General features: G+C 43.7%; 13 protein-coding genes, 3 long non-coding RNA genes and 1 other non-coding gene across 28 annotated transcripts; 10 read left to right on the top strand and 7 right to left on the bottom strand.

Moving 5' to 3' along the window:
- Positions 1-9,936: 9,936 nt before the first annotated feature.
- On the bottom strand, positions 9,937-10,881 carry LOC104583490. The gene has a single exon (XM_010235793.3). It carries the CDS (start codon positions 10,864-10,866, stop codon positions 10,096-10,098), a length of 771 nt encoding a protein of 256 aa, XP_010234095.2. The 5' UTR covers positions 10,867-10,881; the 3' UTR covers positions 9,937-10,095.
- Positions 10,882-14,173: 3,292 nt separating this feature from the next.
- LOC100821619 (prefoldin subunit 6) lies at positions 14,174-17,900 on the bottom strand. The gene is made up of 5 exons (XM_003571941.4): positions 17,697-17,900; positions 17,527-17,597; positions 17,299-17,423; positions 17,147-17,207; positions 14,174-14,495 (listed from the first exon to the last, which is right to left on the bottom strand). The coding sequence occupies exons 1-5, from the start codon at positions 17,788-17,790 to the stop codon at positions 14,448-14,450; spliced, it is 399 nt and encodes a 132-aa protein (XP_003571989.1). The 5' UTR covers positions 17,791-17,900; the 3' UTR covers positions 14,174-14,447.
- A 4,072-nt stretch (positions 17,901-21,972) lies between these two features.
- LOC106866564 lies at positions 21,973-26,631 on the bottom strand. 3 transcript variants are annotated; one of them, XR_002964316.1, is made up of 3 exons: positions 26,262-26,631; positions 24,119-25,725; positions 21,973-22,906 (listed from the first exon to the last, which is right to left on the bottom strand). It is a non-coding gene; the product is annotated as an uncharacterized LOC106866564 (long non-coding RNA). The 3 variants fall into 3 exon arrangements; XR_002964318.1 differs by having other exon boundaries at positions 24,119-25,087; XR_002964317.1 differs by lacking the exon at positions 26,262-26,631 and adding an exon at positions 22,999-23,058 and having other exon boundaries at positions 24,119-25,473.
- LOC100846215 (potassium channel KAT1) lies at positions 25,538-31,902 on the top strand. 5 transcript variants are annotated; one of them, XM_024460427.1, is made up of 13 exons: positions 25,539-25,678; positions 26,867-26,934; positions 27,046-27,101; positions 27,636-27,876; positions 27,983-28,468; positions 28,548-28,605; positions 28,725-29,042; positions 29,913-30,152; positions 30,239-30,337; positions 30,427-30,459; positions 30,561-30,746; positions 30,836-31,427; positions 31,576-31,902. In XM_024460427.1, the coding sequence occupies exons 4-13, from the start codon at positions 27,707-27,709 to the stop codon at positions 31,686-31,688; spliced, it is 2,295 nt and encodes a 764-aa protein (XP_024316195.1). In that variant the 5' UTR covers positions 25,539-25,678; positions 26,867-26,934; positions 27,046-27,101; positions 27,636-27,706; the 3' UTR covers positions 31,689-31,902. The 5 variants fall into 5 exon arrangements, with proteins under 5 accessions (XP_014757012.1, XP_010234093.1, XP_014757009.1 ...); XM_014901526.2 differs by lacking the exons at positions 26,867-26,934; positions 27,046-27,101 and having other exon boundaries at positions 25,538-25,678; positions 27,983-28,198; positions 28,313-28,468; XM_010235791.3 differs by lacking the exons at positions 26,867-26,934; positions 27,046-27,101; positions 31,576-31,902 and having other exon boundaries at positions 25,538-25,678; positions 27,983-28,198; positions 28,313-28,468; ... (1 more) ...; positions 30,677-30,746; positions 30,836-30,978.
- LOC112271410 lies at positions 29,710-30,999 on the bottom strand. The gene is made up of 2 exons (XR_002964314.1): positions 30,861-30,999; positions 29,710-29,961 (listed from the first exon to the last, which is right to left on the bottom strand). It is a non-coding gene; the product is annotated as an uncharacterized LOC112271410 (long non-coding RNA).
- LOC112271411 lies at positions 31,882-32,849 on the bottom strand. Its single transcript, XR_002964315.1, has 2 exons — positions 32,414-32,849; positions 31,882-32,146 (listed from the first exon to the last, which is right to left on the bottom strand). It is a non-coding gene; the product is annotated as an uncharacterized LOC112271411 (long non-coding RNA).
- A 659-nt stretch (positions 32,850-33,508) lies between these two features.
- LOC100832558 lies at positions 33,509-36,830 on the top strand. 2 transcript variants are annotated; one of them, XM_010235789.3, is made up of 5 exons: positions 33,509-34,219; positions 34,330-34,517; positions 34,613-34,775; positions 35,632-35,670; positions 36,321-36,826. In XM_010235789.3, the coding sequence occupies exons 1-5, from the start codon at positions 34,142-34,144 to the stop codon at positions 36,534-36,536; spliced, it is 684 nt and encodes a 227-aa protein (XP_010234091.1). In that variant the 5' UTR covers positions 33,509-34,141; the 3' UTR covers positions 36,537-36,826. The 2 variants fall into 2 exon arrangements, with proteins under 2 accessions (XP_010234091.1, XP_010234092.1); XM_010235790.3 differs by lacking the exon at positions 35,632-35,670 and having other exon boundaries at positions 33,922-34,219; positions 36,321-36,830.
- A 2,541-nt stretch (positions 36,831-39,371) lies between these two features.
- Positions 39,372-44,758, top strand: LOC100842868. 2 transcript variants are annotated; one of them, XM_010235788.3, is made up of 9 exons: positions 39,372-39,618; positions 39,696-40,092; positions 41,539-41,590; positions 41,787-41,832; positions 41,930-42,011; positions 42,115-42,277; positions 42,370-42,472; positions 43,390-43,456; positions 43,884-44,758. In XM_010235788.3, exons 2-9 carry the CDS (start codon positions 39,895-39,897, stop codon positions 44,442-44,444), a joined length of 1,272 nt encoding a protein of 423 aa, XP_010234090.1. In that variant the 5' UTR covers positions 39,372-39,618; positions 39,696-39,894; the 3' UTR covers positions 44,445-44,758. The 2 variants fall into 2 exon arrangements, with proteins under 2 accessions (XP_010234090.1, XP_014755506.1); XM_014900020.2 differs by having other exon boundaries at positions 43,881-44,758.
- A 7,749-nt stretch (positions 44,759-52,507) lies between these two features.
- LOC100841955 (ubiquitin carboxyl-terminal hydrolase 15) lies at positions 52,508-60,296 on the top strand. 4 transcript variants are annotated; one of them, XM_010235786.3, is made up of 14 exons: positions 52,508-52,779; positions 53,867-54,268; positions 54,734-55,109; positions 55,187-55,481; positions 55,656-55,810; positions 55,893-55,981; positions 56,388-56,473; positions 56,559-56,718; positions 57,466-57,589; positions 57,848-58,005; positions 58,081-58,165; positions 58,483-58,695; positions 59,040-59,101; positions 59,188-60,296. In XM_010235786.3, exons 2-14 carry the CDS (start codon positions 53,946-53,948, stop codon positions 59,882-59,884), a joined length of 2,823 nt encoding a protein of 940 aa, XP_010234088.1. In that variant the 5' UTR covers positions 52,508-52,779; positions 53,867-53,945; the 3' UTR covers positions 59,885-60,296. The 4 variants fall into 4 exon arrangements, with proteins under 4 accessions (XP_010234088.1, XP_024316193.1, XP_003571975.1 ...); XM_024460425.1 differs by having other exon boundaries at positions 52,509-52,779; positions 53,896-54,268; positions 55,187-55,574; XM_003571927.4 differs by having other exon boundaries at positions 52,509-52,779; positions 55,187-55,574.
- Positions 60,297-69,211: 8,915 nt separating this feature from the next.
- LOC100841044 (polyadenylate-binding protein-interacting protein 11) lies at positions 69,212-74,928 on the top strand. Its single transcript, XM_003571926.4, has 10 exons — positions 69,212-69,962; positions 70,578-70,691; positions 70,775-70,819; positions 72,128-72,200; positions 72,281-72,393; positions 72,503-72,562; positions 73,473-73,520; positions 73,603-73,671; positions 74,399-74,460; positions 74,548-74,928. Exons 1-10 carry the CDS (start codon positions 69,552-69,554, stop codon positions 74,603-74,605), a joined length of 1,053 nt encoding a protein of 350 aa, XP_003571974.1. The 5' UTR covers positions 69,212-69,551; the 3' UTR covers positions 74,606-74,928.
- Positions 74,929-77,016: 2,088 nt separating this feature from the next.
- LOC106866321 (mavicyanin) lies at positions 77,017-77,862 on the top strand. The gene has a single exon (XM_014900264.2). It carries the CDS (start codon positions 77,184-77,186, stop codon positions 77,703-77,705), a length of 522 nt encoding a protein of 173 aa, XP_014755750.1. The 5' UTR covers positions 77,017-77,183; the 3' UTR covers positions 77,706-77,862.
- A 3,313-nt stretch (positions 77,863-81,175) lies between these two features.
- On the top strand, positions 81,176-82,074 carry LOC100836779 (mavicyanin). Its single transcript, XM_014900375.2, has one exon. The coding sequence runs from the start codon at positions 81,306-81,308 to the stop codon at positions 81,831-81,833; it is 528 nt and encodes a 175-aa protein (XP_014755861.1). The 5' UTR covers positions 81,176-81,305; the 3' UTR covers positions 81,834-82,074.
- A 1,552-nt stretch (positions 82,075-83,626) lies between these two features.
- LOC100832249 (mavicyanin) lies at positions 83,627-84,452 on the top strand. The gene has a single exon (XM_010235785.2). It carries the CDS (start codon positions 83,730-83,732, stop codon positions 84,255-84,257), a length of 528 nt encoding a protein of 175 aa, XP_010234087.1. The 5' UTR covers positions 83,627-83,729; the 3' UTR covers positions 84,258-84,452.
- A 2,100-nt stretch (positions 84,453-86,552) lies between these two features.
- On the bottom strand, positions 86,553-94,030 carry LOC100829108 (phosphoenolpyruvate carboxylase 1). Its single transcript, XM_003571901.4, has 10 exons — positions 93,600-94,030; positions 93,108-93,499; positions 92,935-93,019; positions 91,474-91,696; positions 91,059-91,162; positions 90,882-90,969; positions 89,596-89,750; positions 88,524-89,522; positions 87,643-88,029; positions 86,553-87,079 (listed from the first exon to the last, which is right to left on the bottom strand). Exons 1-10 carry the CDS (start codon positions 93,777-93,779, stop codon positions 86,783-86,785), a joined length of 2,910 nt encoding a protein of 969 aa, XP_003571949.1. The 5' UTR covers positions 93,780-94,030; the 3' UTR covers positions 86,553-86,782.
- Positions 94,031-101,273: 7,243 nt separating this feature from the next.
- Positions 101,274-101,347, top strand: TRNAV-AAC. Its single transcript has one exon. It is a non-coding gene; the product is annotated as a tRNA-Val (tRNA).
- A 2,176-nt stretch (positions 101,348-103,523) lies between these two features.
- Positions 103,524-104,758, bottom strand: LOC100831860 (peroxisome biogenesis protein 7). The gene has a single exon (XM_003571907.4). The coding sequence runs from the start codon at positions 104,659-104,661 to the stop codon at positions 103,699-103,701; it is 963 nt and encodes a 320-aa protein (XP_003571955.1). The 5' UTR covers positions 104,662-104,758; the 3' UTR covers positions 103,524-103,698.
- Positions 104,759-107,255: 2,497 nt separating this feature from the next.
- LOC100831958 (hydroquinone glucosyltransferase) lies at positions 107,256-109,151 on the top strand. Its single transcript, XM_003571112.4, has one exon. It carries the CDS (start codon positions 107,345-107,347, stop codon positions 108,839-108,841), a length of 1,497 nt encoding a protein of 498 aa, XP_003571160.1. The 5' UTR covers positions 107,256-107,344; the 3' UTR covers positions 108,842-109,151.
- The last annotated feature ends 19,645 nt before the right edge of the window (positions 109,152-128,796 follow it).

Genomic DNA, 128,796 nt, shown 5'->3' with positions numbered 1-128,796 from the left:
TGCCCTCACGGAGCACCTGCTAACGGTCAAGCCCCTTTGACCGTTTGGTTCTGACGGGTGGGCCGCGGGGAGTGCTGTCAGGTGGGCCCGGAGCCGCGTTTCTGGCGTGTGGGGCTGCGAGGAGACAGTGCAAGCGGACAGGTCTTAACGGGTCCGGTTACCTTACATGCGGGCCACGTCTTGACAAGTGGGGGCGGTCGACTTAACTTACATGTGGGACGACAAAAAAAAGTGACAAGTGGGTCCATCGCCTATCTCTCTCATCCCTTTCCCAAATACGGCGCTGCCCCCGCCAAATACGCCTCCGTACTCGCCCTGGCAACGGCACCGCCAGATACGCCTCCGTGGGCTCGCCGGCGAGAGTTGCGAAGGGAAGCCTATCTCTCTCATCCCTTTCCCAAATACGGCGCCGCCCCCGCCAAATACGCCTCCGTGCTCGCCCTGGCAACGGCGCCGCCAGATACACCTCCGTGGGCTTGCTCGGGAGAGTTGCGAAGGCAAGCAGCGTCTACATAGCCTAATCGAAGAAAGAAAATTCTAACAATTAACGACATTAATACAAAACTTTACAATCACAATTATGGAAACGATCACATCACAGGCAGTTCAATAAAGCGGTTCATCATCATAGAACATGCAGTGCAAATTCTAACAAATAATGGCATTCATATAAAACTTTACAACTAACGGCATTCATATAAAACGACGCAGTCGATCACTCCTGGGCGCCGGCTTCCTCCACCGCTACCACGCCAGGCTCGGCAAGCCCCTCCACAGGCGCCACCTCCGGCACGACGTATGGGAGGCCGTGCATCTGGCCGGCGTGGGGGAACGTGTTTGCCATGTTGGTGTACACGTTGTACAGCGTGAATGCGATAAACTCGCATCCACACCAGTACACGCGACCAAGGAGGTACTCGGCATCGTGGTTGTTGGTGAGGTGCACTAGGATGGCCGTGTCGCCATCCTCTCGGAGCTGCTCCATGCGGTACATTGGAGGGCCTACGGCCTCCCGGTGTAAGAAACCGGTGTCGAGGAAGTCCCTGACCAGCGCCATCGGGCTCCTGCTGCGCGACATCACCCACACCTGGAGCGTACGCTCCACAAGCACGCCCGGTGGGAACAACCGCTCCTCCGTGAGGGGCGGCGGGTTGAAGGTGCGACCTTGGAATGCCATTGCCCGTCGGTTAACCGCACAGAAGAAGTGGAGAGAGGTGAAGATGTGTAGAAGAAGGAGAAGAATAGAAAGAAGTAGTTCCATGGCGCCGGGTTAAATAGCGATGGTACGGGGAAGGGGAGTGGTTTCCGGTGATGAGTGTTGGGTGGTGGGCTTTGAAAGAGGTTTGCATGAATGCTCGGGGACTCTTCGCTGGAGCAGTTTGACTTGCGGAGGCATGCGCAGCGGCCTTGCATGGGAAACCGGCGTGCGTGGGCAGTTGCATGGACTTGCATGGGAAATTGATGTGTTCCCGCGCGCCCTCTGGCCTTCAATATTCCTTAATTAATAGGGAGCTTGACTTGCGGAGGCGTGCGGAAGTCTCTCGAAAGAGCTCTGTGCCTATATATTCCGTGTCATCATTCCGGCCTTTCCATCTAGCCTTCTTCCCTGATACCAAAGATCCATCGACATGGCACGGTGGTCTGGGGACTCCTTCCAGTGCTCCTCCATTGAAGCGGAGAATAGGCAGCTCGACGGAGAGAGTCCGTACCGACGGATGGCATTCTTGACTTCATCGGACGAAGATGAAGTCCGTAGTAGGCGGCGCTGCACTGGCCGCCGTGGTCGTGGACGCCGCCTGTCTCCACCACGGCGTCAAACTCCGACGCCGCCTCCGCCTCCACCAATGTCTGGCGTCAAGCGAGGCGGCCGTAAAAAGAAGTCCGTGTCTCCATCGCCGGCCCAGCCTGCTCCTCCGCCGATGGTACGTCAACCGGCCCCGCAACCTGCACCACCGCCACCGCCTCCTCCATCGCCGGCGCCTCCAGCAGCTCCTACGGCCCCGCCGTCGCGCCGTGCGTCGCCGCCACCATCGCCACCCTCGCCGCCGCCGACGACGATACAACTCTCCGTGGAAGTGCTACGATCGTTGATCGGTACACTGGAGACATGTACCATGGCCTTGGAGAATATCACCAGGAGCGTGGAATAAAATTCCATATGTATTTTTCCTTTTTTATATATTTCTATATGTAATGCTGGAGAGATGAACTATATGTATGTATGTATGTATGTATGTATGTATTTATTTTCAAGACCCATTCGAATTTTCTTTAGTTACATTAAATCCCGTACAGAAATGACCTGCAAGAATCGTTGATAATGCAAAAACACTGAAAATAATAATGCAAAAACACTGAAAATAATAATGCAACAAACACTGGAAAAAAAAGTGAGTTTGATTACAAGTCACTGTGGGTCCCGCTTTGGATAAAGGAAGGAAAAAAAACGAGAAAAAAAATGAGCAGTAGCTTGTCAGATAAGCCTAGAACCGAAAGGAGATCCTGTGATGTAGCCTCCCCTGACATAGAGTCACTGACATGTGGGGTTGTCAGGCATGAGGCCCACCTGCCAGTGACCAAACTGCAGGGTAATGTACGTCAGGGGATCCATGTCCCCTAGAACCGGCCATAACTATCAGTATCGGGTGGCGGACTTACATCAGTGGCGGGCTTTTCTTGACCCGCCACTGATAGAGTTTAATCCAATTTATACCTTGATTACTATGATTTACACTTAACTCAATAGTATAATAATGTTAATAATATGAAATATTTGTCCGAAAATTATGATTTTTCTGAAAGTGTCAATTTTTAGTGATACATTCATCACGTAAAAAAAATCAGAGCATTATCTAAATTTCATAATGTACTTCATGTACATTGCACAACATCTCCCTGAGGAAAACACCTCAGGGAGATGTTGGAGAAATGAACTAATTTTGACATTTGGATTTAAAATTTTGTCCAAATCTTGAAAAATTTGTCACACTGAGCACATTTGGTATGTATTGCATGTATGCAAAAGCATTTTCAATTTGGACGTGTTTTTATTTATTTATTGAATTTCAAATTCAATTAAATTTATTGTGTTTGGGCCAAAATGATACGACATGCATGATTTGAAGTTGTGGAACAGCTATTGGAATTATACAAACATTGTTAGTACTTGACTCCTCGAAGAAAAGTTCAAAAAAAACTCTTACTTTTGCAGATTTGAATGGATTTGAGTGGATTTAAATCCTGGTCAACGCGAAGTCAACTTTCTCAAATGGGTTTGACATTTCACCTGTGTTCTTAACTTTTGATGTACTTTCTATTGGTGCAATCAGAAAATAATTTGGAGAAGGTCGAATCTTGGGGGTTTTCCAACTGCAGCCATTTTGGTGTGCTGAAATCCCTGTTTTCATGCACAAATAGGTTTGAAATTGGACTGAACCGGATGGAATTCAATTTTGCTCGACTTGTATGGTCCAGACAGAACTTTTCTTCATTGATTTTCTCATCATTCTGTTGAGTTCCATGGGTTTATTTATTTTTCATAAATAAACTCAGAAATTCAAAGAATGTACGAAAATATAGTATCTCAAGTCCAAAAAATCTCATATTTGGTGGAAACACTTGTGATGCACTCACAAAGCTGCGTAAATCTTTTGGGATTAGTATTGCACACGCTTGACATCAAAAATGTGAAAAACAAGCAAATTTTAGTGAATTTGATATTCAAAAATTAGCAAACCATTTCAGAAATGAAAATTAAATGTTCTATACCTTGATTACTATTATTTACACTTAACTCAAAAGTATAAAAATGTTAATAATATGAAATAGTTGTCTGAAAATTTTGATTTTCTGCAAGTGTCAATTTTTAGTGATACTTCATCACATAAAAAATATTGGAGCATTTTCTAAATTTCACAATGTACTTCATGTACATTGCACCACATAGGGAGATGTTGAAAAAATGAACTCATTTTGACATTTGGATTTAAAACTATGTCCAAATCTTGTAAAATTTGTCACACTAAGCACATTTGGTATGTATTGCATGTATGCAAAAGCATTTTCAATTTGGACGTGTTTTCATATTTTTTTGAATTTCAAATTCAGTTAAATTTGTTGTGTTTGGGCCAAAATGATACGACATACATGATTTGAAGTTGTGGAACAGCTATTGGAATTATGCAAACATTGTTAGTATATTGACTCCTCGAAGAAAAGTTCAAGAAAACTCTTACTTTTGCAGAGTTGAATGGATTTGAGTGGATTTAAATCCTGGTCAACGCGAAGTCAACTTTCTCAAATGGGTTTGAAATTTCACCAGTGTTCTTAACTTTTGATGTACTTTCTATTGGTGCAATCAGAAAATAAATTGGAGAAGGTCGAATCTTGCGGGGTTCTTCCAATTGCAGCCATTTTGGTGTGTTGGGAGAGCCAAACGTGGCTATTTATTTCCTAGCCAATTAAAGTCAACCTTCACAAAACAAGTTGAAATTTTGTCATCTTGCATAAATTTCCATTCGGATTCCATTTGTGCAGTCTGAAATCAATTTGGAGCAAGTTCACTTTCTAAGCTTCCTCCAAAATTGTCCATTTGAGTGGGCTGGGATAGCCAAATGTCGCTATAAATTCCTTGGTCAACAAAAGTCAACCTTCTCAAAACATATTGAAATTTGGTAATTTTGCATAACTTTCCATTCTCTATTCATTTGTGCAGTCAGAAATCAATTTGGAGTAAGTTAAATTGCGAAAGAAATTCATAAGAAATGATAAGTGCTGATAACAGTACATGCCCAGGTTCAGAGAAAGAGCAACAACCTATTCTTGATCAGTACAAATAGGTAGTCTTCGGATAACAAACTAATAGATAGACAACATACATCAAAATCAACATGGATTAAACAGAACACAACATCAACATGGATTAACCCCTCTTTTGGAGGACCTGAGCCATCTACAGCACCAGCAAAACAGCGAAACTGGAGGCGAGTGAGATCTCCTCGCGGTATTCCAGAACCACCATAGTCCAAATAAGCTTCATCATCTGAAGAAGAATCAGAGTAGTCCCTGTTGTTGTGGTCCGAACCATCAGTAAGAAGATCAAACCTATCGACCACTTCATGGATGTGGACGATGATCCCGAACGACACATCACGTCTGGTTTCTGGTTTTGCCCCCGCTGCAATTGAATCATCAATGAGCTCATCAGCATATTGAGGAGCTGGTTGTGTGGCCGAAGTAGGCACTCTCATCAGCAACCACTTCGGGCTAGCACAAGGATCGCGCATCCATGCCCTAAGCTTCACGCACCGCGGATCAGTCTTAGGCAGAATTGCCACGAACTCGCCTCCTAGCTGATTAATCAAATTCTTCACAAATTCCAGCTCTTGCGCATCCTCCATCAGTCCATCCAAGCTAAGAACACAGCTAAAAGGCAGTTTTGATTCCTCTCCACGGAAGATGGAGGTCCAGCGGCGAAACGAGATCTCGCCGGCAGGGCACCTGATGCGCATCGATTGCATCACCGCTGCCGTGTAATCATCACTCGAATCAAATCGAATCAGAAAGTTGCCGGGTGCAGGACATACCGTGATGCGCACTCCCCTTTTGAAATCGCAGCGCTGCTTCAGAGCTGCCATGACAAATTCAGCCGAAGTGGCCGGCGGATTGAGCGTTGATCCTGTATGGATGGTAGCAACGATGGCTTTACCTCACAGCCTCGCCGCCTTCTCTTCCATTCCGGAGGTGCGGGAAATCACTATCTCGGCCACATCGGGCCGGATATCAGGCTCCCCGTGGCAAAATATCTCCTCCGCGAATCGGCGGCAGCTACCGACGTTGTGGTACGGAGGTGGGTTAGTGCTCGCCATCGCCGCCTCCCGTTCGTTTCTACACACCTACTAGCCGCAGCGCCGCCGCCGTCCTCCGCCGACTTAGGGTTCCGGTCAGGATTTGGGTGAGAGTAAAGGAGAGCAAGTAGGCTCCACATGTAAGGAAAGATGACACTGGCCCCGCCTGTCATCTGAAGCCTCGTCCCACCTGTCATCCTCTGGCTCGGCCCCAGCGGTCTGCCTTTACTCGGCCCACCTGTCATTAATGATGACCGCCCCACCTGTAAGGACGCACGTGCATTGGCGCGCATGTAAGCTCAGTCGACCCGTTAAGCACTGCCCGCTTGCACTTTCTCCTCGCAGCCCCACACGCCAGAAACGCGGCTCCGGCCCCACCTGTCAGCACTCCCCGCGGCCCACCCGTCAGAAGCAAACGGTCAAAGGGGCTTAACCGTTAGCAGGTGCTCCGTGAGGGCATTTGCGAGGAAGCAGAAAGCGAACAAGTGTAGCAGCGAGCACTGTTATGAGGCCTGGGTATTCCTGAGTACAGCTCAGGGATGAGGGGCACAGAAATAAAAAACCCTTTGTTCTAACCTTCACTGGTGACATGCAGGCACCATCTCGGCCACCCCATCCTCACCGGCGATGGTCAGTACCATGCCGGTCAGCGCTCCGCCCTCTCCTCCACTGCGTGGTGGCCCATACGAGAGCCACGGTATTGCCTCCTCATCGTCGGCGACGGCTGTTTCTACTCCTACGGGCTTGACATTGGCTAGACGGGGACCTCTTGCGTGTGCCTTCGGGTGCTGGTCGCCGCAAACCCCGCTCACCACTGCCCTTCCAACCGACCACCGTCGCCGCCCTTGCCGGAGTTGAGCAGCGGCGAAGCTAGCCGTCGGGATGGCTGAGGATAGTGGAGCAATGGCCGAGCGGAACGAGTAGGTGAGCGCTGCCTTCATCGGTGCCTCGTGGGTAGGTGGGAATAGAGGGGATTGATTGGAACAGAAGATAAGAAAGGGGTGGAGGAAATCAAAGATGGGAATCAAACGGAGCAAAGAATAAACGAGGGAATCGGACGGAACGGAGCGCGTCCGTGCGTAAGAGAAAAGGCCAGACGGCTGGAGAATAGATTTTCCGATTATGGATACACTTATCATGGATCCGAGTGAGTAATTATATGGACTGTTTTTCTATCTTTATTTCCGTAAAATCTTACTCTAACTACTTGTATTATTTTTTTAGCAACTTCAGATCCGTTTGTTGCAACTCCGTATTTCACTATTTGCACTGTAATCTTGAGAAATTTTTGAGTTTTGTGATGGATCTGTGATATTCTTGCTACACCTAAATTAAACGGGCAACACATGTGGGTGGCAACCCAGTGATCGTGAGTCCTCACCAGGAACTAAAAGGTGAACAGCGTCCGTTGGCTAGTACACATCTCTACCCCACGTCTGCTTTAGATGGATCGCGGACTGACGGACAGATGTACGCACAGTTCTTTGAACAACAGATAACTGCCTGCTTTTTAACTTTCATGCAGCCCACACCGATTCACTGGCAAAAGGCAAAAGATGAGACTAGTGAGTGTGAGCCACTAGTAGAAGAAGGCAATTGGAAGTCGGCAACGTGCGGGCTTGGTCAGCTGTTAGCATGGTAAATGTTTCTTTTCGTAAGAGAGTTCTGCTCGATAGAGTAATCTGTGCGAACCAAAACAACAACAAATTTGAAGTAAGGATTCGCGCAAATCACCAAGTTTCGCGGCTATCAGAAAACATAAGAAAAGAAAGAGAAACCCGCAATTGCTACACGGTCATGAACCCGTAGTATTTTGCAACCATGCATTTTGGATGATTCACGAGAAGTAGACACTGGAAATTTGGAGGAGACTACGAGACGAGAAAAATTTGGAGGAGACTAGGAGACGAGAAGAGAGGGAGGGAGGGAGTGAACTTATCAAAATAAATAAAAAGTCTACTACTCCTTGCGTCCAACAAAAGATGTCTCAAGTTTGTCAAAATTTGAATGAATCTGGACATGACTTGCTGTATAGATACATTCAAAGTTAGTCAAAGTTGAGACATCCTTTGTTAGACGGAGGAAGTAATATTTTTTAGAAACATCTGACGTTATTGATTCAATAAACAAAGTACAGAGGATCGGATAAACTAAAAAAAAACCAAATAACAAAGATCACTGATAAAACTAAAAAGTTACATTAAGATTTTTCGAAATCGAAATCACTAGATCCTTCATCCGTAGCTTGATATTTCTCCGAATTCTTGGTGATGAAACTTCAGAAGACCATACCTGCACAAGCTCTAACATCATAAGTTTTGAATAACTGCACGAGTCGCTCATTCCAAATGATGAAAACCTAAGATAATTGAACACACTATGACCGAGGACACACCACTTGTAAAGCAAGTTGCCGAACCACTGCCTAGTCATCAAATCGACGAGGAAGATGACCAAAATAACGAAAGTACAAACCGTGTGATCCATTAGTTCCACGGAGTAGATCGTGGAGCAGACATACCATTATTCCATACGTCATTGCTAAGGACACAAAACCTCACAAAAGGGTACACAAACTAATTGCCAGACTTTAACTTGAGGTTCACCTTGTGTGTGTGATGCCGAACGAGCAGATGAGGAGAACAAGCAAAGTTCAGAACTTCGGAGGCTCCATTCTGGCGACTAGGGTTTTATCAGTTTGATTATCTTGCCAGCCGGAATTGAAATAATTCTGAAATTTGGCAAACCAAAAGAATTTCCTTATGAAAACGTTTACAGCCCGTTTGGCACCCATCATTTAGGACTAGAATTGTGGAATTCATTTTGAATTCTAGAAACTAACTTGTTTGGTTGGCACGGAATTGGCTACATGAATTCAATTTGCAATTTCATGAAATCACACTACAACTAATCTTAATTGATCTCTAAAAGTCATCATTTCTTTAGAATTGTCTCCCACTCTTCAAATTCATGTGGTAGACAAACATGATTTTTGAACCTGAAATTCAAATTCAACCAAATGAAATCCTATAAAAAATTAGATTTCATTTCATTTCTACCAAATGAAATGAAAGAAGGGTTGCCAAACGAGTTGTTATTGTCCAGAGACACGCTATTAAGAATGTAAAGATCGAACAGCAATTGCAAAATTTCGTCCGCACACGTGGATGGGCGATCTGTTGTACGAAAGAATCTGTAAATTAACCCAAATTTGCATGTGAACACTTCATTCAGAAAAAAATCAAGACCTTGCCTTTTCACTTTGTTATGTTCTTTTTCCAGTTTCTTCAAAATAACGTGTACTTCAGCCCGCACGAAGCCTTGCACGAAAAGTCGAAGGAGTCGAAAACTGCACAATCCATTTCAGAACGCACTTTTTTTAGAATATCAGAACGCACATGATAAGAAGGAAATGCCTAACATGCCTACATGAAAGGGCCTCGCAGGTTGAGTGTTTTAGCCCACACGAGGAGTGGCCACATGGTGTGCAGACTGCACAAATGCACAGCCTGTTATTTTGATCTGCAAACTGCAATGGAGGTGTCACTTTGAAAATTCATAAGCAAATACGTATATCCATGGCCACATGATGTGCACCCCGCACATGGTGCCCTAACTAGCTCGGTTGGGCCGAGGCCGACTGGGAATTTTGAATGGGTCTTAAAACGCCCGAGCCATTGCAGTACGTCAGAGTCAGACTAAGTTGGGCTCGGCCGAGTCTCAAACGAGCTGGAAAAAAAAGACCGCTCGTTTTTTCACTGATGGGCTCGGACCGAATTTACACTGAGCCGCCGCTAACTCGGGGCGAGCTCAAAATCTTATCCCGAACATCCACGCTGAGAACTAGTATTCTTTAAAAATGCCTATTAGTTTTCATTAAAACAACACTTTGATCATAAATTATTATATCAAAATGTGTTTTATATGACATAAAATTAGTATTGTTAGACTCGTTATCTTATACGTCATGACTTGTAATCTCATGACATATGAACCACCCTTTAATATAGTAATTTGTGATCAAAGTTTTGTATTAATGAAAACTAATATGTCATTTTTTTAGAAACGGAGGGAGTAGTACAGGGAACCGTTGGAAGAAAATTAGCAGCTCTACTCAGTAACTCCATTCATCCTCATTCTTAAGTTTCTACGAGCATCAAACTATATTATGTACACGGTGGCCAAAGAACAGAGGGAAGAAACCGTTTGATTCTGCACACGTACTCGCGTGATGATTTCAACTTTTTTTTCATTCCCACAAAGAGCTGCTATACACTTGCTCACCGGAGCACTGATCTGCGCAGTAGTACTGCTGCTCCCGCGCTACCTGCATCTCGTAGCCCACAGCGCTCCCCTCGCCGGCCTCCGAATACACATAAATCCCCCCCGCCGGCACCTCCGGCCAGTAGTATCCGAACCCCGCCGCGCCGCCGAAGCCGTCGTCGAAATCCAACAGCATCTGGTCCAGCTGCACACAGCCGTTGATCTCGCCCGGCCCCGGCGGCCTGGCCAAGCACTCGCCGTTGTCCCCGCCTCTCATGATCTCCGCCTCCAGCGACCGCATGACGCGGCTCAGCCGGTCGGCGTCGTCGTCGTCGACGTGCGGCGGCGACGACGTCGAGTACTTCTCCGCCTCGTCCTCGTCCTCTTCCTCCAGCAGCTCCTTCAGGACTAGCACGCCGTCGGCCTCCGACAGACCCCCCGTCGCCGCCGGCCGGTCGAGGCCAGCGTGGTAGTAGTACTCCTGCGGCGCCAAGCGGTTCATGCCCTCCCCGATGTCTTGACCCCGCACCTGGTCCGTCTGCATAGCTAAGCACAATTGTGAAATGCACAATATGTAGCTGATGACACAGTTGCAATTTATTCTTTGGGAGATGGAGCTAGCTCGATCTGTGGCTTTGTTGCTGGCCAAAGGCGCGGAGGGGTTATATAGATAGAGGAGCCCCCCGCGGGCAATGTTGGTTGGTTCAACTGATATATATCTGGCACTTGGTTCTGCTGATCTGCCGATGTGCGACATGATTGGGCGATCAAGTAAATTAGAGTAGACCACTTCGGTTGCTTTAATTAATTAATTAACACGGGTAGATTAATTAGTCCTCTGGTTGGTTCGGGGTGGCCAAGAAGAGGCCGTACCAGGGTGAGCAAAAGGTGTTGCGTGGGTGTCGTGTGAGATATATACGGAGTGGAGAGCGTGTGAATGATGGTGACAGGGGGCGTGTGGTGTGACTGTGGGGGGACAGAGGCAACGGCGACGGGCGGGCCTGGAAGATCCGCTCCGGCACTGGCCTGCATTATTGTTTGTCGCGGTTTATGCTCTCTTATCCACGTCAGTCGTGAATCTGCCGTCTGATTGTATCCCCATCGATCTTGTTCCTCCACCGGCACCGATCAGGGGCCAAAAAACTAATTTTAACGACGTTTACAGATCAGTTCATGTCCAAAGAAAAAGGAAAGAGACCGTCTGGTTGTCTTGGTCGCGGGTCTGATATCTGGTACGTACCCTCTTGTTGCCCTGATGATGCCCTGCTGTGCCAAAGGAAGGAAGATGATTATTGTTAGGTCGCGCGCGTTGTACCAAGTTAATAAGGCCGTCCGGCAGCTAGCCTCTCCACACGTCTCTTTCTTTTAATTTTTCGATGCTTCTTTCTGGAGGCAGCTTGCTCAACCACTCGCAATATGTATTGTTCAGGGCCTAGCTCAACCTCCCGTGGACTTTACATCAGCACTTGTGTTAGTACAAGCATGCAGTTGGATCACGTATACTTCATCCGTCCCAAATTAAATTGACGTAGATTTGCATAAGAATCTATACAAATTCACGTTAGTTAATTTGGGACACAGGGAGTACAAAGTGTTTTATAATGCGGGTATCGTTTTGTGGCGCCGTACCATGATTGGACAGTGCACGCCTCTGTCCACTTCAGCGGACGCCGAGACTGAGGATATCGAGTCGAGGCATATGCACCGATCATGCCTGATGTGTTATGTATTAACACATCGATGCGAGATGTCTAACACATAGCTTAGCTAGCTTTCGGCGCTTTCCTTCTGGGACAACTTGTGACGATGTCCGGTTGCCGACACGAGAACTGAGAGGGAAATGGGTTAAGCTTGTAACCAAGCACAGTTCTAGTACAAATTAATTGAGCTTAATTTTCGACTTTTCCTGCAACCAACTCATGAGCCCAACATGTATGTACTCCACGTCCATTTGTATAAGAATTTATACAAATCCAAATTCATTTATTTTGGGATGGAGGGAGCAAAAAGGTGTTGTGTGCGGCAGACTGGCAGATCGGGAGTAATTCTCCTATAAGGGGCTGATCGATCATCAATGGGGGAAGAACCAAATGCAACATGAAGGTTGGTTTGCTTGCAGAGCTGCGTGGTGCCAAACTTAATTATAAACTGGTGTGGAGAAGTTAGTTTCACACTCGGCAAATATAAAAATTTGAGAGTGCAAAAGAGACTGAGCTGACAGAGATCTTAATCCACTGCTAACCGCGAAGTTACATTTGCATACTTTGAGTGCTTTAGGTATAAGGTGCAACTCGATCTGTGGTTGCATATTTTATTTTTGTCAATTTTTTTATGGTATAGAATTTCAAGAACTAGCATACTACTCCCTCCGTTCCGATAAATGTAAGAATGATTTGAAAGATTGCAGAGGATCCGAACCGGCGGCTTAATTTGATTGCCAGCAAAGCCAAATCTCGTATGATCTCAAGGAAAAAAGAACTCAGACCGCGCGAGCCTTCGCACAAACGCACAAGGACATAGCATAGCAGTACTAATATTCAGTCCACTTGCCTAAACACTAACAATCCTTCCAGCTGCTTCCCCTGGGCTGTCTCCCATGGCAAGTGGGCATATAGCATCTGGACCAGCAGGAATCCTGCCGCTGCCGGCCGGCCGGTTTGCGGTGCTAGCTATGCGTCATTAGCTCTAATCAATCGGCGACCCTGTTGCTAGTTTAGCTTCATTAAACTCCGAGACTAGAAAGTGATAAAAGGAGGCCACTAATTTGGTCAGAGTATATGCGAGATTAGAGATACCTCTTGTGGCACTAGCTAGCCGCCACCAACTTGGGGTTAGTCTATCTCCCTCTTGTCTAGCACGACTGTTTAACTAAGAAAGGATATATTGCACGGAAGATTAGGATGCTTGCTTAGAATCATGTCATCTAGTCTTGATGTGCATAATGCAAAGGCGACATGGGTAGCATGTATTACTTTCTTTTGTTTGGTGGATGCTTGTGCGCGTTGGGAGATGCGATGAGAGATGTTAGTGAGCTGGAGACCAAATCCGGCCATGTTTGATACGCGCTCACCTGGCTGCCGAGGAGATGATGGGACAGGTAACCGATCTCTTGGCGACGTAGTAGCAAATCTGGTGAGGATAGTGGACGGAATGTGGCCTGATGATTAGCGGGGAGGAAGGGAATGCAGATCCAGTGGGTTATCTTTGAGTGAACCAGGCAGATTTGTTAGTGGCTTAGTGCACATCAGGGGAATACACAAAGCACAAAGGAAGTTTAGACTCTGGACTATATACTGATCCCGGTTGCGAACCCTTTTTTTTCTTTATAACCATTCTTGCTGACGAATTAAGGAAGCCCAGTGTGTTGTTAAAAGGCATAAAAGAAACTAGTTTGATATACCAAAGATTGATAAGTTGAGAACAATATAGTAATTGTTTCTCAGTGGATATTGACAAGTCCAAAGTTATCTTGATGGATGGGGCTTAAAGAGACTGCTGCTTAAATTCAATTATACATAGGCTTAAATTCAGTTTCTTGTACCACAATCAAAAGAATGTAGTGTGTTTGTGAGAATGATAGCGATGTGTTTGGTGCTGTGACATAAGTGCAACGTTATTCACAGGAATTGTGCAGCTTCATGAAAGCTTGCAATTCCTTTTTTGTCCCCTCTCCCTCCTGTTCATAATAAGTGTCTCAGATTTCTACACTTTTTGTGTCTCGTTTGTGCTGTACCTTCCCTCCCATCTTCCCCTCAGCTCTTTTGCGTTTGTAAATTCCAACTCTAATTAATAGAATCAGCGCTGCCGTTTTCTCCAAAAAAAAACTTTGAGCTGATAGGCAGCTTTGCTTGGGTGGATGGGCGGGGAATCTCCTCGCACTTACCAACCGAACATGTCAAACCTGTCCTATCTGAATGTTCCAGGAAACTAGCACTGGTCGACATTTTTTCCAAAACTTCTAATCCCTCCGAGCCTAAATTCTTGCCGTTGTTTTAGTTCCAGGAAACAACAAGAATTTAGGATCAGAGGGAGTAATTCAGATAAGCAAAGGTAGAAGAAATGCAACGACACATCAATAAGACCCGATTCCTTTTAGAGAAGAACAAAAATTGATCCACATCGCTAGAAGCCAGTAAGAGGTACATGTTCTATCGATCGTCTCACTCCGAAACAAAATCTCTCACTACACATACCTTGAATAATTCTGAATCTTTTAGCACTAAAGACTTCTTTCCCTTTTCTAGGGGACAGGGAACGAAAAACACCAGCCTTGTACACACCAAACACTTGAGGGCTGAAGGGGTGGCCTTCAGTTCAGATAAAACTAGCAATGGACGCCTATGCCTTTGCTTGTACAGCCTGCATCTTCTGTTGCAGCCTGATTATCTGCACAGCAGAAATAAATTCACATAAATAAATTAGATAAATATTCTTAGTATTACAGAGTTAACTGAGTGCAGCTTCGTCACTATTGTATGTTACAGTTACTTTCACGGTAAAGTAAGTTAGTGGCCATAGCGAGGATGTCTGCCACGCAAGTACGGAGTAGAAATTAAGTGTGATTATGATGTGGATACCGCATGATCATAGTCAAAGTGTTCATTTGCAGTCATGCAGGGGTTCATCATCAGAGAATCAGCTATGGGTTCTTATGGAGGACACAGATACAATATAAAACCTTTAGGCCTCATTTGCAATGCAGAAATTTTCCCTATTCCTGCAGGAATGAAGTAATTCCTGTGAAATTTCCTCCCTTCCGCCCTCCCCCATTCCACATAAAAAAGGAGTAATCTATTTCACGAGCACAAATCATAGAGACTCCAAATACATGTGCAGTTTCTAACAGGCTGGAAACCGGCATGGGCAAACAGGTTTCAGTGTTTCAGCTAGTTTGGACCCTGAGCCAGCAGAAGAGATGTCTGGGGCGTGTACTTCAAACAAGCAATGGAACCAAGTCCAGCAGGATTAAAGATAGACTGAGGCATCAGGCTGACCTCCAGAAGGTACTCCCTCCGATCCATAAAAAGTGTCGTCCACTTAGTACAAAATTTGTACTAACTTAGACAAAATGGGCGACACTTTTTATGGATCAGAGGGAGTAGGTACCAAGATAAGGAGAAACCTAGAATGAATTTGAGATGCTGACCAACCATATTGAAGTTCTCAGCCAATTCATGGAGCTAAAAGTACAAACCCTATTGAATTTGAGTAGTCAAGCAAGCCAAACTGATCTCGCCTCTTAAATCAGAAAAGCATACATGTTTTGCAATTTAGTTCAAGTGGACACCAGAAACTTGTTTCTAGGTGCTGACAACCCATGGAGAAAACCCACTACAAACACAATTGGCTGTCCGTTCTGACTTTGCAAATGGCTTACATGTGAGCACCACCGGGAACACTACACACATGAATTCTAGATATGATAAACCTCATTAGCAAAAGAAGAAACAACGCGTGTTCAGCAGGTACGTGCTTGGATGCCATATATGATATCACTGACAGCTGCTTCATGGAGTATATAGTTTAGAACAAAAGCACGGAGGTGGCTCAACAAGAGTGAATGTTATGTTTTTGTAGAGGAGTTTATGTTATGTTTTTGTGTAGAGGAGTGAATGTTACGTTTTTTTGTAAAGGGGTATAGTGTCATCTGTTATGTTTTTGTTCCTTAATGCTGTAGGCAGAATCTGAGGCTGCCCCCAGCAACAGTTACAGTTATCAACAAGAATGGTGGCAGGGGACACACCATGAGGTATTTTAGGTGATTGACTGAAACCAAATTCATTTAAAATCGTGTCACTGTTTTGATCTCAACATCATGAAAACTGCAACTACTTCAAACCTCCTAAACTGAAGACTGACAAAGCTCAACACACTGATCAGTGAAAGGGTTTGTCTAGACTACAACCAAGTTTTGGTCCCTCTAGCAGTGTCTATGAGTAATAAGATAGCAAATAGGCAATTTTGGTGGCTGCTGCATAAAAAAATATTAAGGTGGATTCACAGATCAGAATATCCAGATTCAAACACACTTTGTTCACCCGATTAATAAGCAACACATATTTTCTTGTGGATAGAAATAAACTGATTGTAAGTACTTATTAATTCGGTTCCATTAGGCAAAGTGAAAAGATAAAAGTCTCCGATTTGTTTACCTCCGATTCTGAGACAGCATCAAAATATGGCAGATATGTAAGTTCTTAAATATAAATTGATTTCTAGCATACAGATAAGGATCCGACAAGATCTAATTTTCTTGAGAACTTAGTAACCTACACAAGTAAGCTGCAAAAATTATACAGCTGAACAGGGAAAAATTGCAAAAATTACACCAACATTCTAGGGTGCAATGATAAGAGTCACTCGACTAGTCGTGGGACTAGTATATGAGTCGGATATGGCTTCCACCTGAAAACTCAAGTAGTCATGACTATATGCGACTAGTCGTCTATGTGCCAGCACCCCAGCAACTGACTTGACTGTTTTGACTCTTAATCACTGTCGGGCATGCTTGGAACTACAAGAGAGTTATTCCACCCTTGTCTGGCAAGGTTAGTTTACCCAACTGAGCAAGCAAATACTTGCCCATGAGAGCAAGCCAACTTGAAGCTCCTTTCTCAGGGAGGCACGCTTTCTGAACTGCCGAGTAATTTCTTCTCTAGGCAGGCCATAGCCACCTGTAGTTATCCCCATTATTACCTCACCTCATCATAGTTTTTTCAATTTCCATCAGTGTCACTGTATCCAAATCAACTTATTGGTTCAAATTAGTGCGCTATACACACACACCTCATAAAGTGCAGCTCATGTTCATAGCATTGCACAGACCTACAAATTCATGGACACAATAGCTATGTTGTTCATAAAAGCCACACGGATGGTAGAGTATATGGTTTACCAAAACTCGCAGTCCAAACAATTTCAAAAGGTTTTCACATACCAAAAATTATAATATACGGAAGTTTCACATATCATCTTCTATTGGTCGTTCCGTGTACTCAAGCAACCCAACCAAAAATGAAGAGATAACAAGAACATACCGATTCTTTCTTGCTGTTCTGCTTGTCCTCCAAGTCCTTCAGCGCCCGATCCATTCGCTTCCTGCAAGATAAGTAATTCCACACCTTGAACACAGCATCACGACACCTGAAACCGATCAAATGAAAACGCAGATCAGCTCAAAGTCACTCACAGCTCGGCCGAGATGTACTCGATACGCTTCTTGACGTTGGCCTTGGCCTCCGCGAGGTCCTGCTTCACCAGCACTGGCCCGATCAACTTGTACACATTCGCCCCATCATTCAGCAGCTCCAGCTCCTACGCACAAAGCCAAAACCAGATCAAAACGGGTACTCACACTAAATCACCAATCGGAGCGGAGCTGAACCCCCCAAGCAAGAAAAGAAGAGCGGGTGCGTGCCTTGAGGACGAGCTCGTTCTCGCCGACCTGGATGGTGAACTGCTTGCGGACCTCGTGGTTCTTGGAGATGTCTGCGAGGGAAGCAGAAGAGTTAGGGTTAGGGTTTCCGAGGTGGGTTTCTCTCCCCGCCCTTTACTTGAGATGTTTGCGGATGGGGAAAGCGCACGTGCCTTTCTGGATCTTGCTGAGGGCGTTGGCCTGGGACTCGAGGTCGCGCTGCATCTCGCGTACGGCAGCCGGAGCCAGTGCCGACGACGACGCCATGGCCTGCCGCTGCTGCTTCCTCCGCCGCCTCTCGCCGCCGGCTTCGGGCGTGGGAGTGTGAATGTAGAGGTGGTGGTGTTTTCTCCTTTTCCTGGTTTGGGCTTTCGACAACGTCGGCCTAATGCCCTTAGTTCTCTTTAGGGCCCTTAGTTTTCTTTTGAGAAATATATGGATCCTATGGGCTGAGGAAGCAATGCTTCCTAACATGGGCCTGTGTAGAAAGTTGGACCGTCACACGGTGGATTGAAATCAGCCCATTTCTTACCACTTCCTAATCTGCAGCAGCAGATCGGCGAATTTAACTCGGCCTTTCTGTATTCTAAAAACCAAATGGGCTTTTCCGTCATCCGTGTTTTTCAGTTGTTTTGTTCTAATAATTGCAATATAAGCAGTCATGCTTTTTTTTACGGTAATAAGCCGTCATACTTTGTGTTGCCAACATTGATACGACGAAAAAATTCTTTGAGGGACTAAGCTGTACTTATACGAGTTACTCCCTCCGTATAATTATGGGACAGAGGGAGTACTTTATAATTTTTGAATTTATGATTCAAAGTATTGTACCTATAATGGATATTGAGTTTGAATAAAGTTATATACTGCGTATAATTATTGAGGAAAAATTGCTCTAATCGATAAGTCAGATCTTTGCTTAAAAAATGCAGAAGTAAATCAGCATCTTTATTGCCAGAGCTCTAACTTTGCGAGCCATTCATGCACATATTTATACGATCCGTGGAACCCGATTTAGCCATACCTTATGTAGGACCTTCTGGGACGTGGGTAGTATCCCATGTATGTCCCGCTTTTGGGCCAACACAAAAAATCTTTAATTAATTTTTGAACAACTTTTTTGAGTTACGTACGTCCCTAAAAACTTCTTCGGTGACTGTGGTGACTTAGATGATAAGGTTTAGTTCTTCCGGGTACACTTAAATCTTTGAAACTTTTATAAAAGAATAATAGTAACAACGTTCTATCAGATTGTTTTATTTGTTGGATTCGTTTTCTAAAAGAATTTTTCTATGAATCTTCTTATATGAAAAGCTTACCCTGCTACAAATATAATAAATTAGACTATTGGTTACAGATAAATTAGACTAAAATATTGAAGTATATATTAATGCCACTTGCTAGTAAATTTATTCAAACTTTTATGACAAATATCAGTACCATTTTAGTGTTTGCAATAGATGTAATTATTTGCATTAGAAAGAGCTGAGCAGTTTTTTATTTTATTTTGTTAACAAAATAAGATAAAAAGCAACAAGTGACGACCTCTTCCATCGATTGACTCTTTTACTTAAGTAAAAACAAATCAAAGAAATATTTCATTACGCTAGCCCCTTTGGAAAATCCATATGGATTATGAAATCATTTGTCTTTACAAGTGGTGTTGCCGAACATCCTCCGTTGTCAATTGCCAATTTCACCATCCCTCGAATCAAAAGACGAATAGCAACACCTTGATTACAGATGTACTGATAGACATTGGCCGTGTCGACACCTATTGGTGTGACACAAGCATTTTTCACATTGTCGACGCTGATGGAGGGCTCAGAAAAAATAACCTCAAAGCGGAAAAGAAATAGAAAGAAATGACGGCAGATGGAGATAATTTGAAGCTGGCTAGGGATGCAAGTGATCTCAGGGCAGTCCCTCTCCGAAGCAGACTGCATTGCATCAAACTACAGAAATCCGCACAACTTGCACGGTTCCTCCGTCCATGATATGCCAAAGATCAAGACGAGTGGAGACGCTTGAGCTAGCGAACTCTCCCCTCTCCCCCTAGAATCCATTCTACAACAAAATGATTGGATCAGCAATCAAACACACGCATGCTTTTACAAAAAGCCAACAAGTCAAAGAGCATCTTCTCATCTTGCGTTGCGTGATCACCTCCTTCACATTCTTCTCATGGAATTCATTCTACGGTACAGTCTCCATCTTTTCAAAAATTCTAGTGATCAATCATGCCTATAAACATCAAAGAATACATTGTCAGAATAGGATCTTTGTGAAAACCCCATATGTGCACACCCTTCCCCTGCATTTGGTACTATTCCCACGAGAACCGCTAGAGTTCAGAATCTAAGCCTAACCATATGGGGGCATGCATATCGTCGACTCCCCTCTCCCAAAAATGCGGCTGGTGATAGCGCCACAGTGCGGCTTCTCGGCCTCACGTTGTCGCTCCAAACGTATACATGCAAACTGTTTGATGAAGCATGTCTTTTTTGGATGAAGCATGGCTATTGTATATGCTTCCAGGCCCCGAGTCGGGCACCCCCAAAATAGGTATTATAGCCAGTATATATTGTATTCCCTCCATTCCAAATGTAGAACATATAACTTCGTTGATTGTTAAACTTTTTAAACTTTGATCAATTATATAACAAGAAAAATATCAACATCTATGATGCCAAATGAGTATCATTAGATACATCGGAACAATATGTTCATTATATTTTGGTTTGACACTGCATATGTTGATACCTTTTGCTATAAGATTGGTGAAACAGTCAACAAAATTTATGCACCCTACATTTGTAATGGTGGGAGTAGTTAACTGCAAACATGTACTGCTTTATTAACATTTCCTAGTTAACCTGGATGAAAACATGTACTGGTTGATCTTCCTCTTCCGCCTATCTATGCATGCACCTTTGGTCTAAAAACATGCACAATTTTTACACAAGAAAACCAACCGTGTACAAATGTTGTTTTAGACCATAAATCAATATATTTGTAAAGAAAAAATACATGTGAAATTTTTGTTTAACAATGTACTCCCTGACATGGACTTTTGGCTCCCAGGCTACATGGAGACTTTTATTTTAAAAAAATATTTTAGAGCTTTAATTTTTTTTTTTGAGTTTTCTAATGTCAGTATAGATGTATTGTAGATTCCTATATATTTTCGTCAAAAGATATGTTGATTTGTACCCTGTTCAAATATTCACAAATTTGTAGATCTAGAATAATAAAATGTTGGTCTATTTGAAATCTACATTTTTTTAATTTCTGCACATGTCACAGATTAATATATTTCTTGATAAAAATTTACAAGTATGTCGAATATATCTATGTTTACATTTAAAAAAAATCTCAAAATTATGGTTTTTATTTTTAAAAATAAAGGTCCCCAAGGAACCCGAGCTTCAAAGGCCATTTTTGCTCCCCCGGTCCTTTTTTGTCGGTTCTTTTTTGTAAGATGTATAGCTTTGTTCTAACTCAAAATTCTTAAAGGTTGGCAAAAAAGTATCAACATTTCCAACTCTAAATTATTTTCATTAAACCTGTCATGATATATTTTTCATAGTATACTTGTTTAATGTTGTAGTTATTACTGTTTCCGATCCATAATAAATGTCGGAGAATTAGTATACTTGTTTTTGTTACTCCCTCTGATCCATAATAAGTGTCGGGGAGTAGTAAAGTTTTTTCATAAATTCAGTCAAACTTTTAATTTTTTGACGTAAGACAAAGTTAGAACATCTTATAAAAAAACGGAGCGAGTATATTAAAAAGTCCATTTTGTAAGATTTTTTTTCCCCAAAAAACATGATGCTTGTGTGCTTAGGTACACAAAATCTGCTCCGAGGTTCTCAGCCATATGATCTGTTTTTCGAGATTGTTCCTGGAAAGGCTAATTGCGTATGATTTGCACCTGCATCCACCGGCCGGAGGATCAGTACTGTTATTATGCTTCTATCTTTGCTTCATTTCCCAAATTCGATAACGAAGGGCAGGAGAATCTTGGTGTGCCCCCACCTAAACTGACTCTCGGAACCGACGAGAGTCCCCTTTGCGTGGTGGAGTGGAGTCCATCTTTTGATTTGAGGCCGGATATGCTTGATGGGCTGATGCCAACAGCTGGTGGTGCGTGCAAATCGATTAGCAAGGCTCTTTCTCTCAAGAAAATCAATTAGCATGGTCTTGGGGGTAGATTATGATAATCTCGATGGCTTGATAAATGCGAAGATATGTCGGCACAACTATTCGATAACGTAGTTTATCTACAATCAATTTGATCTTTTCCAGCATAGAAATATATATTTATTGGTTCCTTGAAACAAAAAATAGCTCAAAAATGAGCACGACAATTGCAAAATGGACTTTGAACTCTATTATAGTCCCTCAAGTTGACAGCGAAAAGGAACAAGTGAGACTTCCAAAGCATTAAAAAACCATCTAATCCCTTTAATCCATAATAAGTGGCAGAGAATTAATGCGAAGTCAGGGAGGAGTAGCACAAGTATCTTACGTACGACAAAACAGGTACGATCTGTGTGCGATGGACTGAATCAACGGTGACTAGAAACAATTGAGAAGTAATCAACGGCCTTCCGACCTCCCCAACTCAACACAAACACCGGCGACGTGATTAAGATAAGTAACAATTGACCAGCATCACCATGATTGATCCATGGACCCCAAGACCTTTGGCGATATCCCGAGTTGGCGCCATCGTTTCGTGCCGAACTTACATTTTTCTGCCGCTTTTTTCGAGTTCAACGCGGAGACACCACCTACTGACCTACATGCTGCGTGGGTTCAGTCCGTGGACGGGCGGACGGCCAGCGTGATCTCCATTAGCTTGCGGCTGTATTATTCTTCTTTCTGCGAATCCTAATCAAGATCAGGAGCCGAGACGAGCCACACCTGCACCACGATATGGCCGGCCGGTTAGCCGAGCCCCACCATGCCAGGTCGTTTTCGTGGGCTCACCGCAACCATCCGTCGATCCAACCGGGCTAGCTCCCTCAGGCTCCGGATGGTTTTAGAGCGACGTGAACAGGGAGCCTGGGCACATCAGTCGGCACAGCCAATTGGCGGCTCCATCGTATGTAGATTACATTGCAGGGACCCACATCTCATATCCAACATGTGGCCTACGCATCTTAAAAATTATTATGTACTCTTTCCGTTCCTAAATTCTTGTGTGATTTTAGTTCAAGTCCACATGTGATGCATGGATGAACGGAGGGAGTAGTCCACGTGCCTTTCAGAAAGGATGAGACGAGGTGCAGAGGTGGTAACCTGTATCCAAATGCTAAGCACAGTTTATTGTATGCTGAACCTGACAACTTCCTGGAATCATAAAATTCTCTACCTGTTCATAAGATAAGAAAGAATAAACTGTGGTTAGATCATTGTCTAAAAAGGCCTAACACTAAGAATCATGTATTTCGCGAGCAAACTCACAACATCATCCTCAGACAGTTTTTTTTTCTTCTGAAAGCGAGCCAAAAGCTTTGCATGTTCCTTTAATTAGGAAGGTGATGGTCAGTTAATTTACGAAAAACCAGGCAAAAACCAAAAACAAACAGGAGCGGGTCTACTCGAGAACCGAAGCAAGGGACAGGTTCACCCGCAGTCAACGGCATGGTAAACACAACAAAAACATGCCAACCGGATCACACAAACACAAGGGAAACCCGCTTCACCGAATGAGCCGGCCTCCTACCACTGGCGCGGAAGAAGCCACGACTGCTATGAGAAGAGCACACCCGGAACACTCCCACGAAGGTGAGGAAGCCTCCACACTACAAGACCCTACGCTAATTACAACGCCTGACACGCCAAGGAACAATGTTGAGGGCAAGCTCTTTGCCCACACGACACAGGTGTGTTTGGTGGTGCATTTGTGGTTTCCGTTCGGCGACCGATTAGGGCTCCGTGGCCTTTGTATCTGATTTTTGTCCGGTTTCCGCTAATTAACTGGACACATCTTTAAAAGTTCTTTAGGTTGGCCAGAATCCTGTTGTCAAGATAGTAACAGCCGTGCCCACCCCCAGTTCCCCACCCCAGGATCAACTCTGGACATGCAACTAAAAATTCTTCCTACTTAGCTTGATGATCTCTTGTAACAGTAAAGTCAGTAACCATGGCTTTCATTTTTTAAGTAACTAGGTCGCGATGGACCACACCCGATAACTTTTACTTATCTATCAATGCATCGAGACGCAAGGCTTTTGCGTTTTCTCGAAGAAAAAAAATTAAGTAACTATTAAAGAAAAGAGGGAAATTTGGCAGATCACACCCCAAATCTTCATCCATAAGGATTTGCAGAGATTCTTTTTTTACAAACTACCATACCTTCAGCATCACCTATGGAATCATATCATTTTCTACAGCACTATCACCTTTCATTAAATTCTTCTTCATCTGTTTGACGAAACTTCACTTCGAATGGGACTTATAGAGCATGGGATGGCCATAACTTAGCTACTAACCATGATGTGCACATTCTGCTATTAAACATCTTATTTTCATGGAGCCCAGTAAAAATATGTACATCGTTGAATACAAGAACAGGAAATACCTCATCGAAAGCTGAGTTGCGCGGGATTGTGATCTCCTTTAGGAAAGGCCATACAGCCCAACTGGGGGTTGGGACCTTATGTTTAGCAAATATCTGCTTGTCCAAGAGATGCCTGATGAACCATGTAAAGGAACAAATTAGATAACAATTGCTATAGATAATTTATCAAGAGATAAATAACAAGAAAATGCTGTAAACGTGTCAACATCTGTCATTATGTTTTCAAATAGAACCATGATACCAAAAAAGGAACATAAAAGGCGTGGCTTTATGGGCAAACAAATGATTCCAAACTGCTGATATTGGAACAGGAGTGCTCAAAGAGCAGATCATAAGCTACATAACAACAAGGAATATAATTATATAAGACCACACAAAAATACAGAATCCAAAAAGTAAGAGCTCGCTGAAAATGACTAGTCAGAAGGGAACCCATTCATTGATAGTTTGAAGATCTAAAAACTGACTGTTGTCCATATGAATTTAAACCTAAAAAATTAATACTCCCTCCGTCCCATATTAAGTGACTCAAATTTGCCCAAATATGGATGCATCTATGCCTAAAAAGTGTCTAGATATATGTAATAGAAAGTCACTTAATATGGGATGGAGAGAGTATTTGGCAACAGTTAAACAGCAAAAATTAGATCGATAAACAGGTGGAATTTGAAATATACTCAACCTGCTTTTAGGAGACTAAAATCATTATGATACATAAATGAATGGTACTGCCCATGTGGAACCATTATCCATGATGTTTAAGAACAATGATATCCTCGTTTCCACTGGCTCATTATGGAGATGAGCTCTCTCTACAGGTCTCCGCTCTCCAACAAGAAGCAAGAAGCCGGATACATCATACCTAGTTGAAAGATACAATGAGAAAGTGGGTGGTAGACCGTAGACACATGCATGCACATGCGTGCTAGGACCGCCACTTCATCACTCCCCACTCTAACATATGGTCACCTGTGATAATGCAGGGACATTCCAACACAAGCAAGAGATTAGAAACACAAGAGACATAAGAGAGAGACTACAGCATTGGAGGATGGGAAAATGCTTGTATTGTCCAGGCTACATCTATTATCCAACATGGAGCCTACACATCTCCAAAATTATTATATATGTGGACTAAACACCATGTAGTCCACATGTGATGAGCAGCTAAGCCTTTCAGAGTGGATGAGATGAGGTGGTAACCCTGTATCCAGATGGTAAGCACACGGTGTGTTATATGCTGAACCTGACAACTTCGCGGAATCATAATTCCTTGAAGCCACGTGTAGGAACTCGCGTACTCGTAATATCCAACACATCAGGGTGCCAAATTGGGAAAAGGAAACTTATGCCTCCCGCCCCCCCGCCCCCCCAACTCCAATAAAAAGAAGATAAACAGAGGACTCGGGGACGGAGAGCTGGTGAGAAAAAATTAAGTAAAGAACAGAGCATCCATGCTAGCGTGAGGACAGGCGGCAACAGGATTGCACACCAGCCTACCCTCCTCCAAGCTGCAACATCTCTTCTCTTCGTCTGTCTTCTCCCAGACGACCATATCAGGTAACTGTCTCCTCATTCCATTTTCTGCCAGCTCCTCTCGTTTGACACTGCACGAGCGAAACCACCTTTGTTGGGTTAATTGTAGGAAAGTGGACAGCTAGAGCGAGCTGAGCCACAAGCCCACAACTGCTGGTATGTTTCGGAAATGTGCCAGGATTTTCTTTTCATTTTCTTAAAATAAACAAGAACACCCAATCAATATGTACCAAGGCCGTATTAGTGCTGTACAAGTATCTCTTACAAGCGTCAGTACTTCATGGATTACAACCTTGTAGACTACAATTTCATGCACTATTCCGATCTTCCGGAAGGACAGGAACCCTTAGTGTTTGATTAGGAAATGCCTCATGCATTAAAATGTGCATATAGGAGATGGATGTCGACAGTGTAGGAGTGGTTGCCGAGATCGCGGGTCGGGCCTGCATATCACGTGGCCAGGTTCGATCGATCCCAATGGGGCTCGGATTCGAATAGGGATCGCGATGGAACGGAGGCTGGAATGTGATCCCTATCGCCGCCCGTTACGACCCCGAATCACAAAAAAGGCGATCACCACATCTAGGAAGACTCCATTGAAACTTACCAGGTCAAGGCTCCGCTCCAGCCATCCAGCCTCCAGTCCAGGCAATCGGCACCGCACTGTGTAGAACGAACGCGAAGCCTCCCGCGGTCCTGCCCAAGCCTCCACCGGAGCCTCCTCAAAGCCACCGCCTGCGCCACCACCTGCACCGCCGCCGCCGCCGCCTACCCCAGACCACCGGAACCACCTCCGCCGCCGCCCCTCTCCGGCGCCAGGAAGAGATGGAGGAATAGATAGCATAGGCCCATGGCTGTAATGGATCCAGATTCCAGAGCACCAGATGATATGGAGATGGAGGTGAGGGAAATTTGAGTCATACTCTCTCACGTACGCGGGATGCTGTTTGGGGATTTCGGACGAGGAGGCGCCGAGGAAGATGGGTCGTGGGAGATGTATATGGTCCTGACTTGTGGGCCCATTTTAATGGTATATTTTCATAAAATTTCTGGCAAATTCCGCCTGGAATTTTCATCCGACGTATTCTATGCGAAAATAAATAAATCATAATCTTATTAAAAAAACTGAATGGATATTTCCACTCATGTACTTGGGAGAAAAGAATTACAACCTCCGTTCTTAAATTCTTGTGGTTGTTTGTACTAAAACAGCAATAGGAACGGAGGGAGTACAATAGTAATCTACCGTCCTGCGGAGGATATCGACCCAAAATCGTTTGGTGCGCAACACATCGTACACAGATGAGCTCTTTTACATTACCCTTAAATTAATTCTGACCGTCAATTATCCTCAATCTAACGCCTGTGATCAATTTGTACTCCAACACAAGATCAAGGAGTACCACCGCAGAAAATTGAGGAGTACCAAGTTTTAAGGGGTATAATGGTAATCATAGCCCATTACGAGTATTGCAATACATGGATTAAAAACCTGGTGTGAATAGGGAATTTTAATAAATGGTAATAGTACATAGTTTTTGACTTTTTTCTAATGGTTCACTTAGTTTTAACAGCATTCACCAATTTCACTTGCTAGGCTTGTTTCCGTATTCAAAGTTAGTAAATCCTTTCTATGCTAAATATAGATTTGATTATGAAAAATCCCCTGAGATTATAAGTCAAACTAGAACTCCACCGGAATGATACTGATAAATTGTGGACAACGGTGAGACAAGCTTGACAATTGAAGGACTACCAATGCAACTTCATCTTAAATTGCAGAGATTTAGTCTTGTATAAATATCATAAGCCTGCCAAATAATCCTGGTTAAATAAGGACCGGATGTACAACAAAATAATGCACACCGCAGACTGCTCATGGTTGAAGTGGATAGTACCAGTCATGCAGTCCATAAGCTTCTTGATTGTTTTTTATATTCTCTCACTTTGACCCCTAACCCTACGTGTTTACCATATGCAGCATATATGTAGGTGTCGGCTTCCACGCCTTCTGCATATAGAGTTTAGTGGGAAAGGACAGAAAACGCAAGCATGACTCATGCTCATTCAAAATCCTACTTCCACAAATTCTGGAATGGGCTTCAATTCAATGGGAGCAACGACAGCTTCTCCATCGAGTTACTGCCATCTCTTGGTGCAACTATAAACCACTGCAATAAGTTGCAAAAGTTCATCATATCACCTTATGATCGCCTCTATAAGTGAGTTCATGTTGCACTCTGTACCTTTGATGTATGTTGACTTGTGAGTACAAGAAAACAGCAGCTGCTGACATGATTTCCTTTGTTTTTTTTCTGTCTCTCTCAGATCCTGGGAGCTGTTCCTTATAGTCCTAGTTATTTACTCCGCCTGGATTTGCCCATTTGAACTAGCATTCTTGAGGGACTTGCCCTCTAAGCTTTTGCTGCTTGAGAACATTGTCAACAGCTTCTTCGCCATCGATATTGTTTTGACATTCTTTGTAGCTTACGTTGACAGCAAAACACATCTCCTTGTGGACAATCGAAAGAGGATTGCAGTAAGGTTTGTATCTGGTTCATGGTTGTTTCATCTTATTGCAGAACATTATCTGGTCCATTTGTTACTCAAAAGCCCCAAACTATTCTATTCTGACATTGACACAATATGGTTCTCTAGGTACCTATCAACTTGGTTCATCTTTGACGTATGTTCAACAGCTCCATTTCAACCAATCATCCTTCTATTTACGCACAAGGGAAATGACCTTGCTTTTAAGATGCTCAATATGCTTAGGTTGTGGCGTCTTCACAGAGTCAGTACATTGTTTGCTAGGTTCGAATCTTCTCCAGCCCCTTCATATTTGGATGATGAATGACAAATGGCACGAATTTGATTGTCTTATTTTAACTAGGATGGAGAAGGATATCCGATTTAACTATTTCTGGACTAGGTGCTCAAAGCTTATTTCTGTAAGTCTCTCAAAAATATCAAAACTTACTCTTTTTTTCTTCAAAAGTTTAACCATGCAAATTATTTAATGTTTCCTTGATTTGTTTTTGGGTATAAAATATGTAACTATCACATGCAGGTCACCCTGTTTGCAGTGCATTGTGCGGGATGCTTCAACTATATGCTTGCTGACAGATATCCCTACCCAGAGAATACATGGATTGGTGCTGTGATGCCTACATTCAGATCAGAAAACTTATGGACCAGATATGTTACTGCTCTTTACTGGTCCATTACAACACTTACAACAACGGGATATGGGGACCTACATGCTGAGAACCCAAGAGAGATGCTCTTCGATATTGTCTACATGTTGTTTAATCTGGGTTTGACAGCTTATCTAATTGGGAATATGACCAACCTGGTTGTACATGGCACCAGCCGCACCCAGAAATTTGTAAGTTTCTCAACTTATTCACAGAGTATCTCAATGCCATACTTGTTCAATTATGTCTCCATAATAAATTAAAAACCAATCAGGGATGTAGATTCTTGATTGTAGCTATATGTCCTTAGAATTTTTCCAAAAACAAAAACTGTATTTGGATGCCATACAACTAAATGGTGTCAAGATCTTGAGAATAAGCACATTTTCAGTTATATGTGACATGGTGGGAAAAATGAAATTTATGGTACCATACAAATAAAAATCAGCTTGCTCATAGTGCATTTACACAGCTAGTCAGACACATTGTCTTGCATTGTATTATAAAGAAATAGTTACAACTAAGAGGGGGGAACTCCAAGTTGGATGCACTGTAATGTTCAGTAAACTAAATGGGCATTGCAACAATTTTTTTAAACTTTGAATAGTTACAACTAAGAGGGGGGAACTCCAAGTTGGATGCACTGTAATGTTCAGTAAACTAAATGGGCATTGCAACAATTTTTTTAAACTTTGAATAGTTACAACTAAGAGGGGGGAACTCCAAGTTGGATGCACTGTAATGTTAAGTAAACTAAATGGGCATTGCAACAATTTTTTTAAACTTTGAATAGTCACAGCTAGAGATAAAAAAAAAGTGAAGCTAGGTCATTTAGTAAGGTACATTTCTTATGCAAACTTCCAAAAGTAGGACTTCAACCAATAAGGCAAGTGAATCGTAATCACTGAGCACTGACAAAAACAACATGCAAATCAAGGTCAACAATACAAAGAAAAATTCAAGCAATTGCAAGCAGCAATATCAATCACTGTAGTAAAACAGTTACAGGCATTCTTGTTCTCTATATGTAGGTCGTATTGAAAGTCTTTTAAATGATGCAGAGGGACTCAATCCAAGCGGCTTCGGAGTTCGCAGCACGGAATCAATTGCCTGTGAACATAAAGCAACAAATGCTATCTCAAATCTGCCTACAGTTCAAGACAGAAGGCCATAATCAGCAGGCCCTGTTAAATGGTCTCCCAAAAGGAATCCGTTCAAGCATAGCATACAACTTATTCTTCCCAATCATTCGACGAGCCTACCTCTTCCATGGACTATCCAACAGTTTTATTGCAGAACTGGTAATGCAGTCAATTATTCAAGTTATCTAACCATCTTAGGCAAACTTGTGATGTGTACTAATTGAATTGGATTTGTTGGACAATAGGTCATGGAAGTGCAGGCTGAGTATTTTCCACCAAAGGAAGATATAATATTGCAGAACGAAGGGGCATCAGATGTTTATGTAATAGTTTCAGGAGCAGTGGTTAGCTTGTTATCTCTAACTAAATTATCAAATTTTGTACAAGTTTATGCTACTAAGCTAATTACCACTATTGTCTGATTCTTTTGTAGAATATGGTAACAACGATAAATGGGAACGAGCAGGTATAAATTTCTTCCACTACAGTACACACAGATTCCAGATACTGCTAAGGTTTCTTTAGACTATTTTCATTGCTAAAATAGTATTATTTTGTTGAAAGCAGGTGTTTATGAAAGTTACAGAGGGAGATATGTTTGGAGAGGTTGGTGCTCTATGTAACATACCCCAGCCATTTACTTTCCGCACAACTGAACTATCACAACTCTTGCGAATAAGCAGGACAAGACTTATAGAAGCCATTCAAAAGCACAGGGAAGATAGTAATTTTCTAATGAACAATCTATTCCAGGTATAGCTTCAATTTTTGAATGCAGTCAAACAATGTAATATATAATTTCGCTTAAAGAGAAGCTAACAACTTTTTTGTGGCAATATCAGAGAATGAAACTACAGGAAAATGTACCTGAAGTGAATCAACTAGACCGAAGATTCTTGAGCAAGTATGATCTATTTCATATTCCCCGAGAAGAACATATGTTACCATGGTCACACCTACATTACACAGGACATAAAAGTATGGGTTTAGGTAACAAGGTTTCAATATTTGGAGATGATACTGATTCAACAAAGTTACCTGAAGAAGAGCCACAACAAGAAAACATCTATAACAAGTCAAATTGCAAGTATAGAATATCAGATGGAACCATGGACAAAGAAGAGGATCTCAACGAGGTTCATATAAGCTGTGAGAAAAAAACAAGTGCTGAAGAGTTTTGTATTAAAATAAAATCTGAAGGCAGCAATGCGGCAAGCAGTTGGCAAACAATAAATACAAAAATGCAGCCGTGTTCTCCCGACAGGGCATCCGGAAACATAGGAAAGAGCAGATATGTAGATTATAATTGCATAAAAGAAGCCAACAGAAGAGTTACAATTCACATGTATCCTCAAAATGCAAGAGGTTCTACAGTACAGAATGGGAAGCTAATCAACCTGCCTGGTTCATTAGAGGAGCTTATCAAAATAGGCAGTAAGCGATCTATTTATTTTGCTTTTGACTATGATTTTTGGTCATGGAGCATGATTATAGTATTAAGCATCATATAAATGCTCAAATTTACAGTAAATTAGATATTGCAACATGCATTTCCCTCACCATATATATTTCTTCAATGCAGGGCAAAAGTTTCCAGGTTTCCATCCTACAAAAGCGGTCAGTAGAGATTACGCTGAAATAGATGATATTGGTGTCATCCGAGATGGCGACCACATATTCTTTCTCGACATGTAAAAAAGTATAGCACATAGCAACCTGACCAGACAAATCATAGAGCTTTAAGTGCTCCAATCTGGGAAAAGTAATGGATGCCGAGGGCTTGCAATTGAAGAAATGAATAGGAAGGGCATTGTGTACAAATAGTTTTGATCGTTACTAACATGATGTAAATGCCCGCCATTGTAGAATAAACAGTCATGAAAGCATGTGGGAAAAAGCAGTTGCCTCAGTTAATTTTATGACAAGCAGGAACTCAGCCAACACAAACAAATTCAGAGTTTAGACCATACATAACATGCTTCAGGCCACAACAAAATAAGAGCAAGGACAACAATCCCTTGAGGAGCACCAGTTGCCATCCTCCTCAAAGTCAAAACCATCTTGTGGACTGTTGACGAGACTCATGGTAGCTTCACGGCGTTTTGGAAAGCAGAAGCTTCCAGTGCGAGTGGAGCCATGGCCTTGAACACTACCTGCACAGGAGAGTTACAAGATTGAAAACCATGTCGTTTCAGTATGTAGTTTCCATTTGCATGTCAAGAGATCCACAATCTGCAGGAATTCTGTAAAATTGATTAATCTGACGTCTCTTTCTTTATACCTGGATAAACCGGGACTGAAAAATAATGTAGATAGTGCATGTAACCTTATCAAGAACATAAGGTTTTTAGATAGAACAGGGAGGCTAAAATTAATTAATAAAATCATGTACATGCCTGAGGCTGGATATGCGCACTCACTGTTCTAATTATCCCATCAACACTCCAATCTGTCAGAGATGGAATAGGTTTTGTCCTAGGAAATAAAATTTCAACAAAGATTTCACTGTTCTAATTTCACTATGGAAAAATGGAATTCAATTAATTTCACTATAAAAAAACAAGAATTAAGAAATGACCGTGCGATTGAATCAAGACCCGGATCGGACGAACAGAACGATGGGGCTAGATAGCTCTGGTGCTACCGGGAGGTTTGGCAGTCTCCCAGCTTCTCATGACTCCTTCGATCCACCTTTCGGGCGCTACTCCAGCGTATCCAGCGGAACAGAAAACGTTCGGCGTCGCTCCAAGGTTCGTCTGGGCCGGAAGCACGTTTTCCCTGGGCCGAAAGCCCATTTCCGTCTTCTTTTTTCCGGGTCGTCTTCCCCGATCCTCCCCCAATCGATTCTTCTCACCCCAATTTCTCCCCGTCGACCTCCCTCAGTGTTGCCCCGTCGATCGAGTGGGCAAGTTCCCGGATCCACGGATCGGCGGTGGCGCTCGATGAGGCGGCCCACCAGAGCGCGGCCTACGTGTCGTCGTAGCAGGGGGTGACGGGTCCTCAGGCGCCGCGAAAAGGTACCCGGCGTCGGCCGCTGAGGCGTTGCGGGCGCCGGTGACGTGCTGCACCATGAAGCGGAAGTTGTCTGCGCCCTGATGTACGTCGTGGGGGCGCGCTTCGCTCGCCGCTGCAGCTTCCCAGCGCCGCCCGCGTGAGGCCCCAGCTGCTGCTATCTCTTGCTCGCAACGGGGCAGGGATGGACGTGACCAGCACGGAGTCGACCATCGGCGAGGGCGCGGAGGCGAACCGGTTGCCGACGCTGCCGCCGCCAGAGCCCAAGTCCGCGAGCAACTGAGAGGAGGAGGAGCATGGGTCGGAGGAGGATGCGAGCATGGAGAAGTGAAGTGGCGGACGCTTGGGTCCTACGTCCTGCGGCGGCTCTGGATCGGGGTCGACCGAGGTGGGTAGGGGACGCTTGGGTCCGTCGTCTCGGCATCGGGCGAGGCGGAGGAACTTTTGGAAGGGGATCGGGAGGCGAACGGAGAAGGGATCGGGAGACGGGAGGCGAGAAAGATAGCAAAGTGTCGAACCGTTTTTGTTTTTCACTTGGCAAAATGGTTTGTAAATCGGTTATGCTCCACGTTTTGCAATTTCCGGAATCTTCAAAGGAGATGGTTCAAGTCTGACAGAAAATTAGACCAGCTTTTCAAATCTAGCTTCGCGGTGGAGCTCCGAGAAGCTGAAAGCTGGAAGAGTTCCGAACACACCCCTAGTCATCTCTCGTCGCCCACTCGCCTGGGTGTCGGAGGCCGGAAGCGCCGCAGCGGCAAGCCGGCGGTTGCGGTCCAAATTTCAGAAATCAAAATGGGTCCGATAACACATCATTTTTCTCTTGTGCAAGTTTTGTCTAGCCCTAAGGCATAATGTTTTGTTTGATACATCTTTGAACCTTGATTGATCTAGGTCATAAAATGAGATTTTAGAAAAGAAATCAATTAATCAAATGTTTTGATCGTGTCCATATTTCTGATACTGTCCATCATTTATGTTTTGATCGTGTTGTCGTATCTATTTTCCCGCCCAATCAAACACAAATCAGGCCTCAACACAATACACAAGCCTATTTGGCACCTCGGTCTGCTAAAAAAAATCTAGCCCACTTCGGCAACCCCCTCACGGACGGCGGCGGCGGCCACGTCGGCGGCGCGATGGAGCTCTCGGCCGCGTTCGAGGAGCGCGTCCGGCAGATGGAGGACGCCCGCAACCACCGCCTCTCCCTTCTCCAAGTCTCTCCTCTGCTCTCATCATCCACCTCCTCCCCGCTTCTTCCAAACCCTAAAGCCCCTACATCACCACGGCGCCTCCTCAGTCCTCACCTTGTCCAGTCGTACCGCAGGCCGAGAAGGAGATCCAGGCCGCCAAGTCCCGCCTCCTCGGCGCAAAGGTCGCCACCGCCCGCCGCCTCGAGCATCGCCGCCTCCTCCTCGAGCGCCGCGCCGCTGACCTCGCTTCCCGAACTCTAGCCGCTCGCGCCGTCATCGACGCCACTCATGCTCGCCGCCTCGTCGTCGCCCGTGACCTCAGGCAAGCAATTTGTCCCTCCCTCCCACAGTCCCGCTCCCCACCCAAATTTACTGAAAATCCAGTTCACTGTGTTTGAATGGGCATTTCACACGCAGCTTGGTGAGGGCCGAGATCGAGGAGGCAGAGCGGAAGGAGGAGGACTGGGACCGCTTCTACGAGTCCAAAAGGAAGGAGATGCAGCAATTCCAGGCAATGTCGCAGCAATTCGAGGTGGAGGCTAGTAAGGAAGTGCAGATGCTGAAGGATATGGTATCTCAAGTAAGGTCCCCAGTACTTGGTATTAATAAACAATGAGCTTATTGTAGCTAGCACCTAGCTTATTTAGTCTAATGTCACTTGTACTGATGGCGAAGCATTTGGGTGGATCTGATAAATTATTAACTCCGTTCACAGTGCCATGTTCATATGGCAGGGGGGTTAATAGGTCTTGGTCACTCGCTAGCAGGTTATAATGTGGACATTGCTCTTTTCTCGGTCTGCCCCATGGACCACAGGAAAGGCTTGAAGCTATCTTCCCAGAAAATGGTCCGTTTGACTGTAATCCTGTTGTACACACCGAAGCAGGCGATAAATTTCGGTCATTGTTGCCTGCTGAGAAAAGTTTGAACTTAAGCTCGCAATCATCTGTCCTGACATTTGTAACTTCACTTTAAATGGCACACGTTGGTAAAGGTTGTTTTGCAATTTGGCCTGTTGCTTACAATATATATCAACATTTAACAAGAAATGTCGTGTGGTGCCAAAATGGTTGGTGTTGCAATCTGTTTTAATGCACTTCTAAACTATGTCAAACAGAGAACTGCTGATCACAAGTTTGGGACATATTCGGTGCACGAAGGACCATGGTTCAATCTCCGTGCAAATCAACTGAAAGTTGTGTAAAATTCTGGGGGGAAATGTGCATATACTTCTAGACTTTGTATAGTTCTTAAATTTCTAGTTCAAATAGGACAAATATGAGGAGTAACAAAAAAGAGAAATTCTGACAATTTTCAAGAATTCCCATATCAGAATTTTCAACTTTTGCACCTAACTACCTAAGTACATCGTATTTCATCTCGAAATTCTAAATGCGAGTTGAGTATGTTTAGAAGTTTATGTACATTTTTTTCAGAATTCTTTGCAACTTTATGGAGCGGATTGCACGGAAAAGGTGGATTGCACCTGATACATCACCAAGAACTTTTTTGCGGTGTTATATTTGTAACAAAGAACCATTCCAGCTGGATAAACTTGGGAACAATGTTCTTGACTTTTATTGATCCAGCAGAGAAGAAAACTTTCATGGAAGCCGTGTTAAGGTTTTATGACCCTCTTGCATCATGGTCAATTCTTTTTCTTACCTAGCTAGTAGAGCTTCCAGTGAATCCTTTTGCATCATGGTCAATTTTCTCTTCTCAACCAGTGGTTGTTTTACAGGCCAATGTTGAAAAAACAATACATGGGGAGTCATGGACCACTGTCTGCACATAACTTCACAAGCATCCAAATGGCATTAATCTTAATTAAAAAAGACAACCTGTTGTTTTTTATTTGAATTCCAGCCTTATTTTAATACATTATTAACTGGTCCATTTTCTATGGTTTGGAACACTATGATTCAATGATATACTATTTCTCGATCTGCTGATCTGGAACAACCAATAGAAACCATTGCTGAAGATCCCATCAGGCATTCACAGCTAAATTACTACCAGTAGACTCTGTGAATCCATATATGACTAAATTACTACTACCTTCTGATGTTGTGAATTCATATCTGATTGACAATTTGACTCACACCAACTACTTTCACTGTTGCAGCTGCAATCAACCCTGCAAGAGCATCAGAGCAGTGGGATGTACTCGAACGACGCAGATATTGCCGCCGCAGAAGCCAGGAAGTCTGATCTCACGTCCAAGAAGGCAAAGCTGGATGAGAGCCTGGCTTCAGCCCGCCAGTTCAGAGCACTGCTGCAGAAGCAGCTTCAGAAGGCTTTCGCGTCACAGGTTGGGGATCAGAAAGCAACACAAAACTGACCATCTGAAGCTCAGGTAGACCAGAATGCTACGAACAAAGCGAGGACACCTTCGTTGGCTGCTAGCTTGATCGCTCCCCTCCATTTCATGCATCGGCTGCACAGAAGAAAATTGAAATCTATCCGGTAAGATACAAAGAGCCGTATCTAAGAAGCTCTGCTAATTTCCCAGATTCAATATTTGACACTCACTTTGTCAGTAACATGTGGGTCCGGATCCCCTGGACACGTGATGTAATCCAGAACCGTCAAATATCCCAGTGGCAAATACGGAATTTACCTTTGTTTTCTCTTGTGTCGTATTGGGTTTATACTTTATACTCTTGTCACTCTATTTTTCTTTTTCGATCTTATCATTCAGTTTTTCCCAGGCATATATACTCACCACATATGCAGCAAGATGTCAAGATCGCTTGTACACCTTCCGTCCCAATATATGAGGCACGCACACATCCCAAGATTACAAATTTAACTAGCAAAATATGAATTATATTTCATAAAAATATATCATTAGATTCATAATCAAATGAACTTTCTAATGATATGCTTTTTACGTCATATAATTTATATTTTGATAGTTAAATCAAAAATCTTGAGATGCGTGCGTGCCCCATATATTGGGATGGAGGGAGTAAGGCATCAGGATGCCCTTTTGCAAATAGCTTCCTCTCCTGACGCTGCAAAGTGTGGGGTTTATTCTCTCGTGAATGGTAGGCCTGGTTTTCTCATTATGTGCTGCTTGGAATAGACGCTTTAGGCTTTAGGGTAACTACTCGGCACTACTCATGCACTTGTACCATTGGTTACATGCTGCACATGAGGGCCTCTCGTTCAATGGGGGTCGACACGGGTGCGCTCAGACAGCTTGCACTGAGCTCCTAGGTAATCGCTCAAAAATGACATTGAAAAGTTTAAATTTTTGGCGACTGAACAAAACATACACCAAGGTCTCCAGCCACTAGGATTTCAGGTAAAATTCGATAGACACATCAAATAATTAAAACGACAAAATCAACCGTGAATAGTGTGGAAATTAGACAAATAGTGCTCATGTGCTATCTATAGATTATTTTGTCTTCCTTCGTTGATATTGAATTATTGATGTGTCTGATCGGATTTGGAGTAGAAATGTGGCATGATTGGTGCATGTTGTGTCAATGTTGTAATAAAGACTTTCTTTATCAGTGTTTGGGTGACGAATTAGTGATCTAATGCACCTAATTAAACCACTAAGTCCATATAGACATTGTTTGTGTTGCCATTTACGAGTTGAAATGTAAATCACCTACGATGAAATGTGAATGTGTTCAATAAGTAAACATTGTCTATGTTGCCAAATGCAGACATACAGGAAAGCACATACATATGTTTAATATTTGTATAAAACAATAGAACAAAGCTAGGTATTTCTTCCATTACACAAAACACCTCATATATTTATTTTAATACATCTTACTTTTCTGTTGGCTCCCGCACCCATTTATTCTTATCCAATATTCGGGGGGCAACATGGTGACCCTCAGGGTACTCGTTGACCCTCCTTAGTTCAAACAAATGAACTAGTTTTTCAAAAAGTTGTGTCATTTTGAAATTTTAGTTCATTTGGTTGAACTAAAGAGGATCAATGGGTATCCTGAGGGTCACAATTTTGCAGGTCTATCCAATATGAGTCGTCAACACTAAAAACGAGATGTGCTTGGTACAAGTGCACGAGTCTATGTGAGATGTTTTATGGAATGGAGAGAGTACTCGGTATTAATAATACCATGAAAAGTTATTAAATAAAATACCATGAAAAGTACAACTAGAAATATCAAGAGAATACCAAACGTGACCACTCTTTCACCACAAGGCACACATATGACTATCTATTAATAAACAAGCAAATCCATTGTTGTGAAAAATCTACATACTGATCATTTTTCTAAGAGCAACACAAACGCACACACATGCACATACTATCTATCATGCATTTCAACTCTAACTGACGGGCAACTACCCATAGACACAAAAAATCAAAATGCCACATAACTTGAACACTCTTTCACTAGCAATGCTTATAGATAGACAACCATCTAGACAAGGCTTGCATCTAGAACACATGAGATCATAAAAGATCTTGCAGTTTAGAATACCCATTGTTTATATAACATGCACATTGACCAAATAGATCAATAATTCACCATGCACATCTCTGATCGAGCAAAGTAACACGCAAACACAATATATCGCTGACAATAAGCGCATAGAACCTTCCTGCATACTCCCAAATGAGCAAAGAAAACACGAGACCATAAGACGTCTAAATTTAGATTTACTGGACACTCTACCGCAAACAAAATGCACCACATACGACAATGTTGATAACCCATTCTAGTCATCTCCACCGAAGCACACCGAAAGCATATAGGTCACTCTATCACTAGCAACTAATACACACCACCATCCACACAAGACATTTATAGCCCAGCGAAAACGGACAGATACGATATGCATAAGCAATAAAAATGCACCTCTCCTTTTTTAATCTCGCAAGACACGCATTCAACCACCCACTTGACCGTGACGTGCATCGTGACACGCGTACATCCACCGCAGGACCCGTGACGTGCAACGTGACACGCGTACAACCATCCGCACCGCTTGCGACGTGTACTTTGACATGCGTACAAACATCCGCACCGCTCATGACGTGCACGGTGATGAGTTCTTTAACATTTCGGCAATGATATTACCCAAGCAAAAATAATAAACAGAAAGTTAATGAACGCCAAGGAAAGCACCCCCGGCCCTCGGGTATTTAAACCAACGGCACCAGAGCAAACAGGCCACGCAGACACACACACATCAGAGACCCCAGCAAACAGATGCAGTCATCACTTCCATGGCTCCCACGCTAGGCGCTAGGTAGGCTCAGCCGCGGAGCCGCCCCCTCCTCCATTGCACAACCGCGGCTCTGGCACCGAGGTTATTATAGCGACCGGCTGCAGAAGTTACAGAGCTCGCAGTATCTCTTGGCAGCAGCGGCAGCGGCAGCGGCAGAGAAGCCGAAGCTTTGTTTGCTGCGTTGTGTGTTGTGTCGCGTGCGTCCCTTCTCTTTTGCTTCCTTTCCTTTCTTCTCCCACCCCGAGGGGAAATAACATTTTTTTTTTGAAAACAGAGTAATCCCCCCTCGCCTAGCCTCCGCCTTTCCCTCTCCCAAGCCCCGCAACATCGCGTACGCGTGGGTATACCGTATGTATCTACAGTGAGGCGGCGTGTCTGGGGGTACCGCGGTGCGGAGGCAAGGGTTTCGTCTCCGGCGGCGGCGGCGGGCGGCGGAGGCAGAGTAGGAGGAGGAGGAGGTAGATCTGGGAGGGATGGGAAACAGGATAGGAGGAAGAAGGAAGGCGGGGGTGGAGGAGCGGTACACGAGGCCGCAGGGGCTGTACGAGCACAGGGACATCGACCAGAAGAAGCTGCGCAAGCTGATCCTCGAGGCCAAGCTCGCGCCCTGCTACCCGGGCGCCGACGACGCCGCGGGGGGCGACCTGGAGGAGTGCCCCATCTGCTTTCTGGTAACAGATCTCTTTCCCCTCCCTTGTTCGTCCCTAACCTGCAAATTTAGCTGTTGGTTGTTGCTTGCGTGTGCCGCGTGCGGTGGCTTGGCATGCCACTGGGACGGAATGTTTGCTGCGTCACTGCGTATTGATTAGGTCGGTTACTTGTTGCATTTTTTCCAACTGCGGAGTGCCGTTGGCGTGAGCCCGTCTGGGAGGTCCATGAGTATTCACGTGATTCTAGTTAATGCCTTCTAATCAATGTCTTGGAAGCTCTCAGGAGCTCAATTTCACTCAGCCTAGGTACATACTGTGGATTGATTGTATTTTTCTTCAATTAGTGTAATTTGCAATCATTTTTCGCAAAATGTAGTAGCACTCGCAGTATATGCCTGTGTTTGCAGCTCCCTCTCAGCTAGTGACATCACAGGGAATGTGGTATGTACACATTGTCCATAATGTGCTTCTGTGTTACCCTGAGATTGTTATTTCATCACTTGTTATGGGAGAATTCTATGCATCTATTTTCCATATCTCGATAATTGCCATTCTAGGAAGGTTTGGATGGTTGTAACAAAGTCCTATAGAAACATTGTATATATTGATTAAGAACCCTGTATCAAAATAAATGTCATTCAGGCAATTGGACTTCAATGTGATATTCTGACCATCACTTTGTTTGAAACTTTGTTGTTTTAATAAACACAATTATATATCATAAATGTATATTTCCATGATGGATCTATTAGGATCAATTTGATGTTGTCAATGTCGGTAATTTTCTCTGCATTGACAGGATGTTTGTCTGACACAGATTCTAAATAACATGCACTTTTACACTGAGGGAGTATATTCTAATCCTATAGGTCATGGAAGTACTGCTGTCATGCATCTGTTCATTCCCTGAAATGTAGTGCTTTTTTGTGCTACTATGGTGGGATACCTTTGATTCGAAATCGCATAGGCTCTAGAGAGGTGACATGGTGGATGTGTTCCTTATGATGAATGTTTTGCTGCTCCCCAGAACTAGGATTGAGAATCTTCATGCCATTCTAGTGTGCTTGATTTGGTTGCGCAAAGAGATCATGTCTGATTCTTGTGAATGGTTTAGTTGTCTCATTCCAGGATTATTTGGATAGTTCTATCTTGTTTATGAAATAACTGGAAATGGTGCTGATTTTTATTGGATTATGTGGCACTAAAGTAGATGTCTTGAATGCTATTGAAGTTGGGATGGTGTTGCAATTAATTTTACTAAATTAAAATGTTACTTTAGTCCTGTTGTGTTGTATCATTAGCTCAAAATTTCTTGATGAATTCATTTAAAGATGGACATTGTATTCTAGGAGTTCATGTTATTTAGCACTTCTTTCATTTCTCGTGTTTTTAACTAAGGTTCGGCTAATTCTGGCAACCATTTCGTGTTTTGTCATGTCCTAAAATGCATCTTTTCCCTTATTGTAGTACTACCCAAGCCTTAACCGATCAAAATGCTGCTCGAAAGGGATATGTACAGGTAATACATCTGACCTACTGACTACTTCCTCCGTTCCTAAATACTTGTCGCTGTTTTAGGGACTTGTTGCTGTTTTAGGGCAAACTTACACTAAAACAACGACAAGTATTTAGGAACGGAGGGAGTACTACCCAACGATTTTGTGTTACTTGTTAGGTGCAAATATTCTTACATGTCAGGTTTGGTATTTTTGCAGAGTGCTTTCTTCAAATGAAACCCACTCATACTGCTCGGCCTACACAGTATCCTTGTACCATCTCTGCTCTTATTTCATATATCCTCTGTAGTGGTAATATATAGTCCTTGTCATGATAAATTGATAATACTTAACCAATAAAGATGCCCATTCTGCAAAACTCCGAACTATGCTGTGGAGTATCGTGGTGTGAAGACAAAGGAGGAAAGGAGTATTGAACAATTAGTAAGTCTTATGCCTAATATGTTCCTTTTGTTGTTGATATATTGCCAGTGTTTATTTACAGAAGTCAAATGCATTTACTTTATCTCGTGTAAACTTGTTACAGGAAGAACAGAAAGTCATAGAAGCACAGATGAGGATGCGCCAGCAAGCACTTCAAGACGAAGAGGATAAGATGAAAAGAAAACAGAGCAGGTGCTCTTCTAGTAGAACAATCGCTCCAACAACAGAAGTGGAGTACCGAGATATTTGCAGCACATCCTATTCAGGTATGCACTTAGTGCTACCAAAACACTCTTAGTGATGTTAGTTTTTTCTGCAGCTTAATCTGATAACTTACAATATATTGTGCCCGTTGCAGTGCCATCATACCAATGTACTGAGCAAGAAGCTGAATGTTGTTCATCTGAGCCTTCATGCTCTGCCCAATCAAACATGCGGCCTGTCCATTCTAGGCATAATCGGTATGTTATTATGTTTCATTTTCTATATTTCATAGAAAATATGAAGCATCAAACTTTATGAAGTTCTTTTTCTAGATGATTTCAATTTTTCATTTTAACAAGAAAAATACGCTGTTCTGAAGGGAACACATAGCACATCAAATGACAACTGTTAACATAGGAGCATCTGAAGTGGCAGATAATAGCCACTGGATTAAATGTAGATAGCAATGACCAACCAACGTATTAATATAGTTGGCAGAAACCAACCACTAAGAGCCACTGGCCTTTCTGTAAAGACCCTGAACATGATCGAAATCACCTCTTGGCCTCTTGTTGTGTCAGTTGGTGAAAACTACCGAATGGTAACGGGGAGAAGTTTTTTTCTTTAGGCTACACATTAGTAAAGGACGGCGTCTGTTTGGTTCAGATACGCACATCACTGCTAAATGAGGTGCCTTTTTTATTCTACTGCTAGTGCAGAAACAGTATGCTAGAGGGATATTTGGGCCAGAATGGAGTTGAGGTTCCTAAGAGTATTTAACCTATATAAAAGATCTCAATCAGCCATTGAATCTTCCTTTTCACTTATTGTAATCCTTATTCTTTTACTGGTAATTAGTCTATAGTCTTGCTTGGGAGGGTCCCAGTTCCAGCATAAAGCTGCAAAATCTTAAGCTTTACCAGACAGGGTATAACTGTATGAGTATGACTGGAGGGAGTTCTTGAAGAAGATCAATCCCTTTTAATATTGAAACCCTAAAACTTCTCCCGGAATTATCTTGGGAACCAGCTTTTGGAAAAAGTAAACAAAGTAATGAATATTCCAACACAAAAAGGTCTCAATCTCTTGGTTGCACATCGACAATTTATTGTACTCCATGCTGTAGATATTAAAGAAGGCTTCTGATGTTCTGCGTATTATGTTCTGCTTACAGTGATGATAACATTGGCATGAATATAGAGGAAATGATGGTCATGGAAGCAATTTGGCGCTCCATTCAGGTAAACTAAAGCCTTTTCATGTCTCCTGAATGAACATTATTAAGAGTGGATCCATAAAAAAGAATTGATAGAAAAATAATCTAAACTTTCATATGACCTGGTTTCTTAAGCATCGTCTCACCTTCCCACTGACCATGAAAGTTTTGATTTTAAATTGCTTTGAATTGATAAAGAGACTTAGTTTTTCTTACAGGACATGGTTATTACATTATAGAACTTCTGTTGATATGGAGTTTTTCTTTTAGACTGGATATCAATTCGCAATTTAAAAGTTGTGTCAAATTCTTTGAATCTTCTCTTTTGAATTTCACACTCCTACTACAATAGACTGTACACTGGTTTGGAAAATTCATGGATCATCTTGTACAGAAAAATTAGCATGCATATCATCTAACATCTAATATGTTCACATTTTCTATCATAGCAGGAGCAGGGAAGCATGGGAAATCCTGTTTGTGGTAACTTTATGCCTGTAATCGAACCACCCTCGCGTGAACGGCAGGCGTTTGTTCCAGCTCCTCTAGAAATTCCCCATCCTGGTGGATTTTCTTGTGCTGTTGCTTCTATGGCTGAACACCAGCCACCAAGCATGGATTTCTCTTACATGGCTGGCAATAGTGCGTTCCCAGTCTTTGACATGTTCCGCCGACAGTGCAACATTTCTGGCGGAAGCATGTGTGCTGTGGATAGTTCACCAGATAGCTGGAGCGGGATACCACCAAGTTGCAGCAGGGAAATGATAAGAGAGGAAGGAGAGTGCTCAACTGACCACTGGTCGGAGGGTGCAGAAGCTGGAACAAGCTATGCTGGCTCAGACATCGTGGCAGATGCGGGGACTATGCAACAGTTGCCTTTTGCTGAAAATTACAATATGGCTCCAAGCCACTTCCGTCCAGAGAGCATTGAAGAGCAAATGATGTATTCCATGACTGTTTCTTTAGCAGAAGCTCATGGTAGAACGCACTCGCAAGGGTTGGCATGGTTGTGACTCAGTGATTTTGATGCCTCCTGCCTTTCCCTCTGCGCTGCTGCTGTTCTGCTCCTTTTTGCCACCCGTTGTTCGGCCGTTTTGTTTCTCCTTTTCGCATCTGTTGCTTGATGGTTTGATATAGTCACCGCTATAGCTCTCTATTGCCATTGCTTATATGTATGTAAAATGGAATATGAGGAAGAAATAGAAAAGAAAATGGGTCACAGTTCTTATGCTGGTAGGAAGGATGTTTTCAGATTGATCAGGCATATAGAGCTTGCGAGTAGCAACTGTGTAACCGGGGACGGAGGTGATGTGCTTGTTAGTACCCTCGTCTTCATGTGCACGATGCCACCTTCTCGGGTTCTGTCATTCTTGTGTGGTGTACCAGCTGATTGACAAAATCTTTCTGCGTGTGTTCCTGACTTCAGTTTTAGGCACTCACTGGGACTAGGTTTCTTTCCACAGTGATTTCGTTTGCCCCTGTTCTTTCGTACTATGGAACTTATCGAAAAACTCACTTTTTCTAAATATACCTAGCATTACCTGCCAGTCACCAATCGTATAGGACTTGCAGAAGATTTGTTGTTTTCTAAACAGACTTTTAGTTATTTTAGATGTGGTGAATAGACCTGAGAAACATGCAAGCTAGGGTGCTGTGTACATCTCCACTGGGAAGAAGTAAAGAGGAGCGACAGCAGAGCCGGTACAGGAGGGACTGAGGCTTACATAACACTATCCCTGATTGGAATTTGCCAATTTGATACCGCCAACTTTGCAGTTCCTCCGTTTCATAATTTTTGTCAAAATATTCCATGTATCTAGATATTTTTTAGAAATAGATACATTTATTTTTTGGTAAATTTGAGACAAGAATTATGTAACGGAGAAGTACTAATTTTATTTGTGGGTTCATATGATATATATCTCGTTCCAAACTCTTGGCGCGAATTGTCTGGGTTGTGCTTAAAAGAGGAGAAACGAAGGGCTTTGAGCGAATGGATCCACGGCCCATGCCCATCCGTCCATGGGCTTCAAGAGGAGCATTAGTTTTTCTTTCCGGTATCCTAGTGATATTAATTGTCATTGCTATATCCCGGTCAATTTTTTTTTTGTCATTGGTATAAATACATTATTGGCATGTTTGGTTGATAGCGCTAACTTGACACACTTTCTCCACTAAGCTGTGGCAAGTTAAGTGTGGTGGAGAATTCTTTTTTTTTGTCACAAGTTAGTCAAGCTGTGTCTAACTCGGCTGCGACAGCCAAGATTTGGCAAAGTGTGGCTATCAACTAAACATGCATGATTAAGAAACTCTGGGTTATAAATTGTTCTTAGGGAAAAAAAAATCTCCACGAGCGTTTATCCATCCCATTTTGCCGTCGCTTTGGCCTGCCAGTTAGCGACGAAAACAGCAAGAAAAAAAAATCAGTGCTTTTCTTAGAGAGAAAACCTAAAGTGATTGCATTAACATTACGGCTCGTCGTCGTTCTCTAGTTGTCATTATCACTTTATCAGTTGACCAGACACAATAAAGGATCTAGTGGAGAAAGAAGATAGTGACCATATGGAATATTTATGATTTACACAATGCGTTAGCTAGCTAGTTCCTCACCCATCTTCTATCATGCGTGCGTGTCTGATGAATCATGTCGTCAAAGTAAAAGTGCTATAGCTAGCACATGCACGTCAACCCTATCAGCTACGATTAATTGTTCCATGGTCTTCATCAACCAGGAGAATATAAACTGATCGTGCGCCTAAGGTAGATATATCGTCCCCAGCTCGAGAAAGTCCCAACCGATCCATCGCACTTTCGGTTGGCATCATTCCCGTATGGAACAACGGCCAGGGGAATGACGACAAACACCTCTGGCCGCCACACCCTGCGTGCGTGACCTGACCTATGGTATATTCTTCTCGGGCACGGAACAAACTGAAACGAAGCAAACATGTTTACATCGCCTGGGTTAGCTTCTTTTATCGGACTGCTGTTGTACTGTTGCCGGCTTGAAGTCACTGTGTATGATAATGATTCTGGGCTAACAAAAAAAGTCATTCTGTATGTCTAGTTAATTTCAGACGTGTAATTGGGTAGGAAAAAAGAATCATCGAAACGCAATGTTGCACACTCATCATTCTATTCAACCCCGAAAGCCAATTTTTCAAATACATCAGAAACACTAAAAGGGTGGTAGGTTAAAAGCCAAAATGACCTGCCACTAATAGAGTGGAATTGTTACTAACATTCGTCAAAAATCGGTTGATATGAACATTAGTGTGCGGCCATGAAGACCCACTGCTTCCGTAGAAGAATCTAGCTAGCATGAATCGGGCCATTGTAGGTCGAGGCACTACGTCACAGTAGATTACCGGACGCATTTCAAAGTACGTCAAACTTATATTCGTGGCATTTTAAAAGTGTTGAATATACTCATGTTGGTAAAAGTATTTGACGCACTTTTATTAGCAAAATCTGCGGTTGAAGTGCTAAAAGTGTAATTAAAAATTAAAATTAACTACATTGAAACAAAGTGTGGCTAGCATAATGCAGGCAAATTTCTACCGTGAGATAGTGAGGCACCCAAAAAAACTCGCTGAAACATGGATGCTGCCTGACTATGGGCCACAACCATCGAATCATCTTAGGGTTAGTTTGGTTGCACTGTACTGGCAGTCATAGCTTGCATCGCAGGGGGGATCCAGCAGCTTGGGTGTACAAGCTATGAGGGTGCATGCCTCAAGATGCAGCCAATTTTTGGTTGCCTTGTGCACCGAAACGACAACCAGGAGGAACCATAGGAAGAGGTCAAGCGGGCATGTCGGGGCGGTGACGCGAGCTAGGAGGTGGGGCGGGTCGACGGTGCTGCCGTCGACTCGGACGAGGAGCTGGGAAACGAGGAGGGAGCGGGCGACGGGAGTTAATTGGGACAAGAGGAGGCGGAGGAGGAGCGGACGTCGGGAGGACCTTGCAGAGGAGGAGGAGTGGGTGGCGAAGGAAGGCGACGGAGAAACGGATGACAATGTGAGGTGTAAGAGGAGGAGTCGACGGCGGGTGTAGGTAGATGACAATGTAAGTGATCGGTACGAGGGGATGGGAGAGAGGAGATCGATGAGGGGGGGGGGGTATCTAGCTCTATTTACATTGTGAGAATGAAATATCGATTAAGACTAAAACATCATAAATATGCTTAATCCCCCCCCCCCCCGCCCCCCACACACAAAATATGCATAGGATTAGCCCCCTTTTAATCCGATTTTTAGAGCCGCCACTAGGAGGGAGGGAGAGGGGAGAATAACACTGCACGAGAAAAGCGTCCGATTTGGCCACATACAAGATGAGAATGCTTTTTTCACGTTTGGATTGCATCTACATGGGAGCGAGGCAGTGTCGAAAATGCTACCATTACCGCCCCCTCATCTATGTGTCCCACCCCTTACTCTTTCATGTGCTTTGCTATCCTTTCCTTTCATTTTCCTCTATTTCTTACTGCCAAATAAAGTTTCTTTAAACAGAAAGAAATCAAAATTGATAGGTAAAGCGAGACGGAGTAAGGATCGGTGCCACGTCATATGGGAGCACAGACAAGGCTTGCGGACCCATCCTCCAAAAATACTTTTAATGTCTCCAAACTTATTTACCGAATGAATGTCCCGGAATGGTATCATTGGACAAGCAAGAAAACAATATTATAGCCAAACGAATTAAATGTGCACTCTTTGAATGGTCGTAGAAAATGCAGGACCATAATTGGACCATTTTCCTCCGTCCTTCTCACTCCCGGACAGCTTCAGTGGCATTTAAATCCCCATGGCTGTGGCCTGGTACTGGTACTAACAACACTGACAGTTTTCCTCAAGAAGTGAGCAGAATTCGTAAGGGAGGGCTGCTGCGCTAAGGGTGTCCACAATGTGCAAAAAAGCTATCCTTAAGGCCTAGGTGGCAAGGCTTGTGGTTGACCTTATGCATTGTGAAATTTTTGAAGTTGTCCTTAAGCTTATGGGTGACCTTAGACTTGTGGGTAGCCCATAAGCAATAGAATATTATTTCTCTTCTTTATCTCTCTCTTGCATGCATCTATTACAACAACAAATGTGGGTCCTATCTTATGGCAAAAGTGACCTTATACATTGTGACTATTTGCACAAGCTTTGTGGGTCCTAACTTATGGCAAATGTTGGCCTTATACATTGGTCATGCCTTAACAGGATAACATCATGGGAGGCAGTACGAACACAATAGTAGCATCAGTACTCTTTTGTTTCTATCTTTTTGTTCTTTCAAGGGAAAAAGAATACACAATCAGCTCAGAGCCCAGAGCTCATTCACACACACTCACTCATCCCCAGGCACGTCAGAATGTAGTAAATCTCTCCAAACAACATGATGGATTTAAACTTTTTTTTACATATGAGCTCAGAGCTTATATTTTTAAGGGTTGCGGCAAAAAATAAAATCGGAAAGATTGTGTCATCCAATCTATTCGCTATAGATATGAGTTTAAACTCATTCGACATGTTTTTTGCAGTGTGATGATACTTTTCGTCTGCTATAATCGGTCTGGGGCAAATAAAGTAAGTAACCGAACATCAAATTTAGAAACAACTTTTGATTTGGTGGTGGAGTTGTGGATGCATGACTCCACTCACTAGAGTTCAAATCATGGTGCTCACAATTATGTTGTAAGAGTTTTATTTACAGTCTTTCCATAAAAACCGAGCATCAAAATTTTCAGACGTGCAACAAAATCCTGGACGGTCTAGATCTGAGCTATAGCCATGGTAGGCCTCGCTACGCTTTACTTGAAAAGTTGAAATAGGCGGAACTTTCAAATCTAGCAAAAGCCCCACTATTTTATAATAAGAAAAAATATCTTATTTTTTAAAGGGGGAAAATAAGTATATATGCTTCAAGCGTATTTTTTTTACATGTTCTTCCAGCGTATTTTCAAACATATCCATGGTTCAAGTTTGTTTCATTTAGAATGATGACATGCTATTTATGATGCATCTCACATTTTCAATAGCCATGCATCATAGTCAGCGGTTCAGAAATACTACAATCCGGGTAACAATCACCAAGAATATGGAGGTATATTTTTAGTTGCAACAGAATCATATGCCACCGTGAGTTGCAGCTAAGAGAATATTCTTGAAGCAACAACCCCAAAAGACATGGTAAATAGAGAAAATGCATGGCCTCTTTGGTTCAAAGGCAAACCATAATAATATTACATTTTTTTCTTTGTGTAGCACTGTTCATCCATTTCATTCAATGGAATGGAGCAAAGAAAAAACACAAAAAAAAACTTTAATCTCAATTACAAAGAAGAAACGTAGGATTTCTACTGTCCATGTGGCCGTCTTTTTAAAATTTCTTGGCAGAAAAAAGAAAAATGTATTAGGTGGCATATACTAACATTACAACTGTACATTTGCTTGTGGTTTCACTTCAATTGGAATTTGATCACATTTATTAGGATACATGTGCTGTCCAAAATTTTCTAAGGGGCTCCTTGATTCATAGCACACACCATATAAATTTTTTCCTTTGGGTTATACTATTCATCCCTTTGATTAAAAGGAATCGAGTGCACGAGAAACAAACAATTTTCCTTTGATCTCAGTTTCAAAGGAATAACTTAGGATTTTTATAACTCACTCAGACCTATTTTTCAATTCCTTTACACGGAGAACAACACAATGTGGTACTCAGTGGCATAATAACATTACAACTTTACATTTTCTTTTGGGTTAACTTTATTTTTAGCATGTTTATTAGGATTCATGTGCTTTTCCTACATCCGTGAATCAAACACGAATTTTTTTTATGTTTTTTTTTGCCTATTCCTACGTTCTCAAATAGGCAAAAAATAAATTCATCTACGAGTTTATCCCTGAAACTTGACCTGCAAGTTTTCATTACACTAGGGTAACCTTTACGCACGCGTGTACACGCAAAAAAATTCAGTCATTATTGAATGGAATGGTGAGTGTGGAATAAGAGGGAGCAAGTTGATTGGTTCATGTTCGAGATAGAGATGCAAGCGGGATCCCGCAATATGTCCCGTTTCTAGGTCAATCTCTAATCTTAAGTCAAATTTCGAGCCAGATTTTTTTGAATTAGTTAGCCCCCAATGGTTTATAAGCAGGACATAAGTGGGATCCTGCTTGCATCCCTAGTTTGAGATGCATATTGACTACTCCCTCTGATCCTAAATTCTTGACTCATTTGCCCAAATATGGATGTATCTATTCTTAAAAAGCGTCTAGATACATGTAATATTTCGACAACAATTTAGAATCGGAGGGAGTACCTTGTATTTTTTTCAAATGAAATAAATGAGGCTATCGTAGAGGCTCGTCAAGTTTTTTTTCCCGGAACTTAGAGGCTCTTCAAGTTATAAGCCTTCTAGAGTTAAGTCAGTGTAACCATATTGTCACGGCCTGGTGAAGATGTTGTGAACAAACGGATACGATCCGACATAGTTCAAAAGTTGTGGTTAAGAAGGCTAAGAATTTGTGTTGTTTGGTCAAAGAGTTTAGCTTTTGCCCGGCTCCAATGTAATTAATTTAGTTGCTTATGCATCAAAAAAATGCCCTTACTAAATAGATGCAAATGTAATTTATTTGGCAGCTTTGCTCGCTAAGTTAGATGTGTCCAACCGTTTATGGTGTGAGCACATTGTATTCTTTTCCCCCGAGAAAACAAAAAGACCATGTCTTGATGCATTGATAGAAGGAATAAATATACAAACCTACAACAAGATAATTACAACCCATCACCCAAGGAAATGATCCGCAATCACTCTAGGCGAACATTGCAATAGAGACAACACACACAATCACTAGCCCTAACATCATGCACGCACACACTCTAAGACGTCAAGTTGCCGACACCTTCATTGTGGTAGAGAATTCCGTTCCGCAGAAAGGGTGAAGCTGGGATACTCCAGCTTTGGAGAACATGGCAGGTTAACAACGGCAAGGACGTCTACCTCAGACTAACTTCAAAGACACCCATGCCATGCCGGGGGCGACCTCACACATAATCCCTTGCTTAGGTCAGATCGGATAGGCACAATCGACACAGGTGGAATGCCTCGGGGCCCAAATGGGCATTGAAGATGTTCCCCAAACAGTACGGAGATGACCCACACCCTATCGCCCACACTCTAAGCATCACATCACCACATGTCACCACTCATCACGCCATTACGCCACCCAAAACAAGATGTTGTCAAACGGGTGCCTCATGGTGCCAATAGCCCATGCCGACCCAATCAATCGACGCCGTCACACCGCCAATGTGTTTAGGCACCAGCCATCCAAATGTCTAAGCCATGCCTCCGAGACACAACTGTCTCTTTCGTCTCTACCCATGTCACTCAAAGTGACAGTTTTGGCATGTTGGTAGCACCAAGTCTGCGTGCCAAAGCAAGTTCTAGTCTTGTCAGTGTCAAGGAAAGAAATCATAGATACCAAAAACACAAGAGTATGAAAAAAAACAAGAATACAATAGAAATGCAGGTGCAAAACAACACATAAATTTTTTAGGTTTATTTGTTTGATTCGCATGAATTGGAAAATACATAAATCCAAACAAATATGGTCAAATTAAATCGAACACGTGCAAACATAAAGTTGTCATGATAGTACGTCACTGATGCTCTCATCTTGTTACCATGCAAAGGATCCGAAAAAAAGATAATCATGAGCTACATTACTCATCTTTCGTGGGCTCGTCGAGCGTAAATGTCGAATTGCATTGCCATTGTAAACACAAAATTCCTAACTGTTTGTGTCTATGAACTAATGATTTATCGAATTCCATGATGATTCTATTGCACCACCCACCATGATTGGCCAAGGCACCAGCGGTTGACTGTTGCTCCAAGGTTAATCTAATTTGTGATTCCTCACAGAAGGAATAATGGTTATTAATCTGCGCCGTCCACTATCTGATCGGACGGCCAGAAAAAAGGAGGAAAAAAAAATCGCCGTCCTGCCCTTGGATCCGCATCCTCCTTTCGACCAGGGTGAGGACTGAGAACTGAGGGAGGGGCGAGAAACCGAAGAGGCAAAGCCAACAAGGACTACCAAAGCAAAAATGCGCATACACACGAGTAGAGCACAGTAGCCAAGCAACTGAGCAAGCGAGCCCCAGTCAGTCACTCCCACCGCCGCCCCCGATTCCCGCCGCCGCCGCCGCCGCCGCCGCCATCCAAGGCTCGTACTTCTCCTCCCGCCGCCCCTGTCGGCCGTGATCTCCTCCGGAACTACCAGCCGGGACCGCCGCTCTGTCTACTCGCCCCAGCCGGAGATCCGCCCGGAGCGGCATTTGTCTTTCTGGGTAAACCCTAGTCCCGGTTGATTTGAGCTCTCCTTTTCTCCTCGCTACGAAAAATCGAGGCTTTTGGAGGGATTCCGGTCACTTCTTGTGGAAGGTGATGTTGCTAGTGTAATCCTTCCGTCTCTTTGTGTGTGTCTGTGTGTGTGTGTCGGTGCGACTGCGTCGGAAATTTCGGCGGGCGCATTCGCCTCTGGTTGCCGTGCTTGGGATCTGGGAGCTTGTAGGGTTCTCATTGGGAGCGTGGAGCTGGGTGCCGTGTGAAGAATTCCTTTTTTATTTTTTATTTTGAGATGCGCATTTGCTGTTTTGTACTCCTGTCCTGAATGTGGTGGTGCCCATTGCTCTGTGGAATTCCCAAGCTGTAGATTTACTGCTTCCATGTCCATCTCACACGCCAAAGTATTTGTACCAAAGATTTCTCTCAACCGTAGTGTATTTTGTTGGGAATAAGAGTTTGGCCGCATATCAGAAGCTATTCCCATTATTTTTCCCAAATCTGCGGCTTGGAAAATTTAATTTAATTTTGTCAGTCTCTATGCTCTTTCAGGCAGTCTAGTGGTCGATTTACTGGAGAATTTGAGGATATTACAGAGGCGATTTGAACCACATAAACTTGTTTCTCCAGGCTTAGCATCTTGGGGCGATGATTCAATTTAAGAAACCATGAATTTGTATTTTCTATCAAAGTATCAATAGTGTAGTACTGCGGTATGGTTGTGTACTTGTGTGGTACAATACTTTCGAAACTCATCTTCTATTTTAGGATCTTACCTGCACAGATAATGCCTGTTCGCCCTAGCTTCACCTACATGCTTGCAAGCTGAAGGCATGACAAAATAAGTGTGAGCTTCTTGATATTGTATCATATAATGTTAAACTAATTGCGTAGAAAACCCAAATAAACCGAAGCCCCAGTCAGGAGGAGCCTCTAGGGTCTATAAAAGGAAGCCCTAGTGAGCTGGTTGGTTGGGAAGCCTAATCCTTTCCTATCCTCCAATCTTTGGACACTGTCATTTTTTCTAGCCATCTTGCACTTTTGAGACAATGGAAGCTGTAAGCTTGTTTTCCTCCATGTTGTTTCCCGTAGGTCAATCAACGATTTGGAATGTTTTTCAGAGCTGAAGCACAGAAGTCTGGGAGTTGGATCATAATATTCTTTTAGGGATATGCTCCAACCAAGGGAAGCTGATGTGCCTGCACTCTTTGTTGTATTTATCGTACTTCCGGTGATAGCATATTTTCTTCTTGGGAGATGGCATGATGCTGTAAGTAAGAAGGCAAGGGTAGGTGTGCTTGCCCAGAAAGCTGCAGAAGAAGACTTTAAAGTGGAAACAATGGCGTGTCCAGATGTTGTATTGCCAGGACCTTCTTTGAGACCCATGCCGTATTTGAGATCTGTACCTTCTTTTAGACCTGAATACCATGAGTGTGCTACTTGCCATGGTCCTGCAAAGACCCGGTGCTCGAGATGCAAGTCTGTTAGATACTGGTAAGATTCTGACCTGTTGTTTGTGGTACTAACTGAAAACTCCTAAACCTTTGTAGGCACAAATAGGTGTTTAAATTTACTATATTATGTTCTCTTTATTGATTATGATAAATTTATGTACTGAAAAGGGACTATACCTCCATCTGGTGTGCTGTTTATTCATTCGGATCAATTCATGTAATGCAGAGGAACTAGATTGGATGTGCCACCTATTTGATCTCATCTTCTCAATCTAATTGTAGCTAAGCTTCTAGGACTAAGTACCGTTGCTACATTCAATCCAGCATGTGGTTAGAGTAAGCAGAACATGTGATAACGTATCTTTCTATAATGCCAAATTTGGGATTGATTTATTCCTGCATCACGACTTGACGTTAATCCTGTGATCTGTCTTGAATGTGCTGTAAAAGTTATATCACCCTGTTATTGTGACATCGTTGTAATGACATTTTGAATGTTCCACAGCTCTGGTAAGTGTCAAATAATACACTGGAGGCAAGGGCATAAGCAAACATGCCAGCTATGGCATGTTAACGGTGGTAGCAACTCTGGCTTACTACCTAATACGGAGGGTTCTGAACAGATGCCATTCTTGAGTAACCTGAATTCACCTCTTCCAGGGGGTGACAATCACCTGCATGACCTGAATTTTGATACTGTATCAGAGCCGTCCTTTGCGACAACTGATAGCTATACTCTAGGTACTGATGCATTTCCCACAGAAAAATCAAACCAAAATCCGCATTCAAGTGAAAATGGTGCTTCTGTTGCCTCTTCTGAAAAGTGCAACCACAGTGTTGATGACGAAACCCGCTCATCTGAAATTGCATCAGCAAATAAGGTAGCTTAGCCTACAGTATACAATTCAATTTTATTCTCCCAGTTTGTTTTATTCAATCATTTTCCTTATACTTTCAGGTTTCAAACAACAGTTTTGGTTGTTCAGATGGGAAGAATGGGAACCCTGATTCAACTTATCTCCACAATGGTATGGTACAACATCCCAATAGTTGTGCTCCTGAAACAAGAAAACGACCTAAAGCAAGCATCACGGTTTATGAACCCGACATGGGTGTCTATTTAACTTCTGATATGATCAGTTCTTGTGAGGGGCCATATGCTTCTGCGACAGAGTCACTACAGAGGAGCAACTCATCTGGAAAAGCTACTGGAAAAGGAAACATGGTGCACAAGAAGCCTCCTTATCCATCAGGCAAGGTGGCTTCATCACAAAAATCACAGGAAGTGTCAACGTCATATCAATATGATGACCATGAAAAGAATCCTTACAGCAAAAGTGATCAAAGTTAGTAAATGTTTTTCTTTGATGAAATGTGCTATCTTCTTATGTTTCCCTTTTATCTCATATATGTACTACATTGTGCAGGATTTACCAAACCAAGTGTCTCGACAAGCAACAATTTACAAGGAAGCAATGGAACCTCAAAGTTAGGAATATCCAAAGTTGATGTTCTGAGGAAGCCCTCAAAATTTCTAAAAACCAGCCTGGTGGGTTTAATCAATGATAATAAGAGGAGCAAGGTTAGGAATCAGCTATGACAAATCCTATCTTGTAATTACAATGTTTTTTAATGTAATTGCTTTGTTCTTTTTGGAATTTCAGGTATTGTTTAGGTATGAGGATCTTGTTAAGTTCTTTCAGTATGAAGTACGGGGCATTTCTCCCAGAGGACTTTTCAATTGTGGGAACAGGTAAGAACATTGTCTGTAAAACTATTGTGCTGACTTAGTTATATGCACTTTCGTTACTAGGAACAACATGCAGCATGTTTTGCAAATAACAAATCTACACATCTGGAGGGATGAGACTGCATCAGATAGGGCTGATTCACACGTAAACACATATTGTTAAATTAGCGGATTTCAAGATGTGGTGCAAAATCTGATGTGCAACTAATTAAAATAAGCACAATCCAGTGTACAAAAAATAGTAGCAATCGGTGTAGAACTGTAAATAAGGTGTACTTTACTACTTTGTTTATTCAAGTAAATTACATGTCAGATGTTGTTTCTCTAGTTTCTGTAAATTAATTATTTACCTGGATCAGTTGTTGCTTGCCATGGGTTCTATCTGATGATTGTTTTTCCTCTTTTGTAGCTGCTATGCTAATGCTGTTCTACAATGTCTGATGTGCACAAAACCCCTGATGATCTACCTGCTTTTGAGATTGCATTCTAAAGACTGTAATACTGAAATCCTGAACAATTTCCCTTTAATACAATTGTCTATGTCTGTATGTGCCTCACTTGGATTGCTATCTTCTTTTAGGTTCAAAGAACGGGTGTCTTATGTGTGAACTTGAGCAATATGCTTCAACATTACGTGAAAGTGGCGGACCCGTGTCTCCAAGTAGAATCCTTTCTAATCTGAGGAATATTGGATGTCGCTTGGGTGGTGGAAGTCAGGAAGATGCTCATGAATTTTTAAGGTGTTGCAACTTACATGCTAGATTTTGTTCTTTGTTATTTCTTGCTATTGTTCAGTTGGTTCTAACAATACGGGAACTTCATTGCTATAAGGATTAAGGAAGTAATCGCTTGGAAACACAATCAGAACTTCCATTCCATATTTCCCTTTCTAGAACTGCCATTTCAATTTTTTGCTTGGCTAAAACAACACACCTTGTTTTGGACAATGAAGGCTAAACTCTGAGTTTTGCATTAACAGAAATCCAGAGTTCTTACAAACATAAAAAACATCATTCTTTATGCAAGCGAAGAAATTTATTGTGCAAAATTATCTATCCTGAAATTAGAACTTTCAAATGTATCATGTCTTCTATTTTCAGCTACTAAATATTAAATTTGCAAGAAATAATAATTTAAAAAAGCTTGACCATGCTAATTTAAATATGCTATGGGGGAAGTTTGTGATCTTGCCTGACTTCCTTGAAAGAAGCTTAAGCTTAAATTTGGGCCATCCGTTGTTTATTCTGGCTTATTTACTGCTGATAGTAATATCCAATTTGGGGGAAGATCTTTCTCCCATTACCTGCAAAGGCAAATGTATTCTGTACATTCAAGAAGCTTTGTAATGAGTCTTTTGGGTTGGGAAAAAAAGAGGGAAAAGTCAATTGTAATTCTAGTGTTAAATAATTGACAGAACCACCATCCATTTTATATCGATCATATATTCATGTTTTGATCATAATGTGTTTCAATTTCAACAATACCAGGCATCTTGTGATGTCTATGCAAGCAGCATGTTTGGATGGATTAGGTGGTGAGAAGCACGTAGAACCAAGCTTGCAGGAAACTACACTGATACAACAGATGTTTGGTGGCCGCCTTAAATCTAAGGTAACTTTATAAAAATTTCTGGCTTCAGTTTCGTATTTTGAAGAAAACTGCTATTTATTTAATCTTGTGCATGTTACCATGTATCTCGAATTTGTTTTCCCACTATATGTAGAAAAAAAAAATGCAATTTGGTTCCAGCGCAAAAAAAAATGCTATTTGGTGACCTAAGTTTTCTCTTCCGCTCATACCTACTCTCTTGCTAGTTTGCCATGCACTGTTCATCTATCTTATGCTAACTCATTTAGTTAATGAAACAAGGTTAAGTGCCTCAGATGCCTTCACGAGTCTGAAAGATATGAGAATATAATGGATCTTACATTGGAGATTCATGGTTGGGTGGAGTCTTTGCAAGATGCTTTGACACAATTCACTGCTCCTGAAGATTTAGACGGGGAGAATATGTATAAATGTGGAAGGTACTGTGGCAACTAACAAGCTGTCATCATTTTGATCTGACCGCAGCATATTAAAGCTCTTAATTTTTAATGCAGGTGCTGTGCTTATGTCAAAGCAAGAAAACAACTAAGCGTGCATGAGGTGCCGAATATATTAACAGTAGTTTTGAAAAGATTCCAGGTATCATTTAGTTTCTCCACTACATGGTTGAAAGCATAAATTCATACCTGTATGCAGTTATCATGAGATATGCATTTGGCTGTATGATTATTTAGAAATGACTAATATATGGTAGAGTTTCATGGCGCTGTGTTCTACATTTCTTTCAAATTTCAACCAAAGCCCTGTAAAAGCTAAATGAAGCACATTATGAGCGAGTTGCCTAAGCACAGAAATAGAATCATGGTTGGTTGTTGGTTATTACAACCGCTGTGCAATACCTAGGTGCCTTTATTTTTTTTCATATGAAGGAACTAAACTATTTTTTCGTGCTTCAGACAGGAAAGTACGGCAAGATTAACAAATGTGTCACTTTCCCTGAAATGTTGGACATGGTTCCTTTTGTCACTGGGGCTGGTGATCACCCCCCTCTTTACTTCTTATACGCTGTGGTCGTACATGTGGATACAGAAAATGCATCATTCTCTGGTCATTACATTTCATATGTCAAAGATATGCAGGGCACATGGTTGAGAATTGATGACTCGGAGGTACTGACAAATTTCCTTGAAGTAGAATTAGTACCTGTGTATGTGTTTCTTCTAGAAGTTATTCTAGACTAATGGAATCATGGTAGGTATAGATTCGTTTATAAAGAAAGCAGACATATCATTTGTAATGCAATTGTGGTGTAATCTTAATGTTTTAGTGCTTATGAAACTTATTATGAATTGAAGTCTGTTTGTGTAAGAATGATTTGTGGCGAAAAACAATAATCACATTTTATTATCATTTGATATTCTTTCTCTAAGGTTGTTTATAGGCTCATTTATAGTGAAAGACGAAAACATAATCTGAGAAGCTGATGTGGCGATTTCTGTCTTACTATATGCAGGTCAAGGCTGTATCACCGAATCAAGTTATGTCAGAAGGTGCCTATATGCTATTCTACTTGAGGTACACCCAACCTGCAATATGTGCCATCTAAATGTTCAGTTACTTATTTGTGTTCACTAGTCTAATGCTTACAAAACTTTATTCAGATCTTTCCCTCGCCCACCAAGGATATACATTGAAAAAGGCCTATTGCCTGTTACATCATCCGCAAAGCGCCACTCATCAAAATCCTCCAAGGGCTCTAAAGAAGAGCAGAAGCTGGCAGAATCACTATTTGCTTCCAATGATAAAATATGCGGTGTCTATGATTTTAGACCAGACGAGGAAGGCTACAGGCAAGATCAGCATGCTGAGTTGAGGCCAAGAAATTTTTATCATACCGATGATGCTTTTGCAGAATCGGTTAGCACAGACTTCTCGGATGCTACATCAAGCGAATGGTCACTGTTTACGAGCTCTGATGAATCCTCGTTTACCACTGAAAGCACTAGAGATTCATTCAGTGTTGTGGATTACAGTGACAATGCTGGCCTTGATCCAATTACTTCTATATTCGGGCCATATTATGCTCCGGACCATCCTCCTGGCAATTTTGCCTCATGTACAAGGTTCTCACCTTCCAATCCAGAAACAAGATACTTTTCTGAGAGCACAGGCTTTGTCTCAGATTCCTCCTCCTTGCCAACTCATCCCTACGGCAATGTACATAGAGGAAGATATCCAGACAGGGCTTGCGCATCTTCAGCTGAACCTCTTGCTTCAGCAAACCAGCGAAGCGTGTATGGTAGGTATGGCCATAGTAGAGATGGTTTTGTGCAAACATCTGGATTTTGTCACATGTAATGGGTCTACAGTTGATAGTCTTAGCTGGAGCTGGGCAGCTGTGTGTTAGCAGCGCCGTTAATATCGCCTCATGTTCTTTTTTTTCAGATGAGGCATATTTAATCTTAGCTGCATATGCTAGAGGTAGTTGACTCAGTGTAGCGAAGTAAACTAGATTCATTCTAGATGCTTTAGCTTTAGCGTTTCGGATGACATATTTAGAACTCAGGGACAGGCTTTGTGCCAGCCATTGCTCAACCTAAAGATGGTCAAGCATTTATTTAGTGTATGGAAGAAGGGTTCCATTTGCTTCCAGATTTCAGAAATTGCTCGGGCAAAGAAAGAGAGGCTGCTAATCTGAGGGGCATCTGTTGAGTAAAATGTAGTTATTGTCTAATTTTCTGATTTATTTTGGTAGAGGAACAGTTTGGAATGCTGCCGGGTGTGTGATTTGTGGTCCCCTTTTCCTGATTTTGTGGGGATTGGATGATCGTTCTCTCCGAAAGTCAGGTGATCCGACGTTGTGCGCTTTAATTCAAGAGTGTTGTGAGCTTGCGGAACGTGCTTTAAAGGCCCTGTTTGGAATGCATGATAGAAACGCGCAGAAATAGGAAAGTACAGTGTAGGAATATATAGGCATGGCATGCAGTGCAGGAGTATTGGAGAAGCCAAATCCTTTTGAAGCACACAAAAATTCAGGAATCGAGAAAACACAGGGAAGTGAATCTCTTGTCACTTGTATGCAATAGCCATGTGGATATATCCTTGTGACGTCAGTGATGATATCATGCTGGTTTTGATGCCTCTTAACCGATTGCAGGTGCATGTCGATGTGGCAACATCATACTCTCCCTTGCTGATGTCTGCAGCCTATTTTGTTCTCTTGTGGATTCAGCTTATTCGGCAAAGATGAGCCCTCATCCGAAGAAGATATATATGCACGCCTGCTTGTGGCTGCTCCTGCCTGAGAAGGGTCAAACATTCAACCTTGGAGAAAACTTGTCAAGCAAGCCTGCTCATTATGTATTACCCTGGCAAGTATTGAGATCTTGTTTCGAAGCCAGGATGTTCAGAATTGGGTGGTTTCAGATGGTCATCAGAATGGGGGAAAACTGCTGGTTTTTGCGTTTGGTCATGTTCTTCACTGTTTGGGAAATCAATATTTGTACTTCTTCGTTGTTCAGCGCCGGCCTCTTTATTGTTGGCTGCCGTTTAGCAGTACGTCATATCATAGCCAACTATTTCGGTGGTATCACCGAGTGTCCAATATCATGTCAGCAAACCTTTTACACCAAGAAAGCAAGAGGATCATCTTGACGAAATCCCAGGGAAACAGTCCAGAAACACCAAAGACACCACCCCACCAGCTATGCCGTTTTGGACTAAACCTGCCGTTTCGGAGGCTCTTTAAACGCTGCCGTTCCACCGGCCAAACAAACCCAAACGGCATCTCCCCCTTCTCGTGGAGCTGTGGCCTACCAACCTCCACGCGGGCTGGCTGGCTTCCATGTTTGGATTCAGCTAGAGGGACCAGCCTACAGTGTCACCCCGGACCAGCCATGACCCTTTGCCTTTTGCCCAGCCAGGTCCCATCCGGGAATGATTGAAAAGCTTTGCTGATCAAGTACCAACCTGCCCCCGGGAATGATTCCCTGGGGGGATTCATGGATGGAGCGGCTTTAGCTGTGGCACGTCGTTTCGTTCCTGGAGTGGAGGGATGATCTTGAGTTCGAGAGTCATCAGCCCATCACATTGGTGCATCATCACGTATGGAACGGAAAGATGTCTGGCTTGCAGTAGCGAAGGCAGGATGGGAAATGGAAGTGGTTCTGGTATATATGCTCCGCGAAGATCGGTGGCGGGAATAAATGCAAAGCGCTTTCCGCTCTTTTGTTATTCCTTGTGGTTCGTTGGTTCTTCTGCGTGGTTAAGCAACTCAGCTGAAGGGTGAGTTTGGCATCATGCAGCCTTTTCAGCTAGCATTTTTCTATTTTTCCGTTTGGTTAACCAACTTTTGCTTGTTTTTGAGTGTAATTTCACACGGCAGATTATGAAGTAAGTTCAGCAGATCACACTTCAGCAACCCCAAACTGAGCCTAACTCTCTTTTCCAAAATATAAAAAACACACCATTTTACGTGTAGTGAAAGTTTACAACTCTAGCTTACTTATATACGTTTTTAAAGTTAGTAAAAAAAATGACATACAAATATTCTGCAAGACAAATATAATGACATTACTCTCAAACGCTCAATTCATATACTTTGTCGTACAATGATGTCCAAAATTTTATAGTGTTGACTGCACGTAAAGTATGTGCTTCGTATTCTGAAAAAGAGGGATAATATGGTTTTGTGGATCTTTGATGCTCGAAGTGTGCCAGACGAAGTTGCAAGCGTGCTTATGAGATTTCACCGCGTTGGCTCATTCTTGTTGGTGCATGTGAGCCAGAGTGGTGAGTCCGGGTTTTCTAACGAGTGGTATCAAAGCCCGTGTGCCTAGATAAATATGTCGATGGACTCGCGGTTGGCGGGCTAAACTGTTGGCGTTAGCAGACCAATGTCGACTGGTGTGTGAGGTGTATAAGATTGTTTCTCTTTGGTCGGATCTCGCTCGTGCATGTGGGTAAGAGACACTGATTTAGCGGGCTCAAGATTGTGTCACTCAATTCTCGAAGTGGTATTAGCATGACAAAATGTTACAATTAACCTTTGTCGTGAGGTCAGGCGTTCATGCTTGCGTGATACCCCCTCAGGTCCCGTAAAAGTTGTCATTTTGGGGTAAGATATGGTTGAAATTTTTATTACTAATATTTTTGGACACATTTTTGTTGAATACTTCAAAATGATACACATGAGTTCATTTTATAAATTAATTTCACAGTACACAAATGTGCTGGATTCTATAAATAATACTGTATTTCAAGTTAATCATGGTCAAAGTTTTATTTCAAACCATGTTAACGTATAAATGGAAACTTTTTCAATACCAGAAAAAGAAGTAGCTAGTTGATTTTATAAGGAGAAAAGAGGAAATTGAAGTTGCAGATGATAGCTTTTAGTTTTAGAATTCATAAAAGCCACTTTTGGGCAATTAAACATCAGCACCATACAGACGCGGTAAAAATTGGGAAAACGATAACGCCCTACAAATCTCACTGGGTCCTCCTTTTGGAGCTTTCCTGCGTGGCATGTTTCATGCGCCGGACGTCCTCCTCCGTGTGTCTATCTCAAGATGACTTGGATTAATTTATGCCAACAATTTGGATCTTTAGCGATTTTTTTATTTTTGTTCCTGGCTGTGCATGGGGCGTGGGCCATGGACAAGGACGGCCTGTGCAGACCTTATCGCTCTCCCTTTTGTTTGTTCTTGCATGTCCCACGGCGCGCCACGTCACCCCGGACGGTAATCCGTCGCCGTTTCTTCTGTGCCCGGCGTGTCCTCCGTGACCATCATCATATCACCAAAGTAATTTTTTTCTTCTTCTCACGGACGATTAATTGCCTGCTTACGGCTAATTCATTTCATTAGCTTTCCGAGATCATTTCTCCATATCTTTCACGGTGTTGTTTTATTCCCAAACTCAGCTGTAAATCTGTAATGTAATCAGGTTAGCACAATCCCCTAAAAAAAAGGAGCTAGGCAGCAAAGCCTGGAACCGATAATATATTATAATCCCATTGACCATTCCACACTGAATAAATAAAGTTGCTATGTGCGTAATGCGTTTGGAGGAATATATCCTACGTACCCGCTCTCCGCTTGTTATCCCCTTCCGGTTGATTGCCTACTGGACGGCTTTGTGGATTCTCTCTGCCGTGGCTCCGGCCGGCCCACAGCTGCTCTCTATCAATCAGTCAACCGGGATAAGATAGATAGCGATGCATCTGCTGGCCCTGAAAGGATCAGATAAATACGCATCGGGAAGAAAAGCGTCGCGATCGGCCAGCAACGAAAAGATGGGGTTACAGTACACTTGTCCAGGTATCCATGTTCTCGTGAGCTACTGGTTGCCAAATTACTTTCCTCTTGCGGTCCTATTTTCGTTAATAGAATCAACCAACTAAGCAGTTCCGTAACAAAAAAAAACCAAGAAACCACGAATCCAGTCAGAGACAACGCCTCGGTTGGGCTCCCGTACACATGTCGGCTTTACGCGCTTAGTAGCACAAACAATCAGGCAAAACTATACCGCCAGCAAGAATAAGTAGAGAAAAAAAACTCTGAAGTCCAAAAGAACGCAAAATAGTTAGAGAAATTTCACTATACCACATATTTTGTTGCAATGGTATCACAAAATTACACTTGTGACTAATTTTCTTCCGGAATCACTACCCATAAGGCAGAATTTATCAAATAATCCTTCCGATTTAGTGGATTTGACAGAGTTTCTGACATATTTGCCCACATGTAAGTCCATTTGGCAAAAATACCACATAGCTGTCCGACCCGTTCCATTAACTCCCATCCAATCCCTAAAGCATGTGCCTGTGTCGGAAGTGAACCCGCGACACCTTTGGGCCAAAACCTGCTCGCAAAGCTCCTAAGTCTCACGGAAAGCGATACACCGGAGCCCGTGCAGCACATCTCGACGAGGAACCTGATCATGTCGGTCACCGAACACTAAACATAGGAGTAGTTGAGTTTTAGAGCATGAAGCACTTGGCACCGTGGGGCTCACGTCGGCATCGGTGAGCTCCACCTCGTCCTCCTCAAGCCTGGACATACATGTCAGCACACAGTCATTGGAGAACGAGTGGGACGTGACTGCCGAATGCGCCACAATAGGCGTGCGCCTTTGTCAATGACAATGTACCATAGCTACCTTATAGCTGCCACCATGGCTGGTTGTAACCGTCCTCACGGTGCTGGCCGTAGTCACCGTAGCCTCCACCACTGCGGAGAGCAGCATCAGGGGGAGGGGGGGGGGGTGCTTTCAGGAGGGTTTAATGGGTCGGGTCTGACGGGAGCTATGAATCAGGCATGTTAGCCACATGGCTTCTGACATGTGGGCCATACATGTTAGCCTTGTTGGCAAAACTAAAACGCACTAAACTGGTAGATTTGAAGTTTGTATTAAAAAATGTGCCATGAGTGGTGTTTATGTGAGAAAATCAGAAAATTAGCGTCAATTGTGCTTTCATGTAACCTAGCCAAAAAAATGTGTGCTTCCGTGAAATTTACTCAAGGAATTATGGACGTAGTAGCAAAAAAAAAATCAAAAGTATGACTTGTGGCCTGCTAGAAAATCACAAGTTGTATATGAATAGTACATTATACTAGGATGTTGTTCACTCATCTTTTCTCTTCATTAGACAGGTTATATATGGTCATATTTTTTGGATTGAAATGATCGAAAGTTCACATTTTCTAGAAAGAGGTATACAAATATTTTAACCCTTAAAATAACTAGTACTCTCTTTAATTCATAAGTGTCGCTGATTTAGTACAACTCACTCCGTATAATTTTAGTGTGTTGTACTAAATCAGCGACTTGTTAATCGGAGGTTACTTGAGAATATTATTAATGCCAAAAAGATGGCCGGGCTCGGCATTTTGTTTCCGGCCTTTAAGAGCACGGTCCAAACCCCAAGCCGATCAGGGTTTGTTCTAGATGGAAGCCTTAATTCCACGGGACCAATTCAACTACAACGACCAAGCCGATGCTAAAGTTTATTTTGATCCCGTGTAGATCGAGTTAAGAAATATGCATGCAGACTTAATTTTTTTTGGAAGACCATCACATTTACACTATCAACCGCAGGACGTGAGCGGATTGTTTTACCGTGCAAGTTTACGATTTTTTCAAAAAAAAATATATTTTTCATTCTCCAACTTGTAGATAATACGCAAATGATCTTGCATCTTTTTTTATATTTTTTGTCCCTCACTGTCATAACCGGACAAAATTGATCCCTTACAAAATGTAAAACGGTATTAGTATTGTCGTGTCATCAGTTTTTGGATAGAAATTTCCACGCAGACTTAATTTTTTGTTTTGCGCAAACAAACTGATGCAATGCCTAAAAAGAGAAGTGATGACGTCTTGACGAGCTGACATATCGAGGCCAAAGCCATGATATTTCATCAGTAATATTGTTTTGGAGGGACCGAGTGACCATTAATGTTTGGTTTTAATAGTTAGAGGATGAAAAATATAACTTTTGAAGGATCATTTGCGTACTTTTTAACGGATTGATGGACGAAAAATGTGTTTTTTTAAATAAAAAAATCAACCGCTTTTGTAAGCCTAACAATCATCCTCCAACAAATCATAGCCTACATAACACGTATTTTTTGCAATCTACAGTTGACTGAAATATTTGAAAAAAGGCAACGACATGCACGTGAATTTAGCCTCCGATGTCTTCTCGAGTGAATATATTGGAAGTAGTTTTGCCATGGACCATCAATTTCAAAAGTTTTCTCTGCCACGCTTCTGTCTCCTTTCGGTATGCTCAGTTTAATTATTTCGAGACTCTGTTCAAGTTCATGCCCTAGCTACGGACGACAGATCAACATGCTATAATTGGCTCGAACTTCGAAGAATGATGTTAGGACGTTGACCTTACATATCCTGTTTTACTGTACGGAAAAAATAATGGTGCGTAAAGAGCACACGATACACGTCTGGATACGTGTCCATCTTGACATCTTGCTCGGATATCTTGTTCACGTTTTCGTGTTCCACACTACTCTGAAAAAGGAACTTCCGTCGTTTTCTTTGGAAAATGCTAGAAAGGGTCCAGACTTTATCCTTCTATTTTCACGTTGCTGCCCTTTTGCTCACGTGTGCCAATCCCTGATGACTAATATGGATTTGTTACAACTTACAACCACAACCTTTACAACTTGTCACGCAGCTCTTAGAAAATAACTACCCTCCATAATATTAAGTGACTCAAAATTATCTAAAAATGGATTATTAATATACTAAATAATATTTCGGCACCTAATATGGGGGCGGAAGGAGTATTACTGAATCACTGTTGAAGTGATTGAGTTAGATTATTTTGAAGCGTGGTTTGGGAAAAATTCAACTCGTATTTTTCGTTCTAGACATTTGACTTGGTAAAAAAAATGTTATAAAGAATAGTTCTGCATTTTGTGTAAATGCAAGTCTAAGCGTTAGCGCATTGGACTCGAAATCCAAATTGTGTTGTCTGACAAAAAAAAACATAATCTGAAATAGGTAATTTCTTGTTAGCGGATTTCTCCCTTCAAGTTCTGACTGATTGGTAAAAGGACTCTAATCCTTGTTTAGCGTCATGGACTCGAAATCCAATTTGTGTATTGAGATGCTTTAACTTTGCTATAAATTGGTGCATCGCTTCTGATCAGATGAGGGGAAATACCCTTTTTGAAAAATAAAGGGATAAACATTACCTGTGTAAATATTTCTAATTCACTTTATGTTAAGTGTTTCTTTTTATGAAATTGCTATTCATGGCTGGAGCCACAGTGTTCTGTCCGGGAGACGGAAGCGACGGAACACATGCTCCCCGAGTCCCATATGAACAACACATTAGGGCATGTAAATGGTTGATAAGACTGTCTTATCTTAGGCATTCCACGTCAATTAGAAAAGACAAAAAAACATGTTGTACAATGGGTTATCTCTTAGTGTTCTATCTTAGAATTAATGTTTAGATGAATACAATTAACTAAATAAATGCTAAGAAAAGGTGAAATCTAGTACAATGGTAAATTTGTCTGATCTTTGTCTCATCATTCTTGTGAAGAGATCATCTCTTAATTAAGAGAAGGCTTGTGCATTTTTTTCGTTTCTCTCTCTTCCACATCAGATTTTATCCTATGTGGCATCGCTAAGAGAAGGCTGACGTCACCCCATTGTACACGCCCTTAGAAAAATAATTAGAGGTGTAAAGGAAGTTATTAATATTGCACATGCACATGTCCTTGTCTTTTGGGTGTGTAAGTTTCATGAAAATGAGGACTGCTATACGCGCGATCACTTGTTTACGATGCATAATTTTACACCGCATTACACAATTTTTGGTGCTCCAATATAAATTGGGCTGGGATTTTTATCCATAAATACAAGAGTGAGGAAAAAAATTAATCGTAATTCTATCTTAACAGATGCATCGTATGCATAAAGTTTTGGCGTGAAAATAGAAGAGCTTTGAGCGAAAATGAAAACATAATTTTAACGCTAAACTTGTTTTCTTCGCATTCGGCGCAAAACTTGTCTTTGTCCTTGAAAATTTATAAGGGCCGAAAGAACAAGGATGTGTATAGGCATAAATTGTTCGAAAAAGAAGAAGAAATAGTTCTTGAAACCAGGAGCAGAGCACATGCTCACGCTGCAACATTGAATTACCTTGGAAGAGTGATATTGTTATGCCAATGGTTGCAACTTTTATTTCCCTTGATAGAACACTATTTTCTCTCTAGATGCAATTCACCCCGATAATTTGGAAGACATAAGAAGAAATTTGTAAAATAGATAACTGAAAAAGACACATAAATAGATTCCAGTGTTAGATTATGAAATTGTGGTTCCAGTGTATGTTTGGATTTGACTACCATCCATATACAAACAATCAACATTTTCCTCAATTTAGATCACACAAAATGGAATAAATAGAAATATCAAGTTCATATAGTGTATCACAAGAGTTTAAGAGAAGTACCCGGGGCAGCACTTGTTGTAAATGGAATAGGAAAAATATGATGAAATTTGAAATATCAAGCTCATGCAAAGGACAACTGTATTTGGTTACAGCTCAGACAAAAATCATGCAATTAAGAAAATAATCAATCCGTGATTAATTATAGGGTGCAATACTTCAAATTGTATCAAATCCAATTCGCTGTAGTACAAAAAATATGCATAATTAGTATCAAGTAACTCTCGCAGATCAACCGACCAATTTTGGAAAAAAAAGAAGTATGATACATTCTAAAACAGACCGCAGTACAGTCTTAGAAATCTTCTTTAAAGCGGGCAAGTCTTAATTCCTAGCGTAATTCTTTAGCCCGTTTTCTTTGTGAGGAACCCCGCAGTCAGAATCCACGCACCCACACCACACCAGCCGTTTCCAAGATGCAAGAAACCAGCGCGGAAGGTTACCAGTCAAAGACGTTAGTGGAGCCGCTCAGTGTTAAGCCGAGATGAGGAAAACCAGGACCCAAAGACTCTGAGGACTCCAATTTTAGCCGCCGCTGGATCCGGAGGGAGGCGTGGACTGCGCCTTTGCTGTGCATGCCCCCGGCTCCACAGTGCTGACGTGCCCCTCATCGCGAGACGCCCCCGTCCTTCTCTGACCGAGGCTCGCGCCTGCCGCTTCTCCCCTTCCGCCCCAACTACCGCACACGCTTCTCATTTTTTGTTCTTCTCTTTTTTCTCTCCTCTCCATTTTGTTGTTGTTATTTGCACGCAAAATAACTGTGTTTTACGTCCGAGATATGTAAAGAATGCACTCTCTCATTTTCTGGTGCTATTTATAAGCAACTTTCCGGAAAGCGATCGCTCCTCCTCACGCCTCCAATTCAGACCCCCAACGCAACGCGGCGCAAGAAGAACACCTGCACAACACAAACACTTGCCCAGCCCAGAAAGAAAAAACACAAAAGAATTCCGCTTTCTGTGATATAATAGTAGTTGAGTTGATCTCTCCGGCCTTCGTCGAGTCTGTGCAGGCAGGGAGAATAAGGACGCAATAATGGTGGCCGTGGAGGCTGCGAAGGCGCCGGCGGTGGCGGTGGCGGAGGGCCCGATCCGGGCGGAGGAGGAGGAGGAGGCCAAGGTGGAGGCGGAGGTGGAGGCCAAGGGTGATGCCGTGGCGGCGGCGGCGGAGGAGGAGAGGGAGTACAAGAGCGACATGAGGAAGCTGGAGGAGCTCATGTCCAAGCTCAACCCCTGCGCGCAGGAGTTCGTGCCGTCGTCGCGCCGCGCGGCGTCGGCGCCGGCGCCCGGGGGAGGGCTCTCCGCCGATGCGCCGGTGTTCGTCTCCGCTGCCGAGTTCTTCGGTGCCGGCGCCGGCCAGCTGCAGGGGACCGGTGCCGGCGGCGGGAGGGACTCCAGCAGCGACGGATCCAGCAACGGCGGCGGCCAGCCGCAAAATCGCAGAATCGTATGTGAATTGTGTTCTTCTTTATCTTCCGAATTACGGGTTTTTGGGTTTTGTACCTAATACGCAGGTTGATTGACGGTCCGTTTTGACCGGTTTTCATTCATGATCGCCGAGTATCCGGCGATTTAGCATTCCGAAAACCTGCGATATGGGGTTAGTGTTACGATCGGGATGGATTCACTAGGATTCAGACGATTTAGGCGGCGACGATCTCTTTTCTTGTAGGCGAGAGTTTTGGGTATTTTTCTTCTTGTTTGGATGTCTTCTTAAAATTGAAATCTTCAGCTCGGACTGTTCGTTTAGAAGAAATCATCTCAGGTTGTCGATTATTTTTTTCTGGAGCCAAACCTTTTAAGGCCGATAAGTCTGATTAAATGTTTGATCACTGGTATTTAATGATCAGTGGTAGGTGGTACGCTGATTGTTGCCAGGAATTTGGTTTGCGAGTTTATGTGATGTGATAGGCACAATGTCCTTTGATGTTAACAATTGGTTCTGTGTACCTCCATTTTGGTTTTTAATTTTCAGAAGAAATGCTATGATGGTAATAATTGTGTGCACATTGATTGATTTTGGTGGTATTGTTGCTAATTGACCATGCTTTCCTGATAACAGAGAAGGAATGGCTCCTTCAACCAGGGGAGGAGAAGAATGGGAGGCCGGACACGGCGATCTGATAGGGAGGATAGTGTGCGGCGGACTGTTTATGTCTCTGATGTTGATCAGCAAGTAAGCATTCTAAATAGAATGGTGATATTTGGGTTGGTTCTTGAATTATCTTGTTACTTAATTGTGTTCCTGCTGCTCTGTAGGTGACTGAACAGAAGCTAGCTGAGGTGTTTTCTAACTGTGGACAAGTAAGTTTCAAGATTCATCTGAGGAATGTGCTAGTTTGCCTTCCCTTTCTTAAAGGAGTACCTTTCAATTCCTTGCAAAATAAAATAGACATATTAGCAGCCCTTATGGGTTTCAGATTTTCTTGGAAGATATTTGTTATGGTTGGATGCCGGCAGGTCTTAAAATAGTCAATTGACCTAGAAAGAGATTTAAGTAATTGTTGTCATGCAGTATGAGCTTGTGCCATAAATCAAATACTAGATGGCAAGGTAAGTGGCAGTGTGTTCATTGGAGCTACTTGTAAGCAATGTGAAGCTCAAATTTTTATTTTGTACAAGAGCAAGAATCACTAGATAACTAGTAAACATTTTCACACTTAAGTGCATAGACATGTTTCACCATATTAAATTTCTCCCAATTCTAACTCTCGAACAAAGTTAGAGAAGATTCAACTGAGAAGTTAGGCTTCTGCTATTTAATTCCTTTGCGATACCTTGAGGGCTATCGGTGAAGGTAGATATTATCGGAGTATAAGAATAATATGGGTAACAGTTTGTCAGTCTTCCTTTGTCTTTTTGTTTAGTTGACTACTACTTGCTTTGGAATGATATTAGGGCTGTTGTAACGCTCCATGCTGGACTGTATCATACAGTGTCGGAGGCACCAGAATCCATCCTACATGGAGGAAAATTAAGTAGGAGAAATATGAGAACCATATCTACATCTCATACGCTTCATGAGGGGAACTCCCCGCGATATCTCGCCACATCTTACACTTAGTGCATCTAATTGATCTGCGAAAAGCTCAAACGGAGAGCGATGGTGTAGCCGGTGCACGCCTCCGAGCCACTCTGCACTGAGCCACCGAGCCAAGATGGCTGGACCGCTGCACTAATGCACAGGAAACTTTCATGAGGAGGCATTTATGGCTGGGGCCCGCTGCAAGATACGGTCGATTGAGGAATTGAAATTTTGCTTTGTATCTGCATGGCAGGAAACATGATAACTATCTGAAATCCAAGTTCCATGCCAACTATAGTTAATGCCATAAAGGCAAATCTATTTTTGATAACTTGTCTTTGCTGCCGTGAAGCCAGCTAACTTTCTAGTCCAATTCAGGTGGACTACCTTTTAAAATGGATACTTGCCTGAACAAAAATAGCACCTTACACTATAGCAATTATGATTAAACTCACAATCATTTTGCATATGAAAAGAAATACTGATTTGAATATTGACATTCATTCAGTTATTATACATTTATGTTGACTGTGTAATACGATTACCATGTTATTATTTGTACTGATATTTTTTCGTTTCACCTGTAGGTGGTAGATTGCCGTATCTGTGGTGACCCACACTCGGTCTTACGTTTTGCCTTCATTGAGTTTGCTGATGACGGTAGCCCCTTAAGACTTTTTCCTCGTTTGTACTCTTGTGTATGGATAAACAGCAATGTTGAACTTCTCCATGGTGTGCAGCTGGTGCAAGGGCAGCACTAAACCTTGCGGGGACCATGCTTGGTTATTATCCTGTTAGAGTTTTACCTTCTAAAACAGCGATTCTACCAGTGAACCCTAAGTTTCTTCCTCGAGTAAGTACATGATTGCATACTTCCATCTACTTTGAGCTTGTATTTCCAGTTTTCATTTTCATGTCAAAGTTTCCAACCAATGTTGGTTGTAATGCTCTTGCCTCTGCAGACAGAAGATGAGAAAGAAATGGTCTCAAGGACTGTATATTGTACTAACATAGATAAGAAGGTATGGGAGTCTTGTCTTGGTCGTAAATGTGCTTGCAGTTGTGATTCTTAACTATTCTTAAGATGTTGGTTTTGAAGGTTAAATTTATGAGACTCTAAATTTATTATAATCAATGCTTGATTGCCTTTGCTTAGTAAGTTTGGTAATCTGGGTTATTTAATTAATTCAAACTAATATTTAAAGGATACAAAGTTTTTTAAAACCTACTTAAGCAACCTGATCTGTACATAAATACACGGAAAAGTTCAGATGGTAAACTAAAATCAATCATAACATGCTTTTTGGTGCCTTTTTCATTATCATCAACAAATGACTTTATCAAGATTTTCCTCCGATAAAATTTGCGTCCTACTTGTCCTTCAAATTCTGACTATTTTGTTAACTGAACAACCTTCTGGGCTTCCATTATGCATAAGCCAAGGTTTCACGTTATTGCTAATCCAAGAATACAACTAGAAAAGGTCCTGATTCAATGCACAACTAAAACTCCACCTTAATACGGCTTGTGTGTCCATCTACTGTCTGCATTTGAGGTATCTTAGATGACATTTCTTTTCACTGTTCTGTTCTTTATGGGTGAGGTGCTACCAAGTGCCTTCAAGGCAGATACATGTAATCTACACAATCGAACAGATTAGCCTTGTAATATATTTCCCACTTTAGTGGTTAACTGACATGGTAGTATCTTACATATGGTCTTGAAGTTTGGACTGATCATAGAAACTTGGTAGTTATTGTTTCCAACTTTTGTAAAAGTTCACATTCCAGAAACTGATTTTCTGCTGTGGCAAATGCTAAACAAATAACCAGGAATGGATATTCTGACAACAATAATGATATGACACTTGTTAATGTTCTCTTCTCTCATGGTTATCAAGCAGCTTTGCCTAATTATCTCTTTATTTTGCAGGTTACAGAAGATGATGTAAAGATTTTCTTTCAGCGGCTCTGTGGGAAGGTATACCATATAAGTAGTGCGACTTGTTTTTGTTTTATCTATACCGTCTTGGCGTCTCCTAATACTTCTTGCCTTCGTTCAGGTTTCTCGTCTGAGGCTCCTTGGTGATTATGTACACTCCACATGCATTGCGTTTGTTGAATTTACTCAAGTAAGTAGAACAACGAATTACATTTTTGAAGAGATCAAGATTTAATATTTTTATTTTTTGTGGATCTTTTTTGTATATGCATAAATAACAGTTCCACAAGTTGGTGAAAATTTCAATATTTGAGCACACTCAAGTTGTAGAATTGCTATTTATAACTGATAATTTTGTGTCCGCTCCAGACCTAGATGTTGAAATTTGTTTCTCTTTGATGCCTGTTCTCTTTACCACTGGCAGAGCTACGTTCAAGCCAGGGGGCCCAACCTTTTTCTTCTTCTTTGTATTATCAAATTCCCATGCCTTTTTGTCAAGCTCCGCCACTGCTCTTTACCCCTCAACTAGTTTTCTTAACAAATCAACTGGGAACATTCATCCGTAAGGATCTGCATATATGTCCAATATATAGAAGAATCTTGCTACCAGTGTTTTGATTTTGAGTAGGTGGAAAAACATCGTGTTTTGTTTTGGACTTTGGTTGAAAAACATGCCAATAATTTCTGCTTAGCGGTTACACTAAAAGAATACGATTCTACTTATCTCTACATCTGTGTGGCTGTGCAGAACATGTTCCCCTTTCCGAGCTTTATGTTGGCAACTTACCTTCTTTCTGCTTTAGCAGCATTTCATTTGACTCCTAATCATGTTCTGGGAATTTGATAAAATACTGAAAATTTAACTTCATTCTGCGCTGAACTATAGGACTCACATTTTTGAAACACATCCTTTGCAGGCAGAAAGTGCAATTCTAGCCCTGAACTACAGTGGCCTGGTCCTAGGCTCGCTTCCAATCAGGTAAACACTGAAGCAGTCCATATACGTCTATACTTACTCCGAGAAATCATCATGTGCTTGATCCTGTGTCATCCTCAAATTGCACAGGGTGAGCCCTTCAAAGACACCGGTGCGTCCGCGGTCACCCCGCGTGATGTCGAACTGAGCCCCGTCTCGTTCTTCTGCCGTCGTCACCCCTTGTTGACGGCAGGTATCCCAGGCAGAGAGAGAGCCTTATTAGAACTGTTGCCTCGCGGATCAGTAAACTGCGGTTCCCAGAGTACCTAGTCTAGTTCGTCAAAAACGCTAATGTTTGTCTGTTCAATTCGTCAGAGACCCATCAGCTGTGTGTTGGGGGAGTTGCTGTTTTCCTTCCGTTTCTTTCGTTCGATATCCTTCTGTTAAATTATGGATGGATGGGATTTATAACAGCCTTTGCAGGCATCGGAAGAATAATGTCAATGGCTTCTTCTTTTGTTTGTTTGCTTATTATCTGTCGGTAATAGACTAATAGGGCGAGCTCCTCTTGCTGATTTTCTTGGTGGTGTTCGTGGTGTCTTTGCGTTTTCTGGCGTGACAATATGGTGTGTGGAATACAGGAACGAACAGTCTGGATGTAGTGGCTGGATGGAACCTTGTTGTGCCCCCTTTCTCATTTCCTCCGTCGGTCTTCGGCTCTTTCTCCTGCTCCCCCGTCTCTCTTGCACTTCTTCTCTTTCTCCCCCCTCTTCCACGGCACGCCGAAGCTTCGTGCTGCTGATGGGACACCGCCTCCCAAGCTCCCCGTGCGAACTCGCCAGTGTTTAGTCGCTGTTCCCCGTCTCCTCTGCTGCTCATCTCCTCCATCGAATGGGGAGAAACCTTTGGCTTCCTTTTCAGCTGGACGGAATGAAAAACAGGCTGCTGTTCGGTCAACACCGGGGTTTTTACAACCTTTTTTCTACGCAGTAGATATTTTCGTCAGCAAATCCCTCTTCAGCATCTTTGGTCTCATCTTTATTCCTTTGCTCATAATAAAGATTGTGCGATATGCTGTTTGCTTGTGTTTCAGCCTTTCAGGAGCTTCTTCAGGTCACTGGCAGCACTGTGTTAAATAAAGTTACAGATACTTGGTCGTACTCTTGGATTAAGCTAGGCTTTAGCAGTCACTTAATCATGAGGCTATTTTTTTTATCACATTGATTGAAATCCCCATCACCTTCAGATGGCTTTTGGACTCATGTTGTCAAAAGAGAAACAAGGTTTTCGTGTGGCTGCTACTTGTTGATAGGCTGAACACTAGAGAAATGCTTTAGAGAAAGAATTTTCACCTCTAGCTCTAGGCGTATGATTGTCTTCCTTGCAACTCCATGCCAGTGGAAACAAGAGATTGGCCTGTTCTTTGGCTGAGTTTTTGCTAAAATGTGTTGGTTCTACCTTTGTCCTGATTTCTCTGAGCAACCCTCTATGCTTGAAAACTTCAAAGCTACTTTCCTTGTTCCTTTTTCTAAGACGTTTTGGCAAGACTTGCGAAAACGTCTTATGAAAGGGAATAGAGGGAGTATTAAACGTACAGGACCTCCGGGGGTGCTATTTCAAATGAAAATTGCCACCATGGTTGGTTGGAGCATTTGAAACACTAGATTGATTACATCTTTAATAACACCTAGCCAAATCTTTATAGACGCGGGGGGCATTTCAAGGAAAAACTCAATCTTGTCTTCCCGCACTGGATGGATAGCTTTAGATAGTTGTTTTCTTTCTTTTTGTACATACTCTGTGTGTACGTATAACTTTCTTTTAATAAAAGTTTTTCCAGTAGGTTACCTACTGCCTTCCCTAAAAAAAACAGGTTGCTATCTTTTACTAAAAAAATTACGATGTGTGCATTCGTCGGTCGTTGCAATGTCAGGCATGACAACAAGTATAAGACTTCTTTGGCTCTCAAGAATTAAAAATCTAAGGAATAGAAAAACACATGATTAGAACGTCGTATACAATTAATTTCTATAACATGCATGAATACTTGAGAATTAGAAAAGGGTAGAGACAAAATAAATTGGATTTATCAAAGGAAAAAAAGAATGAGGTGCGAGTTCATCTTAATCCCGTCAGGGAAAAAACTCCGAATCCAAAATCCCCTTTGAAAATCTTACAATCCAAAGCGACTCATCATACCAATCGAGTTAGAGAAGTGGAAAACTGCAGCACACAAAATAAGCTACTCCAAACATCTTTCAAACATGGAGAGCAAGAAAACCAGTAGTAGTTCATTTCCTCGTGACCTGGAGCCGCTTATTTTGAATACCTGCCTCTACACGACTACGCTAGCACTAGCGCTGGCTCGACGGAGACTGCAGCAACATACTTCCATACCATATCTTTGATAGTCCACGGCGCCTAGCGCAGACCGCGTCGATGTGAAAGCAGAATGGAAGCGAGGCGTGAAAAGGTCAGCATCCCAACAACCCCAGCCCGGACGTGTATGATCAGATACCACACACACGCACACAGCAGAGAAAAGGCTCGTTCAAACGCACATGACTTTTCAACGCCAAAATACACAAATACTAACCATTCCACAGACCTACCGAGTACCGACCGACCTAAGCCAAAGGTTTGCTTTGCTTGTATATATAGCCCCCGGTACGGGGATCTCAAAACACAAAGCAAACCCAGAACCCCGGCAAGGATCAACAGTAGTACTATCTATCTGTTTATCTATCTCCTCTGCTTGCATCTCTCCTTCCAGCTTCCAAGCCGCGATGGCCGCCATGAGGATCACCCTCCTTGCCGTGGCCGCGATGGCCGCCGTCCTGGGCACCGCGTCGGCGGCGACCTACAACGTCGGGGAGCCGGGCGGCGCGTGGGACCTGAGAACCGACTACGGCAGCTGGGTGTCCTCCAAGAAGTTCCACCCGGGCGACGCGATCGTGTTCAAGTACTCCCCGACGCAGCACGACGTGCTTGAGGTGAGCAAGGCCGACTACGACTCCTGCAACACCAACAGCCCCATCGCCACGCACACCACCGGCAACGACAACGTGGCCCTCACCTCCACCGGCACCCGCTACTTCATCTGCGGCTTCCCTGGCCACTGCACCACCACCGGCACCGGCCTCATGAAGGTCAAGATCGAAGTTACGCCCGGATCATCTTCGCCCGCCCCGGCCGCTGGTCCCGGCGCTAGCAACTCTCCCCCACCGCCGTCATCTGCCGCTACCTCTATTGGAGCCACCGCAGGCTTCGGCCTCGCCGCCGTCCTGCTCGCCGGTCTCATGGCTTGATGCTTTCTCTGGTTTGATGTTACCTACACGCGCACATATGTGCTTATACATAGAGTCATAGACACATAGTCATTTAGTAGTTTTTACCGTTGTGTGTATTTGATCTTGTGTACATTGATTTTTGGAGGATGAATAAAGGAGATTTGCTATTTATAAATTCTAAGTCGATCAAGTTACACATAATTTCCTGCTAAAAAGGTTGCACATAATTTCTAGTACACATAGCTACTTCATTTTTTTCGGGATAAAGAAAAAACCCTCTGCATTGTCGCTTTCGAAGTAGACTCCCACGTTACAGTTGGGGTGACTCATGCCTATCAATCTGTAATGGAACTGGCATTTTTGTCCATATAATACTTATATGATAGACTACCTAACCACGAATGGTTGCCAATCCGCCGACCCGGTTTCAAGAATCGGTGATATTTGGAGAAATCACAGACGAAGTAGTAACCAGCTTGTGAATCGCGATGACTAACTACAAGATTAAAAAACATTCATGCAATGACAACAACAAAAATCACAGACGGAGTACTAACCAGCTTGTGAATCGTGATGACAAACTACAAGATTAGAAAAACATACGTTAAACAACAAACAACAATAAACAAGTGGTCTAAATATCAGTTGCTATGTTACCTATCTGCAGTGGCGGACCAAGGATTTCCTTGAGCCCAGGGCTGAGCACCCAAGTCCATGACTAAACAGAGGTATTATGTACTAAGATTAATATTTTTGATTATTTCTATAGTAGATATACATATTATTTGGTTCCAAGCCCAGGGTTATAGCCCAGGTTGCCCTAGGCGTTGGTCTGCCCCTGACTATCTGTCTGCTCGTCAATGTCAACATGTCGCTACTGCAAAAGATGGTACTTCAATTTCATTTTATTTCTAATCTTTAGTCTCAATGCCATCTTTGTACCATCCTTATACTAAATGGTGGCTTTGCGATGTCGCCGTTGACCTGCAACTGACCATTCGTGTCCAGCGGGGCACATCTCGACGCCTGCCCCCATGGTTTTGTAAAAGCCTATACGATGCCGTTGGTGCTGACGCTATACCCTGTAGAGAGGCTTTGAGAATCATCGTCTCAAAGCCTACGACAACAGGCTGGCCCTATCTCCCGCTTGCATACACTAGGTTGGCGCCCTTACATTGGTGCTGAGGCATCCACTAAATCAGTAGTTGTGGTCTCATGGCCTTTTTTTTTTTAGGACACCTCAAAAGGGGCAGGGAGCTCCTGCATTGCATTATAGAAGAAAGAGTTGTCCAGTTAATTAGGAAAAATCGGGAGAAAACCAGATACAAAGGGGACGAAGCCCCCAACGGTCGACAGAGACCGAGACGACAAGAAAAAACGCACCACCTACACACCAACAAACGAATGGAAGTAGCTGAAGAAGATCCCCGCCACATCGAGCAACCACATCACACCCCCCCACTAGCAAGCCAGATCCGGATGACTCACCAGAAAGGGGCTGAATGGCCTCGACAGGCTCCGAAGGAGCATGATGAACCTTTGCCAGTGCACCACCACCCAACCGCACACACTACCGCCCTTTAAAGGGGAGAGAAACCAATTGTGTTATGAGAGGAGCAGAATTGGGCCGACCCGACAAAGGTGGAAGTGAGGCACGCCTCAAGAGCCCTGCAAATCTCTTCTCATCTGACCGTCCGAGGACCGAAGCATCCCGGAGCCGCCGCTCCGGCGTCCGATACCCAACCATGCCCCACGCAGCAAACCACCTTGACCCCCTTCCGAGGCCGCCGCCTCGACATCCTTCCTCTGCCAAAGCAAGGCTTCGCAAAATTCACGCCCACACGCCAAATCCACTGCAAAGACTACCATGGCCACTTCCCGGGACCGCCGTCTCGGCATCCACTGCCACAGCCACGCCAGCCAGAAGCATGCGTGCTGAAGCCTCGTGCGAGGGCAGGGGGACGCACCGACTGCTCGAGATCAGCAATCAGGGAGGCCTCCCAAAAATCCCCGCCGTCCGCCAATTAAGGCTGGCCAGGCCGGCGACAAAGCAGCCCCGCAGCACGAGCAGCGCACACCTCAATCCGGCCACCGCCAGACCCAACTCCACCGCGAGACAGGCCACCAGCGCACCACGGGCAGATCCCGCGCCACACCGGCGCCCAGCTGCAGATCCCGCCACCACACCTGGCCACCAACGCTCCGCACACCCGCCAGTGTCAGATCCCGCCGTCGCCTCTGCCTCCCGGAGACCACGCCGGCAGGGGCACCGCCGTCCCGCTACCGGAGCCGCCGCCCCGGCTTTCGCAAGCCCCGCTGCCCGAGAGCACCGGCAGCCGCAGCCCTGCCGCAGCCCCCGCATGCCGGCCACCACAGCCACAGCCCTGCCGCAGCCCCCACCCGCCGCCAGCCGCGGCCCCCGCGCGCCTCCACAAGATCTGAAGCGAAGCAGCACGGGAAAGCCCTGCCGCCGTAGCCCGCTAGCATCTTCCGGCGACGGCTAGGGGAAAGGGAAGCCGTTCGGGTTGGGCGGCGGCTAGGGTTTCCGCCTGAGCCGCCCCCAGGAGCGACGCGGATGGTCCTTCCAGTGCTTAGATGGGTGCTCATGGCCTCACCCTTCCCATTTTTTTCCCGATCCGCAATCTACCAATACCGCTACCACGCCTCCTAGATCTAACGTCATTGTCCCGTCCCTCCTTCCCCAACAACAACTCTACCGTCCGCTCGATGACGCTTTTTGGAGGTAAACCTTTACACCCTCCTCTTTTTTCTCTACCTTTTCTGCATCATGTGCCTCCTTTCTTCCTCTAGATATGTAACTTTCTCGTATTTTCTTCAAATAATATTGGTTGAAATTATAGTTCATTCTGTTGAAAGCAACTGAATATTTTCTAATTGGAGTGTTGGCTCTGCAGTTTAAATACCATTTACCTTTTAAGCCGGAAATTGTTGATTTTCTCCGTTGAAAATTGAAAATGATTATATTGGTAAGAAAATTGTGAAATTCTTGAAATAAGCTGGAAATTTCAGAGAAGTTTTATTTTGTTGCTATTCCGGACAAGTTAACATTCAAATGTGGAACCTTTGATGTGGAAGATTTTAGTTGAAAGGTGTCGATCGCAATTGCATAACGTGATAGTCTACCGGGCGTTCAGTTGTAGCGTTGACCGCGTCGACATCAAAGTAAAATGGACGCGACGCGTGAAGAACTCAGTAGGCCAACCAACTGAGCCCAGTCTTCAGATCTTCATTTCAGTTTGATACGTCGCTCAGTCGCTGTATGACCAAGTACAAGCCAACTCTGGACGACTTTTCACACGCAAAATCCAAAATACTACTCCTACCCAGTTTGATACGTAGTGAAAGACCAAGCTGCTTGTGCTCAAGTACCAATCCACACGATATTTCAACTCCAAAATCCAAAGACCATTCTACGTCTCTACCTACCGCGCGCATGGCTCGTGTTTAAACAACCCAGGCTAGGAGTATATATAAACGCAGGGCACGAACACATACAGAAGCAATTAACACAAAACCCGGCTTAGGATCAACAATCTCTACCGCATTCTCCTCTGCTTGCACTGCTCCTTCCTTCCTTCCGACCGATCGATCGCATAAATGGCTGCCATGAGAATCACCCTCCTTGCCTTGGCCGCAATGGCCGTCCTGGGCACCGCATCGGCGGCGACCTACAACGTCGGGGAGCCGGGCGGCGCATGGGACCTGAGAACCGACTACGGCAGCTGGGTGTCGTCCAAGAAGTTCCACCCCGGTGACGCGATCGTGTTCAAGTACTCCCCGACGCAGCACGACGTGCTTGAGGTGAGCAAGGCCGACTACGACTCCTGCAACACCAACAGCCCCATCGCCACGCACACCACCGGCAACGACGTTGTGGCCCTCACCTCCACCGGCACCCGCTACTTCATCTGTGGCTTCCCTGGCCACTGCACCACCTCCGGCACTGGCCTGATGAAGGTCAAGATCGAAGTCACGCCGGGTTCCTCGTCGTCGTCACCAGCCCCGGCCGCCGGTCCTGGCGCAAGCAACTCTCCCCCACCACCGCCGTCATCTGCCGCTGCCTCTGTCGGCGCCGCAGCAGGCTTTGGCCTCGCCGCCGTCCTGCTCGCCGGTCTCATGGCTTGATGCTTCTCTGCTTCTTTCTTCTCTGCTACCTCACGCACACATATGTGCTTATACGTAGAGTCGTAGACACATAGTTACTACTCCCCCGTTCCAAATTAACTGTCGTGTCTATGCAAAACCACGATATTTAATTTGGGACGGAGGGAGTAGTTGTGACCAGTTGACTATCTACAGGTCTTGTGTATTTGATCTGTTCGTACATTGATTTTTGGAGGATGAATAAAGCAGATTTTCTATTTGAGTTCTGAAAAAAAGAAGCAGATTTTCTATTTCTAAATTCTAAGTCGACCAAGTTGCACATAACTTTCCTGCTAAACTAAGTTGCACATAACTTCTAATGAGCTTTTTTACACCACCCGTGCTCCAAAAACAGATGCTGGAGGACTAAATAGATCTGGCATATTTTTTTTTCCAGACAAACGAACAAACCTTTGCATCCCCGCTTTCGAAGTCCCGTGATCGATACAGTTGTGCTGACTCGAGGGGATTAAGATGTTTGATGGTATTTTTAACAGGCCGGGCCGATCTATCATACACCATGTCCCACCTATCAAATGATAGGTGGGACATGGTGTATGATAGGTCGGCCCGACCATCGGAAATACCATCAAACATCTTAATCCCCTCAGTTGGCTTCTACGAGAAAGATGGCCCCCATAGTTGTGGTTCCTCGAGACTATTATTGCAACTACCGTGATTTTGTGAAGTATCCTAGCCACAAGAAATGCGGTTTTGTGAAATTTATTCCTACATATATTATGTAACTTTCTCGTGTCTTCTTCAAATGTTGGTTGAAAGTATTGTTCATATAGTTGAAAGCAAACTGATTTTTCCTGATTTTTGAGTGTTGGTTTTGTTGTTTAAATGTTCGTTACCCTTCTAAGTCAGAAATTGTTGATTCGATTACTTAGGATCAGCTTGCGAATTTGCAGCACCGTAGTATAATCATTACCAACGGCACGATGTGCGCCTGAGTGCAAAAAGAAAATGCAAGCTTTGTTATGCCGAAAACTAAATGTAAAGTTCAGCAATACTTCTAAATGCCACTTCTTCTCGTCGCATCCATGTTCCGGACGATATAGTCACAGGTTTTCACTTTTCAGTGAGTGAAAGATTTGTAGCTGGGTCTTTTTTTTTCACAAATCGGTCCTACTTTCTTTTATAGAAAGCCAATAACGAGTTCATACATGCCAGCGACGCAGAAAATTCAGATACATATGGTGGCCGAGCTCGCAACACGCTAAGCTCAACAAGCATGATTTACATCCCTCCCCGTTTATGAAAAGTACTTTCTTTGTCTCATGATTTTTTGTCACTGTTTTAGTTTAAATTTATACTAGGACAATGACAAGAATTACGGGACAGAGGGAGTACTGTTTATCTTAGGTTAGTGCATCTGAGTACCGCTCTGCTGGAACTTGGAGACAGTTTTATTGATTAGTTGTGATAAGTTAACATTGAAACGTGTGATCCTGGCCCTGGGTCAATGGATCTAGAAGAGTTCAGTTGAAAGGTGTCGATCACAGTTGCATAACATATTGTGATAGTCCACCGCGCGCGTGTGTAGCGTAGACCGCGTAGTGGGAGCGACGCGTGAAGAACTCGATCAGTACGCCAACAACTCAGTTTTATATCTAGCTTTATGACCAAGTGCTATCTGCTCGTGTTCAAGTGCCAATCTGGACGACTTTTCAACTCCAAAATCCAAAGACCGTGCTACGTCTCGGCCTACCGCGTTAACGGCTCCTGACCGTCCGGCCTAAGCTAGCTCGTATATATAACGCACGGCACGGACACATACAGAAGCAGTTAACACCAAACCCCGGCTTAGGATCAACCATCTGCAGAGTATTCTCCTCTGCTTGCACTGCTCCTTCCAAACGACCGATCGCAGATATGGCTGCCATGAGAATTGCTCTCCTTGCCTTGGCCGCAATGGCCGTCCTGGGCACCGCCTCGGCGGCGACCTACAACGTCGGCGAGCCGGGCGGCGCGTGGGACCTGAGAACCGACTACGGCAACTGGGCGTCCTCCAAGAAGTTTCACCCGGGGGACACGATCGTGTTCAAGTACTCCCCGGCGCAGCACGACGTGCTTGAGGTGAGCAAGGCCGACTACGACTCTTGCAACACCAACAGCCCCATCTCCACGCTCACCACCGGCAACGACGTGGTCTCTCTCACTTCCACCGGCACCCGTTACTTCATCTGCGGCTTCCCTGGCCACTGCACCACCTCCGGGACTGGTCTCATGAAGGTCAAGATTGATGTTACGCCAGGATCCTCTTCAAACTCGCCCGCCCCGGCTGCTGGTCCTGGCGCCAGCAACTCTCCCCCGCCGCCGCCGTCATCTGCTGCTACCTCTGTTGGACCTACCGCAGGCTTTGGTTTTGCCGTCGTCCTGCTCGCCTGTCTTGTGGCTTGATGTTTCTCTGGCTCTGTGCTAAACGCACATGGCGGCGCACATATACATAGTCAATTTAGTTGTTACCGGTTAAATATACGCGCGCGACTTTTGTAGTGAGGGAGAGTGATGTTATACTACCTGTATGTATTGGATCTTTCTTACATTGATTTTTTTTGGAGGATAAATAAAGCAGATTTGCTATTTCTAAATTGAGTAAAATGCATCGGAGGTCCTAATTATTTCGCAAATGTCCCAAGTTAGTCCTAATTTTTTGAAACTGCACGTTTTAGTTCTAATAGTTTCGTAAGTGGTTCATCTGAGGTCCTATACTGTCTCTAGTGCGTGCCGACTGCCTACGTGGCTCTTCGGGCCCGCTTGTCAGGTGCCAACACGGACGGGTTTTTGCAAATAACCCCCTGGCTCCTTCGTCTTCTCCCCTGTGAGCCCCAGCTAATTCTCTCTATCTCTCACATCTTACATGTGGTCCTGCACCTGCCTCGCACATGAGCTGCACGCGCGCCTCTCGTCCCTGCTGCCCAATGCGTTCCTAGGCAACGCCAGCGCGGGCACGTCGGTGATAGCCAAGGGGGGCGACCTCCTGGGCCCGCTCGGCGTCGGCGCGCGGTGGCTGCGCGTGGCGACGCGCGCTCCTTGATGGACTACCTGGAGACGATGTCGTCGAAGTCGTCATCTAGCGGTCTCGGGAGGGAGCTCCCCGTGACGGCGCTCAACGGTGGTGGAGAGCGTGACGGTGGCAGCAGCATGTCTTGCCGGAGTCGAAGAAGATGACCGCGGATCTGGTTCGTCAGGGCGCGAAGAGGCCTGACAGAGACTTCTCCTCAGGCGCGCCGGCACGGGGAGACAGACGAAGGTGGCAGCGAGGTGGATCCCGCGATGGAGACGTCCAGCGACAGTGATGAGAGGTGGCGGCAGGAGAGCTCCGATGCGGGGGTGACTCAAGTAATCGTGGGCTCAGGAGAAGAAGGCGGTGCGCTCGGGCCGTCGATGCGCAGCTCCCGCGCGCGGCGGGGAGGCGCAGAGAAGCAGATCGGGACTGGCGGTGCTTGGCCGGAAGTGGAGAAGAAGGCCCGCGGGCGAGGTGGCTCACGAGCACTCGGCATCCTGGGGGTAGCGTGGGGGCTCCTTGGCGTCGATGCAGTGCTGGAGGAAGGAGTGGCGGGCGCAGGGAGAGCCAAGATGGGCGAGGCGAGCTCAGACAGAGAGCTTCAGGTGTTCGGGGGAGAAGACGGAAGGAGCCAGGGGGTTATTTGCAAAGACCCGTCCGTGTTGGCACCTGACAAGTGGGCCCGAAGAGCCACGTAGGCAGGCGGCACGCGCCAGAGCCAGTATAGGACCTGAGATGAACCACTTACGAAACTATTAGGACTAAAACGTGCAGTTTCAAAGAATTAGGACTAACTTGGGACATTTGCGAAAGAATTAGAACCTCTGATGTTGTTTACTCTTCTAAATTCTAAGTCAATCAAGTTCAGAATTGTATTTCGGGTTCAAGTCCTAAACTCGGCATTGACGATGCTCACATTTCCTGCATTTAGTCCAAGACTTAACCGGCTTTACGCTTTCGATGTCCATTGACGTACACATGCAAAACCTTTGAATTTGCATCAAAGTTTATTTAATCACATTACAGAAATTAAATGAATTTTTTTCAAGAGGCTTCTTCTTCCTATTTTGGATTATTTCTTTAGGATTTAACCCTCTTTTTTGAGTGAAAGGTGGAATTTCTTCCTATTCTTTCTTATTTTAACTGATTGTATTCCATATGGAATAAGAGGAGAAGAAAAGCATTCCACTATCCCCTAAGGGCCCTTAAAAAAAGAAATCTCTTCCTTGAATTTACTTTACTTTTATTCCTTTTTCGAAAACGAGTCGCTTCAATTATCCTTTGAAGTCCTATCTTCTGTCTTTCCCTATTCATCTCGTAAAGTTCCACGCTCGCAATTTAGTCAAGAAAGTTAGACCTAATCCAACAAACAAGACAAGGATTAATCACAAATCTTGATTCGTCAAATAATGTTTTCATTCTTTCATAACAGATTATCCACTATTCGATTTTCTATTTATTAGATATTTATAAACGGATTTTTTTTAAGAGAAACTTGTTGCAAAGGATCCTTATGAAAAACTTCCGTAGGATTCATAAAGTTGAATGCATACCGATACCAAAGGAGAAGCTTCCCTACAAATCAAGAAAACAATACTCCTCCAGAGTAGTAAATTTTCAAAATAAAAGTAAAATAAAACAATACTAGTAGCAGCTGCAGCAGGAGCTCAATATGCAACAGCAATCCAAGGACACATACCACAGCATTATTATACACAGCGGAATATCAGTGTTCCATATATTTTATTACGATCAGGCTTGAACAGCCAAAACAAGGTCCCCTGACATTTAGATAAGTACATAAACAGAATCCACGGAAGGGAGAAATTCCTCCAGAGTTCACTATCATTGGCGAACTAGCTAGACAGATTCACCATCTGACGGAAGATGTTATTTATACCCCAGCAAGCAAACCGGCCTAGCCTGTGTTCTGCATGCCAGCGGCAATGCCCTTCATGGTCAGGATGAGGGTGTCCTCCAGGCCCGGGGCATACTCACTCCCACGGTTCAGTTGCACCAGCTCTGCGGGCTCCTTCTCATCGGTGAACTCCTTCGACAGGGGTGGCTGCTGCGGTGTCACCTCGAAGCTAGGGTCTCTTATCCGCTTCAGGGTGTAGGCTTGGCAAACATTCAAGGTTGTGATGTAGGACTCACGCAGCCGCAGGCGCTGCTTCAGGTAAGGATCCCCTTCAAGAACATCCTTGTGACCAGCAACCTGCAGAGAATTGCCAATGGTTAGAATTTGGTATGTCCTCTGCTTCGACAATTTAAGCCCTGAGCAAATTCTAAGATTCTGGTAGTTATTTATTCCAGATGTCGTATGTTACCTCTTATTTGGAACAAATAGTCAAATACTAGTTCTTTTTTCAATGATACAAAACAGCAACTGTATTCCAAAGAATATTGATAACATTTTACAACAAATGATTCAAGTACTTATTTTATCTACCACGAGTGAGATTAGTTAGCCACAATATAATATCATAAAGAATTCGACTAGCCATGTATCTTAATGCCAATATTTGCTACTAGTATAATACAAAACTATCTAAAATGCAAGCAAAACAGAACTTAGAAATATAACCTATGCCTTTCATGGCAGGATACATGTCATTTTGGACATCGACATTTGACACGGTCTCTAAGATTGCATTTTGACCATAAGTTCGTATTATCAATTTGGTGTTATAGATGATTGTAACTTTGCCTATATTGATAGTAAAACTGACACAGATTCTAAAACATGCATGTGACATGGAGGATTTGGTAGCACTTTACCTGAAGGAGTAGCTGTTTTGTCTCTTCAAAGTTGTTTCTCAACTGCTCCCCAAAGGATTGCAGATCTTCAGCCACAAGCAATTTGTCATATAAAGCAGCAATTCCTGGATCTCCCTTGGCAAAAACCATCTCAAGCAAGTCAAGGGTAACCCTGAAGAATGGCCACTCATTGTACATTTCTCTCAAAGTATGGATGTTCCTGATGTCCTTCTGCATGATATGTTTGAATGCTGCGCCAAATCCAAGCCATACAGGAAGATGAAATCTTGTCTGCGTCCAAGCAAAGATCCATGGAATTGCACGGAGCGATTCTATGCCCCCACTAGGCTTTCTCTTCGATGGCCGGCTACCAATATTCATCCGACCATATTCAGTCTCAGGTGTTGCCTGAAACAGCACAATGAGCAAGTTAGTACATATTAGGTGTTCTTGTTCAACACCAACTTCTAGCCCAGCTTTACAGTAAAGCACTAAGATTCAATTCAGTGAGATATACATGGTTGATAAGTCAAAAATATTGTGGTTCACAATGAGTCAATGACCAAAATTCAGGTGGTGCACTTGTAACAATGTGAAATAATCAAAACTGGCTGTCCACATAGAAAGGGAAAAGGAGCATGTCTCTTCAATATTTGCTCCCTTCAAGAATTTAAACAATATGGCAGAAAACTGAGGACAAATAGCTAAAAAAACCATAGCCTACAAACTTTTGGCATGCAGTTTTGAACAAAACACAACTTAATGATATGTGCAAATAATTCTTGAGTAGCTAATTAGCAACAGAAATGGATTATCAAGCAGGCGGCACTTCTAACAAACCACGGCATCACACTCATGATAGGTGCAAAGTATTTAATGATATTGAATACAATTGAACTTACTGATCGGAAGTATTCAACAAAGCGTGGTTCTTGGAAGACGATTGATCGATATTCTTTTGTTGCCACAACAGCCATCTCATCCATTAGAGCACGCCATTCTGGCTTGGGTGAAATTGGAGGATGCATTCCATGCTCAAGAGTAGCTGCTGTGAAGCGTTGCAGAGTCCTAAAGCATAAGTGCTCCTCTCCAAATGAGTGCTCTATGACCTCACCTTGAACTGTTACACGGAGTGATCCATGGATCGTGTCTGGTGGTTGAGATAATATGGCAAGATGACTGGGACCACCTCCTCTGCCAACAGTTCCACCTCTTCCATGAAACATTGTCAGCTTCACTCCGTAATGCTTCGCCACCTTTATGAGCTCTTCTTGTGCTTTATACATTTGCCACGCTGCAGAGAGCCGCCCAGCATCCTTGCCGGAGTCTGAGTATCCAATCATGACCTCCTGCTTGCCGTTAATCCTATTCATGTACCAGTCTATTGAAAAGAGTCGTGCAACAGCTGCTGGAGCTGCTTCAAGATCTGCAAGCTTCTCAAATAGTGGAACAACTCTCAATGGCTGTTGTATATGGCACTCCCGCTGTAAAAGCTCCACAGCAAGCACATCAGATGGGGCAGTTGCCATTGAGATGATATAAGCCCCAAAACAATCTGCTGGGAGCTCTGCAAGGACGTGAAATGTGCCTAAAACATCAGCAACTTCTTCAGTCTGTGGAAGATCTGAACCGAACAACGGGCGTTTGCCCCTTAGTTCTGACAATAGCCAATCCTGACGTTTCTCCTCAGACCATTCAGCATAGGATCCGATCCCAAGATGTGTCGTTATAGCATCAAGAACATCAGTGTGTCTATCAGATTCCTGCCTGATATCAAGTTTCACAAGAGCAAGCCCGAAAGTTGATACTTGACGCAAGAAATCAAGAAGGCTTCCATCAGCTATAGGCTTGTCACCACAAGCACATAATGATCTGTAGCATAGCTCAAGAGGCTCCAGAAACTGCAATACAGGTGGATAATTAGACAACAATGGCAGTAACATTCGTGATGTATCCCTCATAATAAGAGCTAACCTGTTCAACATTAGTAAAAGTTGACTCCTCTGGAATATCAGAAATTCCAGTTGTCAATATATGGCGAGAACGTTCGCGTGTATAGTACAATTTGTCTCTGACATCACCAAGTATGACACGATACGGTTCATTTGGAGGAACTTGCTTCCAGAACTCTGCAGCAGCGAGATTTTCTTAGTAATATGCAGATTTAACAAGTAAATAATTCTTTGCCAACAAAGGGAACAAAATCAAGCGATCTACATAGCTACAAAAAATTCTAGTTGACAAGCTGCTAGGAGTAAACAAATTGATGGAAATTCCCATAAGGCCATAACTATAAGATAGAATTAGTTAAAATGTAGTGATACTGAAAAGTGGGCACTCGTGACAAGACTTTAAAGTTTCTAGTCCACTGTAACTGTAGTCTACTTGTTATGGCCATATAGTGTGGTCCAGCCTACCCATGAGGCACGTAGGAGTTGCACTGAATGACAGCATTCGACAAGGATTAGATCTGTTAGAATTAAAATACAGATAGAAGGTTATTTAGTAGGGTAAGATATCAGATTACTTATGATGATAGAAATAGAGGCTGGATTAGTTGCCTTTGAGTTAGAGATAAGCTTCCTTACATATAAGATAGGTTTCTTAGGGATCAAGTGAGTCTTCCTATAGAAGGAAAACCATGTACCAGCCTCAGAGCCTCTCTAACCACGCTAGGGATTAAGCCCTGCTGGCTGGTAAGATGGCAAGTGCCATATTCCCGGTCTTTGGGCCCTTATCCTACCCAAACTACTTTTGTTTTGAAATGTTTAAAAACTTACGTGGTTGAAGTTCTAAATGAGAATTTCACAGACTCCTGAATTAATATGAACACTTGACTATCTACAAAAACAATATCAACACTATAATCTTGCCTAGCTCAGTTGAACACTGAATCAAATTAATGTGCCTGACTGCCAGCAGATTTTTGTCTAGCAGATGCACTTGTCAAATTATCTGGCAAACTTAACTTCAATGACAGCAGTAGCCAGTATGCACATTTTATATGCAAAGGCATTACTATATTATTGAAGTGAAGTTAAGATGCTCTTATATGCGTGTATTGTTAAACTGACAAATCAGGGCTAAAACTTGAGAAGGTAAGCTATGCAAAATTATTGTTCGTGCAGGCTTTGGAACAGAACTCTCATCTTGATGCGAAACTTAATGTATCACAAGCAAAGCAAGCAGAGAAAAGAACATCCAGTATAAACTACGTGCAAACCGATGCAGCTTATTACCAAAATTAGAAGTCATGTTACCTATATAGTGCTTTGCAGATTTTTTTGAGGACCGATGTAGTTCATCTGCACGGACTCGAAGTTCATCACTGCAGCGCCACATAGAGAGCTAGGAAAAAAAATTATGTTGTTAATACTGGGAAACCATATTGCAGGACAACCTTTTAGTATGTAAAAGTACTTCTGCTGTTACAATACCTCAAACATCAGATCTTCTATCTGAGAGAAGTACAAGTTAGCAGCCATCATCCTCGCTAACAAGCAAACATCACGTGTAACCTCCGGTGTAACTCTTGGATTACCTAGAAAATGAGACTTTTTAGATAGGTTCTAACATTCTTTTTCATGGACAGGAAGAAAAGACAGACTGCAGTGTTGCCTTAAATATTATGACCTGTCAAGAACATAAAAGGAATTTTGTAGACATAAAACTGGAGGGCAGATAGCAATTGCTAGAAGAATGTATACAACAGGGTTATTAAGAGAAACCACAATAAGTTTTCTGCCACATGTACTGCCAGAAGACTGGTAGATGTGATAGAATCTCTTTACAGAAGCATTATTTCTCTTTCCAAACTATTACTAATGTATAGAGTGGCATAGGATAAATTACCATCACGGTCACCGCCCATCCAAGAGGAGAACTGAATGAGAGGAGCGTTGTAAGGAAGACGCTCATTAATCCCAATATTTTTTAGAGCAGTGTCAATGCGACGCAAGAATTTTGGTACACCCTTCCATATAGTTTCATGGAAATAACTCATCCCAGCACGCATTTCATCCTGGGGAGTGGGAGGTGTTCTGCGGATTTCGTCAGTACGGAAAGCAGCTTGAATCTGTGAGATGTGTCAAGTGACATCAGAAGAAAAGAATGATGTGAGTGCATTATAAAACAGAAGGTGATTTCCACCTACAGTTAACCTTGAACATATAAGACAATAAGCTGACATAAAAAAATCTTTTTTTTTATAATTCGTTTTCTTGTTTCACTGAAGATGAATTCACAAATCATGATCACTTTGTTCACACCATATACCATGATGCGATTTAAATTCACATACACTGTAAAAAGACTATCAGAGGTGGGGTCCATAACAGATAAGAGGGGGAACAAAGTATCGAACTAAATAGGCATTTCCAGCTAGCCAAAGACACAAATTTGGCTAATACACATGTGATTATAAGAGGCTACTAGGTCAAGCATGCTTACACTGCCATGTATAAACATTCTGCAGTGATATATTACCACATCTCAACATACAACAGAACCCATCCCAGTTTTTTACTGAAAACTGTAGGGGAGGCCCCAACAGTAAACTTTTATTAAAAGAAGAACAATGTAAATAGGGAGGGAATGTACAGAGGGGAGGCCCGGGAATATAGAGCGGAGAGTGGGAAAGGAACTAGGGCTAATTTAAGACAGAGGAGCATTGTCCAGCAACCTTCCAGTTGTTTTTGCCAAGGTTCTCCCTTTGCAAGTGTAGTGGTAGCATCAAAAGCTTCCATCATACATAGTTGACCTTTTTTTTCCATTTACCTTATATTGAGCAAGAACAGAAGACTCAAACAGAGTAAACTTTTGCCCATTATAACATAGACTTTCTAGTTTCTAGATACACAGCATAAAGGTTAAAAACATTCCAACGTATGTAAATTCCCACCCTTTTGTTTGTGGTGTCATCAACTAATATCTTCTGAACTTATCTCCATGGCTGTTCTCAAGACAAACTGTAACTCCAACTACCTATCTATTATACCTATCAAAACGATGGTGGTGTTATTTTTTTTGTCCTTGGAGATAGAGTTCAGGAAAGCAGAGTTCAAGGCAAATTATATGGCAGGGTCTCAGAGTGTGATAGGCAAAACATGGGTAAGGATGAATATCCTGGAGATTACTATGATACGTTCTGACAGTATTTACATTTCCCAGAACCACCAATTAAACCAATAGCTTCATATGTCACGTAGAAAAATATCATAGAGATGGATCAGTTAAACAGTCAAAAGGTTGTGGTGTACATTTGCTATCGAAACGTCTTCGTACTAATATTTCATCTCAATTGACAGTATTTACCTCCCTCTGCAGAGCCTCATCGAGCTCCTGCTTGTCATCGGCAGTGATGTCCTTGGCATACAACTGCCTCAGGCAATTCCGGATCCTGCAAGACAAGTCAAAACCACAACTATTCAGCATCTCCACGCACGCGAAAGCAAAAAAGGTAAGAAATTCATTTTTCATCACCGCACCTCCCGTGCTTCTGGAGCAGGGACCTCCTGACTGATTGCGTGGGGTGTGCGGTGAACACGAGGTCGACAGTCTGGCTCTTGAGTGCATCGAACACCTCCTCACGGGACTTCCCGAGGTCGGAGACGAGCCGCTTGAGCGTCTCCTCTATGTCAGACTCGGTGGGAGCGGATCCTTCGTCGCCGAAGTCCCCTCGCTTGAGCTTGATCCGGCGGCGGAACGCGATCTGGACCTCCTCGGCGAGGTTGGCGAGGTTGAGCATGTGCGAAAAGGAGCTGGAGACGACGATGGAGTCTGCCGGGGACAAGCTGGTGAGCTTGCTCCCAAGCTCGGCGATCCGGGCCTCGTCCCGGTCGTTCTCGTACTCCGCCGAAAGCTCGTAGCAGTCCTGCACCTGCAGAGGAGCAAAGAACCAAACGATCCGTGTGAGCATAGCGTCGAACAGGTGCTGTGCGGATCTGGGAAGTAGACTGGACGGGGCGGAGAGGGCGTACGAATTCGCGGAGGTTGGGGCCGTGCAAGTCCTGGAGGATGTCGAGGAAGCGGTCGACGAGGAGGGCGTCGTACTCGACGAGCTTGTCGTCCTCGGAGACCTTGCCGGGGGCGAGGAGGCGCAGCTGCGCGTCGATCGACTGGTGCCGCTCTATGGCGGCCTTCCCCGCGGGCGCGGCCATCGCTAGCTGCTGCTGCGCGCTTGCGGCCCCGCTAAACCCAAGCGAATAATCCCCCACCAGAGGCGGGAGGCTTAGTCTGCGGGCTGCCGGCTACGCTCCCGCGGATCCGCGGGCGCGTGTTGGAACTTGGCGGCGGCGATGCAGGCTCGTCGGCGCGAGATGTGGGGTGTGGGGCGGAACTATAGGGAGGCGGAGATCGGAGGCGGAGAGTGTTATTTATGGGCAGGAGCTTGATGGCGATACCGATACGGGGTGTGGATTGTTTGGAGGGATCAATTCGATCTGATGTTGTTTATGTTTAGGAATCATAGTGAGCGGTTTTGCGAATTGGTCCATAAAGGATTCTGGATTTGCAATAATATGGGTTCCTGATGAATAATTTTATATTTAAAGGGTGATCCTAGTTAAATTACAGCCACCAGAGTGCAAGCCACCCTTGTTGTTGTGCAACCGGGCAAATGTGTCACAAGAAAGCTCAAACTAACCTGAGACACACGCGATGCCAACCACTATCTTCATCATCCGTCGACTCTATCTCTGATGCAGCGAGTCATTAATGACACACCAAGAAGCTAACGCTGCAAATCATTCTTGTCGGTGGCCGCTTCAATAACAAGGCAACTCCAGTTTTTGCCGAGAAGCAAAAATGTGACGAGGAATGCAAACCACGTAATCGTAGGTTGCTTGTGTCATCGTCACCATCGTGTCACACGCATGACATAACGCTCTGACTTCATCATAATAGGGCGACACGATACACAAAGCACACGTACCACGCGTCAAAGCCACTCGACGCTGCCACACAAAGACATGCGCTGCCACCCAAAGAACCGGTGCCGCTCTAGTGTCAAGCATTGAACCACATGTCCCCTAGCCAAAGGTAATCCCTGCACAGCGGATCATGCTCCGGGAATGTTTCCAAGAAGGTAAATGATGACGGAGACATGGTTATGCCCAATATAGGGACACAACTACACCTTTGAGCAGATATACAATGCTCAATGGTCTTCCATTATTGTTGGTTTCAGCAAAAAAACTTGGGCGAGGCTTTTCAACCAGGTTTGCCTCTTTCATCTCTGGCCAAAACCTAGCTGGTATGACCGCCATAACAACCCCACATGCAGAGCAGCCGGTCTGACCGCCACATGGAATAGGTCGCAAACATCAAACCACATATATATGCTCATCAGTCAACAAACACACTTGTAACCCAGGTGTCACTTCATGGAAACTTAATGAAGCTCCCACCAACCTAATAACATAAGCATGTTATTGTTCTAAGTTACTTCCACCAGCCTAATGGCCGCGTTCACAGCTATAAGAACACTGCGCTTTATTATCAAGGCAAGGCATTAACTATTGGCGTGGACGGTGATCACCGGAAGCATGCCGGCCGGCACGAAGAACCTCTTTCTTTAAAAGATGCCAGCATGGCAAAACTGATTTATAGGTACGAAGCAAAGATGCACACGAACACTCGATAAATAAATAAAATGTTAAATAGAGGGAAGAAAGAATTTGAATTCTATAAATCTAAACTTCAAGTCCACGAACCATCACGTCGGACTGAAATTAATTATTTCGCTTGGATGCGTACTGCACTTCCAAATAATCTTACGTAAGTTTGATGAGAGGTTTCAGCGGTGGAGGTGGCTTCCATCATCTAGCATCTGCAACTTTCGGCGTGTGCATGTGGACACATATGAGCTTGTGCTACAAAAATAAGGAATTATTCCTTCCTACATCGATGAGAGAACGTATTCCCAATTGCATGAGTAGTTTTTGCAGCTGTTATACGAGTACTTTACATCAATTATTGCAGGGACTATCTGTCGGGAGACGATACACCCCCTTTATGTTTGAGAGTAAAATTGGCGACTAAACAAATGCAGATTGTTTGAAACGGGGCCAAAGCTGCTTCATCTTTTCAATTAAGAAGAAGATTTGATACCCGATTTGTTAACTGAAAACCAAATAAAATATAGATTGTCAATTTCACTTCCTCTTCCATTAACTAGAAGAGTATCTTCCGTCCTCGCCACAGGCTTCATATTTTGGTTTGAGGTCGTCACAGGCTCCATCTGCAAGTAAATTATTGTTTTATTAGAACCATTTGCCAGTTGACTAATTAGTGTACAGTGGAGCCAAAGCTTGCAAGTAAAGAAGAAATAGAAAATGTGGGTCTATATATGAACATGAAGTTTGGTAACTTAGCAAGAAAAACATGTCTACTAGTTTCAAAAATTATTGAAAGTCATGCATGTAAAGAACAGGTAGAAACATGCATGTAAGTATATATGAAATTTGTTACAATCTATGAGTGTCTGGGTTTGTGCGAACTACTCCCCCGTTTCAAAATGTAGCGCATATGAGTTTTGTTGGCTGTCAAACCCTTTAAAGTTTGATCGACCTTATAACAAAAATATCAACATCTAAAATGTCAAATGAAGATCACTAGATCCATTGTATTTTCATGTATCTTGGTTGACAACATATATGTTACTCCCTCCGACCATATTACTTGTCTCAAATTTTGATTAAACTTTAAAAAGTTTGACAATCAACAAAAGTTATGTGTAGTTTATTTTGAAACAGATAGAATATACTCCTTCCGTCCCATACTAAGTGACTCAAATTTACCACATCATAGAGTTTATATACAACAAGTAACATAACTTTGCATGCTTTGTTTTTTGTTTCACTTTATTTGTTTACATGATTTCCCCACTTCCCAGGACCGGAAATTCGGATTGGTTAGAATATTGCATATTCATATGTGGTACCACATCATAGAGTTCAGCTAGCTTGTACCTGTCCTAAACTGTATACATCTTGTTGTCGCTAGCAAGCCTGTCTGAGCTTGCATAATGTGAAGTCAATTTGCGCTGCGGGCCAAGCCCACTGACCAGAAAATAGACCAACCTACATCACGTTGTTGTGTACTCTATACTTGGAGGAATGACATGATCGTTTCGTTTTTCACTTGATTTTTTCTTCTTCTTCTTTCGGCCAACTTGATTATCTTCCTTGCCAACGGACATCCAATTTCTGTCGCTGGTGCAGACTCCAGATGACGTCAGATGTCACGCCGAGGAAGCGCCAGTTTAGGTGACATGGCCGGAGAGGCTTTAAAAGGAAAAAAAATATACTCTCAGACTCTCAGTTGGCGCAATCCGAACCACAAAACCTGCTACTACAAGCCTACAACGACTACGAGCCTGCAACCACACCAACATTCCAGACGAGAAATCATGCTGAAAATGACAGTTTCTTCGGGTGTTTTCTGCAAGTTGGCCCCGATCTCAGATCTTGGCGTTCCTTCAGCTGGCCAGAAGACGGGGATTCGAGGGGAATCTCGATCGGATATACCCCCATGATGGCAGCCACGCCAGCGATCGCCGATCCCGGTGAGCCCGCGCAGGCTTTCCTTTCCGTCCCTCTCGTGCCGAACCTCTGTTTCGGCAAACCGGTCAAATTACCGCGTGCGCGCGGTACGGCGCACACGACGAACAATCAAATCACATTACATGCGCGCCGTACGTCGGGTACGGGTCCCTCTCCGGCTGACCTAACCAAGGTGCCGGAAAAGCATCCCCGAATCGCATCTTTAGGTAAATCCGTCAGCTCAGTTTCTTGCCAATTTCTTTTCTCGCAGAGTGCGTGATAACAATGGGGTAAAATCACTGTGGTGGTGCGTGCGCGTACGTAATCACCGATGCTCTTGCTGAATTTGCGAGGACCAACTTGAGTGCACATCGTTTCTATCACCCAAGAAAACATTAGTATTTTCTCTTTTTCTTTTTTAGTTTACAAGGCACGAGTATATTTCTAGATCATTTAGTTTGGCGAATAAAACATGAGTACTGAAATATTCACCGGATACTAAGAGAATTGAAAGGTACTATCCCGTTTCATAATTTTTGTCTCAAAATGTGTCCAAAAATAAATAAATATATTTCTAAAAAACGTCTAAATATATGTAAAATTTTAATAAGAATTATGAAAGTATCACCATTTTGCACGAAAAGTCCAGACATGTGTGTACGTACCGCAGATCTGCTGCTACCACGCTGCTAGTCCTTCCATGTGTCGCTACTGTTCAAAGGTGTAAGCGAAGAAAATAATTCTTCTCTCGATGATCAACGTGCCAGTTGAGCATATACCGCACAGGAAACGAATTTCCAACTATTTTCTATTTTCTGATAGTACGATACTACAAAATATAAGCAATATACATTTCATATGCACTCGAAATTTATGTCAACCTATGGTTTTGCTGCCCTGTCCACAGCTACGGTGACAAGTAGTCTTGGACCCCTGCCTTGGAGACATCTCCACGGCCACTCGTGTGTGCTTTTGGTGGTCCAATATACGTTTGGACACTAGTAATTTGTTTGGCTTTTGCACCATGTTCAGAGTAGTCCTCAAAGAGGCGGTCTTCTATTTGTTTGGACAGATGTGGGTGACTATTACTCGGTGAATATGCAAATGCTGTTCTTGACTCCCCACTTGATGTTGGTCTGCGACAAAACAAGGAGGCGAGAGAGACCTTTTCTTTCTGCTTCCCCATTATTGTAGTAGAAAGGAGAAAGCCAATTTAGAGTTCTACAGTTGTCAATTTTAAGAAGCATGCACGCTTAGCTCTGCACTTCGCTTTCCTCCCCTCTCATTTTCCAAGAGAAAGTTGCTCATCAACCGGTGAAGAATATTATACTTCTCTTTACCATGTTTGCTCTCGCCGCTGTCATGGGTTAGATTATGGAAAACAAATCACCTAAGAGGTCCCCCACCCCCTTGGAGTAGTATAAAACTGTATGTAAAAGCAAGTCAAAAAACATGTCGGTTCCATCTAATACATTTTTTAGTGATCTACTATGTTTTACCGGAATTTCATTTTTTGTTTCACCCTAGTTTTATTTATATTTCACAACAGTTTCATACCTACTAAGGTTACACTCATATTTCATCCAACGTGTGATACCATTGATTTTTTTTTTTACAAAACCTAAATGAAATCAGTATAAAACTTTTCCACGAGGCCCGAGTGAAACCATAATGAAAATATTTCTTTTGTGATGAAAGCAGACTTCAATCTTGATGAAGCAACAATAAATTTTATCTTTTGTGGAACCTTGGTAAAATCATAATGAAATCTTAATAAAATATTTTTGTTGTGAAACTTTACTGAAACCATAATTAAATGCAAATGAAACTAAAGTGAAATCTTAATTTAGAGATGCTTGATATGTATTAATTTTAGAAAAAAAAAGGATGGTCTGAGGTATGTGCCTAGAGGTGATGTGGAGCAATCATCAGAGAATTTCGTGGCAAGCAAAAGATGGAGTGAGAGAGAAGAAAGGGGACGGGAAGCTATGCATTCTGTACAAAAATACTTTCAAATCTGAAAGTTGCGGTTACAGTGGCATAGATAGAATTTCTCCTCCAAAGTGAGCTATTGCCTAGAAAAAAAATACTCCTTCCGTTTCATAATTCTTGTTTCAAATTTGCCAAAAAATAAATGTATCTATTTTTAAAAAGTGTCTAGATACATGTAATATTTCGACAAAAATTATGAAACGGAGGGAGTAATTAATATTATTCTCCTAAGGATGATCCCACTAGGCCACAAGTAGACTACGTACCGTATCCCTTATCAGTTTTATAGCACATTTTTGACAGCCAAGGGCCAAGGCATTTTCAAACTTTTGCATTTCTCCAATATATCAGATAGCGCACTTCTATAATTATCTCATATGAAATACGCAGAGGCAAGGAATATGCTTGCTAGCTTGATTATCAGTAGATCAGCGGCTATTTTACTGAGAATGAAATGAAGGAATATGAAGTACACACAAAGCTGTTGATACTCAAGTGGCTAAGGACATACTTTTTATATACCTCGTCTTTGCAAAATCTCGAGCATTTAGGCAACAAAGGGTGAGTATCCGATTCTTTCAATGAATATTGGTGACATATTTTGCACTTTGTTTCACGCTTTGGTGGATTCATCACCGTTCGTCCCCTTCCCCTTGCTACAGCAGAGAGAGGAGAAAGTGAGACCACAGTTCCCAAACCCTCCGTGTGCCTTTCCAGCTATGTAACATGGTGTATGTGCCACCTTCAAGTATTTGCACCCACTTAGTAGCCACATGTTTGGCTTTCTCCATTTTCTCTATCTTAGTTAATTTATGACACTTTCAACTAGAGCAGAGGATTAACCCTATTACGACCTGACAACGTTTTCTTTTCTCTTTCTTTATCTTTCTTTCTTTCTCTCTCCTCACTTTTAAGTACATTACGGTACATGACATGTTTTGAAGTACATATTTAATACATTATGATATATGGACCGTACATTATTAGTTTTTATAAATACCTCGTGTACATGAACTTATGAAATGAGTACATCGTAGTACATAGCAAGTACATAAGGGTACATGTCAAGTACATTACAGTACATGTCAACATATCGTCAATTCTATGTATCTCATCAATTTAAGTACGCCGTCAATACTCATCTACACTACGATTACAAGCAAAAGTACAAAGTACCTTTTCAACATACCTCATCAATTTTTAGTACCTTGTCAGTATGCACAAGATGCTACAACAAACAATTAACAAGTATGTCATCAATTACAAATACATTACAAACAATCACATTACCTTACTAAGTACATCGGCAATCACAATATCTTCCTAAGTACCTCGGCAATCACAGTACATCATCGATCAAAGTGCTCAAAGTACCTCATTGATGAACATGTGTACTCTCAGTTCAAAGAGAAACCGCGAGATCAAAAATCAAAGTACCTCATGTACCTCTGTCCAAAATAAAATCAAAGAGGGTCGCAGAGATTGGAGAGCAGCAGTTCGTGCCGTCCCTAGCCCCTCCATTCCTCTTCCCCTGTGTAGGCACCTCCACTCACCTGCCAGTGCACCCCCGGCCTCTCCCCTGCCATGGGGGCAGCCGTGGCTGAGCCCATGGGCGGCGCCGGAGGAGGCCGAGACAGGGCCGGTGTGACGAGGCCACGGGCTACTTCAGCCGAGACGCAGCCAGTGCAGAGAGTTGGGGGTGAGCAGAGGTGAGAGAGGGAGACACGAAGAGAGAGAGGGCCAGAAGGGAGGAGGAAGCGCAGAGAGAAAAGAAGAGGGCCAATGCTAATCGCAGCATGCAAGAGATTAAGAAAATGTGGGTGTACACGTGTGTGACAGAGACGGTGGGGGTAGATAGTTGGGGTGGCACCGTGTGGTTTGGCCCGGCGATGGGGGGAGAGGAAATTGTTCTTTGCTGTACTAGATGTACGCGTGAACTTCTGATTTTTGAACGGCAACAATTCTTTTCTTCTTTTTATCGGACGTCCCGAACTCCCGAAGGGACAATAATTCTTGCCAATTCGTTTTGGTTTGGCCGTTTGGGGCTTTGGGTTGTCTTCTTTTAGGTCTTTGGTTTGCTATAATCTAATTAGGATGTAAACAAGTCGACTGTAAATTGGTTTCGTGGTGTAGTTGGTTATCACGTCAGTCTAACACACTGAAGGTCTCCGGTTCGAACCCGGGCGAAGCCATTATCTTTTCATTTTTGTTGCTGCCACAAAGTCAAGCTCTCCTTTGTTCTTTTTACACACGTGCATAAAAACTTTACGCCTTTTTGCGCCTGCTCTGGGGACGGCCTGGCTGGGCCTCGGCGGCTCGGCCACCTCACGAACACAATAACGCAGGGAGGACATTAGTCCTGGTGACCAACATATGAAAATACGAGAAAGAGAGGGGCAATGCAGGGGTTCGAGTAAGAACAAGACCGACGAGTTCTGATCCGACGCGGTCGAGTATTTGGTGATGATTTTGGTTGAGTTTGATGTTTAGAGATGGAGGAGTGGAGCTGGGAGCCTGGGATTCACTTCCACGACGTAGCAACGGAAACAACTAGCTAGACGGCATGTTATGTTTGCACAAAAAAAAAGACGGCATGTTATGGATTCAGCAGCTACCTCAACCAATGGTGAAAGTAATTTTTCTTCTCACACATTGCGACTGGAGCAAATACTAACTATTTTTGCCAGTGACAGCTAAGAAAATTTACCATTGTTATCGGCAAAATAGTGTGACCATAATTGCTGTCACCACAAAAGGAGGAAACAGAACATGCAGCAGGTTCAACGATAGGCATAGCGCAGCATGGAAAGACATAGACTGATGATGAACCAAACCAAATTAATCACAACAATTCTACATGCATATGATACCTCTTTTGGAATTAGCCTAAAACAAAAAATAGCACGCAAACGATGTACTTTTCTAGGTTAAAAACAATAACCCACCACATATGAATAAGGTCATCTCTGACGTCAGAAACCTGCAGATGAAGAGATTCTACAACAGTGTTTCGGTTAGCAATCGGTTATTATTGCATGTCAACTTGCCAGGAATTTTGTTGCTCAACCTAGCAATTTCTGTTGCAGGACATACTCCATCACGACAAAAATAACGCATTTAGGATTACTTTGTTCGAGGAAAATCAACTTGAGACAATGTGGAAAATCGGATATGGCAATATTGCATAATTAGATGAAACCGACATAAGATTGACCATGGTATCATTATAAACACAAATATCTGATAATGTTAAAAAGTAAATTAACTAATAACAACATGCTAGGTAACTCAAAGTTCAGACACCTACATGAATGCCAAATTTAGCGATAAAGCGCCCAAAACATTAAAACTTCACAACACAACAAAGTCAAATTGTCTAAATTGAACCATTTCCGTGATTATTGTGTACTTTCCAAACATAATATTGATAAGTAAACACAATATCAATTAAATTTATGAAACTACTGAGCAAAGCCTGAAATAACACAACTTCAAATCAGGAATAAAGATAATAGCTTCTGTTCTTATCATACTGTGCAGAAAGTCACGATTAATTTTAGCTACCATAAATATCCGTATCAATAACATTCTTGCATTGTAGGATCTATATTTAGTATGCTTCTCTCGTATCTCATTAGTCATTATAGGCGTTCTACAATGCAATTATCACTACATGTAATATAATGTTCCGACCTTCATATATGCGGAAAAGTAATCATTTGTAAAGTAAGTTTATGTCAAACAGGCAATGAAGTAATATACAGAGGAACACATCAGAATCATCTAGGTTTTCAAAATAGAAGTAGCTATTTGGCTGGTTTAAGCTTAGAATAGGTTTATTGGAATGGAACCTGATCGTGCAGCTTAATTAACAACACCTGGACATCCTAACACCCTACTTAACAGCACACGAATCACATTCCAGGCACATCATCTAAATGTGAACAAAACAGTATTGCCCTCCCATTTAACAGGTTCGAAGTTGAGCTGGAACGAGTTTATTGGAATGTAACCTGATCGTGAAGCTTAATTAACAATCCCTGGACATCCTAGCACCCTACTTAACAGCACACAAATCACAAACCAATGATATCATCTAAATATGATCACAACAATATTGCCACCCCATCTGACGTACGTTCATCTGAATGTTCAAGTCATTTAGATGACAGTACAGAGCAGCCCCTATCAGTATCCACAACCAGAAGCACAGTTCACACGCATTCGTCCCAACATCAACATCTAAATTGTAGACATACTAGCATAGTACTCCCTCCGATCCTAAATTGTTGTGGTGGTTTTAGTTCAAATTTGTACTAAAACCACGACAAGAATTTAGGATCGGAGGGAATAATTAGTAAGCAGCAATGTATAGGACAGTTCAATTCAACAGAGAAATAACCTAACCAGTTTGTGATCTAGACAACAATGATATCATTATTCCAACTTCAACTCATAAGGTGTTAACCCCCATGTATTAGTATAATCAATGTAAAGCTCAACAGACATGGTACAACTCACTTGACATACCAAATGCGTTTTGTTACACTGCTCTGGGATCACTCCCAAACGGCCAGACATAAATCATCTCATCCCACCCTGTGCTCGCGAGCAGGCCATCGGTGAGCACGCTCATGTCTATCCCAGCTACAAACTCGGTGTGGTGACCATACCTTGCAAGCAGTGCATCCTCTTTGCGGTAATCCCACATGCACACTGTCATGTCGTAGGAGCAGGACATAATCATGCCCTGGTGGTGCGGCGAGAACTTGACGCGCTTGACGGCGTAGCCATGGCCGGCGAGCTGGGCAAGGGGAGCCCGCGGCGAGCGGACGTCCCAGACGCGGATTGACTTGTCAACAGAGCCAGTGGCCAGAATGGAGGGGTCGTACTTGTCCCAATCGAGGGAGAGCACCTCGTGGTCATGAGCAGGGATGACGAGCGTGGGCGCCGGCTCGCGCACGTCCCACACACGGGCTGTGCGGTCGCCGGACGCGGACGCGAAGACATCAGGGTGTCGCGCCGACCACGCGGCGGCATAGACGCAGTACTCGTGGCCGCGGAAGGTGCGGACGGAGGCTGGGCGGTCGGGGGACCAGAGCTTGAGAGTGTCGTCCCAGGAGGCGGAGAGGAAAGCGTCGCGGCGGACGGGGTTCCAGTCGATTCCGTGGACCTCCCGCGCGTGCTCCCGGAGGAGGCGGACGGGGTTCTGCTCGGGCGGCAGCGTGACGTCGAAGAGGCGGACGGAGCCGTCACCGGAGGCGGCGGCGCAGAGGGAGTCGTGGGACTCGGACCAGGCGCAGTCAAAGAGCGCGTCAGAGGTGGGGAAGGAGAAGAGCGGCGCGAGGCCGGGGCCGCCGGGCCCGGCGGCGGAGAGGTCGAGGACGAGAAGGTGGCCGTTGCCGACGAGACCGAAGTGCTGCGAGGTGGCAGCGAGGAGGCGGTTCTCGTGGAACGGGCTGAAGCGGACGGAGAAGCCCGGCGCCGGGGCCTTGAACGCCGGCATCGCGGCGGCGATGTGGATCCGGGGCGAGGATGCGTGGGAGACTTTGGGGAGACGTTTTTTCGGGGTTTTCACCTGCTACTTTTTTTTCTCAGTCTTTATCTTCTTTCTTTTTAGACTCTTATTATCTCCTCTTTTTAACTCCAATACCAGCCACCCTTAAAAATAAAATACGTACAACAATTTTACAAAGTATTTATCCCTCTTGTCTTTTTATCCTGGGTAAAACTTATCAAGCAATCGTGCAAACTAGGCTTCATGTGCCATGTGCTGCCGTCGCATTTGATTTCCTCGTCAATGGTTAAGATACTAGAAAGTTTTACTGTTCATTAAAGCGATGCCTCAAGCATTTACGTGGGTGTATGTAAACTGGTTCAGTACAAATGACATAGATGCATCCAGTGTAGAATATACGTGTAAGCATATATTTTCTCAGTTTTAAGATTTGCAAAATGTTTTACTCTCAAACCGTAACTCAATTTGAGATCCAAATTTACTATTGAGTTTGCCTTGATGAGCGAGCTCTGCAAAACTAAATCTCACATGTGTGTTGGGTATGCTTTACAGATTATGTTCCGTTACCCCTACTTTCCAAGTTATACTATGTTGATTGCCATATAATTAGTGAGCGCGGTTATCGTCTTAGTACTAAATGGTTACCACGTAGTAACCGATATAGTGACACATAAGTGTGAGAGAGGATCGCGCAGTTATCACATTATTGATGCCAAGCGGGCAATATCTTCCTTTATAGCTGCCACAAAGATAGCTACGTTACACGCACAGAGAGAGGTGTGGACGCATGCCTCGCGACCGCTTAGTCGGTGAATATGGCCATGCTAGGTGATGACCGTGTCCAAAATCTATTGCAAAGGGTCCACATCAAGGACAAACGAAAGATGTGAGAATAGATCTCGTTGGCGAAGGCCTCGACCATGCCAACCGACCAAGCACTCCATTGAGGAGGATTCTTGAGGCTGAAGTGCGGGACAAGTCATCAAAGAATCATGAAGGGAAGTTGCACCTCCAAAGATGGCCAAGTAATATTCCCATCTAAACTGTGTCAAAATGCCGATCTTAAAAAAACACGCGCATTCTTGTACGATGAAACGCCCATACATAAAGTTTTCATGGATGTAGCTAGTCCTGATGAAGGTGCTGTGCAAATGCAAAATCAAGAAGTTCATGAAATGGGGCTGGCACCTTTCACTTGATTAATAGCGTCACGACCTGAGTACAAGGTTTGGTTAACTAGGTCACCTAGAGTGTAGTCCTGTTTCTCAAAAAAAAAGAGAGATGTCAAGTGTATTTCTTCTGCAACCTAGTTCTAGAGTCCAATCGCTCAACAACAACAATGTATTTTATATCAACCATTAGAGTAAATTGCGCACACAAAAATAAAACGCTCAACAACAACAATGTATTTTATATCAACCATTAGATTAAACTACACACACATAAAAACATGTGCTTTTAACGAATCTTGTAACAAGAAACTACAAAATTTTAGTTTCTTAATAAAAAGAGCACAACTTCATGAAATTTGTCATGCACATAAAACCACCTTAACCGTGTTTATCCGGTTTGAGTGGAGCCAAGCCACGATACCAAAAGAAAAAACTCGGCATCAAAATAAACATGGATTAACGAACTCGAACTTGTGTGCATGAACCGTGGACTGAACAGACAGAGGCTAAGTAGTACTGCCAGTATAAGGTTTTCCACTTTTCGCATGTTTTTTTGTAAAAATCCTTTGTTGTGGCAGTTTATTTTGTAACAACATAGCTTAATTACACAATCAAAAAACAAGAAAAGCAGAGTTGGAGTTGCATGGGGTGGGACAAGTTTGATCTGGACAAGCTAGAACAGTCCGGCACGCCCTCACCGGCCGCTGCCTAGCCCCGTCTGGCGCGCTCAAGGGCTGCCGACACCTTCCAACACTTGAGCTAGACATGCCAGGGTTCAGTGGTGCCAAAAGATGGTCTCATTGCCACCAGCCACCGGACGCGTGCCGCCGCAAGTGTGCTGTAGTGAGGGAGAGAGAGACAGAGGGGGGACGGTAGAAATAAAAAGATGAGAGAGAAACAGGAAAGTTTTTTTTGGGTGTTACTATTTCTCAATCGATTGATTTTTTAGAAAAGTGCCTTAAATCTGAGTCGACGCATTAGAACCGTTGGATTAAGATGGAGATAATACTTATTTTCTCAACTTCAAGGGAGTTGGATTAAATTTGGACGTCAACTTATTTCTAACTAAAAATCAGTCGACTCCTCTATAGCAAAACCTTTTTTTTAGGGACCTGTGCCATTTTGAACACTTCCCTTCTGGTCCAAATGTCCCATCAATAGGCCCAGTAATAAGGTCAAATTGCATACTACAAGATTATGGGCCAACCAAATACCCAAACACTTTCCATGGTGGAATATTGCGCAGTGGCCCATCCAAACATTTTCCATACATACCCACACAACCTACGTGCGACTCCCTCGAAAAAGAAAAAAAAGCACACAACCTACGTGCGTATCCATTTTTTTCTTATCCTCTCTCTCTCAAAAAAAAAAAACGTGCGTATCCTTTTTTTGCCTATTAATTGCAAGCTCATCGTCTTGGACTTTGAACCCAGTGCCAGTTTGGCGACCAGTATAACCAGCGGCCACTCTGCCAGCCGCTCTCCAGAACCCGTCCTATGGAGTCGTTGACCAGCACAGGCGCCGCGCCAGCGCGTGCGTCGCCGCCGCGGCCTCGGCCGCACGTCGTCTTGGTCGCAAGCCCCGGCGCCGGCCACCTCATCCCGATGGCCGAGCTGGCGCGGCGTCTCGCCGAGCAGCACGGCTTCGCGCCCACCCTCGTCACCTTCACCACCGACCTCTCCTCCCCGGAAGAAGCCATGTCCTGCCTCCCGGACTCCCTCGCCACAAGGCCCACAATCGCCCTCCCGCCCGTCCAAATAGACGACCTCCCGCACGACACGCCCATCGAGATCTTGCTCTTCGAGCTCGTCCGCCGCTCCGTCCCCAACCTCCGCGCCCTCCTCCGCTCCATCGACGGCCCAATCGCGGCGTTGGTGCCGGACTTCTTCTGCTCCGAGGCGCTGCCCCTCGCCGCCGAGCTTGGCGTCCCGGGGTTCCTCTTCGTGCCCAGCAACCTCGCCGCGTTGGCCCTCATGCGCCGCCTCGTGGACCTCCACCACGGCGTTGACGTTGCCCCTGGCGCAGAGTACCACGACATGCCCGAGAATCTCGAGCTTCCCGGGGGCGTGGCGCTGCGCCGCGCCGACCTTCCGGTCTCGTTCCAGAGCAGCAAGGAGCCGGTCTACGCGCGGCTCCTCGAGGAGGGCCGGCGTTACCTCTCCGCCGATGGCTTCCTGGTGAACTCCTTCTATGAGATGGAGCCGGCGACCGGGGAGGAGTTGAGGCAGGCGGCAGAGCGAGGCGCGTTCCCGCCGGTGTTCGCCGTGGGGCCGTTTGTGCGTTCGAGGTCCAACGACGACGCGGCGTCGTCCGCCTGCATAATATACTGGCTGGATCTGCAGCCGACGGGGTCGGTGGTGTACGTCTCCTTCGGGAGCGGCGGCTCGCTGTCCGTGGAGCAGACGGCGGAGCTCGCCGCGGGGCTGGAAGCCAGCGGCCACAGGTTCCTCTGGGTCGTGCGCATGCCAACCCTTGACGGCAACGAGAAGAGCGGCCGTGAGAGGAGCGACGACCCATTGGCGTGGCTTCCGGAGGGGTTTCTGGAGAGGACGAAGGGCAGAGGTCTGGCCGTGGCGGCGTGGGCGCCGCAGGTGCGCGTGCTGTCGCATCCGGCCACGGCGGTCTTCGTGTCCCACTGCGGCTGGAACTCTTCGCTGGAGAGCGTGTCCTCCGGGGTGCCGATGGTGGCACTGCCGCCGCGCGCGGCGGAGCAGAGGATGAACGCCGTGATCCTGGAGCAGAGCGTCGGCGTGGCGCTGCGGCCGCGCGTGCGAGAGGATCATCAGATCGATGCCGATGGCGGCGTGGTGGCGCGCGACGAGATCGCGGCCGTGCTGAAGGAGCTCATGGAAGGGGACAAGGGGCGTTACGTGCGGCGCCAGGCGGGGGACCTTCAGCAAGCGGCGGCGCTCGCGTGGACGCCGGAGGGCTCGTCGCGCCGGGCGCTGGAGGAGGTCGCCGCCGCGTGGAAGTCAGCGCTGGGGAACAAGTAACCGACGTGTCATGGCGTGATGCACGTCAGGACGCGCGTCGAGGTTTTCCATCCATGCGCCATTCTGCTTTGTCCGTATCTCGTGTAGTCGTCCAAGGTTTCCATGCTCATCGTATCGGTTAATCGGTGCCGAATATAATAAAGGACTCATGTCATGTGCCGACGCCGCCGCTAGTATAACGCGGTGAACTTTCGTCCGTCGGAAATGAGAGTCTCGAATTCCCGAACTCGCGGACGAGCTTTGGAATTTAGATGAGAGTATTTAATTGTCACCATGCCATTGCCAAGCAGTCTTCCGCTGCTTACGTGCCTGTAGTCGTCCAAGGTTTCCATGCGTCACCGTACTTGGTTGGTATCTCGTGGCTCGGAAGGCTGACGTGTACTCGCTCGTCCAAATTTATGAACCTATCTATGTCTAAAAAATTATCTCCATACATGTAATAAAAAGTCACTTAAAATTTGAAATGGAAGGAGTAGCAAGTGGCGAAAGTTGTTGGCATTGGGATTACCGGTCTAAAATGTGTACAGAAGTACTATCTCGAATGGCTAGAGGCTGTGAGCAACTGCAATGCCGGTGGAGAAGTTTTTACAGTAAGCTGACAAACCCAAATCCAAATCGAAGATGTTTTTACATTTCATGAGCAAGATAACCCGCACAAATGCTTACCGTATTATTTTTCAATGGACACAAGTTTTGTATAGTTAGTGCTGAGTAATTGGGTAATTTCGATGAATATTTAATCTAGAAAAAAAAGTGTGTAAAACATGTAGCATATTATATCATGCAAACTAGACAAATTAAATAGCAACGCACAACAATAAAACTCATCTAATTTCATGAGCTAGAGCGGCAGCCTGAGCCGCGGGATCTCCGAGGTCATCGGCCATCGGTGATGAAGATGCCGACGAAATAGGGACGTGAAGAAGCGAGCAGTTGCGTGAGAACGCTCCCCAAAAACCTTATCGACCGTCTCCCGGGCAGGATCTCGAAGGTCGGGGTTCCGGAGGCCTGCTCTCCCGGCGATCTGTGCACGCAGTCGACGGGATGGAGTAGCAGTCGGCGGCGAACTACGAGATTGGATCGTAGGCGTGTCAGCTAGGGTTGTGGTGTTTTTTTTTCCCGGAGGCCGCGGTCGTCTTATTATATAGGCACGCAGGTGGACTTCGGTTCGGTTTAGGAAACCAAAACCGACTCCGCAATTATCGGAAATTGTTACGCGTCCGCAACGGATTCTGACTGCCAAAAAGATAAGCACGACCCGGCACGGCTCAAACTCGATTCATGAAACGCGGCGCGCGCGTCGCGTCGCGTCGTGCGCGTGGGGATTTCCCTTACTCACTTGCTCAAGAGGTGAGAACCAACATACCTTATATATTGGTCCAACTCCCCCTAAACTAGCAAGGTGGTACTATTCCCACTTTCTCATCCCACTACATGAATGGGCTTTTGAGATTTTCCAGGAATTAATTTCAGATTGGGCCTTGGGCCTAACCCAAAATTGCAACAATCCCTCACAATATCTCATAAGCACATAAATTACCGTTGATCCAAAACTCTGTTTTTGATATAGCAGCTTTTCAGTGAAGACCGATTAAGGTTGAACATCCACCTAAACAAATAGCTTCACTCACGCACAACTGAACAATGGACAAACTTTGAATTGTCAGTTTTCTGTGTTAAAGTTTCACTAAATTGTTGTCTGGTACTGGCTGCCGAATGCTACCCGTGGCGTGGAGCATATAAGTCATTCTCCAGGCCTTTTCATGATCTTACTAGAGACCACCCAAATCTCATAGACTGCGACCAACAGTCGGGCTCATATAGGTGTGTTATTTAGAGACTACTCTGTAGGACAGTATCTCACTTGCAAATTAATGCAACGCGATAGAACACATTAAGTTAAACAACCTACCATACAGTACACGAGAGTAATGCATCGTCAACGGAGTGGGATAAAGAATGTACACTCTCCTCAGTTATCCAATGACTTGTTTCCCAGGTCCTAATTCACGGGATCTCTGATCACATAGGTTGGTTTAACGCCATGGTAACTCACGTGGGTCGCAACCCCATCTCTTTTGATGCAGATTCTATCACATTCCTTGATAGACCCTTTGTAAAGGGATCTGCCAGATTTTTAGCCGTTAGGATATATCCCAATGCTATTATTCCGGAATTTCTCATTGCTCTGACAGATTTCAGACGTCTCCTGACGTGTCTTGATGACTTCATGTTATCTTTAGAACTGTTCACTTTGACTATCGTAGTTTGATTGTCACAGTTCATAAGAATCGCCGGTATTGGTTTTTCAACAATTGGCAAGTCCATCAAGAGCTCACGAAGCCAGTCGGCTTCAACCGCGGATGTATCTAATGCTGAAAGTTCTGCTTCCATTGTTGATCTGGTTAAGATCGTTTGCTTGCAAGACTTCATGAAACAACGCCCCCTCCGAGTGTGAACACATATCCACTCGTGGCCTTTAACTCGTCAACATCAGATATCCAGTTTGAATCACTATAACCCTCAAGTACCTTGGGTACCCAGTATAGTGTATACCATAGCTCATTGTGCCCTTTAGATAGCGCATGACCCTCTCGAGTGCACTCCAATGATCATCTCTCGGATTCTTATTGAACCGACTCAGCTTGCTCACAGCAAAAGAGATGTCAGGTCTAGTTGCGCTAGGCAAATACATGAGTGAACCAATAATCTGAGAATATCTCAGTTGGTCTCTTCTAATTCTGTGATTCTTTCGAAGCAGAACGATTGGATCATAAGGAGTTGGAGAAGGTTTACAATCAGCATAGCCAAAACGACTCAAGATCTTCTCCACATAGTGAGATTGCAACAAAGTGATTTCACCATTGTCGCCTCTCACGAGCTTGATGTTCAGAATAACATCAGCTACACCAAAGTCTTTCATATCAAAGCACTTCGACAAGAAAGTCTTAACCTCTTCAATCACTTTGAGGTTAGTCCCAAATATTAGTATGTCATCGACATACAAACAAAGTATAACTCCCTCACCCCCACCATGGCGATAGTATACACATTTGTCAGCTTCGTTTACAACAAAGCCGGCAGATGTTAAAGTTTTGTCAAACTTCTCATGCCATTGCTTAGGAGCTTGTTTCAGGCCATATAGAGACTTTAATAACTTACACACTTTGCCTTCATGATCCTTTATTACAAATCCATCTGGCTGGTTCATGTAAATTTTCTCGTCCAACTCTCCGTTAAGGAAAGCTGTCTTAACGTTCATTTGATGGACGATCAGACCATATGAGGCAGCCAGTGATAGTAATACTCTGATTGTGGTCAATCGAGCTACAGGTGAGTAAGTATCAAAGAAATCTTCACATTCTTTCTGGGTAAAATCCTTGGCCACAAGCCGCGCCTTGTACTTCTCAATTGTACCATCAGGCCTAAGCTTTTTCTTGAATATCCACTTGCATCCTACAGGTTTGCACCCGTACGGACGGTCAACGACCTTCCAAGTACCATTAGCCATGATAGAATCCATCTCAGTACGAATGGCTTCCTTCCAATAGTCCGCATCCGGAGATGCAAAGGCCTCATTAATGGTTTTAGGGATGTCATCCACAAGGTACACAATGAAATCATCACTAAAGGATTTAGCAATGCTTTGTCGCTTACCCCTAATAGGGGCTTCATTGTCATGCTCCTCAGGAATCTCATCACGTGTTTGTTCAAAATTTTCCACTGGGATGGCGGGTTCAGAAGCTACACCATGATCCTGATGTTCCTCTGAACTGACGGGTTCAACAGGTACATAATGATCCTCTCTAGATGTGCTATGCATATTTCTCATGGGAAATATGTCCTCAAAGAATGTAGCATCCCTGAACTCCATAATTGTACCGACGCTCATGTCAGGTACTCCAGAATTAACAACCAAGAATCTATAGCCAACACTCCGAAGTGCGTAGCCAAGAAAGACACAATCAACGGTTTTTGGTCCAAGCTTACGTTTCTTGGTGATTGTCACATTGACTTTCGCAAAACAACCCCAAGTCCGTAAGTAAGAAAGTGTGAGTCATTTCTTTTCCCATAGCTCGTATGGGGTGACTTCTTTATATTTTGTGGGAACACGATTTAGGACATGACATGAAGTCAATAGCGCCTCCCCCACCATGCCTTGGATAAACCAGCAATGTCTAACATGGCATTGACCAAGTCAGTCAGCGTGCGGTTTTTCCTCTCAGCAACCCCGTTTGACTGGGGCGAATAGGGAGGCGTTCTCTCATGGACTATGCCATGTTCCTCACAAAATGAATTAAACTCACTGGAGAAAAATATTCTCCACCGCGGTCAGACCGCAAACGTTTAATTTTCTTCTCAAGTTGATTCTCGACTTCAGCTTTATAGATCTTAAAATAATGCAATGCTTCATCCATTGATTTTAATAAATACACATAACAGAATCTAGTCGCATCATCAATGAAAGTCATAAAGTAGCGTTTTCCACTTTTGGTTAATACACCGTTCATCTCACAAAGATCAGAATGTATGAGCTCTAAGGTGCTAGGTTCCTCTCCTCAGCAGCCTTGTGAGCCTTGCGAGGCTGCTTCGCTTGCACACAAGCTTGGCACTTTGAACCTTTAGCCACAGTGATTTTACGGATTAAACTCAGATTTGCTATTCGCGTCATGCAACCAAAATTAATGTGACAAAGTCGTGAATGCCAAACATTAGACTCATTATTAATAGAATTGACGCTGTTCACGACCTTATTACAAAAATCCGAATAGGATAAGCGGAACAAACCTCCGCACTCATAACCTTTACCAATAAATTGTCCATACTTAGACACAATAACTTTATTGGACTCAAACACTAACTTAAATCCGTCCTTGCAAAGGAGGGATCCGCTAACAAGATTCTTCTGAATGGAGGGCACATGCTGCACGTTCCTCAGTTGCACGATCTTTCCCAAAGTAAACTTCAGATCCACCATGCCAACACCATGAACTGAAGCATGGGCACCGTTCCCCATCATCAGTGAGGAGCTGATGGCCTGATATGAAGAAAACAAGGAAATATCAGCACACACATGAATAGTTGCACCTGTATCGACCCACCAATCGGTGGACTGACATACAGAAAATACAGTAAATAAATTACCATACCTGCCTGCATCTTCTTTGTTGCCAATGGTCAAATTAGCAAACTTTTGCCGAATCTGTCCTCCTTTGCGCTCCTTGCAGTTACTTGCCCAATGGCCAAGTCCTCCGCACACAAAGCAAGGATCCTTGTCCTTGTTGCCTCCTTTTTTCTTCTTCTTGAAAGTGGTAGTGTTCTTTGGACCAGCATTGTTGAATACCTTTGCCTTTCCCTTGTTGTTACTCTTGTTGTGGTTGTTCCTCTGAACTATGTTGGCAGTTGACGTACCCTCTTGTGTGTTGCCTTTGGGGCCAGCATCTTTTGCTCTCGGCTTCTCCTCAACATCAAGAGTCCCAATCAGGTTCTCCACAGAGATTTCTTGTCTCTTGTGTTTTAGTGAAGTAGCAAAGTTCCTCCACGAGGGAGGAAGCTTGGCGATGATGCCCCCGGTGACAAACTTGTCGGGTAGTGGACACTTGAATTGTTCAAGTTCCTTAGCCATAGTCAGTAACTCATGAGCTTGTTCCACTGCAGATCGGTTTGCAACCATCTTATAGTCAAAGAACTGCTCCATGACGTACAGCTCACTGCCAGCGTCAGATGCGCCAAACTTAGCATCGAGCGCATCCCACAACTCTTTGGCATCCTGATAGTGCAGATAAGCATCAACGTGCTTATCTCCCAGCACACTACAGATCGCACCGACGACTACAACACAAGCCTCAACATACAACTGCTGAGAAGCAATTGTTTGAGTCTTCCCGTGTTGTACCGCCCACCATGCGCCCATAGCCACGAGCCACATATGACATTTATACTGCCACTTCTTAAAGTGCAGTTCAGTAAACACAGGTGGTTTCAATGCGACAGCAAATTGAGACATCGAAATTGCCTACACGAGTAAGGTTTTTGGATTGCTGAGTAATTAGGTAATTTCAATGAATATTTAATCCAGAAAAACAGTGTGTAAAACATGTTAGCATATTATATCATGCAAACTAGACAAATTAAATAGCAGCGCACAGCAATAAAACTCATGTAATTTCACGGCATGAATAATAGAACTACTAATCAAAATCAACAAGAAAGAGCAGATTACGTACGGCGCTGTACTCTTTTCTTGTGTTTGTTTGTTGAGGTCGGTGACGAGTCCAGTGGTGTCGATGTTCACGCCGGCAGCAGCAGCAGCCTTAACTACCTCCTGAGCACCGGCCAGTGCCTGTGCAGCAGCAGTTGCCTGGGCTTGGAGTTGGGCAGCCTGCTGCTGCTGAGCTAGAGCGGCAGCCCGAGCCGCGGGATCTCCGAGGTCGTCGGCCATTGGTGATGAAGATGCCGACGAAACAGAGACGTGAATTAGCGAGCAGTCGCGTGAGAACGCTCCCCAAAAACCTTATCGACCGTCTCCCGGGCAGGATCTCGAAGGTCGGGGTTCCGGAGGCCTGCTCTCCTGGCGAATCACGTGAGAACGCTCCCCAAAAACCTTATCGACCGTCTCCCGGGCAGGATCTCGAAGGTCGGGGTTCCGGAGGCCTGCTCTCCCGCGAGCTGTGCACGCAGTCGACGGGATGGAGTAGCTCGAACTCGAACTCGATCCACGAAACGCGGTGTGCGCGTCGTGACGAGGCGAGGCGAGGCGGGCGGAGGAGGAGCGCGCGTGGGGATTTCCCTTGCTCATTTGCTCAAGAGGTGAGAACCAACGTATCTTATATATTGGTCCAACTCCCCCTAAACTAGTAAGGTGGGACTATTTCCACTTCCTCATCCCACTACATGAATGGGCTTTTGAGATTTTCCAGGAATTAATTTCATATCGGGCCTTGGGCCTAACCCAAAATTCCAACAGTTATTTACTGTGCACCTACTAAAGTTATTCCATAAGAAAGAGTAAGTTTCATAATTACACATTTTGTCGCTGTGGTTTCACACGGAACCATGGTTGATGCTATTAAGAGTGAATTACATTTTTGACCAAGATTTTAAATAACGCGCTACGACATTTAGCGGTGGCCTCCTCTAGATGCTATCATTTACAAGACCAAATCCATAGCATAAATATAGATATAGATACGAGGCATAATTAAAAAATTAAATAGGTTTAAGGAATCAAGCATAACATCCAAAGCCCATGGGGCAATAATATAGTATAAAATACTCATTCGAAAGGAGATGAAGAATGCATGTCGATGACTCGGATTAGAAGAGGACCAGCCGATTGCGCTCAAGAAGCAGCTTCTTCTTTTTTCTAAGGTAGGAAACTCTCTTTGTTTTTTATGAAGCGACTGCTCCTTGTGTCGCACCTTTAGCGCGCTATACAAAATAGCGATTAGCGCCATTTAACGCGCTATTAGCGTGAATAGCGGCATAGCGAGAAAATTACTTAAAAATAGCGCCGGGCCTTCAAATATGCTACATCGACGCTATAGCGAGGAAATAGCGTGCTATTTAAAACCCCCAAGTTCCAGGTTTTTTACAGCTTTGAGCTCATTTAGTGAGATTTCAGTTGTTTACCCCATTTAGCAAAAGTCTGCCACTAATGATCTCATTTAAACTCTTGACCCAAATCAAAGACACTACTGATCCATGGACCATTGTATTGAATTTGACTCTACGCTGACGCCAGATGTGCGGTCAGGGTGTCCCTCAATTTTGTTTCTCTACCTCCCAAATCCTTGTACCATCATATTGGTTGATTGAATGTTTGGATGTCTAAAATTCTAAATTCGTCCTTTCTCGTGTTCTTGACGGGTGTTATAAGGCTAACAGAAATCGATCTGGCTTGTTCCATTCTCGTGCAATTTTGTCCGTCCTGCTGCTGGACCTGAGCGAGAGACGATAGTTGAACAGGCATGCATGCTCTTGCAGGAAAATATATTGTGATGCTGCTACTTCTTGCGTTCCTTGATTGTTTTCTGCTTGACACTTCCCCTGCTCGAGTTACAGTTTGGCTTCAAAATCATCAAACCTGAGATCACGGTGCACATAAGCTGACCAGTTGCTAAACCTCTCACACAAGCTTCTAAATTTTCTTGTTAAACTTTTTCGCGTTATTGAAATTTTGTCATAAGCAATACCAGAGCAAGATATCAAATTTCATATCAAACCATGGATCAGTAGAGCATCAACTCTTATCTGCCCTATCACTTGGATATTGTCTTTGATTCGGGTTAAAAGCTTAAATGGGGTCATTAGTGGCAGAGCTTTTTCTAAATAGGGTAAAAAAAACAATAGGAAGTCCCACCAAAACGGGTCAAAGCTGTAAAAAACTAGAACTTGGGGGCCAAAAATGGAATTCACTTACATGTGGGCACATCGATCGGAATCGCTGTCAAAACGCAGTTGGTTTCAGTGGACAAGGCTTCCGTGTTTGATATCACAACGCGGATGATTTTTATTTTGAGATCACTAAGCTAATAGGTACTTCCTCTGTCACATAATTCTTGTCATGGTTTTAGTTCAAATTTAAAATAAACCCACGACAAGAATTATGAAACAAAGGGAGTACAATAAGCTTGGGCTTGGACAACCCATCTTTGAGTAATTTTATCTCGATATCGTATTCATTGGGCTACACATGGGCTGCACGCTTTTTGGTAGAATTACCAATAACTTACCTAGACCGTTTCTTCCATGTACGTGATCATGTGCTCACATGTAGGCCTGGGCATTTGCTCTATTCGGTCTTTTCGGTTTGGTTTATTCGGTGTTCGGGTATTTCAGGTTCCTAAAAATGAGAACTGAATTCCGGGAGAGAAAAACAAGAACCGAACCCGAATTTATCATTTAATTTCTCAATTTTTTTACATGAAAAGTAGACGAAACATAGCAAAATAATGAACAAAACACGGAAAAAAAATATAGCAACAATATATAATAAATACACAATTAGTTGAAAATGCATATAACAATACATAATAATGAACTAGACTCAATTGCTAATGTACTTTAACTATTTTTCAGAAATTTCAGTCTATATAGTCTATTCGGGTTTTCAGTGTCGAAACCTGAACCCAAAACCTGAATAAAACGAAATAAAGAATCGAACCCAATACGCGATACCCGAATAGACCGAGAATTGCGTCTATTCAACTTCGGTTCGGTTCTGTTTTCAGGTTTGGGTCTAAAGTGCCCACTCCTACTCATAGGGTTGTTAAGCGGATACGAACCATATGCACGGACACACATTTCCTTGCAGTTTCTAATTTCGTCTGCAATTATTAATTTTAATTTGCAAGCTACATCGTCTACATGTCTTTGGTGGGGACGCCAGGGAGTGCACAAATTAATAGATTTGGGATTAATTGGACTTCTGATTCCAAATTCATCTCTAGTGGTCACACAACAATCTTACATGTCCAACAGTTTCAATAGTATAGGACTCTTCGCAATTTTCCAGTAGACAAGGGAAGTCGTACTATTATAGCATCCAAGCAAGCAAGTGAGAGGACAAGACATTTGGTAACCGGTTTGTTGCACAACACGTCGATGGGAGCCCAGTCTACTTAATTTACACGTTTTTAGGTCTATCTACAAGAACGAACTTCGATGTAAATCAATCAAGTACGATGCATTATTGTGTTCATTAGAGTTAGTATATATAGTGTTTTATTCTTTGCGAATCATACCTAGTCAATAATGTTGGAAATATGCCCTAGAGGCAATAATAAATTTGTTATTATCATATTTCATTGTTCTTGATAAATGTTTATTGCCCATGCTATAATTGTATTGATTGGAAACTCAAATACATGTGTGGATAAATAAACAAATACCGTGTCCCTAATACGCCTCTACTAGATTAGCTCGTTGATTAAAGATGGTTAAGGTTTCCTAATCATAGACATGTGTTGTCATTTAATAACGAGGTCATATCATTAGGAGAATGATGTGATGGACAGACCCAAACCTAAACATAGCTTTTGATCGTGTCACTTAAGTTTAAGTTGCTTATGTTTTATTATGTCAAGTATTATTTCTTTAGACCATGAGATCATGCCACTCCCTAGTACCGGAAGAATACTTTGTGGGCATCAACCGTCATCTCGTAACGGGGTGATCATAAAGGTGTTTTTCAGGTATCCCAGAAGGTGCTTGTTGGGTTGTATGGATCAAGACTGGGATTTGTCACTCCTTGTGACGGAGAGATATCTCTGGGCCCTCTCGGTAATATAACATCCTAATGAGCTTGCAAGCATGCGACTAATGTGTTTAGTTGCGGGGGTATTATATTACGGAACGAGTAAAGAGAACTTGCCGGTAACGAGATTAAACTAGGTATGGCGATACCGACGATCAAATCTCGGGCAAGTAATATATCGCGAGACAAAGAGAATTGGATACTGGATTAATTGAATCCTCGACATAGTGGTTCAACCGATGAGATCTTCGTGGAATATGTGGAAACTATTATGGACATCCAGGTCCCGCTATTGGTTATTGATATTTGATCATGTCCACATGTTCTCGAACCCGTAGGGTCACACACTTAACGTTTCATGTTGCTTGGGTTAGATGAGATAAATGATGATGATATCGAATTATGATTCGGAGTCTTGGATGGGATCCTAGACGCAACGAGGAGCTCCGGAATGTTTCGGAGATAAAGATTTATATATGGAAAGTTGTTTTCAGGGTTCTGGAAAGTTTGGAATATTTCCCGGTTTTGACCGGGAAGCTTCTAGAAGGTTCCGGAGGGATCCGGAGGGTTCCACCTTGAGGCCCACCTATCCCTGGGCTAAATGGGCCTGTGAGGGAGCACCCTGGCCTTAATGGGCCGAGGGGCTAGCCCACAGGGCCCATGCGGCCAGGAGGAGAGTCCTGGCCGCGGGAGAGTCCTGGCCGCATGAGAGTCCTGGCCGCGGGATAGTCCTGGCCGGCCACGCCTCCTCTACCCCTATATAAATAGAAGGGGGGGGCAAGGGAGAGAGACACTCCAAGCTTTCAGTTGGATCTCTCTCCCCTGAGCCCTCCTCTCCTCCTCTTCTCACGCGCACGGCGTAGCCCTGCCCGTGAGAATATTCACCATAGTCACCACGCCGTCGTGCTGCCGGGATCTCGTCTACCTCTCCCTCTCGCTTGCTGGATCAAGGAAGGAGGAGATAACGTGAAGCTGAACGTGTGGATACCAAGGAGGTGCTGTTCGTTCGGCACTGAGATTGATCTCATTGAAAGTTCCACTACACCAACAACGATCTCGTGATCGTAACGCTTAGCGGTCTACGAGGGTATGGTGTTCATGATCCCTCTCGTTACATACATCTAGTATATATATTCTTGGGTTTCTTCCGCACTTCTCGTAGGAAAATTTTTGTTTCCTATGCAACGAACCCAACAAATAATGCCTCTGCAAGGTAGCTTATATACATGTCATTCCATCAATTATGGTGATTGATATAACAATCATCTAGTTATGGTGATTGATATAACAGTACAAACATGTCCAGCTATTGGGGGCTATTGCCCCCCTCCCACTCAACTTTCCAGCTATGGGGGGACATTGCACCCTCTGCACCTCAACTTTCTTCTGCAAGTTTACAAACCAATTTTTCTGAATTATTGACTCTGGCAATAATTTGATCTAGTGAAGATGGAACTTTCTAGTGTTGCCCGAGGTACCAATCGGATTACAACTACAAAACCGATTTTTCCAAGATCTATCCAACATCACCTTTTGGATTTTTTTTTAGTTTTACAACTCGCAGTATTTATTATACTCATCTGATATTAAGTGAAAAAATATTAAATGTATCTAGACACTTTTTTTAAATTTAGATACATCCATATCTGGGCAAATTTGAGTCACTTAATATGGGACTGAGGAAGTATGTTGTTTATTCGTTTCGACGATTAGACAAATGCGAACCCGAGGGCTACGCCGACAACCAAGGACAAGGACAATACCAATACCCCACGGGCAAGCATCCTCTTGATCATATTGAACCCCAAATGTGCATTACACTACTTTGCTTTATTAAACTTGCATGTGTATGTTAAGTAAAGTGTTATATGTTCGTTTAGGTACTCCCTCCGATCCATAATAATGGATCGGAGGGAGTAAGTATGCTTAGCCCCACATAAAAAAAATGCATGAATGGAAGATTGCTACTCGCTCTGATCCATAATAAGTGTCTTGGACTTAGTATAAAGTTATACAACTTTGTACTAAGTCCAAGACACTTTTTATGGATCAGAGGGAGTACCACATTACTCGTAACTTGGGAATTTTACAAAACCTTGGGAACCATTCATTGCCCAAGGATGATTTCTTAAATGTTTGTGAACCATTTGTCAAATGCAAAATTTGAGGTTTTGAACAAAAGATTTGGGCGAGATAAGAGGAGATGGTGGAAACCCTATTGGTGGAAATTTCCCAAATCAATTAAGGACCAAGCCTTATCACTTGCATAAAGCCAAGGTAATTTTACTTACATATTGTGAAATTAACTTGGCTTTATGAAAATGTTGAATCTAGCTTAGGGCCATTCCTTTGTACTAAGTCTTGCATACATAATTTGTTATCACCCCTTGAATGCTTGCGATTACATTCAAAGTGCTTACTTGGTCTTGTTATGTGGCCAGAATGGGAAGAAGAACCTCCTACAAATTAGACTACTACATGGAAGAGTACGAGAACTAGGGCGTTTGGTCAGTTGCTTGTTGGGTAATGGCATACTGACATGTCCACCGTGTTGTTGAATAAATTTCCGTTGTAAGACTTCCTTTGGTATTCCGCCCTATGTGCTTTTTTATAAGAGTACGACCATAATGGTCAAGTTTCTAAGACTTTAAATTTGCTAATGTAACATGGGAGGATCCAATCTAGAGGTCATGCCAATTTGTTATACCATGACCACTTCGACGAAGGGCCAATATACCCTATGTGTGTGAGATCTCCTTTAGAGCCTAATTATAAGTTCGGTGGTGGTTGAGAAGGTTGTTGTACCGAATCTTAGTCCGCAACTTACCACATTCCTCTGAGATGGTACCCCAATACACTAGAGTTGTAAATGTATCTTAGATGGTACCACGGGCCACTAGATCTGTACATGCTTACTGGTTCAATTTACTCCACTCCATATGAGGCACATTTGTTCGTAAGTGTATCTGCAGGGATCAACTTCAGGGCTGAAAGCCATCGCATGCAATATGTTCATTAGAGTTGGTATATATAGTGTCGTTTCTTAGTGAATCATGCAAACTCTTAGTGCACTCATATAATCTGTGTTGTTAGTTTAGTTAGTTACCACATTTCTAATACATATAAACTTAATGGCGTACTAATATCCGGCTATGGGGCCATTGCCCCGCTCAACTTTCCAGCTATGGGGGTCATTGCCCCCCCCCCCCCCCCCCCAACTTTCTTCTGCAAGCTTACAATTTTTTTTCTCCATTAAAGACAATGTCAATAATTTGATTAGTGAAGATGGAATATTTCATTGTTGTCTGAGATACCAAGAGTATTTAACTACAAAATCGATTTATCCGAACATGGGCAAGAACAACCAACTACTGTCTTGATTTGAAAACCTCTAACATTTACATGGGCATTTGCATATTTTGCGGAAATTGAAAATTTAGCTCCAAATGACGCTAAAGATTCAAGTGGAAGATTTTAGATTGACTGACATTCCATTGCTTGACTATGATTCGAAATACCGTGTGTGTGAACAAGGATCCAAGAACGTGGCGGCTTGGTTCCTCAAGATCAATGATCATCAAAGGGGCCTAGCATCAATACTTCTGAGATCTACAACCACATGCACATTCTCATTAGGATGCTAAAATATTATATACCTATGTTGGGTTGTAGAATGTTTAATAAATAAATTAGGTTATGATTTGTACAATTGTATGGACAGAACACAAGGAGCGACGTATACGCATCATTGTTGTTGTTACATGTACTGTTGTGTCTAGAGCCACTTGACTCATTATTGCTATCAGATTTAATTGAAGTTAATTCTTTTAGTGCGTGTGTTTTGCGGTAAATAATACTTCCTCCGATCCATAGTACAACTTTATACTAAAGTTGTACTAAATCAACGACACTTATTATGAATCGGAGGGAGTATTATTTACAAAAACATGCATTTAGGTCCGATTTAATTGAAGTTAAGTCTTTACGTGGATTAAATTAAAGAAGTCTTGATACACATGGGCCATCACAGTACCATCATATGCAATGTGCAGTTATAAACCATTACATAGCTTCTTTTTTACAAAGAAACCATTCCACGATATTCCTCAATTTATGTAGTTACGAATGGGCTCCTCCGTCTTTGACCGAGCTTCTGATGGATCAAAAGCATAAGAGAAGCTACAAATTAAAAGTAAGAACACACCAATTGTTGTAACAACTATGACAGTGAGTATTGCCAACTTCATTTTGTTCTTTCCCATAGTAGTGATGTAACGCTAAATCAAGTTGAGGTATTCGACCACAAAGCCAGCTCACTATTTACATCGATTGACATGTGACTAAGATTTCCAAAAGCATGCCCTTTTGGCACTTCGCCTTGCAACTCATTGAACGACTGGTCCAATTTTGATAGTTTTGTCAAATTCTGTAGAAATGCTGGCATCGGACCTGACAAGTTGTTGTGTAATGAACATGATAACTGCATTATGTGGTCTAGTTACAGATTTTCCGGTGGATGTGGAATGTTTGGAAATTGTGTAATGGCATTCGCTTTCTCCGCATTATGTGGTCTAGTCTACATATTTTCCGGTAGATGTTGATGGGTTTTGCTGGAACGTTGGTTACTTCTCTGTCCAGCAGAACATAAGTGTATGATGGAGCATCAACTGACGCTGATCGCCAAGAAAGAATCAGAGCTTCCCCTATTAACCTGCCTTTGAAGAAGAAGAGAAGACGAGAGACGGCCATGGCGGGGATGCCGGAAGCATGTGCTCGACGCTACCTTTTCTGACAGAGGTGCTTCGGTTGTCCTAGTTGGTCTTTTAGTTATATGAAACTAAAGATCCGGAGTTTGTTTTCTCTCGTCCGTTGTTTGTCTATTTTCTGTTTGCTGAAAACTTGTATTCATGTTTACGAGATGCACTATACGCATAATGTGCTTCTTTGGTTGAATGGAGCGGTGCGGAAGCCTGTTTGATCTTAAAAAACAAGTTGTTATGTACTAGATACAATTGATAAAAGGGCATCAATACTTCCAAGAGCCCCAGGAATACCACCAGACAAAGCAGGACGCCGTTGAGGTCCACGACTTTCGCCCGGTCAGCCTCATCCATAGCGTGGCAAAGTTGTTTGCTAAGACTCTGGCCAACCGGGTCACGCCTCACCTGCCTTTGTTGGTTGGAGCCCACCAAAGAGCGTGCATCAAGGGTCGGTGCCTGCATGACAACTTCATGCTTGTCCAGGGGATGGTAAGGAGGCTTCATGCTTTGAGGATCGACACAGTCCTTCTCAAGCTTGATATCACGAATGCCTTCAACACGGTGGATTGGGCCTTCCTGCTCGAGGTCCCGGAGCTCCGTGGATTCGGACCCTGCTTCAGGGTGTGGATCTGTGGCCTCCTGTCATCGCCCACGACACGGGTTCTCCTTAATGGGTTCCCTGGCGATAAGATCGTCAACAGGAGGGGTTTGCAGCAGGGTGACCCGTTGTCTTCCATGCTTTTCATCCTCGTCATGGATGTGCTGCACTGCCTTCTGGTGAAGGCGGAGGAGGAGGGGATCATTTCTCGCTTCGCGGGTGGTCTTCGACACTGGACGTCCCTCTTTGCGGACGATGTGGTCACCTTCCTGCGACCCACGTTGCACGATCTACGCGCGTGCTCGGCCATTGTCAGCGACTTTGGGGTGGCCTCGGGTCTGTGCACGAACTTCGTAAAGTGCTCGGCTCACCTGACCAGGTGCACCGAGGAGCAGCACGAGCTTGTGAGCTCTCAGTTGAATTGTGGGGGTTCTAGACTTCCCGTGCACTTACCTTGGCCTCCCTCTGAGGGTTTGCATGCAGTCTGTGGCCCAGCTGGCACCGCTGGTGGACAAGGTGGAGACGCGCCTGGCTTCGTGGAAGGCGCCTCTTTTGTCTAAGGGTGGCCGGCTCATTCTCGTCAATCCACGCTCACCTCGACGCCGGTCCACTCGATGATGGTGCTTGACTTGCCTGTGAAGACCATCAAAGGCGTGGAGAAGTTTTGTCGAGGCTTCCTTTGGAAGGGGAGGAAGGATGTACATGGTGGCAGTTGTGTGGTTGCATGGTCCTGGTTTGCATGCCCAAGTAGCTTGGCTGACTTGGCACCCCCAACCTCTCTCTCTCCTGAATGCAGCTTTGTGGGTGCGTTGTTGGAGGTGGCTTGAGAGAGTTGACGAGACCAAGCCGTGGCAGGAGCTCACCTTTCGGTCTTCGTAGATGGTTGATGCCATTTTCGAGGCTATCACTTCCTCTCAGCTTGGTGATGGTCGGAGTACTCTTTTCTGGACCGACAGGTGGCTGGATGGTGGTAGGATTCGGGATCGCTTCCCTTCGTTGGCGGAGGCAGTTCGCCCATGCTGAAAGATTGGTATGGTCGGCTAGAGGGGGGGGGGTGAATAGGCGACTAACAAATTTTATCTTTTTCTTTTATTTTCTTGAAAGATACAAATCATTTAAACCTAAGGCTCACTAGGTTCTCTAAAGTGAATGCAACCCTAGTATAAAGTGCAATAGCCGAAGCAATAATAGATAGCAAGACTGTAAAGGGTGAAAATGATACCACGCGCGGAGATGAAGATTTCACCGGAGTTCCACCTATTGGGGTCGGTTTATGTCTCCGTTTGGAGGAGTACTCTACCACAAAGGTAGAGGCGCCACAACGGCTCACTCTAATCTCCAACTCACCACACCACAAAGGTGGGATGAGCTCTCACAACACCACAAAGGTGAGGTGAGTTACACTAGTGGCTTCCTTGGGGGCGAAGTCCAAACCCTTACAAACTTGACCGAGGCTAACTCCACAACTTAATTGGAGGCTCCCAATCCAATCTCCGAGCTCTCAACACCAAGGGAGAGCTCAAAGCAACCACTTTCATTTAGGGTTCCCAACGACCCAAGAGAAACGAAATCCACAAAGCAAACAAGAGGAATCAACATTTTGGCTTGGTGAAACCCTAGATCTCAATCTTCTCCTCCAAATCTCAAAGTATTGGCTTGGGGGATCAACTATGGAGGGAGATCGAGGGAAATAAAGTCCTTGTGTTCTTGAGGAGAGAGAGAGAGAGGTTGTTCTTGGCTAAAGCTCGGGCAAAAGACCCGTTGGGGATGAAGGGGTATTTATATGGGGTCCCCAAAATCGAACCGTTATGCACTGCGGAGTGACAGGCCGGAACTTCCGGTCAGGAGCCAGAACTTCCGCGTATTCCTGGAAGTTCCGCAAAAGACCCGGCAGTTCTGCATTTTCCTCCGATTCTTACCGAGAGCAACCGGAGGTTGGGGCGGAAGTTCCGACCGGAACTTCTGCCACCTGGACTGCAGACAGATCACAACAAGTTTAATTTTGTTCCTTCTCTCTCAATTTTTGGGGTAGGATTTTTAGTGGGTGCAATTTGTGTAGTTGTGTACGTGAAATTGATTCACCCATTACCTTCCTTTGTGGATTCCCTCTTAATAGTACAGATGTACTACGACTCAAATCAAATCGAAAAAACCGCTAACACCGCTACGCTTCTTAGCATCTTGAGGGTCCACACCATCGTCTTGTGCCAATTTCTTTATAAAATCTGAAATACTTGACACACGATTAGATACACAACATGTTGTCTTCACCACCAAAACCACTTGGAAGAGAAATGCCCTTTCACACGCATCTTACGCACCCGTACGGTTCGGGATGGTGTGTTGGGTGCCTGGATCTCGGATGTGGGGACGGACTTGGACGCGGAGGCCATTGGTGAGTTTCTGATTCTGTGGGAGCGGCTCCTGCGATTCCGTCTTCCGGTGGGCGCGATACCTTCCTTTGTAACTGGACCAGTCATGGATCTTACTCAGCGAAATCGGCTTACTCCAACCTCTTCGCTGGGAAGATGACCGATCCGCTTGCCGTGCCGGTTTGGCACTCCAGGGCTCCTATGTGGTGTCGTTCTTCGCTTGGCTCGCAGCTCGAAACCGCTGCTGGACGGCCAACTGAGTGCAGCGGCGGGGTTTGCTGCATCCTGCTTGGTGCCCGCTTTGTGACCAAGAGCCGGAGACAATCTCACACATGTTGTTGGGCTGTGGTGGCGAGGCAGGTTTGGGGGCCCATTCTGATGATGTGAGGGCGCCTTTATTGGATGCCCATGGGCGACTCGAACATCCATGAGTGGTGGGCCTCCATTTCGGTTCCCCACGATACCCAGAAGGATTTCAGGACTGTGGTCACCTTGGCCTTTTGGTCTATCTATAGACACCGGAATGATATGGTCTTCAATGGCGCATCACCCTCCTGCTGGCAAATCCTCAGCCATATTCTTCAGGAGGCGGTTCGTTGGGAGCAACCTAGTCTGTTTAAGGGAAACTTTTCCTTGTCGGCCCTTAGGGTGAGCGGGTTGCCTGTAGTGACATAGAGTTTTCCAGGTTTCGTGAGCCACTTGTGACGTTGTAGCTGCATGACGGCGTTGTACCGGCCTTCTGGCCTCTTCTTCTTTAATCGATGATGTAACCGCTTGGTTGCATTCTGGAATAAAAAACTTCTTCAGATATTGAGCTATGCTTCCTACAAACGAGTTCTGATGCAGCAATAGATGCTCCAATATATTACCAGACAATTGGTTTCCTGATATAATCAGCTCATTAAATCTGCCAAGCGACCAACTTAAGTCAGTGGCCCAGACAACGAATTTCATGACAAGTCTAAATAAAAGGAAAGCATATGAAGCTTTAGAATCTCTTTTGGAATTGAACCACTGGGTCGATTCGTTGAGAGATCAAATACAAACAGATGCTTCAACCTCCCCAGGCTTTATTATATACAAAAATAAAGCATATTAAAATGCGTAAGTTTCACGCAGCCACGGATCCTTCCCGTACGTCTCCATAATCTCCGAATCAATGTGATACTTGGAAAACAAATTATTCTCACAATTAAGGAATTCTTCCCGTACATGCATAAACCCTTTACTCCGGCATGTGCAACAAGGTTGGCCAATTTTGTACTCCGTCCGTTCCGATTAAGTGACGTGGATTTGTATAAGAATTTATACAAATCCACATCACTTGTTTTGGTACGAAGTAGCAAAAATATATTAACTGTTGACTTGTGAAGCAAATCCCAGTGGCGCCGAAACTTCCGGCCGAACCTCCGGCCGCTCTCTGTTACTTTTCGGGAAATTGCGGAACTTGTTGCGGAACTTCCGGATATTCAAGAATATGAGGAACTTCCGGCCTCCAACCGGAACTTCCGGTGTGCCCATTATGGATCTGACTTGCCCTAATGCTCCTGCTATATATACCCCTTGTATGCCGCCGTTTTTGGGAGGAGTTGAGTTCGTGAAATCTTCCTGGCGTTGTAAACACTCTCATATAGTGAAATTTCGCTGGCTGGCGCCCGTGGTTTTTCCCTCTCGTTGTTTGAGAGGGTTTTCCATGTTAAATCCGTGTGTCCTTGTGCTGTGATTTCTTCTTCGTTCTTCGTTCTTGCTTGTCGCGTTCATAACAAGTGGTATCAGAGCCCCAGGTTCCGCCTAAAATTTGCGACATGTCTACCTTGAAGTTCGATTTGCCGCAGCTGGACTACACCACACGATTCTCGTTGTGGCAAGTTAAGATGCGGGCGATTCTTGCCCAAACTTCAGATCTGGATGAAGCGCTTGATTCCTTCGGCAAGAAGGATGAAAAGGAGTGGACTGCTGAAGAGAAA

This window comes from Brachypodium distachyon, chromosome 3 (genome assembly GCF_000005505.3).
Source record: "Brachypodium distachyon strain Bd21 chromosome 3, Brachypodium_distachyon_v3.0, whole genome shotgun sequence".
NCBI classification, from domain to species: domain Eukaryota; kingdom Viridiplantae; phylum Streptophyta; class Magnoliopsida; order Poales; family Poaceae; genus Brachypodium; species Brachypodium distachyon.
This window is presented reverse-complemented; position numbering and strand designations above follow the sequence as displayed.

Coding starts and splice junctions, on each gene's coding strand:
- LOC104583490 (XM_010235793.3), bottom strand. CDS start 10,866: ATGTCGCACATCGGCAGATCAGCAGAACCAAGTGCCAGATATATATCA.
- LOC100821619 (XM_003571941.4), bottom strand. CDS start 17,790: ATGGCGTCGTCGTCGGCACTGGCTCCGGCTGCCGTACGCGAGATGCAG. Junction 17,424..17,526: donor AGAACGAGCTCGTCCTCAAG/GCACGCACCCGC, acceptor CTTTGTGCGTAG/GAGCTGGAGCTGCTGAATGA. Junction 14,496..17,146: donor AGAACAGCAAGAAAGAATCG/GTATGTTCTTGT, acceptor TCTGCTGTGCAG/ATAATCAGGCTGCAACAGAA.
- LOC100846215 (XM_014901523.2), top strand. CDS start 27,707: ATGACTCATGCTCATTCAAAATCCTACTTCCACAAATTCTGGAATGGG. Junction 30,153..30,238: donor ACAGTTTTATTGCAGAACTG/GTAATGCAGTCA, acceptor GTTGGACAATAG/GTCATGGAAGTGCAGGCTGA. Junction 31,428..31,575: donor GGAGCTTATCAAAATAGGCA/GTAAGCGATCTA, acceptor TCTTCAATGCAG/GGCAAAAGTTTCCAGGTTTC.
- LOC100832558 (XM_010235789.3), top strand. CDS start 34,142: ATGGAGCTCTCGGCCGCGTTCGAGGAGCGCGTCCGGCAGATGGAGGAC. Junction 34,220..34,329: donor ACCGCCTCTCCCTTCTCCAA/GTCTCTCCTCTG, acceptor GTCGTACCGCAG/GCCGAGAAGGAGATCCAGGC. Junction 35,671..36,320: donor GAGCGGATTGCACGGAAAAG/GTGGATTGCACC, acceptor TCACTGTTGCAG/CTGCAATCAACCCTGCAAGA.
- LOC100842868 (XM_014900020.2), top strand. CDS start 39,895: ATGGGAAACAGGATAGGAGGAAGAAGGAAGGCGGGGGTGGAGGAGCGG. Junction 42,278..42,369: donor TTGCAGCACATCCTATTCAG/GTATGCACTTAG, acceptor TGCCCGTTGCAG/TGCCATCATACCAATGTACT. Junction 42,473..43,389: donor GTCCATTCTAGGCATAATCG/GTATGTTATTAT, acceptor TTCTGCTTACAG/TGATGATAACATTGGCATGA.
- LOC100841955 (XM_024460425.1), top strand. CDS start 53,946: ATGCTCCAACCAAGGGAAGCTGATGTGCCTGCACTCTTTGTTGTATTT. Junction 58,166..58,482: donor TAGTTTTGAAAAGATTCCAG/GTATCATTTAGT, acceptor TTCGTGCTTCAG/ACAGGAAAGTACGGCAAGAT. Junction 58,696..59,039: donor TGAGAATTGATGACTCGGAG/GTACTGACAAAT, acceptor TACTATATGCAG/GTCAAGGCTGTATCACCGAA.
- LOC100841044 (XM_003571926.4), top strand. CDS start 69,552: ATGGTGGCCGTGGAGGCTGCGAAGGCGCCGGCGGTGGCGGTGGCGGAG. Junction 72,201..72,280: donor CATTGAGTTTGCTGATGACG/GTAGCCCCTTAA, acceptor CATGGTGTGCAG/CTGGTGCAAGGGCAGCACTA. Junction 72,394..72,502: donor ACCCTAAGTTTCTTCCTCGA/GTAAGTACATGA, acceptor TTGCCTCTGCAG/ACAGAAGATGAGAAAGAAAT.
- LOC106866321 (XM_014900264.2), top strand. CDS start 77,184: ATGGCCGCCATGAGGATCACCCTCCTTGCCGTGGCCGCGATGGCCGCC.
- LOC100836779 (XM_014900375.2), top strand. CDS start 81,306: ATGGCTGCCATGAGAATCACCCTCCTTGCCTTGGCCGCAATGGCCGTC.
- LOC100832249 (XM_010235785.2), top strand. CDS start 83,730: ATGGCTGCCATGAGAATTGCTCTCCTTGCCTTGGCCGCAATGGCCGTC.
- LOC100829108 (XM_003571901.4), bottom strand. CDS start 93,779: ATGGCCGCGCCCGCGGGGAAGGCCGCCATAGAGCGGCACCAGTCGATC. Junction 93,020..93,107: donor CTGCTCCAGAAGCACGGGAG/GTGCGGTGATGA, acceptor CTTGTCTTGCAG/GATCCGGAATTGCCTGAGGC. Junction 89,751..90,881: donor ATCTGCAAAGCACTATATAG/GTAACATGACTT, acceptor TCGCTGCTGCAG/AGTTCTGGAAGCAAGTTCCT.
- LOC100831860 (XM_003571907.4), bottom strand. CDS start 104,661: ATGCCGGCGTTCAAGGCCCCGGCGCCGGGCTTCTCCGTCCGCTTCAGC.
- LOC100831958 (XM_003571112.4), top strand. CDS start 107,345: ATGGAGTCGTTGACCAGCACAGGCGCCGCGCCAGCGCGTGCGTCGCCG.